Raw genomic sequence first — 144179 nt, 5'->3', positions numbered from 1 at the left:
GTTGCATAGGTGCACACACGACAATGTGGTTCGCTGCCTCCATCCCCCCCGTCACCTACCTCTGGCATTTCTCCCCATGTTATCCCTCCTCAACCTCCCCAACCCCCTGCTGTCCCTCCCTTGCCCTCCCCAACAGACCCCAGTGTGTGATTCTCCCCTCCCTGTGTCCATGTGTTTTCATTGTTTATCACCAGCCTATGAGTGAGAACATGCGGTGTTTGATTTTCTGTTCTTATGTCAGTTTGCTGAGGATTGTGGTGTCCAGATTCTTCCAGGTCCCTACAAAGGACACAAACTCATCCTTTTTTATGGCTGCATCATATTCCATGGTGCATATGTGCCACATTTTCCAGTCTATCATCGATGGGCATTTGGGTTGGTTCCAGGTCTTTGCTATTGTAAACAGTGCCGTTATGAACATACGTATGCATGTATCTTTATAATAGAATGATTTGTAATCCTTTGAGTATATACCAAGCAATGGGATTGCTGGCTTAAATGGAATTTCTATTTCTAGGTCCTTATGGAAGTGCCACACTATCTTCCACAATGGTTAAACTAGTTTACACTCCCACCAACAGTGTAAAAGTGTTCCTATTTGTCCATATCCTCGCCAGCATCTGTTTTCTCCAGATTTTTAAAAGATTGCCATTCTAACTGGTGTGAGGTGGTATCTCAATGTGGTTTTAATTTGCATTTCTCTAATAATCAGTGATGATGAGCATTTTTTCATGTTTGTTGGCCTCATATATGTCTTCTTTTGAAAAGTGTCTGTTCATATCCTTTGCCCACTTTTGGATGGGTTTGTTTGTTTGTTTTTTTCTCGTAAATCTGTTTTAGTTCTTTGTAGATTCTGGTTATTAGCCCTTTGTCATATGGGTAGATTGCAAAAAATTTTTCCCATTCTGTTGGTTGCCCATTCACTCTAATGATTTTGCTGTACAGAAGCTCTGGAGTTTGATTAGATCCTATTTGTCTATTTTGGCTTTTGTTGCCAATGCTTTTGATGTTTTAGTCATGAAGTCCTCGCCTATGCCTATGTCCTGAATGGTTTTGCTTCTGTTTTCTTCTAGGGTTTTTATGGTGTTAGGTCTTCCATTTAAGTCTTTAATCTATCTGGAGTTAATTTTAGTGGAATGTGTCAGGAAGGGGTCCAGTTTCTGCTTTCTGCACATTGCTAGCCAGTTCCCCAACACCATTTATTAAACAGGGAACTGAAGGAGATTTTGGGCTGAGACAATGGGGTCTTCTAAATATACAATCATGTCCTCTGCAGATAGAGGCAATTTGACTTCCTCTTTTTCTAATTGAATATCCTTTATTTCTTTTTCTTGCTTGATTGCCCTGGCCAGAACTTCCAATACTGTGTTGTAAGGAGTGATGAGAGATGACACCTTGTCTTGTACCAGTTTTCAAAGGGAATGCTTCCAGTTTTTGCCCATTCAGTATGATATTGACTATGGGTTTGTCATAAATAGATTTTATTATTTTGAGATACATTCTATAGATACCTAATTTATTGAGAGTTTTTAGCATAAAGAGTTGCTTAATTTTGTCAAAGGCCTTCTCTGCATCTATCATGCAGTTTGCATCTTTGGTTCTGTTTATGTGATGGATTATGTTTATAGATTTGCATATGTTAAACCAGCCTTGCATCCTAGGGATGAAGCCAACTTAATCGTATGGATAAGCTTTTTGATGTGTTGTTGAATTTGGTTTGCCAGTATTTTATTAAGGATTTTTGCATCAATGTTCATTATGGATGTTGTCCTGAAATTTACTTTTTTAGTTGTGTCTCTGCCAAGTTTTGGTAGGATGATATTGGTCTCATAAAATGAGTTATGGACAATTCCCTCTTTTTGTTTTCATTTCATTTTCATTTTTTTTATTGTACTTTAGGTTCTGGGGTACATGTGCAGATCACGCAGAATTGTTGCATAGGTACATACATGGCAGTGTGGTTTGTTGCCTCCATCCCCCTGTCACCTATATCTGGTATTTCTCCCCATGTTATCCTTCCCCAACATGTATCCCAGAACCTAAAGTACAATTAAAAACATAAAAATAAAAACAAAAATGTCTTTCTTTCTGGGGCAAGGGTCAAACATACTTACTGGTCCTTATAAAAGATTACTGTATGAAGTTCTCACTAATCTTCCTTGATGGATATCAAACTAATTCACTTCTATGCTACCCTAATATTTAATATACAAATCTCTCAAGCAAATTCTAACTTTCAGTATATTTCATTATAAATATGCTTATTACTTCTAACTCATCTGAAATCTCTCAAGCAAATTCTAACTTTCAGTATATTTCATTATAAATATGCTTATTACTTCTAACTCATCTGAAATCTCTCAAGCAAATTCTAACTTTCAGTATATTTCATTATAAATATGCTTATTACTTCTAACTCATCTGAAATTCCTTACATTTAGAACTTAAATGTTTTGACTAAATTGAGATACTCAATTCCTTATGAATTTTAGAATTAAATAGTCTTAAATATCAATAAGTGAAAGTGGTAAAGTAGTTTCTCATTGGGGTTATTGTCCTTGTATGAAATCAATAGTCATTTACCTTACCAAGTTAAAACAATTAAAAGTACTTGACCTGTGAGGAACATAGGAGTGCAGATATCTCTTTGAGATCCTCATTTATTATTTTTAAAATATGCCCAGAAATGATCTGTTGTTTTCATTTATTCATTTATTCTCTCTCTCTTTCTTTTTTTTTTCCTGTCTTTTTTTGTTTTTTGAGGCTGAATCTTGCTTTGTCATGCAGACTGGAGTACAGTGGTGCTCTTATAATTCACTGTAGCCCTGAACTTGCTTAAGCAATCCTCCCACCTCCACCTTCTAAGGTTCCTCCTATAGTGGTACATCACCACACCCAGCTAACTTTTAAATTTTTGTAGAGTAAGGTATTGCTGTTTTGTTCAGGCTGGTCTCAAATTCCTGACCTCAAGCATTTCTTCCATCTCAGCCTTCCAAAGTATTGGAATCGCGGGTGTAAGCCTCTGCATCTGGCCAATCTTTAAATGGAGGAATCTCTACTCTGTTTTTCATGGTAGCTTAACAAATTGACATTCCTAGGAACAGTGTACAAAATGTTTAATTAATCCACATCCTCACCATCAGTTGCTATCTTTTTTTCTTTTTAAATAGTAGTAGCCATCCTAACAAGTGTGAGGTGACATCTTGTTCAATGGCTCTAAAATTTCATGCAAAATAAATAAATTCTAAAGGTACAGAATAGTGGCTATATTTTAACAAGTCACCATTGTATACATCAAAATTTGTCAACAAGGTTTATCTCATGTTAAGTCTTCTTACAACCAAACAGAACAAAACAAAACAAAACTCAAAGGAGTAGAAGGAAAGTTCTGGAGGTAGACCATATATTTATTATCTTAGTTGTGGTGATCATTTTATGGGGGTGTGTGTGTATTTCCAAACTCATCAAATTGTACCTATTAAATATATTCAATTTTTTGTATATCAGTTATTCTCAATCAAGCTATTACAAAAGTTAATACTCAAGAAAAAAGGTATTTGTCCAAGAGGCTGTTAGTCTGTCACATAGATATAAATGATTAGCAAGGGACATGTACTCAGATACATGGACGTTTCCTACTTCCACAGGTCTGTGACTCCGTCCTTGAAAACAGAAGTAACATATACAAATGAATGGTAGAGATAAAAATAACAAGAAAAACCAACACTAATAACAATAAAAACCACCAAGACTCTGGGCTAACCTCAGATACTGCTTAATTCTTATCCTCTTTGAATATTTGGTTTTGCTTTTATATAGTGATGTTGTTGGATTATATTTGGAATAGATGTGCCATTGTTTTATTTTCTCTCTCACTCTTTTTCTTTCTTAAATTTATTTGCTGATGCTTCTTTTTGATTAAAAAGCCCCACAAATATCCCCTCAGGACATGATATATAATATCGATAAAAATAAAATTGTTTCTTTTGGAAAAAATAATAACAAATTCTGAAAATCTCACATTGTTCTTTGCTCTCCATGCCTTTAAAGCAATCCCCATGGCATCTCAATTAAATCCTAGTCTCTAGGAGTTTCTTTTTAGGTTTAAAATACCTATACAAATGTCAAATAAAGTCTTTTGGCTTCTCAATAAAATTTATTTACATTTCCTTTTTTTACTTCTCTCAAGGTTCGTAAACTTTAAAAAATTGCATTTGTTATCCAAATTGCCAAAACAAAAAATATCTGAAACTCCCTTCTAGTGTTCTGAATGCATCTCTGTGTGTCTTGATAATATCTAACTCCCTGGTAATCAATCACAAACTATGGGACTCTAGAATTATCTATTTATCTCAAATCTGTAACACAGTAATATAGAAGCAATTATTTAAGATTTGAAAAGGCAAATTGCCACGTAGTGACAAATTTAAAATGAATTTATTCCGAAACTGCCATTTTAAGGTAATTTCTATAGTGTGAAAAATACAATATTGCAAGATTCTAAATGTTTGGCCTTTTCCAGTTCTTAAAAATTGGATTTAGATTTCCTCTTGACTTTTAATAACTTGCCAAGTTGATCTTTTCCCTGAAAACTTTGTCTACCTAAAGGTCAAGAAAACTGTGGCGATCACTTAAGAATTTATATAGGTAAAGTGCTTAATTTTAAGTGTTACTAAGAAAATGATCCGTTTAAGATGCTGCATATTCTTTTATTTATAGGAGTTATTGAGACTTTTTAAATTATTTGAACATTCTTTCTGTTTTTGCAAAAATAGTAAAAGTTTAATAAATTGGGTTTTAGAAATTTCAAAACAAATAATTCCTTCATTTACTATCAGGTTTTTTAAAAGTATGTATCATGGCAAACTGTAAAAGAGTTAAACTCTAGTTACCAAAATATTTAAAATTGTGATCCAAAAATGATTTTGAATGTTACAGAAAAGTTCCAAAATGTGACCAACTGATTGTCATAGTGTGCAGAAGTGCATATGATTCAGTATCTTTCCGTTTTATGAAAAGAGGTTGTATATTTTTTCTCCTGTCTCTCCAACACATCTAATGCCTGTTCAGTTGTGCGTATAAATTGGAATTTTTTCCTAATTCTTCCTTTTTCCTTTTAATTGTAGATGGAAGAAATTAAAACTGATTTTCTCTGAAGGTTCCCAACCAATAGTCCTTTCCTCCTTTTGTCTTCCTTTTCTCAAATCTAAGGTATTAGAGGATGTATACACTGTTAGAATTACATTTACTGACCATATTTTAGTCACAGTTTAATCATTACTTTTCCACAACTCATGCCCATACATTTTCATAGCATACTATGTGTGTCCTTTTGGGTACTTTCATTTGGTACATTTGGTAGGCTTGTCTTTTTTAGTAATTTCATTTAATTATGGAATGGCCATTTTTCATGCTACATTTTGAAGTCCTTGAGGCCACGAATATTTTCTTCTATTGTAGCCCCAAGAAAAATGTCTACAATACAGTAAGTGCTGAAAATGATTTGTTCATTCAACAAATTGCTTATGCGTTTCTTTCTGGTCAGAATATGATCTTTAGACTTTTTTTAGGACTTTCTCTTTCTGTACCTTCCTAAACATTGGATGACTTTTTTTTCTTTTGCTTTTCTTAAAGCTCCAACTTAATCTACTTTGTTGAGTTCATATGTTCTATGCAGCTTAAGTCATAGCAATGACCATTGCCTTCCTAGTCTTAGTCTGTCTTTTCTTTTTTCTCTACACTTTGTTCCTAGAAGACTCTTTCCTAATTTTACTTCAATCACTATCCATAGGCCACAGATTAGCAATACACATGCACAACTTCCTATATACTCATCTACATAGATGTCTTCTGAGAAATTCAAACTCCAAAAAGTCAAAACTGATTTTACAATATCTCTCCAAAGTCAACTCATAGTGAGACAGGAGTATTGGGTCTGGAGGCAGGGAAACTAAGGCAGTTTCACGTTGACTTCCTAGAACTAAATTGAAAGGAAAACCTTAACTTTACACACCTAAGTAACAGAAGGACCAGAGGCTACTCCCTTTGACCTTTTCTGTGAGGCAGATGGGAAATTGGTTGGCTGAAATTGGTTGTCTGCAACAAATCATACCGAATGTACGTCCAGTCTTCATTTGCAACTTTGTAACTTCACTCCAGTCTCTGAATGGGTACTGTCTGCAACCAATCAGAGTGACTGAGGGCTACCACTTCAGTTACATGAGGTGAATATGAAGTGGCCAATGAGAAACTTCTAGAGGGTATTTGGACACAAGAAGATTCTGTATTGAGGCCCTTGAGCTACTGCTCAGGCCACTCCCAAACTGAACTGTACTCTCATTTTCAATAAATCCCTGCTTTTGTTCTTCTGTTGCTTCATTCTTTCTTTGTTTTGCCCAATTCTTTGTTCAAAACACCAAGAATCTGGACAACTTACAGTCATGACCCTCTACCTGTGACAATAGTTAGATTAATTTAATTTTACAAACCGAAAAAAGAAAATACATGCATCTTGTCAATCTGCAGTCCTTTTAATTTTACCCTTAAATATTTTGAATATATGCATTTCTCTCTATTACTATTGAATTCAAAGATGAATGTACCATCATACCATCCTTGGAACAATGTCCTGCCATATTGTATATAGAATGGAGTTTGAAAGAATGATCTGTATGCTGGAATTTTAGAGAGAAAGGGTTTGTTAGTAGTTTCAGATAAAAATATCTGGCAAGTGATACTTAACATGAGAATGGTCCAAACAATCAATATATAAATATATATTAAAAGCATACTACTAAAAAGAAGACAGGATTTTTGTTTTGGGACACAAAATTAAGAAAGTGAAGCAATGAAAAATAGTGATAGTAACTGAATGTTAATTGGAACCAAATATACGAAGAATCCTTTGCCTCAGGCCCTGAGATGAGAAGGAAGCATGAAAATTATTATGAGAGTTTCATTATCCAGACACGATTTCAGTTCTAAATGCTTAAATTGACACATTTTATTTACTTTTAAATATAGATATCCCATATAGATAATTAATTATAAAATTTAGTATATCTGTAATACTAGAGTATTACTAATAAAATAACATTTTAAACAGATTTTAGGGATATGGACAGGGAATCTGAGTACAAAGTGGATGAAACATAGCAAAAAGCTGCCTTCCATAATTTAAACAAGAAACACTGAGGTCATTGTTTTCAAAAGAATTCTAGGAAAGCTTGTATTGAGGAGATGCAGAGAGAAGAGGAGAAAAGGAAACAGATTGTGTGATTATTTGGAGTTCTGTATTGGAAAAATTTTACCTTTATTTTACCCCATCCTTTCCTCAGCACTGTAGTCTTTCTTTTGATGTCTAAATGAAAATCTCTAAGGAAATTGAGCAAACTATTTTAGGGTTGCATGGAGTTCAGTGTGAATATCCCAGAATAAAACTCCCTGTTTTAATCTTTTGGAGGGCAAAAAATTGTTTGCTCATTGGCCCTAAAACAAGCTAGTGAAAATAGCCTATGAACAGACATTAGGTTTCTAGCCAGTTACCCATTCAGAAGCTGTTGGGCGAAGAGTCCAGCCTATATAACAGCAAAGGAAACTCTTGTTTGCTATGGTTTGAATCAACCTATTATTTCAATTTTAATTATACATATCCCCAAACAAGCATCTACGGAAACATAAAAGATATTTATAATATTGAAAGGGAAAAACATAATAGGGAAATAACTAAGGATAGTAGATAGTATTTACTAAAGCAATTAATGCCTCTAGATATATTTTTAAAGATGAAATCCACTAAGAAAGGATAGTCTAGAAGAAATAAACAGAGTAGAATAACTATTTTACATTAGAAATAAATATCATTTATAATATAAAACACTAAGTAGAATGGTTGGATGAGTTATTTCAAGTCTAGAATATAGACAACAAGCAAATACATAAAAAATAAGAGAAAAATAAATGCACCTAACTAATAGTTCTGCATTCAAAACAATATGAACAGAAAATATGGGAGAGGGAAGTTAATAACAAAAACATTAAAACTATTTTGAATAAAGAGACAAGTTTTAAAATTAAAAAAATATATTGTATGTGGTGAATTAACAAAAATAAAAATACCTGTGTCATTGCATAACACCAAGGAGGAAATAGAGAATTCTAAAAAAAAAAAAAAAGAAAGACATAAAACCAAGTAAGACTTTTGTTAAAAGATGAGAGATCTACAAAAGAACGTATACTACAAAAGAATGACAATCAGCTTGCATTAGCTATCTCATAAATCACTTTTAATTTAAATTCCAAAACAGGAATTTTCTGTCTAGTATACATACACACACACACACACACACACACACACACACACACACTGAGTTACGTACCTTTGAAATGATTCCAGATGCTGAATATGTGACTGCCATATGTTTTGCTGTGATAAGAACATGGAATATAATCTCTCTCCCTGGAAGAATATTATATAACACCTTATTAGACCACATGTGTGAGTTACTACCTCAACGACTAGACTGCAAAACATGCATAAACCCAAGATTTTGAAAGGGCTTAGACTGTGGCAGGGCTAATCTCTATTAACTGATTCTTTGAAGACCTAGTGGTCAGGCTGCAGCAAGGCTATTCTCTTCCAATCTTCGAGCTATTCACGGAAGCCTCACCCACCAACACTGGTGCTGCTCACAAGCATGGAGGGACCTTGCCTGTGACCTGAAATCTCCACTGTGTTTGTCAAGCTGTCTCATTCCTCATTCAAGAATTCCTTCTGGAAAGATGTGACTCAAATTTTATTTAGATTTCACATCCACAGAGGCCTACTTTCATCCTAATTAGCAACTGGACTTTAATAACTTGAACCCTACATGAAACTAGAGCTCACTAACTGTGTAATTAATGGACCTCATCTATTCAGAATATTTTCTCTGAGATGTGTTATTGTTATTCTCCCCCTTTTGAGTATTGTGGAAAAAATATCCTTTATGGCAATAAATGATGTAATTCATAAAATTATACTTTGATCATCTCATTTTAGTTACACCAAACACATGCACATATGTACAAAGACCTGCACATTTATACATATAGATGTGTATGTTTGGAGAATTGAAGATTCATAAATTGTTTTTCTTTTTGTCCCTTTCTGGATAACTATACAGATGAGGAAATGGCAGAAGCAACCAAGGAAAATGTAAATATGAGATCTAGAAAACAGTGAACTAATGCAGGATTACAGTGTGTGAAAATGTAATGCCAAGAATAATTGAAAGTTTAAAGCAAGACTTTTAAATGTCTCATCCAGTTTGAAGCAGAAAGTATAGTGTCCAAAAGAAGAAACATCTTGGTGAAAATATAGATTGTAAGGCCGTCGACACAATGAAGAAACTGCATCAACTAATGGGCAAATCAACCACGTAGCATCAAAAGGGCAAAATCAAACTTATACATAACAATATTAACCTTAAATATAAATGGGCTAAGTCCCAATCAAAAGACACAGACTGGCAAATTGGATAGAGTCAAGACCCATCATTGTGCTATATTCAAGAGACCTATCTCATGTGCAAAGAGACACACATAGGCTCAGAATGAAGAAATGGAGGAATATTTACCAGCAAATGGATAGCAAAAAAGAGAAAAACAGGGGTTGCAAACTTAGCCTCTGCTAAGACAGACATTAAACAAACGAAGATCAAAAAAGACAAGAAGGGCATTACATAATGGTAACGGGATCAATGCAATGAGAAGAGCTAACTATCCTAAATGTATATGCACTCAATACAGGAATACCCAGATATATAAAGCAAGTTATTAATGACCTTCAAAGAGATTTAGATTCTCACACAATAATAGTGGGAGACTTTAACACTCCACTGTCAATATTAGACAGATCTAAAAAGAGCATCTGGCATCCTGGCACTAGGCAACAGACACTGGGGTCTGTTGGGGGGGCCAGGGGAGGGGCAGCGGGGTGTGGGGAGGTTGGAGAAGGCAAGGATGCCCTCTCTGACCACTCCTATTCAACATAGTATTGGAAGTTCTGGCCAGAGATATCTGGCAAGAGAAAGAAATAAAGGATACTCAATTAGGAAAAGAGGAAATCAAATTATCTCTACTTACAGACCACATAATTGTATATTTAGAAGACTCCACTGTCCCAGCCCAAAGTCTCCTTAAGCTGATAAGCAATTTCAGCAAAGTCTCGGTATACAAAATCAATATGAAAAATCACAAGCATTCCTATACACCAATAACAGACAAATAAAGAGCCAAATCATGAGCGAACTGCCATTCACAATTGCTACAAAGAGAATGAAATACCTAGGAAAACAACTAACAAGGGACATGAAGGACCTCTTCAAGGAGAACTACAAACCACTGCTCAAGGAAATAAGAGAGGACACAGATGGAAAAACATTCCATGCGCATGGCTAGGAAGAATCAACGTCATGAAAATGGCCATACTACCCAAAGTAATTTATAGAGTCAATGCTATCCCCTTCAAGCTACCATTGACCTTCTTCACAGAACTGGTAAAAAAAAAAAACACCTTAAAACTTCATATACAACCAAAAAGAGCTTGCATAGCCAAGACAATCCTAAGCAAAAACAAAACAAAACAAAAACAAAAACAAAAAAACATAGCTGAAGGCATCATGCTACCTGACTTCAAGCTATACTACAAGGCTACATTAATCAAAACATCATGTTACTGGTACTAAAACAAAGATATAGACCAATGGAACAGAACAGACGCCTTTGAGGCAATGCCACACATCTACAACCATCTGATTTTGACAAACCTAACAAAAACAAGCAATGGGGAAAGGATTCCCTGTTTAATAAATGGTGTTGGGAAAACTGGCTAGCCATGTGCAGAAAGCAGAAACTGGACCCCTTCCTGACATATTCCACTAAAATTAACTCCAGATGGATTAAAGACTTAAACAGAAGACCTAACACCATAAAAACCCTAGAAGATAACTGAGGCAAAACCATTCAGGACTTAGGCATGGGCAAGGACTTCATGACTAAAACACCAAAAGCAATGGCAACAAAAGCCAAAATAGACAAATGGGATCTAATTAAACTTAAGAGCTTCTGCAAGAGTGAATGGGTTACCAACAGAATGGGAAAAAATTTTTGCAATCTACCCATATGACAAAGGGCTAATATCCACATTCTATAAAGAACTAAAACAGTTTTACAAGAAAAAAACAAACAAACCCATCCAAAAGTGGGCAAAGGATATGAACAGACGCTTTTCAAAAGAAGACATATATGAGACCAACAAGCATATGAAAAAATGCTCATCATCACTGGTCATTAGAGAAATGCAAATCAAAACCACATTGAGATACCATCTCACACCAGTTAGAATGGCGATCATTAAAAAATCTGGAGACAACAGACGCTGGAGAAGATGTGGAGAAATAGGAACACTTTTACACTGTTGGTGGGAGTGTAAATTAGTTCAACCATTGTGGAAGACAGTGTGGCAATGACAAGGATCTAGAACTAGAAATGTCATTTGAGCCAACAATCTCGTTACCGGGTATACACCCAAAGGATTATAAATCGTTCTATTATAAAGATACATGCTCATTTATATTCATTGCAGCACTGTTTACAACAGCAAAGACCTGGAGCCAATCCAAATGCCCATCGATGATAGACTGGACAGGGAAAATGTGGCACATATACACCATGGAATACTATGGAGTCTGAAAAAGGATGAGTTCATTTCCTTTGCAGGGACACAGATGAAGCTGGAAACCCTCATTTTCAGCAAACTGACCCAAGAACTGGAATTATAAATCTTTGACTGTTGTCAAGAGTTCTGAGAAAGTTGTTTCTGATACTTTTGGCTTTTTAAAAATGTTTTCATGTGGGAAGAGTCTGTAGTTGTCTACTCCATCATCTTTTACTGATATTCCTCCTCAATATAATTTTAATATTTCTTTTTAGCAAAAAATAGCAGCCTTATACATAATGACATTTTTGGAACTAGAAGATGAGCCTAACAACCTTTGACATTTAATATGATCTTACTCTTCTCCACGCAAACACCCAATTCTTTACTCTCCTACTATGTCACGTACAAAAAGCCTTTTTAAAAAATAGTAAAATGTATCACTTTAGAGTTCACAGACATATTATCAACTTTTATAATGTTTTTATATGTAGTTATTAAATCATTTGTCATTAGGTTTTACTCAGAAAAAAAAAAAACTAACAAGTCCATAGCTATTTACTTTATGCTAAGTACTGATAATGGTTTTCCAATTATTATAGAGGATAATTTTGGATATGTTATTTATAACTTCTTTGATCAAATATGTTAAGATTAGATACACCTTTACTGAATAAATATTGTTCATAAAATAATGATTTGTTTTTATCTGATTTAGATATTTCCACATTTTCCTTATACTAAACATAAACTTTATTCTTAATCGTATTTTTGAACCAAACAAAAGAAGAGAAATATGGTGAGTTCTTTGACTGTAAAGTACTGGGTTCTTTACCACAACAGTCTAAAAGTATCAAAGGGGCAGGTGTTAGAGCATCATTTCAATAGGAAAAATAAAAATAGAGCCTAAGCCTTAGTGACAGATGTCAAGCATGCTGACAATTGTTAAAAGAAAAATCATTTTCCTGATCCAGTGCAAGGAGACAGCCTGTAAGATTAAAGATGTATCTCTTTATCTATGTTTTTGGCAGATCATTTCCACTGAATTGGGCCTGAAAGATACTTCAGATGAGAAAAGGACTCCAGGAATTTTCATCATCTCAACCACACAAAAGGTATATTGAAAAGTCAGAAAGTAAAGAAATACAGAAAAATAAGAACAAAAACCTAAGCTGACCAATATTTTTGTGGTCTTTATCTCAAATATTGCTAGAATAATTTTTTTCTTGTTTAAAATATTTTAAGTGCTCCAGTGGTAAAGAAATAAAACACCAAACAATAAATGGTGTACACTAAGAGCTTAATAAATAATTATTAAATGAATGTATTATCAAATGAACTCGATAATACATAAATATCTGTTTATAATTCGTGGATTATCTTATTTTATCTTGCCATGCAAGGTGTTACCCAGTAGAATGGCTATTACCAAAAAGAAAAATATAGCAAATACTAATGAAGATGCAGCTAAAGGAAACTTTTATGTGCTATCATTGGAAATATGAACTAGTACAGCTATTATAGAAAACAGTGTAAAAAATTCTTGTAAAATTAAAACTAAAACCGCCACATGATCCAGTAGTCCCAAACTGAGTATACATCCAAAGGAAAAAAATCAGCATGTTGAAGAGGCAGTTACACATCCTTTACTGCATCAATATTTATAACAGTTTATTTGGGTTGGAATCAACCTGAATGTCCATCTACAGATGGATAGATAAAGAAAAGATTACACACACACACACACACACACTGTAATGTTATTTTATTCAGCCATAAAAAAATAAAATCCTGAGACTTTGCTGAAGTTGCTTATCAGCTTAAGGAGATTTTGGGCTGAGACAGATGTGCACCACCACACCCGGCTAATTTTTGTATTTTTAAGTCGAGACCTGGTTTCACCACGTTGGTCAGGCTGGTCTCAAACCCCTGACCTCGTGATCAGCCTGCCTCAGCTTCCCAAAGTGCTGGGATTACAGGCACGAGCCACTGCGCTGGCTGGCTGTGGAGTTTTTCAAGTATTTACAACAGTCTTTCAAAATCAGTATAGCTAAGTAGAAGTTCAGGACCTCCTTTACACTGGTGAAAAAAATCTGAGGTTTGCTATAGCAGTCATCATGTCATTTAAATTTAAAATAATTTATATCTCAATTATGAATAACTTTCCTACCTTATAGCTGGGAACATTTGACACATATGTTAAATACAGCCATAAAGAGCACATATAATTCCTTAAATAATATGTCAAGCTCTTTAATACCACTGTGATCTTTCTTAGACTATTGCAATTTTTAGAAAGCTTATACACTCAAATGCTTGAAAAAAAATTATTGCTTTTTTTAAAATCTCAAAATATACCTAAATTTGAAGCTTTCCAAGATAAGCACAAGTACACCTTTTGTGTCCTCTTATAGTGCATTGCTCATTACTCTGGGCAATTATTGCTATAATACTTATACTAAAATAACAGATACAGTATATTGAATGCTTAACATTTGTTTAGGACAGAAAAGAAATATCTTGTTTTATTTTAATGATAACATTATTTAATAGGTATAATTATTAAATTTGGAATTGTTAGAGCTACCATTTAAACCTAGATTTGTCTGATATTTAAGAGAGTTCCATTGTTCCTATCTGTCACATAGACTATTATCTCAAAACTTTGTCTCATTTCTGACTTCCCTTGAAATAGACTGAAGTACACTAAAATCCTGCAGCAGAAGTCTTACTTATTATTTTTAATCACTAGTGTCTAGAGTACTGCCTGGCAGATAGCTCACATTTAATAATTAATAAATGAATGAAAGCACCATATAATTGTTTTCGGGACTCCCAAGGAAAGCATTGAGTGTTCCATGTGGGGAGTTTATTCCAGAAAGTCACATTCACAGAAGCTTTGATTCTAAAATCAAACTGTGCTCATTATCTCAGTGTTCATTCTAAAATATAAAATTTTACATTAATATACAAAATGGAAGATATTCACTAAGGTTATCAATATCTGACTATGAATAATTTTTAAAATTGTTATTTAGACCATGATTTATTTCAGTTACTAAATTAGAAGATTATAGAAACAGTGCATGTTTTGCAATGTAAAATTAAAACCTATTAATGATCCTTGATATAATTCAAAGAAAAAAATAGAAACAGTTTTAAAAGCCTGCATATATTCTAACATGTGACATTTTCTTCTACTCAACAAAGTTTCTCCTGAACTTTCAAATCTTCAAATGGAATTTCTCCCTGTGCTCAGCTGTGGAGAAATTTGCAGTGTGGCATTATACAGCTGTCAAATTCTACCCATGGGACCTGATTTGGCAGTTTACACAAGCAAAACTTCTACTGACTCTAGGGACAGTTACCATTTTTAGCATTTGTTGAGAATAAAGGGTAAGAATCGCTTCATTTAAGAAAAACTTCTTAGATTATTTTACACACAAAAGGGAGAAAATATACAAAGAATCAACTGAGCTTTTAAAAACGTGTTTTATAAAATCAAAACCCAGAACAGCTTTGTTTTAATTTCAAATGTTCATATAAATGTAAAAGGTATGTTTATGTTATATCTTATTTTCTAGATAAAAGTAAATAACGACTGTCTTATAACATGCTTCAATATTTAAGATATAGAAAGAAAATGGGCCAAAAAAAAATCAAACGAACAAGAACAACGGAGTGTGATCAAACTCAATAAATGCAAGTCATGAAACAAAACACAGTCAGATTAAAAATACATTCAGCAGAAAGGGTTAAAAAAATAAAGGGCAAAAAACCTATAGCAAGATTTTAAAAGAGAAACAATCTCTTTTCAAACTTAATACCAGTCTTTACATTCAAAACAATTTAAATCAGGTTTAGCAAGCTTAAAGTTGACAACTGGAGAAATAAGTTTTCAAGATAAAAACCTCTTTGGTAAGTCCAAATTCTGAAATGCAGAAGTCATGCTCTTTCACACAACAATAGGGAGACAATGTGCTAAGGTAAAAATGGACTGAGAGAAATTCATTGATAGAGAGTGAGTGTCAGAATTTTCTCCTAATTCCTGTATCTTGGTAAAGTAGTAGATGAGGCTCCAAACTGAAACAGGACACATCATTTCTAATGTTACTAAACAATATGCCTGGAAGATTGCCAGCATATTGGCACTGAGGATAGACTTTGCCAGAGTGGTGTACTCCTCTCTTTCATCCTATAGGGGTAGAGTGGTAAGCCACACAACTGGCTTACATTCAACCTGCACCCTATTCAGTTGGATCTGTGGTTGAGATACTCCACCCATATCCCTGCAGCCAGTAGGCAGCCTCTCCTTACACTAAAGTACACTTAAATAACCTGTAGCAATTAACATTAAGCATATCCTTGTAATTGGAACACACATCCAAGAATTTTTGTACGACTTTTGAGGAAAGTCAGCAAAAAAATCCATATTAAAAACAAAATTGCATTGGGACCTTTATTAACTGCTTTGCCAATTCCCTTTATTATGGATAAACTGGGCTCATACATTCCCAATTCCAATTCCTTCTATCTCAGTCTTGATCTCATCCTTCTGATATGTTCAGAGACTTTGCTCTTGCATATATCTCTTTTCTCTAATAAATTATTACTTTTTTCCCTCAGTTACATTAGTCCTGTATACAGACATGCTATAATACATGTTATGGGAAACAAAAGAAAACCTCCATTGGCCTTTTATCCCTCTAACTTCAGTACAAATGTTAAGCTCCAATAAAAAGCCCAACTTCTAAAGAAGAATGTTTGCTTCCTGTTCTCTGGACCTTCAGTTCAAGCAGGTTCTTACTTCAGCCATTTATCAAAGGTCACCAACTGGTTCTGTATTTCCAGACACAAAAGTCAATTTAAACTTGGAGGCTAGGAACACTCTAGCTACTGATCCAGCTGCCACTGATCCTCTGCCCACTGACAGAGGGGGAAAGTTGTGACCTAAATTGTGCCCTGTCCTATACAGTGCTCTCTGAGCAACTTCCTCTTGGTATTGGTGGTGGGGGAGTTGCTACAGCTCTTGCCATCTCCAAGGAAGAGATAATTCCTTTGTCAATTACTGCAGCTGGAGTGCATAAGGCGAGAAAGCATTTCTGGGAGCAAGAAGTTGTTTGACACCCGTACCTTAAGGGCTTACTATTCAACAAACAAAAATGTATCTGTATTTGAGTAGATCATGTATGACATCAAGGATGTTATCTACAAAGACGTCATCACCAAACTGCAGCAGAGACCTCTTCAGAAAATGCTGAGCTGGTTACTCTGAAAACGAATATGATTATTTTGGAGAAGAGTATGTTTCAGTCTGCAAAGAAAATGAGGAAAAGATAATACTTAATAACATCAGTTTTAGACAATGGTTGAAGTGATCAAAGTCTAAATACATTAAATATTAAACTTCAATCTAGAAAAAAGTTGAATTAAAAAATACTGTATTCACTGAATGGAAGGAAGCTCCATAAAATGACAAAAGTGATAACACTGCATGCCCAGCATGATGGATTTCCCATCCAAATAAAGCAGAAAAGTGACAATTCTCATGCTGCCTTAAAACCATGCAGGTATCATGCAAGATTGAAAATATGAAATATTTATCAGGCTCTGTATTTACGTGCCTAATATAATAGCTGTGTGATTTTATCAGCTATGGATATAACAAAGTTTGTAGGTAAAGAAATTTCTGGATGTTTTTACTAAAAAAAACCTCTTTTTCTCATTTCAAAGTTTATTTCTGCTTTTGCTTTTATGCATATTATTTACTTTTATGCACATTGATGGCTATATAACCAGTGTAAATATGTCATGAACATAATAACAGTTCCTTTATCTTTTCTTCTGTGGTTGACTTTCTAATGCTGAATGTTGCTAGACAGTGTCCATTCAGCTGAATAATAAATGTAACCTACCCTAAGGTACAAAGCCACAGTAAATGCATCCATTATATCCTACAATGTTGAATAATTTGTGTATATAGCTCTTGGGTGTTCCATTTAGAAGGCACAATACCTTCATTACATGGATCAGTAAAACTACACAAGAACAACAAGTCCCCTTTAACATAGGTCCTAAAATATCAGCTATTCTTTGAACCACATATTTGGTTTCAGAATATTCTGAAGTTGGTTGATGTGCCAATAATAATACAGCAGAATTTATGCAACCAAAGGACTTTTCTTACCATTATCCTAGTAAATTATTCTTTTGATTGCTTTTTATGTGCCTTCCAAAAATTAAAAGAAAAATCATGTTCTGTAATGAGCATTATAATATAATGGAGAATTTTCTTTTACCTCTTTTAGAACACAAGTTTTTTTTCTGTGCCTTCAATTTTAGAGCTGTACTAACTGTCCATGTGTGGCATTATCTACCAGCAAACTTAACTAATTTTGCCAGATAGCTAGACATAGTATCAAACATTAGAGACAGCAGGCAAAATGCCTGCAAAAATAGCAACTCTGGTTCTGGCCAATGAGGATATTAGCCATAGCTTAACACTCAAAATATACCTTGCTAGCCACACATTTAAAAGCAAACAAACAAACAAAAAATACTGGCAAATGCCTGAAACAGAATATCGAATGAATAAAATATTTGTATTTTCATTTTATCTGATAGTCATACTACTAGAGTCTTCTGCTGTCCTTCCTTTCCCTCTCCCCCACCCACTTAACATCCTTTATCTTTTAGTTAACACTTATGCACTTACTGCTTCGTAAATAATTATCCCGTTTCTGCACATGGTTGGTTCCTTATTAGACATACTAATTTTTATTTGTCTTATCTCAGATTGGTTTCTAGTTTGATATATAGCAAAAATAAAATCTGAATATATTTATGTTTTCCTTCATTATAGTAAGTGTCTCTGTTGGGAAGTTACAAGCTTAAGAAGACAAACAAGAAATGCTGCTGGAATTTGCTACCAAACTCCTATGATCATCAGAAGGTATGGTTGCTGTTACATTAGTTTGGTAGGACAGAGTGGGGTTAATTTTCTTCCAGGTGATTAGTCAGGCACCTCCTGTGCCCCACTGTCAGATTTTGATGGTAAATAGACAACTTCAGCAGTTATAACTCGAGAATTGCATAGTTGGCAATGGTTAACACCTCTCAAGAATGAGGGTCTGAGTTTCTTGCATGAGATAAAACACCAAGGCCAGCAGAAGTACTAGCCGAGGGCAATGAGAATCTGAAATAGAAATAAAGAAAAGGAAGAAAAAATCAAGTACTAATTGTATCCTAAAGATCAGCTGCAACGACAGATGCCATAATTTGTTCCACTAACTTTTTACTGATATTTTTCCCCAGAAGGAAAAACCCACCAGAATTCTGTCGTTTTTGCTTCCAGAACTTTTACAAAGATCTGTGTCTAAGCACCTAAAGATGACTGCCATTGATGTTGCAATATACTCTTCCGGTCTCCCTTTATAATTATCTAGACCCCATACACTGCAGTATTCCAGACTGTCCTATTCTGTTCGATCTTTTCTGATATTTTCCTTAGCTGAAGAGAGGTATCTACCCCTTGGCCGTGTCTCGTTCCAGGGGAAACTTCATGCAATCACTGCTTGCTGTGGACAGTCTGCACAGAAAATTATCCCGCTAGGACTAAATCGCTTTTCTCTAGGTTTCAGTGCGTTAGTAAACTACAAAGTTAGGACTTTAAAATTTGAAAGTGAGAAATACAGCCTATCTCTCCTCTCAAAAAAATCAAGATCTGTGGCATATAGGATCCTGATAATGAGAAAATTTCATACAAATATTCAATGTAATGATATATAAATTTTAAAAATATAAGTACATTTTAACTCCAGAATTATTAAGCTTCCCCCACGTATCTCACAAGATTGCTTCACAATATCTAACTTCAAGAGAAAGAAATCCTATGATAGAAATCTGTCCTGGTTAATTGCCTTTCCTTCAATTTGTATAATATTATCATTTAATCTTTGTTTTATGTAGGTTTATGGTTATGTTGGATTATTTTTAAAAATCTTGTTTTTAAGTCTCACTTTAGTGGAATCATTAAAGTTTATTGGAAAGAAAAACTGAAAAAGTAATTCTGTCAGATTAGTTGACCAAGCATAGTGCAGGGATGGCAAGGGGTAATTTCATATATATTCACCTGTCAGCGGAGAAGGAAAAAATTAAGCCCCTAGTTAGGCGGAAGCAACCCCACAGGCAAAGCGAAGATACTAAGTTCAGGCACTTGAAGGCAATGCAAACTTAACGCAGTCTATATGTGATAGCCATTGATTTATCAATTTTTATTTTTTAGTAAAAGTTTTAAAAGAAGTGAAAGGAGAATGTTTACAAGAAGTAAGTTATTTGAATACACGCTTCTTTTTATTAAAATGTAGTCCAGGCTCAATATAAAGAATAATAACATATTAGAGATAACAGACGAAATGAACAATAGCTCAGTAAAATAAATATTAACTAAGGTCATTTAAAGCTACATCTAAAGACATTTTATTTATTGGAGTGTTCCTATAATTATATACATGAGATGTGGGCTGTAAACTTTTCTACGGGAGAAAATATAAAATATGTCTTATAACAACAGTTATTTTTGTATTTTATTATCTATATTCCCTTAGTACCTCAAATGATTTAAAACTCATTTGTTGTACAAATTATAAATTGAAGTTGCATATGAATGCATGAAAATATTTTCTTTCTCAAATTGCTTTAGCCCATCATGAAGAAACATAACAGATCGTGGTATTAGAAATAAATATATTAAAAAATATAGCAATTGGCAAATGCTCTTGTCACAGAACTGAAGAATATGTAGTTCGGCACTTCATTCAAAACTCCCTTAAAATAGATGTATTTGTTTATAAAATTTTGAAGGTTTTAGTTGTACCAGTGATATGATGTATTTCAGTAAATTGTAGAATATATTTCCATGTAGAGTCATGATTAGGTTTATTTTTAAATGGAATTCAAAGGTTGCAGTAACCAATTGTTGGTATACACAAAATATATGAGAGATTTCTTAGTGTTCCCAAATATCTATTCACACTTTCTTCCACACTTACTTTCACTCTGATTTTTATCGGGCACATTGCCATCAGCCAATGACAACATCTTTCAGCCTTCCTTGTAGCTGTCTGTGTCCATGCGATTAAATTTGTGTGAATAGAACTGAACAAAAGCTAAGTGCACTATTTCTGAGTCGCATCCTTAACAAAAAAGTTAGCTGCCCTCACTCTCTTTTTCTCTTTCTTGATATCTGAAAAACTGGCCATCACAGAAACAATTTCTTTAACTGAAAACAAGGTAGTTTCATTTTCTTATGTTACTTTTATTCTGTTGTTTTATTTTCATTATTGTTGTGAGCATCTATTATGTTTTCTGTCTGCCACACTTAAGTTTTTTTAACAACCTTGCTGTAATAGAGGAATCTGTAGCTTATTAATTTGAAGGCTCCTCCCCAGTTTTCTTTGTAGTCAGAGCACAGGCATGGTTCTTAGATTCCATATGGGATTCACTCATATGGCATTTGGATTTTTAAGAGAGGAGCTTGGAGTAGGAGCACGTGTGCATCGTCAAGGCAAGGTGACAAAGGTGTGGCCACCACAAGAGTGCACACGAGATCTCCAACTCTGGGGAGATCTGATGTGCACTCAAGGCCCTGACTGCTATCCTCTGAGAGCCATGGCACTGAGGTCATACTCCCACATAGCTGCATAATGAGTGATGCAAGATACCAAAGAAGGGTCTATTTCTATTCTGACAACTGACTTCAGCTGGAAGACTCTGATAGACCTTCCTGAATAATCCTTAGACTGCAGAGCAGCCCAGCACACCTCCACGTACCTTAACTCCCTTCTTCTGCACTCAAAGTCAGGCTTGGTTGGAAGTGCGATGGTTCTCCCTGCTATTCTAGCATGCTGACATTTTCTCTCACACAGATATTTTCCCTTAAACATCCCTGGATGCTTTGTTCTACATTGGTGTCTGCTTCTAGGAAGGCCTGGATCAATGCAAGAGACATTCAGCTTTGAGGGAAGTCAATGGCTGCAAGCTGAGTCCCTAGGACCAGAGTGGCAACAAGAAGGAAATAGTAGACACTGAAGTCTACCTGAGAGTGGAAAGTGGGAGGAGGGAGAGGAGCAGAAAAGATAACTATTGGGTACTGGGCTTAATACCTGAGTGATAAAATAATTTGCACAGCAAAGCCCTGTGGCATGAGTTCACCTAGGTAACAAACCTTTACATGCACCCACAACCTAAAACAAAAGTCAAAAAAAGAAGCTCATGGAAGTATAGGGGAGAGCTAGACAGTGAACTTTGAGGCTATGCTTCCAGGAAAAATTTCCCAGTCTATCTGTTAGAACTTCCCTGATAAGGAAACATCTACCAAAGCCCTCACAAGAAACTGATCCCAGGACCCTGACTTTTCTGCAACTGATGACAGAAATACATTAAAGATGGCAGATGTTCTTGTGAGTTTATATTAGTAATACTAATAGGGAATTGGTTTATAAGAGCTTTAAAGGTTCTCTTTTAAAGCAGAAATGATTCTTATAGAAACATATATTTCATAAACAAATATTATAAATTTACATGTATTTTATTAATTGTGATACATGATTTTCCTTTTGAAAATGAATGGATTTACAGAATAATCAAAGACACACATTTTTATAAACTGGTGATTCCATAGATCTGTGAAAAATTCTAGTGGAAAAGCCAAGTCCACTGCACTGAGAAGAAAACAGTCTAAATGCTTGAGGAGTGACCCTGAAACTAAACTTTTAAAAGCTCTGGAAATGCTGATTTAAGAGATGACTTAGTCTGGGATCTTGGCAATTGTCCTCACTGGGTTCCATTTTACAGTGTATACAACTCAATTAAAGAGTACTGATTCAAAGGTTCAAAATTATTCATTCAATTGGGATCAAGGAACCAAACATCACAGAAGGCATTTTCCAGTTTTCCCTTGTTTCACCTGTGCAAATATTTCTTCCAGGTTTAACTAACAATGTTGTCACACAGAGAACTTCGAATAGCATCAGTAAAAATCTGAGAACACTTATTTTTAGAAGAAAAGTGAATGATTTATAAGTTTGTTCTTACTTTTGAGTCAGGTCATGAATCATTGTGTATGCCAGATCTGTTCTGTTTCACTTCATGCCTCCTTCCGTAATCACTCTTACATAGAGCAGCTTGAGCGGAAGATGTGAATCTGCATCTGTATATTAAATTACTATTAAACATACTTTATAAAGTTTTGCATGCCAGATTATCTAGATAAGATCAGAGACTTTTCACATTATCAATTATTAGGAATTATTAATATCAGGCATAGTAGTTTAGATTAATTTTTAAATGAACTGAAGAAATATTGTTAAAATATAGGGAACAAGAAAGTATAATAAAGAAGTAGTGCAATAAAAGTGATTATCTGTGAGTAAGGACAATGGATATCTTACAATGAAGCCATTGCACCACTAAGTGCTATGTGGAAATGAAAAGTATGGCAGTTCCTGGGCTTTTTCTTCCTTTCTCTAATTGAAATGGTACTGAGAACATGTGCTTATTAAAAATAAATAAATCCTTTGTAGTGAAATATAGATTTTTATCTGTGAAATTGATAGCAATCTTGCAGAATTTCTATTAAAATTAAAATAAATTATTTACAGAACGTATCTGTATACAGAGCATTGTACATTTTATTCTTACTAGCCAGTAGTATTTACTCTTAACAGAATTTTCATTACATGACATTATTCAATCTTCACAACTCATAAGAAAAAGAATGTGCGGTGGCTCACGCCTATAATCCCAGCACTTTGGGAGGCCGAGACGGGTGGATCACGAGGTCAAGAGATCGAGACCATCCTGGTCAACATGGTGAAACTCCGTCTCTACTAAAAATACAAAAATTAGCTGGGCATGGTGGCACACACCTGTAGTCCCAGCTACTTGGGAGGCTGAGGCAGGAGAATTGCCTGAACCCAGGAGGCGGAGGTTGCAGTGAGCCGAGATTGTGCCATTGCACTCCAGCCTGGGTAACAAGAGTGAAACTCCGTCTCAAAACCAAACAAACAAACAAAAACAAAACAAAACAAAAAAAAAAAAGAAAAAGAATGTACATGTTCCCCCATGTTTGCAAAATCTTTTAATAACTTGGCTCTATCATTTTTTCACTTTTGCAGGGCTTATAATTAGGATATCTGTGAATTATAAAGGTTTATCTAAATCATGGCTTCTACTGTAATAGATGCGCCATCTCAAACTTAAGGCAAAGTTTAGTTGTGTATAATTGATTTGCTTTTATGTTGCTCACCCTTTGGTCCTTCTGATCTATTGTCTACTCATTCTCTGCCATTCTCTACCTTCCTTGGTGTCATATATCACCTGGGTTTCCTTGCCTTCTGTCGTTTGGTTAAAGCTGGTCAATCAGAGGTACCAGCAGAAAAGTCAAGGGAAGGAAGAAAGATCAGCTCTGTTCTCAGCTTTCCTATTCCAGAATGTACTTTTTGCAGTGATTGCATTATGTCACAGTCAGCCATATCTCCTAGTAGGAATCGACTTCCATGACTATAGCTCATATTAGTTGCTAGTAAACCATCCTCTGCCTTTGGTTCTTTGGTCCTAGGGTTAATAATGACTTTCCACTCTTGGTAGTTCCTGATCTCACCATCCATCACTGGTTCTCATAAATTTGTTGACATTATATTGTAGATTCGATGTGAAGTTATCCTCAATTGTGTGTATCATATGTTTCTTCTTAGGAGCCTGATTGATACAATAATTCCTACCTATCAATACTATATCAGTTCAAAGACACAGAGACTCTTAAGGAGGCAGCCAGATTCCTTTCAGAATGAACTCTGCAATGCAAACACTAAATGTACACTCTAATTTTTGCTTTTAGTCTAAGCTACCCCAAAAGGGAATGCTGGCCATACATCGAGTTTTCTCTTTACTCTGAAAAGTAAAATACTCAAACCTTCTGTCTCTCAGAACTGATAGCATCTTCTATTTCCTGGGAAACCAAAATGCTACTAAGGTGTTTTAATTAGAGAGGAGCTAAAGGAATTTACGTGACAGAGAGAGTCTTCATCTCAGTACATGTCATGAAGGTTTTGATGAGACTGCAGTTATTTCCACAATTCCAAAATGCATAACAGTTTAATGGGTTTAATATTTTCTCTGTGTGTGTGTGTGTGAGAGAGAGAGAGAGAGAGTCACCTCACAAAACATATTTAGGGCTAATTTTGTAGGCCAGGCCAAGTAGAATACATCCCACCCCTTACGAAAATAATAACCAAAAGCCGTATGCTATACTTGATAAAATTGAATATGTTAGTGCAAAAGCCTGAATGTCACTAGGATGATCATTCCTACCACATTTCTATTTAATTCTCCTATTTGACCAGTGCCACAGTCTGATGGGTCTTAGGGAATAGCTGTGGACTATTATAAACTTCTGCAGCTGGTGACACTAATCATAGCTGTTAATTCCAGATATGATTTGTGATACTTATTGCAAATTAACACATCCCCTGTTTTTCAGCCAATGAATTAGCAAAGGCTTTCAATTAATTCAAGAGCCAAGAATAAAAATCCAAGTCCTAGCCTAGGTGATAGTCTTGATTACAAGGAAACAAATGGGGGCAAGTAAGACTATACTTGGAATTCAAGACACTTTCTGGGCTGCCTTTTGTTATTTTTGTCCCATTAAAGAACACCAAGTAAAACTTCCCAACACACCGAGGGCTGGCTAAAACTAAGGAGTATATGAAATCCTGCTGGAAAGTCTCTGTGATTATCATCTTGGGTTTCAAGACAATGGACATACGTGAGGATTGCAGCACCAATTACTTTTTATTATTGCCTGCTTTTCCTGCTTCTTTACTTGAAAACTACTGGGAATTATTGAATTAAAATCCCCCTTCAATGACACAAAGGCTTATGAGATTTTTATATTTTCTCTTGGTTGTTGAGCTGATTTGCCTTCTATGTAAACAAAAGATAAGCATAGATTTTTGCCCTCCAACTCTACCTGCCATTAATCTCTGGTCTTCTCTGTGTCTGGGAGTTTCTCCTCTATGAACCTTATTATCCAGGCTTCCTTTTACCTTCTAATATCTGGTTGGCTTAAGAATGTAGAGGCAAGTGGAGGCCCAAGGATGACATTAAAGGGAGGAAGGAGGTAGAAGTAATAATATCTCCTCATCTTCATTTCTCTCTACCTGACCACTGCTTTTGCCCTGGCCTGCTCTTTTTTCTATGGCTACATCTCTTATTTAGAAGACATCCCTCAGTGCTAAGGCTCATATCAAACCCTGTTACCATCCAAGATGAAATAACAATGAGAGGAACTTGTGATAAAAAAAATAAAAATAAAAAAATTGGATATTTCTTATCCCAGTGTATTTCACTATCCGTTGTGAGTTTCCTTAATTTTGACTGCAATAGATCAGCCTTGCCAGAACACTGACTGATGCAACATTAAGTTGAAAACAGCATTTCATTTAGAAGCTATAATGTATGATGTTCAAGGACTCTTTGAGGAGAGTCAGGTAAGGCACTGTAAAAAAATGTGACATAGAGGTGATGATTTTAGAGTGATACTGATAAATATATGAAATGGTCTCTGTTCAAAAATGAAATAAAATATGACAAATACATTTTCCTATAAAGCTTGCCAATACCATTTTCAATGTTAATTTAATTACTTTGGAAAAAACCTTCAACATGGAAATTTTAGGACATCTTTTAAGAAATAAATTAGTGAATTTAAAAAATTCATAATAAAATAAACAGAAAAGCCTAATTTCTAGTAGGTGTAGTTGTCAAGGCTCCATAAAAATTTTTAATTAGTTTTCATGATTCAATATTAATTCAATGTCTCTATAGAATCTGTATCCCATACTCATAAATGTACTAGAAAATAAATAAACCCTCCTGGCAATACTAAGCATGATTATATAACAACCTCACAGTAAAAAAAAAAAAAATAGATAAAACAGACACACAATTTTGTACTTCATATTCAACAAACTCTGTTTTTTAAATTTCATCTTCACAAATTCCAATTTGTAATTTTTCTGTGACATAAGGGTAGCTGAATTAACTCAATAATTTTTTCTTCTCTACAGAGTCTAGAGAATAATTATTATGAAACTTTAGTACATGTAATCACCTAAGGAAATAGTTTAAAATGCCACTTCTTGGGCTTCACCCCAAGAAAAGCTGATGGAATGTATACTGAAATCTTGAAAATCTGCCTCTAAAGTCATGTAATTTTATCCCACAAAAAATCGTTATAGTTAGCAAATTAAATATTTAGGATAAAATGCAAAATGTAACACAAATTCTAAGAGTTGGTAAGAATTAGATAAACAAAAGATAAGAAGAAAAAATTGGTCACAGATATCCAGTATGTACAGATTTTGAGAGCTGGGGCTTTATTCTCCTCGAATGATCTCCTGTGTACACATAGAAGCACAGACTATATTTACATAGCCATTTCCCATAATTTTTATCAAGAAAAGCATAATTACTGGTTTTACTAGATTCTAATATATTGAAAAATCTCCATAATCTGTTCCTAAAAGTATTTTTTTCCTGAAGATTAGTGTCAACTTTTTATTTCATTAAAATTTAACATTGAAACTCTTAGAGAAAAATAGCTATATTAGTAACAAGACAATTATTATATTTTTACAATATGCTTCCATCACTATTTAAAAGGTGCTTTTATACACACTATCTCATTTGATGCTAATATGTACTTGTTTATTAATCATCTACTGGCACACAATTACATAATTATTATAAATAAATCTTATTGTTCTAGTGGCTAAGCAAGAGTGGAAAATAAGACAAACAAATATAAAACTCTAAGGGAGACAGTAACAGATCAATATGTAGTCATTTTCCTTTCCTAAGTTTGTGGAAAATATATATGCTATGTATACGTATAAACAGATTTGTATAATTTATTCTTTCAATAGGAGTTGAAAGAATGCAGTTGCTGCCTACAGAGGAGAATTACCAAAATGATCAGAAAAAGCATTCCAAAAAATGCTGTTTATAAGAATTGTTTATACTTTAATATTGGCAGAACATCTATAGTTTAGAGGCTGCTTTTAATAATTTTCTACTCTCATAGGCTCTCAACAAAGAGAATAAATCAATCTCTTCAAAAAGTTTTATAAAACAATCACTTGCTTTTTGAAATAGAATTTAAAAAAATCCAAAAAACAAGGCCTTATTTTCTAGCCAGGGCAATCAATGGTAATGAATAAAGAAAACACAAAAATGTGCTGATTTTCATATCTGAAAATAGAATATTGAAGGGGAAGAGAATGATTCAGGAGGGTAAATTAAGAAAATAATCATTGAAGCGTGGAGTCCAAATTTAGAAATGCAGGTAGAGATTAAGAAAGGAAACTAGGGTATATCCTTCAGGATGAAGTAAATTATATGAAGAAAATAAAACCAAATAGAAAGTGAAAAGGATATAAGGAAATATTTAAAGAACAACAATGTCATAAATAGTTACAGAGAGAATATACATTACTTTTCATAAAGAATTTATTCAGTTTCTGAGTTGCAGAGACAATAAAGTCTCATTTCAAGTGAACACTTATGTATATATCAGATTTCTATCACAAAATTCCCCAAAACTTAATGTGTCCAAACTATTACATATTATTTTTTATGATTCTGTGGGTGGAGAACTCATTCGTGGATCAGCTGGATAGTTCTGCCTTAAATTCTCAGGCCATACATGAAGCTGTAGACAACTTAAAACTTGACTGAGGCTGGGTGTCCAAGAAGACCTCATTCGTGTGACTGCAAGTTGATGCCAGCTGTGAACTTTAATTTCCCTCTATCTTTTTCTCTAGTAGTAGATAGATGGCCTTCCAATGGAAGCGATGAAATCTCACAGAAGGTAGGCAAAAAACAGGTATATTGTCACTTCTACAATTTGAATGGCCAAAGCAAATTCAACCCAGATATAAGAAAATTAGAACCAGCCTTGCATCCCCGGGATGAATCCTACTTGATCATGGTGGATAAGCTTTTTGATGTGTTGTTGTAATCGGCTTGCCAGTATTTTATTGAAGATTTTTGCATCTATGTTCATCATGGATATTGGCCTGTAGTTTTCTTTTCTTGTTGAGTCTCTGCCGGGTTTTGGTATTAGGATGATGTTGGTCTCATAAAATGATTTGGGAAGGATTCCCTCTTTTTGGATTATTTGGAATAGTTTCAGTAGGAATGGTACCAGTTCCTCTTTGTATGTCTGGTAGAATTCAGCTGTGAAACCATCTGGGCCTGGGCTTTTTTTGGGTGGTAGGCTCTTAATTGCTGCCTTGACTTCAGATCTTGTTATTGGTCTATTCAGGGTTTCGACTTCTTCCTGGTTTAGGCATGGGAGGAGGCTACTGTCCAGGAATTTATCCATTTCTTCCAGGTTTTCTAATTTATGTGCATAGAGTTGTTTGTAATAATCTCTGATGATGGTTTGAATTTCTGTAATTCACCACATAAACAGAACCAAAAACAAAAACCACATGATTATCTCAATTGATGCAGAGAAGGCCTTTGACAAAATTCAACAGCCGTTTATGCTAAAAACTCTCAATAAACTAGGTATCGACGGAACGTATCTCAAAATAATAAAAGCTATTTATGACAAACCGACAGCCAATATCATACTGAATGGGCAAACAATGGAAGCATTCCCTTTGAAATCTGGCACTAGACAAGGATGCCCTCTCTCACCACTCCTATTCAATATAGTACTGGAAGTTCTAGCCAGAGCAATCAGGCAAGAAAAAGAAATAAAGGGTATTCGATTAGAAAAGGAGGAAGTCAAATTGTCTCTATTTGCAGACGACATGCTTGTATATCTAGAAGACCCTATCACCTCAGCCCCAAATCTCCTGAAACTGATAAGCAACTTCAGCAAAGTCTCAGGATACAAAATCAATGTGCAAAAATCACAAGCATTCCTATACACCAATAACAGACTTAAAGAGAGCCAAATCAAGAAGGAACTGCCATTCACAATTGCTACAAAGAGAATAAAATACCTAGGAATACAACTAGCAAGGAACGTAAAGGACCTCTTCAAGGAGAACTACAAATCACTGCTCAATGAAATAAGAGAGGATACAAACAGATGGAGAAACATTCCATGTTTATGGTTAGGAAGAATTAATATCATGAAAATGGCCATACTGCCCAAAGTAATTTACAGATTCAACGCTATCCCCATCAAGCTACCAATGACCTTCCTCACAGAACTGGAAAAAACCACCTTAAACTTCATATGGAACCAAAAGAGAGCCCGCATAGCCAAGTCAATTCTAAGCAAAAAGAACAAAGCGGGAGGCATCACACTACCGGACATCAAACTCTACTACAAGGCTACAGTAATCAAAACAGCATGGTACTGATACCAAAACAGAGATATAGACCAATGGAACAGAACAGAGGCATCGGAGGTGACACAACATATCTACAACCACCTGATCTTTGACAAACCTGAAAAAAACAAGCAATGGGGAAAGGATTCCCTGTTCAATAAGTGGTGTTGGGAAAACTGGCTAGCCATATGCAGAAAGCAGAAACTGGACCCCTTCCTGACACCTTACACTAAAATTGACTCCAGATGGATTAAAGACTTAAACATAAGACGTAACACCATAAAAACACTAGAAGGAAACCTAGGCAAAACCATTCAGGACATAGGCGTAGGCAAGGACTTTATGACCAAAACACCAAAAGCATTGGCAACAAAAGCCAAAATAGACAAATGGGACCTAATCAAACTCCACAGCTTTTGCACGGCAAAAGAAACAGTCAATAGAGTGAATCGGCAACCAACAGAATGGGAAAAAATTTTTGCAGCCTACCCGTCTGACAAAGGGCTGATATCCAGAATTTACAATGAACTAAAAAAGATTTACAAGAAAAAAACAAACAAGCCCATTCAAAAATGGGCGAAGGATATGAACAGATACTTTACAAAAGAAGACATACATGAGGCCAACAAACATATGAAAAAATGCTCATCATCACTGGTCATTAGAGAAATGCAAATCAAAACTACATTGAGATACCATCTCACGCCAGTTAGAATGGCGATCATTAAAAAATCTGGAGAAAACATGCTGGAGAGGATGTGGAGAAATAGGAACACTTTTACACTGTTGGTGGGAGTGTAAATTAGTTCAACCACTGTGGAAAACAGTGTGGCGATTCCTCAAGGACCTAGAAATAGAAATTCCATTTGACCCAGCAATCCCATTACTGGGCATATATCCAAAGGATTATAAATCATTCTACTATAAGGACACATGCACACGAATGTTCATTGCAGCACAGTTTACAATAGCAAAGACCTGGAACCAGCCCAAATGCCCATCGATGATAGACTGGACAGGAAAAATGTGGCACATATACACCATGGAATATTATGCAGCCATTAAAAACGAGGAGTTCACATCCTTCGTAGGGGCATGGATGAACCTGGAAAACATCATTCTCAGCAAACTGACACAAGAACACAAAATCAAACACCACATGTTCTCACTCATAGGCGGGTGTTGAACAAGGAGAACACATGGACACAGGGAGGGGAGCACTATACACGGGGGTCTGTTGGGGGGAGGGGGGATAGCGGTGGGGGTAGGGAGTTGAGGAGGGATAGCATGGGGAGAAATGCCAGATATAGGTGAAGGGGAGGGAGGCAGCAAATCATACTGCCACGTATGCACCTATGCAACAACCTTGCATGTTTTTCACATGTACCCCAAAACCTAAAATGCAATAAAAAAAATAAAATTAAATTAAAAAAAATAAAAATAAAAAAATAAAAAATAAAAAAAAATTAGAAAGCAACTCCTATAAGCATACCAGGGAGAGAAATTTTTAGCAGCTGCCTTTGAAAAATATCTACCAAGGCACATTAGAAATAGTGTGTTATAGATCTACTAGACCTAGTAGATAATCTTTTCTTTTTTTCTGAAAATTCTGAAATAATGCAAACCCCAAATTTTAAAAATCCATCTGTAATTGCATAAACTAAAAATTGGCAGGCCACAAAAAGTGAATGCTATAGATACAGTACTGCCATATGACTTCAGTCAATTTCAGCTGGTAACATAAAATAGCAACCAAACTATGTAAATTTAGTTGGAAACAGGTTGCTGTTTATGTGGATCAGAATTTCTGCCACAACTTTAGCAAATGTTTTGCTGTTATTTTAATATTTCTTCTTATAAGTTAAAATCTTCTTTCAACAGTATAAACATTTTATTTCTGTAGCAATCTACTAATCTAACCCCCACCTCAAATTTATAAACTTTAGAATATGTCAGATGTGATAATATAATATGAACAAGGCCAATTATTATTATATTAGAGAATATGAAAATTTTAACATTTGTAATAAAATGAAAAGCTTTAATAAATTTTAAAATGTAATCTGCAATAGTTTAGAATTTATAAACTACAGCCAGCCTCATTTTCCTACTTTTTCTTACATATTTTACATTTATTTTGTGTAAAATTTGACATAAAATACAGTAACCTTGTTTGTATTGTATATGCATGTGAATTCACTGAATTATAACAGAAGAAAAAACTTACATCCACAATCTGGTCAGCCAATGTCAACTATAAGAATATTCCATTTCCAGATTTGTCTTAATATTGCATTATTATGCAAGATAAGTGAATTTAATGAATATGAAGTGGAGCCCCACATAAAAAGAGTAAATCTCAGGAATAAATATGTAACTACATCAGTAATAAACAAGTTTGACTTTTTGGGTAAATTCACTAGTGATAAATGAGTTAGTAATTCAGAAACACACATATAAAAGAAAATTGTATTAAGTAGTCATGCAAACATTGTGACATTGCGTGTTAATTTGATACGCTGAACTCAGACTACAAACAGCTGTTTACTTAAAACAAAATAAAGCATCCTAACCAGTTAAGGCATAGTCTAAAAGAGTTCCTTAATATTATACGTATTACCATTCATATTTGGAAGCAGAAAACTAGACTGAAAAATCACTCAATATTAGAACCAAAGGTAAGAGATTTGAGAGGTAATAATGGGAGGAAGTAACATGCCTTCCTTTATGTTCATTACGTGGAGATAAATCTGTTTTCTTTATGAAAAACCTCTTTTAGAATAAACTTGATCAGTATACTTGAAACAGATTATACAATAGTCAAATAAAGACTTATCAGGCTATGCTAAAGAGATAAGACTTTATCTTGAAGGAGATTTTTAAAAGAAACATGACAAGATTTAAAAGGTAACTCTGGTGGTAGTTTGAAGTAAAGAATAAAGTAGTGCCAGGATATTATAGTAAAAATTTATCCCAACAGTTACAGAGAAATAGAAATGAATGGAAGTGATAACAGAAGAGATGGAAAAGAATAAATTAATCTGAGATTTATATGTTAGGATTCTAAATATCAATAGTTTATTTAATCAGAAAAGAAAGAGAATAAAAGAGTCCAGTTTCTTACATTTGGATGAAGGTGTCATTAATCAAGATTCATAATAAAGGAGGAAAACATTACTGGGGGTATGAGTTCATTTTTGGAAACAGGAAATATGTTAAAAAGAGAAATAAACTATCTTAATTTTCTTTTTAACAACAAAAATAACTTCTTACTCTCAATAAATATTAAAGCATATCATTAGAATCATTACATGCTATTTTAATGTTTATCATGGGAAAATTAAATTATTCACGTAAAAACACCTATTGAATAATGCACTATATATTTTTACTGACTTGTATTTCTACTATTATATAATTGGCATATTTCAGTTGATTTTAAGAAGTTATTACTATTCTTTGATTTGGTTATTTCTACAACCTAGAACAAATAAATTGCTAACTCTAACATATTTATTTCTAAACATAATAAAAATTTTATTTCCTTAGCAAATGAGATCTGCCATTGAAAAAATAAATATACTAACTCATTTTGTTTATAAGTGTTTCATTGAATATGATCTCACTGCTAATCTTGTTTAGAATAAACTTACTAGTATAGAAAATGCACAATAATCCTAGATAGTAAAAGATTTCACAGGCTACCATAGACTAGAAGTGATAAAAACTGGGGAATCAATAAAATTACTCAAAATGAAAATTGAAATGAAAAAATAAAAAGTTTGATAAATAGCCAAAAGCATTCTTACACATTTTGCAACTTGTCTTCAAGGATATATATATATAACATATTGCCTGATTTTCTCATCAGTAAAAATAAAAATTTTGCTACCGGAGTAATAAGTTTGTCATAAAATAGAATGAAAATCTGCTATTCTATACTTTCTAAATGAGAATGTTACTTACTTAAAATTTGCTCTTGATATTTTGAGGTTACATAAAAATTAATTTGAGTTTTGAACCACCACTTTTTGCATGCATTATGTCTTAGAAACTTTTCTAAATTGCTAAATTTAAACATATATAAATAATTTTATGAATTTTTGCAGAAGCAAGTATTGAAATTACATATTTTGAATTTCAAGAGCATCTATTTTCAAATGTCTATTAGTTTCAATTTTTTAAATGTAAACTTATTTTTCAAAGACAGATTATAGTCCTAGGGAAAATTATTTTTAATATAATTTGATGTGGTTTTAAACACTATGATAGCTGCTAGATATAACAGTGTGCAACGGAGCAATGGCTGTTACCTGCAAAGATTAATGTTTTAATAAGAAAACTGCATAGCTCTATGTAACTGTCTAGTATGGAGGTTCTATATGAAAATTCTCTCAGATGGAGTGATGCTGAAGCTAATATAGGACAAATGAGATAGGACACTAGAAGAAAAGAGAAGTGAGGTTTATTTTTATGCAAGAGAAAGATATATACAAGCTTAGAGATAAGTAAGAACATGGCAGATTCAAAAAGAAAAAAAGTGCAGTGCATGTGCTAATATGCCTATTGTCCCAGCAGTTAAGGAAGCTGCGGGAAGAGAATCACTTCAGCCCAGAGGCTGCAGTGACTATGATCGTCCCACTGTGCTCCAGTCTGAGACCCCAAATCTGAAAAAGAAAAAAAAAGCAACACTTTTCTACATCGCTAGGGCTTGTAATGTAAGGGGAAGAATATCAAAATAGAAGAAAAAACAAACAGGAATTAGATGTTAAACAGCCTCCTAAAATAGATAAATGGGCTTAATCTTTACAGTAAAAGCAATCAAAACTGATTAAAAAAAGTTCAAACAGGAAAATAATTTTACATTTGCATAAAAATGAGATAACTTATTGTAGTGTAAAAGACAACCATAAGCAAAATAGGAGTCACAGAGTCTAATTCAAAGACCCTATTTAGTGGACAGAAATTAGACGATTGTGGCAGAAGCAGCATAGAGAGAAGTAAATGATTTAAATTAAGGATAAAATGTGAAAAATAAAGCATCATCAATAATATAATAGTAGTACTCATGGCTGATTTTTTTTCTGGATCTCTTCCTGTAAGAATACAAATAAATCACTTTTTTTATGGATGACAATTTATATAAGATAAAATTTGCAAAAATCAAACTTAGTGTTGCGCCCCTTTCCCACTGTAGAAAGGAAAACATTTCTCAAGAAAAGGAATCTACCCAGAGTTTTAGCTAATATTTGAACAAATTAGTACTTTTATTGAAAATGTTTAGTCACCAAGAATTACCAATAAAAAAATGAGTAAGAGCTGACTTCTCAGCAGAAATAATGCAAATAACAAGACAGTGTAATAATATCATCATGATACGCAAAGAAAAAAAAAATAAACTACTGGACAAGAATACTCTATTCATCCAAGATACCTTTAAAAATAAAAGCAAAATAAAGACTTTTCCACAGAAATAAAAATGGAGAGAATTTGTTGCCAGCAGAATTGCCTTACACAAAATACTGAAGGATATTCCTCAGACTGAAAGTACATGATTCCAAGTAGGAGTTAGAATCTACATTAATCAACAAAAAGTGCTGCTAAAGGTCATTTTGTAATTATAAAAGACACTAGAAGTACTCTTTATTCTCCTTTCTTCTACTCACCTATCTAAAATGTAATCGTATAGAAAAATATGTACATGTATTATTGGGCTTATAATACTTAGAAATCTAATTCACAGGTAATATATTTGCCAATAAAGGAACAAAGGAGTTGGGTGGGAACAAAACTTTAATTAACTAAAAAGGACTACAATTAGTAAAATAATTATAAAAATATATTGCTAGGTTTATAATATTAATGAACATAGTATGTATAATAATAATATTACAAAAATCGGAAGGGAATAGAGCTATATTTTGGTAACTTTTTTATTTATTAATCTAGTCCAAATCTAAAGCTTATAAAAATAACTTGAGATATATATGAAAAACTCTAGAACAACCACTAGAAATAAAAATAAACAGAAAACTATAGGGAGGAAATCATTAATGAAATTAAAATTTTACAATAGAAAATACTCAACACAATACAAAGCAGTAAAGGATCAACAGAGGAGCAAAAAAGACATGAGACATAGAGCAAACAAATAATAAAATGCAAAGGTAAATCCAGCCATATTAATATTATTATTACATTTGAATGGATTTAAAATTCCATTCAAAAGGCACAGATTGTAAGACTTGATATATCTATGACCAAACTACATGTTGTCTATAAGTGACACACTTTAGATTCAAAGACACAGCTAGACTGAAATAAAAAGAAGGAAAGCAAAGCACAGCAAGTTACTAGTAAACGTAAGAGGCTGGAATGGCTTCACTAAGATCAGACAGAACAGGTTTTAACAACAACAAAAAAATGATAGTGGATATAAATATGGCTATTTTATAATGATAAAAAGGGTCAGTTTATCAGAAAACTATAACCATAAGCATATATACACCAAATAGCAGAATACTCAAATGCATGGAGCCAAACAGATGAAAATAAAGCGGAAAATAGGCAAGTAAAAAAATAAAACTTGGAGAACAAAACACTTCACTTCCAATAATGGATAAAACACTAGATAAAAGGTGAGCAAAAAATACAAGACCTATGCAACACTATAAACTAATAACAACTAATAGATATTTAGAGAACACTTAGAATTAGAATATACATTCTTTCAATTATACGAGATATTTCCAGGGTAGATCATATGGTACTTTATAAAACAGTTTCATTAAATAATTTAAAAATAGCAGTAATACAAGTGTTTTCTCTGATTGCAATAAAAGAAAAATGGAAATTAATAACAAAGAAATGGAAGAAACTCACATACATGTGAAAATTAAACAACATACTCCTGAATAATTATTAGGTGAAATAATAAGACAATAAGAAATCCAAAATGCTTTGAAATGATTTGATATTAAGAAAAAACATACCAAAATTATGGAAAATGATTATAGTAGAGCTTAAGGAAAAATGTATAGCAGTAAATATCTATACTAAGAAATAATAAATATTTTAGATCCAATGTGCAAAAATTACAAGCATTCCTATACACCAATAACAGAAAAACAGAGAACCAAATAATGAGTGAACTCCCATTCACAATTGCCACAAAGAGAATAAAATATCTAGGAATACAACTAACAAAGCATGTGAAGGATATCTTCAAGGAGAACTGCAAACCACTGCTCAAGGAAATAAGAGAGGACACAAATAGATGGAAAAATATTCCATGCTCATGGTTAGGAAGAATCAATATCACGAAAAGATACATTAAATCAATATCTTATCTTTTCACCATAAGGCATTGACAATACAACAAACTTTACCTAAAGCAAGGAAAATAAATTTAAAAATAAAAGTTTGAGCAGAAGTTGAAGTAGAAAATAGAAAACAATCAATAAGAGCAAAACTTGTGATTTTAAAAGATTAACAAAATTGACAAACCTCTAACTAAATTGAACATAGCAAAAGAATATTTAGATTTCTGAAATGGGAAACGAGACTACTCCTCATATTATAGAAATGCAAAGAAATATAAAAATAATAACAACAATTGTATACCTACAAATTGGATACCATACGTGAAACGAGAAATTTCACAAGAAGACACAAACTACCAAAGCAGACTGAAGAAGAAATAAGCAGTAAGAAAAGTGCTGTAACTGAAGAGATTTACCCAGTAATCCACAAACTATCTACAAGGAAAGACCCAGTTCAACATGGGTTTATCTAAGTTCGCGTCCTTTGTAGGGACATGGATGAACCTGGAAACCATCATTCTCAGCAAACTGACACAAGAACACAAAACCAAACACCACATGTTCTCACTCATGGGAGGGTGTTGAACAAGGAGAACACATGGACACAGGGAGGGGAGCACTATACACGGGGGTCTGTTGCGGGGGAGTGGGGGGGACAGCGGGGGGGGGATTTGGGGAGGGATAGCATGGGGAGAAATGCCAGATATGGGTGAGGGGGAGGGAAGCAGCAAATCACACTGCCATGAATGTACCTATGCAACAACTTTGCATGTTTTTCACATGTACCCCAAAACCTAAAATGCAATAAAAAATAAATAAATAAATAAATAAAAATAAAAAATAAAAAGTAATGAAACATTTTTTACACATTCTTTAAAAAATGGAAAGAAAAAAAACTTTATAACTCATTCTATAAATGCAGCATTACCCAGATACCAAAACCAAACACATACAACACAAGAAAAGCAAATTAGAGACCAAAGTCGATTATGAATAGGAATACAAAAATTCTCAATAAAATCCTAGCAGACAAAATACAGAAACAAATAAAAGCAATTATATACCACGACCAAGTAGGATTTATCTCAAGGAGGTTTTTTAATATCTGCAAAATTAACTTTTCAGATATTAACAGAATAAAAACAAAATTTACATGATTGTCTGACTAAATGCAGAAATAATATTTGAAAAAATGGAACACTTTTTCATGATTAAAGAGAGAAAAGCCTTCTCGCTAACAGAGTACAAGGAAATTTTCTCAAACTGATAGAAGTCATACAGGAAAAGTTATTAGATGTTATATACAGAGTGATAAAAGACAAAATGCACTTTCCCTAAGATCAGGAGCAAAACAAGAATGTTTGTTCTTGCCATTTATGTTCAACATTGAGCTGACAGAAGAAAAATGAAATAAAAGGCATCTAGATTGGACATGAAGTAAAACTATCACTATTTGTAGACAGCATGATATTGTGTGTAGAGAAACCTGATTAATACACTAAGAACTATTAGAATTAATGAGTTCATTAATAATTTACAAGATTAAAACATAAAATTCAGTTGTATTTTATACCCTGGCAGTGAGTAATCTAGAAATAAATTAGGAATACATGCCTTTTGAAGTAGAATATAAAGGAATAAAGTATTAGAAATAAATTTAGCAAACAAAATGCAAAACTTATACTCTGAAATTATAAAACACTGTTTAAATAAATTAAAGATGATCTAAATAAACTGAAAAATATCCCATGTTCATGGATAAAAGCCTTAACGTGGTTAACATGGCACTGTTCCCCAAGATAATCAATAAATTCAACGTAATTCCTATTTAAATATAATAACTACTTTGTAAAAATTGACAAGCTGATTCTAAAACTCAGCTTACTGCAATTGCAAAGGATGCAGGTTAGCCAAAACAACTCTGAAAAAGAAACAGGATAATTCACAGTTACCAATTTTATTATTTAGTACAAAGCAGTGGTAATTGAGAGTGTGGTATGGCATAAGTGTAAACATACAGATCAATCTAATAAAATAGCAAGTCTAAAAAAGCTCATATATCTGATATTTAAAACATATGGCAAGACAATGAATGGGGAAATAATAGTCTGTTAAACAAATAGTCATGGGACCACTGGATAGCCACTTGCAAAAGAATGAAGTGGGATTCCCATCTATACTCTATATAAAAATGGACTCAAAATGGATCAAAGATCTAAATAAGAGTAAAAACTATTAAAAAAATTATAAGAAAATATAGATGTTATTCTTTATAACAAGCAGAAAGAGGAGGCTGATAAATTAAACTTTAACAAAATCAAAAATTTTTGTGCCTCAAAGAACATCAAGAAAATGAAAAGGCAGGATATAGAATGGGAGAAAATACTTTTAAGTCATATACGTTTTAAGGAATTTGTAACCAGAATAGATAAAGAACTCTTTAAATTCAGTGTTAGGTAAATAACCATGTTAAAAATAAGCAAAAGTTCTGAATAAAATATTTTTTTCCAAGGAAGATGTAAAAATGGCCAATAAGCACATGAAAAGATGCTTGACATCTTTAGTCATCAGGGAAATGAAACTCCAAACCACAATGAGTTGTTACTTTATACACACTATAATGGCTAGCATCAACAAAGTAGAGAACGACTACTGTCAAGGATGTGCAGAAATTGCCACCCTCGTATACTGCCAGTGGTATTTGAAGATGGTACAGCTACTTGGGAAACCAGATGAATAAACTTAGAGCTACTATATGACTCAGTATTTTTACTTTCAATCTTTAAACTTGCACAAATACTTAATACTTGAATCAATATGATGTTCAATATCAAAAAGTCATTTACCATTGAATGAGTCACAATAAGCAGTCCTGTATTACTCAGGCATTTAGATTGTTTATGTCTTGCATTATATTAATAAGTAGTCAACATAAATGACTATCATATAGCATGACTTCACAAACTGAAAGAAATAATCAGAATCATAACTGCACTTTAATTATGGGGTCCTTTAACTCTGGGGTCCTTTGCACTTGTCACAGGTAAAGTACATTAGAGTAATAAAACTTAACGTCAAATGGTAGAGATCACGTTTCAGTAGGAAATGACACCTTATTTTCTATGGCAAAAGTTATAAAGCAGAATTTTGGTTACCCAAAGATAATTGGGGACCCAGTAGCCATTTAAATGTCTCGTTTGATGTTATAGAAACACTCAACTTCAGTTTTGATATTGAACGTCATATTGATTCAAGTATTAGAGTATTAGTGCAAGTTTAAAGATTGAAAATCTATGAACAGTGAAATGAGGAATGTGGCAGGGTGAGAGAGAAATTGATGAGCAGTGCAGCAGAGAATTACAATATAATTTCCTATGGAAAAATTGTTTGAGCTTGAAAGGATAAAGAGCTTTGTAAAGGTAAATGGTGAAAAAAAATGTTGCTTCTGCACATACGGACTTCTTCCAAAACTTTGTTTCTGTTGGCTGGCAAAAACACTTATTTTGTGCTTTTGTAAAAAAAAAAAAAAAATGAATCAATATTAAATGAATATTTACTTCCAATAAGACCATACTCAGACAATGACTTTTGTGTCTGTCATTCAGTAACTAAGGTTGTGTGTACAGGAGGAAGAGCTCAGATCATATATTAGGTGAAAAAAAAATAAATATACAATGTTTGATATCACAGGAGAAATTTAACAAATGGATACATAAGTTTAAAATATATATAAATTTTCAGTGTTTGCAGGCAGTTAGAACCTTCAATTTAGGAAAAGATATATATAATATATAGCATATAAAAATCACATTTAAAAATTTAAAATCGAAATGAATTTGGAGTATACCAGTGACTTAAGGTAGAATAGATTTAACTTCATAACTGAAGCTTATTTTCTAGATTCATTGATGTAACTGAAACATCAGTTTACCATTAGTCCAAAATAGTAAAATTAATGACTTATTTGTGTTATTAATCACCTATTATTAAGCATATCTTTAGCTTTTTATCATAAGCATCATCATCCACTGATTACAGATGAGGCTATTTTATTAGCTAGTTGGCACAGGACAATATTCAGAAGCCTGTGCTTATAAGTGCTTTTGCATTTTAATAAGGAAGAAAAGTAATTCAAACAAGGGTAGATTCTGTCTTAGGCATTTGTCATTACATATTTCCAGTTATTATATCATTATACTGCATCATTCACCAGAGAACATTATTCTACATGCTAAATTGAGTGATGCACTAAAGTGACAAAATTTTAATCTCCACTAAAATTTTAAGACATACAGCTATATTTGGCTGAGGAAGCTGTCACTGATTCATTTATAGATTTTTCCCCAGCTGCAATAAAGTTATAGTCATTTCATCAAGCCTATCATACATTAAATAGAACAGTACTTCAATTAATTCAATTTCCAGGAGAGGGAGCTGGAAATAAAATTACTTGAACAGGATGTGATGTAGTCACTTAAGGGAAAAATCATCTTCTAAAATTCAAAAATAAAATATTCTTTTTATTTAAAATAAAAGTAATCTAATGATGCCATGTGTAGTGAAATGTTACAACGATTTTGAAGCCAAAATATCAAATGTCATATGCATGGGAATTAGAAAGTACTAGTACCAACAGTAATGGGGCATTTAGAATTGTACAAAACCTAAGTCATCTCTATATTCATAATGACAAAGAAAAAACGATACTTTGTATATCCTCCTAAAGTTTTAATCCCATATCCATTCACATTTACTGAGCCCCTTCATGTGTATAACCTATTATTTTCTAACCACTGAAGAATATTCATTTTCTAAATTAGATGCAGAGCTTACTGTGTTTAAAATCAACTTAGAGAGACATATTCATTCTTTTATGTAGGTATGTCATAACTCAAAGCAGTATTACAGAGGTCAAGAAATAAAAGACTAATGTCAACCAAAAGAGTTTGGAAAAAAAAAAAAAATCAGTAGACAGATCCTTTTATTGGAAGTTAATGGCTATGTATATTAGTGGATATAAAGGGTAAAAAGATGAAAATATTTCAGAATGGGTGAGAACAGAAAAGATTGTTTTAAATGGAGGATAAACATGATATATTAAGGCAAAACTGGACTACTGCCTTTCTAAAATAAAGAATACATGCTAAAGGACAGTGGGAAATGTGATGGGAGAAGCAGGACTTTGGATATGAGTAATATAAGTAAATACCATATTTCCTATGTGATGATCAAATCCATTACAAACAGTATATACTTTTTTATTTTTAATTTTTGTGGGTACATAGCAGTTGAATATATTTATGGGATACCTAAGATGTTTTAATACAGGCATACAATGTGAGATAAGCACATAGTGGAGAATGAAATAGTCATCCCTTCAGGCATTTTATCCATTGTGTTACAAACAATCCAATTATAAATGTTTTAGTAATTTTAAAATGTACAATTAAATAATTTTTTTAGTATACTCACTCTGTTATGCAAGCAAATACTAGGTCTTATTCTTTCTAAATACATTCTGTACCCATAAAGCATCCTCATTTTCCCCCACCCTCAATGCCATTCCCAGCCTCTGTTAATCATCATTCTATCCTCTATCTTCATGAGTTCCATTGTTTTAATTTTTAGTACACACAAATAAATTAGAATATGCAAAACTTGTGCTTCTGTGTCTGGCTTATTTTACTTAAAATAATCACCCCAAATTAAATCCACGTTGTTGTTAATAACAGGATCTCATTCTGTTTTGTGGATGAATAGCACTCTATTGTGTATACGTAGCACATTTTCTTTAACCTTTCATCTGCTTATGGACATTTAGATTCCTTCCAAATCTTGGATATTGTGAATGGTGCAGCAAAAACCTAGAAAATATGTCTCTTCAATATACTGGTTTCCTTTCTTTTGAGTGCAAACCTAAAAATCAGATTGATGGATTATATGTTATCTCTAGTTTTAGTGTTTTAATTTTATTTTTTAAAGATTTTATGAAAATTGAGATTTCTTTAGTATTTTGGGGAACCTCCAAAATGTTCTCCATGGTGGTTGTGCTTATTTGCATTCCCACTAACAGTCTGCAAGGGTTCCCTTTCCTCCACATCCTCCCAACTTTTGTTATCGCCTGTCTTTTGTATAAAAGTCATTTTATCTATGGTAAGATATTATGGTAATTTTGATTTGCATTTCTGTGATAATAACTGATTTTGAGAACTTTTTTATATAGCTGTTTTCTATTTGTATGTTTTCTTCTAACAATTGACTTTTCAGATCTTTTGCTCATTTTAATAAGATTATTAAATGTTTCCAATAGAGTATTTGAGCCTCTTATACATTCAGGTTATTAATGCCTTGTGAAATGGACAATTTTCAAATATTTTATTCCACTCTGTGGGTTGCGTCTTCACTTTATTGATGTTTTCCTTTGTTATTTAGAAGTTTTTTCACTTGATGTGATCCTGTTTCTCCATTTTTGCTTTGGTTGCTTGTGCTTGTGGGGTATTGCTCAAGAAAACTTTGCCTAGTCTAATGTCCTGGAGAGTTTTCTCAATGTTTTCTTTCAGTAGCTTAATAGTTTGAGGTCTTAAATTTACATCTGTAACCCCTTTTGATTTGACTTTTGCATATGGTGAGAGATAATGGTCTAGTTTTATTCCACTGCTTATGGATATCCAGTTTACCCAGCACCATTTATTGAAGAGATTATCCATTACCCAATGTATGTTCTTGGCCTCTTAACCAAAAATGAGTTCACTGTAGACGTATGGATTTATATCTGCGTTCTCTATTGTGTTTCACTAGTCTATGTGCCTGCTTTTATGCCAGTACCATGATGTTTTGGTTGTTATAGTTCTGTAGTATAATTTAAAGTCAGGTCATGTGAATCCTCTGGTTTTGTTCTTTTAGCTCAGGATAGATCTGGCTATTCTGTGTTTTCTTTTTTTAGTTCCATATCCATTTTAGAATTTTTAAAAAAATTTCTGTGAAAAGTCTCATTGGTATTTAAATTGGGCTTGCACTGAATCTGTAGATCACTTCGGATAGTAAGGACATTATAACAATATTTATTCTTCCGATCCATAAACTGGAATATCTTTTTATTTTTCTGTTCTCTTTAATTTATTGCATAGTGTTTTATTTGTTTTTATTGTAGAGATCTTTCACTTCTTTAGTTAATTCCTAGGTATTTTATTTTATTTGCACCAATCATCATGGATTTATTTTCTTGATTTCTTTTTCAAATTTTTCACTGTTGGAATATAGAAATATTACTGATTCTTAAATGTTGATATTGTATCCAGCAACTTTACTGAATTTTTCAGTTTTTATAGTTTTTGGTGATGTTTTCACATTTTTTTTTCCAAATATAAGATCATATACTCTGCAAACCAGGATAATTTCAAGTTTCCCTTGTCAGTTTAGATGTCTTTTGTTTCTTTATCTTGTCTGATTGCTCTACCTAGTACTCCAGTACTATGTCAAATAACAGTGGTGAAAGTGGGCATTCTTGTCATGTTCCAGAGCTAAGATAAAAGGCGTTCAGTTTTTCCTTATTCAGTATAATACTAGCTATGTGTCTGTCATATATGGCCTTTATTATGTTGATCTATGTTCTTTCTATACACAGTTTTTTTCTGAGTTTTTATTATGAAGGGATGTTGAATTTTTTGAAATGCTTTTTAAGCATCTATTAAAATGAGCCTATGGTTTTATTCCTTTTTGCTGTTGATATAATATATAATTAATTGGTTAACATATTTTGAACCATCCTTGCATTTCTAGAATACATCCTGCTTGGTTGTGATAAATCTATTGTTAATGTACTGGTAATAAATAATATATTGTTAATAAATCCCACTTGGTCATGATGAATGTATGTTTAATGTATTATTGAGATCTGTTAGTATTTTGGTGAGGATTTTTGCATCAAAATCCATGACAGATATTGATCTGTAGTTTTCTATTGTTGATGTATCTTTGCTTTAAGTATCAGGGTAATACTGATCTTATTGAATGAATTTGGAAGTATTCCCCACACCTTTATTTTTTGTAACAGTTTGAGTAATATTGATATTAGTTCTTCTTTAAATATTTGGTAGCATTCATCAGTGAAGCCATCAGATTCTGCTTGGGCTTTTCTTTGCTGGGAGACTATTATAGCTTTGACCTCACTTATATCTCTAGTATATAGATTTAAAAAGAAAAGTATTTAAAAATAATTGTAGCCACAATAATTCATTAATTGATACACTATCTTAAAATATTTAAATTGTGGCATCAAAAACATAAAATATGAAGTGGATGAGTAAAGTTGGAAGAGGTTTTTAAATATAATGTAAATTAACCCATAATAAGCTTAAAATTAACTGTTATAAGATGTTTTAACTATGCCTAATGGTAACTACAAAACAAAAACCTATACACCAGGCTTATCATTATTAGATACCTGTACACTGAGTTTATCATTAGTAGATACATTAATAAGAGAAAAAGATTAAATAATATAACTATAGAAAATTATCAAACTATGATGGAAGACATCAAGGGAGAAAGAAAACAATAAAGAATCAAGAAGATAACAAGTAAAAATAATAATAAAACCAAAATAGTAAGTCCTTACCTATCAATAATTACTTTAAATGCAAATAGGTTGAGCTATTCAATTAAAAGATATGAAGTGACTGAATAGGCAAATAGTAAGACCTAACTATATGTTGTGTATGAGAGACTCACTTCACTTTCAAAGACACAACATGACTGAAAGTGAAGGAGTAGAAAACGTTATTCCATATAAATGTCAAGCAAAAGAGAATAGTGGTAACTATATTCATGTGAGTTTAAATAGCCTTCAAATTCCTAAAAATGTAATAAAAGACAAAGAAGGTGATTATATAATAGTAAATGGGTCAATTCATCATGAGGTCATAACAATTACAAACATACAAATACTCAACTTTGAAGCACCAACATACAGCAAATATTAACAAATCTGAAGAATGAAATAGAAATAAAATAATAGTGAGGGACTTCAATATCCCCATTTTTAAAACAGATGGGCTGTCCAGAGTAAAATCAATGAGGAAACAGCAGACTTATGCAACACTACGGACCAAATGAAACTCACAGATACATGCAGACCATTCCATCTAACAGTAATAGAATACATATATTTTCTCAAGTACACACAGAACATTCTCTAGGGTATAGTATATGCTGGGCCACAAAGCAAATCTTATTATATTTAAGAAAATTGAAATCATATGAAGCCTCTTTTCTGATTATAATTATATAAAATTAGAAATCTAAAACCGTTGGAAAAGTAAAAAGTTCACAAATATTTATAAATTAATCAACATATTTTTAAAAATCCAGTTGGTTAAAGAAGAAATCTCTTTCATTAAAAAAATCAAAGAGAATTTTTTTTTAAATCTTGAGACAAATGAAAATGGGGAAACACAACTTACCAAACCTGCTGAAACTGGGGTTGTAGCAAATGGGGTAAGAAGAGGGAGTTTATAGACACAATCTCCTACATAAAGAAAAAAATAATAAACTAAAATGGGCTCAATTTATACCACCAAGAACTAGCAAACAAGTCTGCTGGAGTTTGCTGGAGGTGCATTCCAGACACTGTTTGCCTGGGTATCATCAGCAGAGGCTGCAGAACAGCAAAGATTGCATCTGTTCCTTCCTCTGGAAGTTTTGAACAGCTAACTATCCTAAATATATATATTTATGCTATACAGAAGCACCCAGAGTCATAAAGCAAGTTTTTAGATTCCTACAAAGAGACTTAGACTCCTACACAATAATAGTAGGAGACTTTAACACCCCACTGTCAACATTAGACTCATCAATGAGACAGAAAATTAACAAGGATATTCAGGACTTGAATGCAGCTCTGGATCAAGAGGACCTAATAGACATCTACAGAACTCTCCACCTCAAGTCAAAAGAATATACATTCTGGCCGGGCGCGGTGGCTCAAGCCTGTAATCCCAGCACTTTGGGAGGCCGAGGCGGGTGGATCACGAGGTCAAGAGATCGAGACCATCTTGGTCAACATGGTGAAACCCCGTCTCTACTAATACAAAAAAATTAGCTGGGCACGGTGGCGCGTGCCTGTAATCCCAGCTACTCAGGAGGCTGAGGCAGGAGAATTGCCTGAACCCAGGAGGCGGAGATTGCGGAGAGCCGAGATCGCGCCATTGCGCTCCAGCCTGGGTATCAAGAGCGAAACTCCGTCTCAAAAAAAAAAAAAAAAAAAAAAAAAAAAAGAATATACATTCTTCTCAGCACCACGTTGCACTTATTCCAGAATTAGCTGGGCATGATGGTGGATGCCTGTTGTCCCAGCTACTGAGACTATTTTCAAAACATTAGCATCATTAAATTTAAGGACGTTTTAATAATAGCTATTCTGAGTGTTGTGAAATGGTATCTCATTGTGGTTTTGATTTATACCCAAAGGAATATAAATGGTCCTATTATAAAGACACATGTGCATGTATGTTTTTTGCAGCACTATTCACAATAGCAAAAACAATTAGCCAATCTCATTTTCCTATGCATGTTATTTCAGGGGTAGGTACATCATCTGTGTGATCTAATTAGAGTGAATCTTAGGATTCTTAATTTGGATGCTGGGAGAAAAGTATTCTTTCTTCCATTTTAAGTGAATGAGGAAAATATAACTAATATTAAAATCACGAATAAATCTTTACTAGTCACGAATGAATATAGTATTTGGATGAAGTTTGCACTATTGGATAACAGAAAGGGAAGTAGAAGGACACTGAGTGGAGATTTTTATCTACTGGATCATTTAGCACTTATGCTCGTTATAATTTGAGGCCCACGGTTTGTCCCAATTTGAGTTATGCTTTTTAATAATTGTTACAAGAACAGAACAAACTAAAAAATAATTTATCTCTTTAGTGAGTTTTTTGAATCATTGAAAACAGGGAAACTACTTTTAAGAATCCCACTGTTCATAAAGTACCCTACATATAATAAACATGTAAGTGTATGTTAATTAAACAATATTTAAAATATCTATATAAGAAAGTACATGTATATAATCTCAGTGTATATTTCATACAATAATTATTTTTATACCAAATAATAATGGTAATAATTTTTTAAATCCTTATGTTTTACTGAAAAAAATACTGTAGAAAATTTGGCTTTAACCAAGGGCAAGATATAGTTATTAATCAATCTTAAGTTTGCCATTTAAGTGACAGAACCTCTATGTATCTAAAGAATAAATTTTGTACACTGGTTGATTTTGATAGCCATTTAGATATCTTCAGTATTGTACTTGGAGTTAATTTATGTCAACCATATATATAGAAGACCAAATTCAGTCAGAAATAAGGCAGTTAATTTGTTCCTGGTCATGTTATTAACTGGTACCTAAAGAATTAGTAGTATTTCTTTTTCTAATTCTAATCCTGTTTCTACCATGCAATATGGCAATTCTCATTTACCAAAATTTGGCCAGGCACGGTAGCTCACTCCTGTAATCCCAGCACTTTGGGAGACCGAGGCAGGTGGATCACTTGAGGTCAGGAGTTAAAGCCCAGCCTGGCCAACATGGTGAACCCCGTCTCTACTGAAAAAAAAAAATAGCCAGGCGGATGGCACATGCCTGTAATCCCAGCTACTTGGGAGGCTGAGGGGCAGGGGAATCGCTTGGACCCGGGAGGCAGAGGTTTCAGTGAGCCGAGATCTCACCATTGCACTCCAGCCTGTGCAACGAGTGAAACTTCGTCTCAAAAAACATTTATTGGGTACCCATTATGTGTTATGCATTGCACTAGGATTTGGAGATATAAGTGTATTTGGAAAAGTCAAGGACATTCCTTCAAAGATTTGGTATTGTGCTAAGTGTTAAAAAGGGGGAATATATTATGTTATCTTATGGGGTATGCCTGTGATAAAAGGACTGAAAATATACTTTTAAAATAACAATTTGTATTATTTTCTTCTAAGACTAAGCTATTATTTTCCAGTTTTACATGTCTTGAACAAATATGGGTGGCATATAAAGAATAACTAACTGAAAAAAAGACAAACAAAATATGAAATCTACTGGTTTGACTCTTGGTTTTAATGCTTGAGAAAAAGAATATCCAGGAGGTTAGAAAAATAATTATGTAATAGAATTTTCATAGATTTCTAAAGCATATGTACAATTGTTTTATAGAATTGAGTTCATAATAACAAAGATACTCTGCATCATATGAATGGATTGTTATTTTTAAAAAATGATTATCATCACATAAATCTGAAAACTGTTCAGCTACACAATGTTAAGGTTTTAAAATGTACTTGTTTTTTAAATTCCGAGTAACTGTGTATTTGTCTCACAAAGAGAAATGCTTGACTTGTTAATTAAAAAAAAAAGTTCAACTGTGTCTAATCAACATTATAGAGGAATATTTCCACATAATAGTGAATGCAACCATCTCAATTACTTTATTACAGAAATATTTTAAAAAGAAGAGCCAAAATTTTAATGGACTTTAAAATGTGACTCACCAAGTTTGATTGTATTTAACCTATTGAGTTAGCAGAATACAGTAGGATTTAATTAAAATAGCGAATCTTTTTTTTTTTAACTTGTATTTTAAGTTCAGGGGTACATGCACAGCTTTGTTACATGGGTAAATGGTGTGTCACTGGCTTCTGGTATACAGATTATTTTGGAATCTAGGTAGTAAGCATAGTAACCAATAGATAGTCTTTTAATCTTCACCCTCCTCCCACCTTCCACCCTAAAACAGGGTCCAGAGTCTGTTATTGCTTTGTGTTCATGTGTACTCAATATTTAGCTCTTGCTTTTAAGAGAGAACATGCAGCATTTAGTTTTCTGTTCTTGAATTAGTTCCCTTATGATAATGACCTCCAGCTCCATCTATGTTGTTGAAAAGGACATAATCTCATTCTTTTCTATGGCTGCACAGTAGAATAGCCTATTGTACACAGCAAAACCTCTTACATGTAAATAGGACTATAGATATCAAATTCAATCTATTGTTAACAATTTACTCCATTAGGAAAATAAATATTTTAAATGAATACTTTAAATATTATCTTTTTAATTAAAGCTTAATAGACACTCAACATTTTAAACACTCTATATTATAAACATTAAAATCCAATTATAATGCCACCTTACATTACAAAGTCTAAAAAGTGAAACGAAGCAAAACAAAGATTTGAGAATATGTTTTTTGTTGTAGTTATTTCTTCAGCTAACTTCCCCAGGCCACTTATGCTTATCTCACGTCCTTCAATTCTCCTACTAAATTTTAATTCACAAATTTATATTTATAATTTATATTCCAGAAAGTATATTGTGCTGAAATGGAATCTTCTGGAATACTCATATTATTGTTACAATTTTTAAAAAATAATTATTGTTCACATACAACAATAGTCCTGTTTCTAAAGGACTTTTATATGTGTATTTTTCATATGCTCTTTCTCTTGCTGGAAAAATCCCCTGAAGTGTGCTACTATTTTCATTAGCTTCAAATTCTGTTGCTGGGATATTTTAAACCAGGGGTGGTTAAATTACAGCTCGAGAACCTGATTTTGTACACACTATGAGCTAAAATGATATTTACATTTTGGAAAGGAATTTTAAAGAATAACTATTTTGTGACATGTGAACATTCTAGTCTCTATAAAGTTTCATTGTAACATTGCCAAACGGATTAATTTAGTATTAGCAAAGCCACAGCTGGGAGGTAGTTAATAGTCTTTGTTCTACTATGGCATAGTTAGGTAATTGTAAATACACTAAATGGCCTCCAAAATCTAAACTATTTACAATCTCTTTATTTTGAAAGAAATTTATCAAAAGAAAAAGCAAGCCATGATATTTAGTACTTCTCCTATCTGGATTGAGATTTTTCAGCCTTTAACTTGTTATTACCGCTAGGTGATTGCTTTAACATGCTTATGAAACTAAACAAAAAAAAAAAAAAAAAAGAAGAGAGAGAGGGATGAAAAATAAAAACCAAAACCAAAATAAAAAATTCAGCTGGTTATTTACATTTTATTACACTAACTATAAGATTTAGAAGTGTGTGAGCATGACCACCAAAATCAAAATATCAAACTTCATTGTCACTCCCAATAAATCCCTGTGCATCTTTGTAGACACCCCTAGCTCCTGGTAACGACAGATCTGTTTTGTGCCCTTATTTTATTGCCTTTTCTAGAATTTACAGAAATGAAATCATACTATAAAGCCTTTCAAGTATGGCTGCTTTCATTTAACGTAAGGCGTTTGATAGTAACTGATGTTATTGCATGCATTAGTAGTTTATTCATTTTCATTCCATGATATGAATGAAATTATTTATTTATCCATTTATCAACTAAAACACATTTGAGTTGTTTATGTTTTGTAAATTTTAAATAAAGCCATTACAAACACTTGCATAAAGTTTCTTTATGTTTTCACATCACTTGCATAAATTTCTAAAAATGAAATTGCTAAACTGTATGCGTATGTTTGTAAGAAACTTCCAAACTGTTTTAAAATGTTGCTGTCCTGTTATAATAAACAATTCCTCTGCATAATAACCAGTACTTTGTATTGTCAGTACTTTTATCCTGTTTTTTTTTTATATATATATATTACTGTTTTAATGAGGTCTGTACTGGTAACTCCTAGTGATTTTAATTTGAATCCGTAAGTCTTGTATGCTATAGTGTCTGTTCAAATAATTCTGCCGTCCTTTAATGAGGTTGCTGTTACCTTTGAGTCATGATTTTTTTATGTTTGGGATAAAAGATCTGGATGAGATTTTTAATTTGTAATCATTTTTCTCATTTTCTCACTTGTATTAATAGTACATTTAATTACAGAAGCCCTTAATTCTGATGAATTCTAATTTGTCATTTTCTGATTTTATGAAATGTGCTTTTGGTTATACCTCAGGAATTTTTGTCTAGCCCATGGAAAAAACTCAGTTTTCTTCTTCTTTTTTTTGTTTCTAAAAAATTTATAATATTTTGCATTTAGGTCAGTAATATATGTTCACTTAATTTTTGTAAATGATGACATGTACAAAATGAGTTTTTTCTATATGTATATTAAACTGATTTAGTACGATTTGTTGAAAAGACTATATTTTCTCTGTTGAATTACATTTGAATATTTGTTGAAAATCAATTTCAATATGTTGTAAAATCATAGACTTGTTAGTTTAATGCTGTACTCTTAATTCTGTTTTTTTTTTTTAATGGTGTACTTTCATCACTTTAGTTTCAGAACAAATCTTTGAATTGAGTCATCTGAGTCATATAACTTTGCTCTTTTCCAATAACCTCCTGTTATTATGTTTCCTTTGTCTATCAACATAAATTTTAGTGTCAGCTTATCAATTGCTATAAAATTACTGCTAGAATTTTGGTTAAAATTGCATTGAATCTGTAAGTCTTTTGATGAAAGTTAGCATTTTGAGTTTCTCAAATCCTGAAGTTGGGATCACCCTTCATTTATTTAGATCTTGGGCTTTTTTTCATCAGTGTTTTAAATTTTTGGTATACATAATATGCATGTTTTTTTAATTATTATTTATAGCCAGGTGTGGTGGCTCATGCCTGTAATCCCAACCCTTTGGGAGGCCAAGGCAGGCAGATTGCTGGAGATCAGGAGTTGAAGACAAGTGGGACGACACAGCAAAACTCCATCTCTAACTAAAAATGCAAAAAGTAGCTGTGCATGGTGGCACACACCTGTGGTACCAGCTACTAGGGAGGCTGGGATGGGTAGATCCCTTGAGCCTGGGTGGCACAAGTTGCAGAGAGCTGAGATCAAGCCACTACACGCCAGTCTGGGTGACAGAGTGAGACCCTGTCTCAATATAAATAAATAAACAATAAAATTTATAAATAAATACATAAATAAATGACACACCCTGGCAGTTTTCTTGTGTATCTCAATATGTGATATTCCTGCTGTCTCTTTTCCTTCTCCCATGACTAAAAGCTTCCTGAGACCTTATCAGAAGCCAAGCACTTTTAAGTGCCATGCTTGAAAAACCTGCAGGACCGCAAGCCATATAAACCTCTTTTCTTTATAAAGCACTCAATCTTAGGAACTCCTTTACAGAAACGCAAAACAGATTAACACAAGGTATACACAGTACAGCTATATTGGAAGCTAGAAAAATGCAACTGCTTCATTTCTTTTCCTGTGATTTTTTTTTAATGGACATATGAAGACTTTTTTTTAAATTTTCTTTTAAATTCAGGGGTATATGTGCATGTTTGTTATATAGGTAAATTTTGTATCATTGAGTTTGGTGTACAGATTATTTTGCCACCCAGGTAATAAGCATAGTACCTGATAGGTAGGTTTTAGATCCTCACCCTCCTCTGATTATTAATTTTGGTGCAACTATAAATGTTGCATTTTGGTAAATTTTTTTTTCAATTGGTCACAGATGACCTTCAGAAATGTGATAAACTTTCAAATATTGACCTTGTGTGTTTTTACCTTCTAAGTAATTTATTAGTTCTGATATCCTTGGTTATTTAGAATTTTCTGTTTAGCAATCATGTTGTCTGCAAATAGAGATGGTTTTCTTCCTTTTTTTCCTCATTTTGTACTAGCTAGACTTTTGGCACAATGTAGAATAAGAGCAGTGAGAAAGCTACCCTTCCTTGTTGCTGATAGTAGAGGGTATGTGTTTCAGCATGATTAAATACAAGATTTTTGTATACACCCTTATCTGGTAAAGGAATTTCCCCTATTATCCTAGTATTTTGAATGTAGTTATTATAAATAGGTATTGAATTTTATAAAATGTTTTGCTTCTTCTGTTGAGCTGATAATGAGTCTTCATCTTTAATTTGTTGATGTTGTGAATAGCATTGATTGAATTTGAATGCTGAACCATTCCTAAGATAATGATATTCCTAGAATAATTTTCATTTGCATTATATTTTGGATGAATAATTTCCATCTGCATTATGTTTTGGACACATGATTTCAAAATGTAGTATACATTGTATGTTTGAGAATTTATGCTCATGGGGCACATTGGTCTATAATTATAGTTTATTGAATTGTCTTTATTTTGTTGTCAAATCAGATTAATTGCTTGTTTTATAAAATGAGTTTGGAAGTTTCGTCACTTCCATATTATGGAAGAGTTGGTGTAAGATCAATATCACTTTTTCCTTAAATGTTTGGCACTGTTTGCAAGTAAACACAATGTGGGTTCAAATTTTCCTTCTTTAAATGTTTTAACTACAAATTTTATTTAATTTCTGTAACATGTACGAAGTATTTATGTTTTCTGTTTCTTCTGGATGTGTTCTGGAAGTTTTTTATCGTTCATCAAACCCATCATTTTACCTAGGTGGTCAAGTGTATAGTGTATTGCTATAAAACTGTTTGTAGAGTAATGATCTTTTAGTATCTTTTAATGTATCTGTGCCAAATTTGGTTTCTGATACTTGTATATTGTACTTTCTCTCTTCCCAATGCCTCTCCCCTCAACAAACCTTGGCCAGTCTGGCTAGAACTTTATCACATTTATTGATCTTTTCAAATAACTAACTTTTGGTTCCATTTTCAAATGGTTTTTTTATTCCATTCTTCATTTTATTGCTTGCTCTCTAATTTTTATTTTTTTATTCTCCTGCTTTTTGTTTAATTTATGCTTTGTTTTTTACTACCCTAGTGAATAAACTTAGATAACTGATTTAAGACTTTCTTCTTGTCTTCTCTTCATGCATTGGTATAAATTGCCATGTGAGCACCTCTTTAGCTGTTCCTTACAAATTGTGTTCTTATTTTCACTCAATCCAAATATTCTCTAATTTTTCTATGACTTCCTATTTAACCAGTGGGATATTGCAAAATACAACTGTAATTGTGTTTTTGTGTATTTGTTATTTTTATTTTATCATTTATGCTTAATATAGTTTAAAACTCATTTGTTAGATGTATACACATTGAAACTTGTTATTTTTTTGTGAATTGTATCCTTAATCTATATGCAATATCTTTCTTTATCTCTGCATTATTACTTCTAAATATCCTTTGTCTAATATTAATATAACCACTCCGAGTTTCTCTTTTTTTTTTTTTTTTAGAGAAAGAGAGAGAGAGAATAGGAAGGAGGAAAAAGGAAGAGAAAGAGAGAGAGAGAATGGGGAGGAGGGAGAAGGAAAAGAAAGAGGGAGAGAGAATGGGAGTATTGCTTTCTTGCCCAGGCTAGAATGCAGTTTAGTAATGGGTATTGAAAACCTCTTTTATACTGATAATTATACTTAATGATGTAGTCAGGAAGGAATAAGGGAAGAAGATAACAAACAAACAGCCAACCAATATTTCATTTAAACCTATGAAATGCTATGCGATTACTGAGAAGTGATTTACTTCCAATTATATAATCACCTTTGGAATAGGTGTGAGGTGGTAATGTATGTTTTGTGTATTTGAAGTGGAGAGTTCTATAAATGTTTATTAAGTTTACTTGTTCCGGGTCTGAGTTCAAGTTCTGAATATCCTTGTTAATTTTCTATCTCGTTGATCTATAGAATCGTTAGCTCTTCTTGTTGCATTGATCCTTTTGCCATTATGTAATGTCATTCCTCGCCTCTTTTGATCTTTGTTGCTTTAAAGTCTACTTTATCAGAGGCGAGAATTGCATCTCCTGCTTTTTGTTTATTAGTTTATTTTTACTCTCTGTTTGATTGGTAAATCTTCCTCCTTCTCTCTGAGTCTTTGTGTATTGTTGCATGTAAGATGGGCCCGGATGCAGCATACCGATGGGTTTTGGCTTTTTAACCAATTAAAATATATATAAGTTTAATACCGGCGTTTGATGCTAGCTGGCTGTTTTGCCCATTAGTTGATGTAAATTTTTTATTGTGTTAAAGTTCTTTGCTTTTTGATATATTTTTGGAAAGGCTGATATTGGTTGTTCCTTTATATGTATAGTGCTTCTTTCAGAAGCTCTTGTAAAGCAGGCCTGGTGGTGGTGAACTCTCTAAGTACTTGTTTGTTCGCAAAAGATTTAATTTTTCCTTCACTCATAAAGCTTAGTTTGGCTGGATAGGAAATTCTGGGTTGAAAGTTCTTTTCTTTAAGGATGTTAAATATTGGTCCCCACTTTTTTCTGGCTTGTAGGGTTTCTGCTGAGAGATCTGCTGTAAGTCTGATAGGTTTCCCTTTATGGGTAACCTGACCTTTCTCTCTGGCTGCCCTTAGTATTTTCTCCTTCATTTCAACCCTAATAAATCTGGCAATTATGTGCCTTGGGGTTGGTTTTCTTGAAGAATATCTTTGTGGTGTTCTCTGTATTACCTGGAGTTGAATATTACCCTGACTTGCCAGGTTGGGAAAATTTTCCTGAATGATATCCTGAAGAGTATTTTCCAACTTGGATTCATTCTCTTCATCACATTCAGGTACACCTATCAAACGTAAATTAGGTCTTTTCACATAGTCCCATATTTCCTGGAGACTTTGCTCATTCCTTTTCATCCTTTTTTCTCCAATCTTGTCTTCTCGTTTCATTTCACTGAGCTGGTCCTCGACTTCTGATATCCTTCCTTCTGCTTGATCAATTCGACTGTTTAAACTTGTGCATGCTTCGCGAAGTTCTCGTGTTGTGTTTTTCAGCTCCATCAATTCACTTATATTCTTCTCTAAATTGTCCATTCTCATTAACATTTCGTCAAACCTTTTTTCAAGGTTCTTAGTTTCTTTGCATTGGGTTAGAACAAGTTCTTTTAATTCACAGAAGTTTCTTATCACCCACGTTTTGAAACCTGCTTCTGTTATTGGAACACACGTGTAATCTATTAAGCCTTGTTCCGTTACTGATGAGGAATTGCAATCCCCTGTAGAGGGAGAGGCATTCTGATTTTGAGTATTCTCTACCTTTTTTCGCTGGTTTCTTCCCTTCATTATATATTTGTCCGTCTGTTGTCTTTATAATTACCGACTTTCTAACTGGGTCTCTGACATCCAACTTGTTGATTCCCTGTGCCGAAATCCGAGCAATCCACTGAGCCGGCCAAAACAGCGGTGTTAAGATTGATGGTGCTTTTCTGCCCGGGAATCTCCGGACTCTGCACCAAGAACTGGCGTGCTAAGGCACCAGCAAAACCGCCACGCCGGCCACAAGAGTCGCCCTGGCGACCCGTGGAGCTCCTCCACTGGGAATCTCCTGGTCCGTGAGCAACTAATACTCGTCTGAAAGTGTGGCGTCCTCTCGTTCCCTGCGCTTTCACTGGGAGGTACGTGCCCGAGCTGCTAATCATCAGCCATCTTGGATCTCTCTCCCCTCCGAGTTTCTCTTGATTCATGGTTACATATTTCATTCTTCTGCATCCTTTTACTTTTATCTATTTTGTTGTATTGAAAGTTCATTTTTACAAATATATAATTGTTTCATTTTGCTTTTTGATATATTTTTATACCCTCTGTTCTCTACTTGGTATGCTTCGGCTGTTTATATGTGAGATAACTATAGACACAGTTGCATGACAACCTGTTATCTATGCAGTTATTTCTCTCTTTGGCCCATTGATTTTTGTTGCTGTCCGTTTCTTTTTTTCCCTCTTTTTCAGCCATTTTGGAGCAACAGCTTTATTTTTTCTCAGTCCATTTTATATTTATTTCTGGTTACTTTTTGTACTTCATAAAGTACTAAATACATAATATGTATTTTTAACTCATGTCAATCTTATATTATGTCACTTTGTATGTAGTTTAAGGATCTGAAAATTGTGTATTTTCAATTGCCCCATGATCTTTTGTGAAAATTTTTGTCATGATTTTACTTTTACAAAGTTATAAACATAAAATTAATTTCTATTATTTCTGCTGTAATCATTTTATTTTAACTTAGAATAAAGTCAGGCATGGTGGCACTCACCTGTAGTTTCAGTTCCTGGGGAGACTGAGGTGGGAGAAGAGCTTGGGACTAGCAGTTCAACACTGTAGCCTGCCATGATCCCACCTGTAAATAGCCACTGCCCTCTAGGCTGTGCAACAAACATAGCAAGACCCTGTCTCTAAAATAAATAAACACATAAATAAACTTAAAAAAATAAAATATATAACTTCATATTTACCTTCATTGATGACGTTTTTAGAACTCTTAATTTCTTTGTGTTGATCCAAGTTTCTCTTTTGTGTCATATTCCTTTTGCCTGAAGTAGTTGCTTTAATTTATCTTTTAAGATAATTCTGCTTTCTTCTCACAGCTTTTGTATTTCTGAGAAAATCATAACTTATCCTTTATTTTGAAAATAAAGTCAATGAGTATGGGATTCTTCATTAATCTTTTTTTTTTTCTGTTGACTATCTCAAGAATGTCAGTCTTGCCTTGTGGATCATAGAGTTTCTGATGATAAATCAGTATACAATATTGATTTGATCCTCTCTATATAATAAATTTGTTTTTCTTGATTCTTCAAGATTTTCAACTTCTCATTAATTTTTAGCTCTTTGAATATCATGAGATAAGTGTGTCTGATACCCATTTTAATGTTATCTGAGGTTATTGGATCATTGCTTTGATGGCTTTTATTAATTTTAATAATTATCAAACATTAGATCTTCATACTTATTCTTTTTCTCTTCTCCTTAAGTAAGTTTTGAATTTAGTTACACCATTTAAAATGCATGTTCCATAGTTCTGTCTTTTTTCTCACATTTTTTAACTTATTTTGTTTCAGGTGAGCATTTTCCATTGATCTATCCTTCAGTCTCCGTTTCCTCAGTTGTGTTGACTTGAGAGTCAACTCAAAGGCATTTTTCATCCTTTGTACTGTGTTTACATTTATATCATATTCACGTCCTTATTATCCTCAAGTCCAGCTGATAGTAATCATTTCTTCCTGCATGTTGTTCATCTTCTCCATCTTTTTTATATTTAACATAAAAATTATATCAACATTGAATCCTATGTTTGATAATGCCAACACCTGTCTCATTTCTGAATCTCATTCTGTTGATTGCTTTATTTCTTGATAGAGTGTGGTTTTATTCTTGATTCCCCACGGTATAATTATTATTGGCTGACTGTCAGATTTCTTTTGTTTGAAGTAGAAATTATAGTATATATTATTTATTACTGAAAATATGACATTCATTTTTCTTTTTTCTAGTGTGGGATTTTGATTCAAGGAAACCTAATCTAGGTTGAGGATTTTTTGTTGCTTCAGTTACTGTTAGTGAACAACAGGCTTTAAATTCCTCCAATGTTACCTGGTGGTTAAAGCAGATTTTCTTTTGGGTTTTCCTCAATGTTTTCTCCATGCTCAGTTTAGTATTCTCTTTACACCTACAACTCCAAAATTATCTCTCCGCTTGCTCTTCTCCCCTCCTCCAGCAGTTAACTCCAGTTTATGTTTGTTTGTTTGCTTGTTTCGTTTTTCTTCGGTCATGCTAATCTTTGGGCATGCTGTTCTGTTGTTATTGTCCAGCATGTTTTGTCTTGTGGTTAAGACTTGCTCATTCATCTTCTCACACCTCCTCTCCCATCAGTAGCTGGTTCTTAATTATCTATGGCCTTGCCCTGACTGCAGTAGGTCTCTAACTGTGTCTGTGGGTGATGAGCTTTGACACCCTTCCCACTGTGGCATATGGCCTTTTGTCACAAGGGAGGTAGAGGAAAAGGGGCCTGTGTGAGGCTTCACGCTATCGCCACAGCAGTTGCTGTTGTTTCTCCCTGAGGCTTGAACCACAAGAGAAGATTTTGCTCATCTCTGTCATTGGCCTTCAGCTTTCTGGCATGCTCCTAGAGATATTTTTAGGAAAAATCCTGAGTATGGGTATGAATACCTCTTTGGGACACAGCTAGTAAAACTTTCCACTCTCGTACTAACCCAAATAAATACTGTCTTCAGCAATTGGCTAAGAAATTTTAGCTGAATTCTTCTAACTGGTTTTGTTGGTATCTGACATAAATAGCCTGCACATACCTTCTTGTGATTGAAATCAGCTAAAAATCATCGTTTCCACCTTGTCATTTAGTAAATCAGGGTTCTGAAGTTTACAATGTTGCCCAGATGTAACTCTAAAATAGAGCTCTAGCTGTTGTTACCTAAGTCTGATACTCTTTCCATTTTTTTCTGTTAGAGATGTTTCCTAAAGAAAATGTGTCTAATTGTCTTTTTTCATCATTGTACTTCTAGTTTATCAAAATATATCATGAATAAAGTAGATACTTAGTTAACATTTATTTAACGAGTGTTTGATTCTGTCAAATATGATTATCTCATCATTAAATTTAAACCCCATTAGAAAATGCCTTACAGATCTCAGTGAACAAACTATATTAAATTAAAACAAAAAAGGAAACACGATAGATATCATTATCTTACTTATAGGCAGAGCAAGATAATTTTCTACATGTGTGAATAATTGAAGCACTTTTGCCCCAAATCCAAAGCATCTGCTAACATCTCCATTCCATGAATGGACATTTTTCATTTGTTTATTTTAATATATTCTTCAAACCTATTAAGCACAAACATCCTCTAGAGCAGAATAAATCATGAAAAACTAAGTTACACTGAGTTTATGATTCCAGTAGAAAAAACAAAGAGAAGGATCTTAGAAAATTTTCCCCAAAATATGGCATCCTGGTATGCTAATGATTTTAAATTAAATATCCTTGAAGGTCATCTGAAGTTGAGCAAGACTCTACTCTGATATTATGTTATCTACCTTAAGACTAATTCCTGCAAAAGAGAGTACAATTGGCTTCCATACCTTCCCTGAAATCGTATCTATATATCTTTCTTTATCTTTATCATCTGTGTGTGTGTGTGTGTGTGTGTGTGTGTGTGTGTGTGCGCGCGTGTGTGCATGTGTCTATCAGTCTATCTATCTCTATCTAGGAAAAGAAGACTGGGGAATGCAGCTACACCTGGGAAGACATTTTCACAAGATATTATCTGCCCCTTGGATTCCTTCAGATTCCAAAGGGAATCATTTAAAAGTTAATTTCTGTCTCTGTTCCCATTTCTTCTTCAGAATAGTTATTTACTTTTTTTTTTTTTTTTTTTTTTGATCATATCTATACTCGGCCTACATAGTGCCTCAATATTTTTCTTTTTTTTTTTTTTATTGCATTTTAGGTTTTGGGGTACATGTGAAAAACATGCAAGGTTGTTGCATAGGTACATATGTGGCAGTGTGATTTGCTGCCTTCCTCCCCTTCACCTATATCTGGCATTTCTCCCCATGCTATCCCTCCCCAACTCCCCACCCCCCCTCTATCCCCCCTCTCCCCCCCAACAGACCCCAGTGTATAGTGCTCCCCTCCCTGTGTCCATGTGTTCTCATTGTTCAACACCCACCTATGAGTGAGAACATGTGGTGTTTGATTTTCTCTTCTTGTGTCAGTTTGCTGAGAATGATGGTTTCCAGGTTCATCCATGTCCCTACAAAGGACGCGAACTCATCGTTTTTGATGGCTGCATAATATTCCATGGTGTATATGTGCCACATTTTTCCTGTCCAGTCTATCATCGATGGGCATTTGGGTTGGTTCCAGGTCTTTGCTATTGTAAACTGTGCTGCTATGAACATTCGTGTGCATGTGTCCTTATAGTAGAACGATTTATAATCCTTTGGATATATACCCAGTAATGGGATTGCTGGGTCAAATGGAATTTCTATTTCTAGGTCCTTGAGGAATCGCCACACTGTTTTCCACAGTGGTTGAACTAATTTACACTCCCACCAACAGTGTAAAAGTGTTCCTATTTCTCCACATCCTCTCCAGCATCTATTTTCTCCAGATTTTTTAATGATCGCCATTCTAACTGGCGTGAGATGGTATCTCAACGTAGTTTTGATTTGCATTTCCCTAATGACCAGTGATGATGAGCATTTTTTCATATGTTTGTTGGCCTCATGTATGTCTTCTTTTGTAAAGTACCTGTTCATATCCTTTGCCCATTTTTGAATGGGCTTGTTTGTTTTTTTCTTGTAAATCTTTTTTAGCTCGTTGTAAATTCTGGATATCAGCCCTTTGTCTGACGGGTAGGCTGCAAAAATTTTTTCCCATTCTGTTGGTTGCCGATTCACTATATTGACTGTTTCTTTCGCCGTGCAGAAGTTGTGGAGTTTGATCAGGTCCCATTTGTCTATTTTGGCTTTTGTTGCCAATGCTTTTGGTGTTTTGGTCATAAAGTCCTTGCCTACGCCTATGTCCTGAATGGTTTTGCCTAGGTTTTCTTCTAGGGTTTTTATGGTGTTAGGTCTTATGTTTAAGTCTTTAATCCATCTGGAGTCAATTTTAGTGTAAGGTGTCAGGAAGGGGTCAAGTTTCTGCTTTCTGTATATGCCTAGCCAGTTTTCCCAACACCACTTATTGAACAGGGATTCCTTTCCCCATTGCTTGTTTTTGTCAGGTTTGTCAAAGATCGGGTGGTTGTAGATATGTTGTGTCACCTCCGACGCCTCTGTTCTGTTCCATTGATCTATATCTCTGTTTTGGTACCAGTACCATGCTGTTTTGATTACTGTAGCCTTGTAGTATAGTTTGATGTTGGGTAGTGTGATGCCTCCTGCTTTGTTCTTTTTGCTTAGAATGGACTTGGCTATGCGGGCTCTCTTTTGGTTCCATATGAAGTTTAAGGTGGTTTTTTCCAGTTCTGTGAGGAAGGTCATTGGTAGCTTGATGGGGATAGCGTTGAATCTGTAAATTACTTTGGGCAGTATGGCCATTTTCACAATATTGATTCTTCCTAACCATGAACATGGAATGTTTCTCCATCTGTTTGTGTCCTCTCTTATTTCGTTGAGCAGTGGTTTGTAGTTCTCCTTGAACAGGTCCTTTACATTCCTTGTTAGTTGTATTCCTAGGTATTTTATTCTCTTTGTAGCAAGCTTCATAAGTGAAGGAAAAATAAAATCCTTTGTGAACAAGCAAGAACTCAGAGATTTCACCATCACCAGACCAGCTTTACAAGAGCTCCTAAAGGAGGCACTACACATAGAAAAGAACAACCAGAACCAGCCACTCCAAAAACACATGAAACGGTAAAGAGCATCAACACAATGAAGAATCTGCATCAACCAATGGGCAAAACAGCCAGCTAGCATCAAAATGACAGGATCAAATTCACACATAACAATATTAACCCTAAATGTAAATGGACTAAATGCCCCAATCAAAAGACACAGACTGGCAAACTGGATAAAAAGCCAAAACCCATCAGTGTGCTGTATCCAGGAAACCCACCTCACATGCAAGGATACACAAAGACTCACAATAAAGGGATGGAGGAAGATTTACCAAGCAAACGGAGAGCAAAAAAAAGCAGGAGTTGCAATTCTCATCTCTATTTACTTCTTTTCAAAATAATTATTTACATTCCCCATTTCCCTCCTCCCTTATGAAGAAGGGTATATAAGCATCTGTACCTCATTGGGTTGTTAGGTAATCATCCTTATGCAATTACACCATTCTTTTGCACATTTAATAATCTGTATGCCTTTTCTCTTGTTTATCTAATGTCAGTTTGTTTTCAATAAATCTTGAGAGGGCAGAGGGAATGCTTTTCTCTGGTTCTCACAAAACCAATAGTAATAGAAGATTATTGTCATTTGTTGTGATTGAGGATTAGAGTGAAACATGAACGAACTTTTATTGACCGTGTAGGATATATAAGTGCAACTTTTAATGAATTTCTTTAATATTAAAAAAAAGAACCCTAAATTTTGACTCATGCCTTTTCAAAATGAGAGAAATTCATCCTGAGAAATGTTTGGCAGTTTGCCCTGGTTACCACATGGAGTGAGTGAGTAAACCGGAATTCATAGCTTCTTCATGTACTTTTCCACTAATCTGAAATGTCTGAGATAAGCAATAAAAATGTAGAATAGAAAGTAAAGAGATAAGATTTAGAATAGTGCTCTCTGTCACTGGGCTACAAGAAAATGATGATATAAAGATATAGTTTTAGATACTGACAGGTTGAGGGTTTATTTTTCATTTTCTTTGGACTCATTTAAAGCAGAACAGTGAAAACCAGGTTATCACTTTAAGCTTCATGATGTACTTTAAAAAGAAAACTTATTGAAAAATGGTTTCAACAAATAGGCAATCACTTTCATTTTTATGTGTTCATTTCTTGTAACTACAACATAATTTCGACTGGTCATTTGGAAGTTTTGGAGACCTTTGTAGCCACCGATTGAATTTTTAGGACATCAATTTCTCTTTCCTTCTGTTGAAAACATACATAGTCATAGAAAAAGAAGAAGCTACTCACAAAAGGGATTTTTAAAAATATATCTGAGAATAATAGACTTCTTTTTCTTTTGATCTTTTGAATAAATAAGTTTTGCTACCCTCTTCCCTTTCACATAAAAAGGTGAAGTGCTGTATTGTTAATCATTTCATGGATGGTGACTACTAACAATCTTTAATTATCTTGTTAATCAGTGTAAATGTCACCAGTTAAAATATTCATACACTGAATCTATGTCATCCATTAGTCCAATTAATTAAAAACTCAAAGTTATTTATTGACTCATAAAATAAGTGGATATAGTTCATATACTATTATAAAATTTACTGAATTAAAATTTTATATATGAGCTATATTTATATTCTCTTCACTTTTTCATCTTCAAATCAGAATGCTTCATATTTTTTGATGTTTCCATTTCCTTTATTTTACCTTACTAGTCATAATTGTAAAAACTGAAATATATTTTTACTTTTTGTTTAATTAATTAATTAATTAGAGACAGAGTTCTACTCTTCCTGCCAAGGCTGGAGTGCAATGGCATGATCCAGGCTCACTGCAGTCTCCACCTCCCAGGATCAAGTGATTCTCCTGCCTCAGCCTCCCAAGTAACTGGGATTACAGGCTCTCACCACTATGCCCTGCTAATTTTTGTATTTTTTTTCTTGTTTTTTTAGTAGAAACGGGGTTTCACCATGTTAGCCAGGCTGGTCTGGAACTCCTGACCTCAGGTGATCCAACCTTCTCAGGCTCCCAAAGTGCTTGGATTATAAGAGTGAGCCACTGCACCTGGCCAACTTTTACTTTTGAAGTTAGGCAAAATAGGAGCAACTGTTAAAAAAAAAATCGTGCCTTCACAGAACTTGCTTTTAATGGAGGAAGGCAAACTGTACATAATAAAGGGAGCAAACAAATAGATTATATAGCACTTTAAAAGGTAATAAGTGATACCTATTTTCTCCTTAAATTCATCCAGTGAACAGTTTTATTTTTAATAAATTAAGAAAGAAATAATTACACATTAACTCTATTTTTATATTGATAGTATTTTCAGTTATTTGAAAAACTTTGAATTGCATGAATCCATATCATTTTAACAGTCGCATAGCTAAAACTAACAGAAGTTCAGATTTCCAGAATACGAATAAAATAGAAATTTTGACTGTTTATGTTTTGTTCAAGTAGTGCATCTTTTCAAAAATAGAACATCTTCATTTATAAATAGGTACTTATATATTAACAGTATTCTAAAACTTCTTCCAAAGTATGCTACAGCTATATAAACAAGCTAGACATCAATTGTATCTTTTATTTTTTGCCCACAAGAGACAGCGTGTGATTACTAAAAATCCTCGTTGGGCTTCTTGTTTTTCTTACACTTCCTGCTGAGTATGCTGAGAATACAAGGCTCTGACAACTTTTCACCTCTGCCGTTTTGTAGGCCGTGTGTGCAGCAACCTTGAGGGATGACATATTGCCGGACGAAGAGTAGTTTTGCTTACTGCTTGATATGAAAGGAGTGGATCCTTCAGGTCAGCTTTTTTCCTCAGCTAAGAAACAAACCCATTGAGATGCCATATCCACCCAGGTTGCTTCACGTGGCCCTTGTGAGACTTGGGGACAAAGAGAACTGACAGAAATATGCTCATGATGACCATAGCCGCTTTAAAATCCCTGTCTCCAACTCAGGAGTCTCCTGTCTTCTGCCAGCATATGTAACAGCTACAAGTTAACATATTAAGTTGTAAATAGGATCAAACCAAATCCCAGCTCTAACAAAGAGCAATATAGTAGATTGGCGTAAAAATAATTGCTATTATAAATAATGGCAAAACCCACAATTATTTAAATAACTGAGTTATTAGAAAAAATTTAGATAGAGAATATAGTCCCTTTCTAAAACTTGCTCATTCATATAACACATATATTCACAAATACAAATACGCTAAGGAGATAGTACCACAATGCCAGAATTCTGTCTAACATAAAAATGTCCTCTGAACTCAGATTTCCATTAAGTGTTTTATTTTTCAGATACATTTTATCACGTTTTTATATAAAAAAAAGAAAAGTCACAGTTTTAGAAATCTGTTTTCTTGTATAAAATTGCATTCAATTCAGTAATCCCAAAGCATCTGAGACATCATTCTGTAGAGAGAAAGCAGTGTTTGGCAGTATGAGCTTATGATAATTTACATGGCCAATTAATATAAATTCTTAGTTATTAAAAAATATTATTATTTTTAATGGCAGTGTCTTAATTCCTAGGCAGAAAAAAAAAGAGAAATCCAGTTCTTTACTTCAAAATAATTATAATGAATTGTTGCCAAAATAAATCAAAATAATCACTTTGGTCTGCTGTTTGATATATCTGAGATAAAATATTTAGTAAAAAAAAGGAAAATTAAATTTATTTTTAGGTGAAGGGGAGGGAGACAGCAAATCATACTGCCACGTATGCACCTATGCAACAACCTTGCATGTTTTTCACATGTACCCCAAAACCTAAAATGCAATAAAAAAAAAAAGGTATCTTAAAACACTCAATTTTTTTCTTAGTCCTTTATCATATGCTTTTTAAGATGCACTTAGATGTTTTAAATGGAAGACAGCACATAGATGCAACTTGCTTAAATTTGAGCTTTTTCATTCAGCTGAATTAATTTTGGTATTTATAACAAGAACCCATACTACTAGCCAACATGGACTGGCTTTTATGTTTTTACAGTTACTATGTTTTTTTCTTTTTCTGTAATAGTGATAAATATGGCAAAACTCACTTTTAACACTTTATGGGATGGAGAAAACCGTAACAAAAACAGGAAGGAATCAATGTAAAGAAACAAGGATGTCGTCTAACAAGTTTAGTAACTGGTAATAATACCATGTATTAAAACTACAACTCATATTTTTAATAAGCAAAAACATAAAGTCTTAAATTGTAAAACTACCACAAATGTAAGCAGGGATTGTCTAGCAAGAATAGTTAAGCTTTTATGCCCTGATACTGCACTAGAGGATAATTGAGTAACAAAAACCAACTATAGAAGAGGATGTTCTTGCTCAGTAAAATAAGCAATTGACTAACAAAATCAGCTATAGAAGAAAATGCTCTTGCTCAATAAAAATAATCAGCTGGACAGCATTCAGGAAGAAAATGTTCATACTGCCCACATAAATTGTAAGAAGCTTATGAAATCATACTCCACCAATCATTTAGAACTTAGCACTTACCATGTTTTACTGGAATTTTCTGTGCTAACTGATAGAGGCAGAAATAAATTCTGAGCACAAGTCTAGGTCATTAACTGTAAGTAGCAAAAGCAGAAATGGAAAGTTGATATAGAACTTAGATGATAACCAGAAGCATTTAAAATAAATCAGATAGCCTGGAATTCCAGTTATAGTGAACAAGTTTATATATTGACGTTTTAATACCAGAGACAAAATGCCCAATAACCAAACGACTTCTATTATTTCAGAGCATGAAAGAGTGTGTATGGGGAGTGAATGTTTATATAAGTAACTGGTGAGAAGCGGGACCAGGAGAGAATTGGTAGGTCTGGTAGTAAAGAGTGAGTGAGAAAAAAAGGACTGTTATGGCAGGAATGACCGAGCACCCTTCTGGAATGCCATGTTAAATTCTTAACCAGCCAATATTTTTTTAAACTCATGACAAAGTCCTCATATTTTTGGTGAATTTCTGAAGACATCTGAAAGCAGAGGTAACTTTGTAGAGTGACTTTATATTTGAGACAAATCATATTTGTTACAATTTAGGCATATCTCAAAATAGACCTAGAGCAATTCAAATGTAATTGAGATAATGTGCATAATAAAAATACAAATTCTAAATATTTATGACTACATTTGCCAGCTAAACAATTTCTGCAATTCTTGTATCACTTAGAATAGAAGTTTGATATTTCATTGTGGCGTGTGTGGTTCTTACTATATTTGTAAATAAAAAATATTGTTTTAATGTATGTTAAAAATACATATAGGGTCACTGACTCTGGGATGGCACTGTTGTTATCACATAGAAGGTTAAATAAATATTTGTAAAATGAATGTTGAGAAATGGATCTGCATAGAGTGACAAGATGTATAGGGAACCACTGTGTGAGCATTTGCAGAACTAGAAAATAAAGACCTAGCTGCAAGCCACACCAATCCAAATGGCCATCAATTCCTTAGTATGGAAATCATATGAAAATTCTCTAAGGATCTTTTTGCTTTATGTGACAGTAACTCATTTTATTTCTACATCTTAGATGTTTTTTAACAAACTGTGCTAGCTTCCATTGCTTCATTCATTTTGTACTTTAGTTCTTTTCACTAAAGCATCATTGACTTGTTAATAGAACTCCTACTGGAATTTTAGGAATTAACTTCAGTGAAGTTTGGTAGAGTTTCATATGGAGAGTATAGTGTTAGTATATACGTAAGAACCTCAGTTTTGAAGCTACATTGTCTGGGTTCAAATGCCATTCTGTTTTTTCCTATGTCAATATACATATTAAAATAGCAGCTACCATATAGGATTATATTGGTGATTACATAAGTTAATAAATGCAAACATTTGGCAGTTTCTAAAAATTCAGAGAAGGTAAAAGTTACCTATAATTGTCATTACTTAATAATTTTATAAGAGGGTTTATTGGCTTAAGTCCAGTTCAAAATATTTTCATACCTAACATTTGTTGAGCTATTAAGCATATGGTTTAATAGTTTTTCATTTATTTAATATCAGCGTATTCAACATATAATAAAAAAGGAACCAAATTATGAATTTAGTTCTACACCTGAAATCTGGGAACTTCTCATGGACTTCATAATTCTACAGTAATTGGTGCCCTCCCATATCCCAGAGGAAAGAATCTCTGATGTGACCAAATAGAGGTAGCTGAGCAGTTGAGCTCTCCTAAGGTCCGTGATGATATTCTAATCACATCAACACTTTTCCACACTTCATGACCAGACATCATATGGCTACCAATGTTCAACTTGGATAAACAAGCAAACAAAAAAGAGTCTTGGATCATGGCAGTCTTCTAATAATTGTAAATTCCAATTTTTAAAATTTATTTATCATGCTTTAAGTTCTGGGGTACATGTGCAGAACGTGCAGTTTTGCTACATAGGTATACACATACCATGGTGGTTTGCTGTATCCATCACCCCATCATCTATGTTAGGTATCTCTCCTAATTCTATGCCTTTCCAATCTGCCCACCCCTTGCTATTCCTCTTGTTTTCCTGTTACAATATGACATATGTATAGGTAAGGGAATATGTATCTAATAATTTGTTCAAGGAATTTGCAATAACAGAAAGCAGAGATATTTACAAATTATATGTACCATTTGTACCATATTTTTAAAAACTAAATTTTTAAAAATCAATCTTTTTTACCTCAAAATAAAAATTAATAATATAATGATTGTCCATGAAATGTCCTTCTTTGATGACATTACAGCATATTCTTATAATTTAATAGTTTTGTTTATTTTTGATGCAATGTTTTTACTATTATAAATAATACTGAGATAAAAATTTTCACATAATATATAATCCTGAAATTAGTTTATGTTATTAATAAAGGCTACATGTATTTCAAGGACTCCAAAGGTTCTGCTTCTTAAATTTAATCATTTTTACAGATTATAACCATATCCTGAAACTTATGTGCAGAGCATATTTTTAAAATCATTTTTTTCCCATGATACACATTAAGCTTGAGTGCAATTTGAGCTATTGTAGTAAATGTCAAAATTATATACTTAATACCAGTACTTTACCCTAGAAGGAACTACTACTGCAAGATATGTCAGTTTTAAGTTGAAGCATTCCTCAGTATCTCCTCAATTTTTGCTGAGCAGAATTCCTTCCGTACTTTCTGACTTTTAGAAAAGACATCTAGAGGCTTGACTCTAGGATGAAACGTAAAATATGTCATGGCTTGGGTCATCTTAATAGTATTAACATTTATTATGGAATAAAAGTACCAATCATAGTTGTATATACTTATTCCAGTCATGCATATTTATCTACCTTTACAATAAATTATGTTTTTCTTCTTCATTTCCCCTAAAATATAATTTTATGGTAAGCAGTATCATAAATCAAATGAAGGTTGGATTCTCAATGAATAATAAATCATTACTAAGATGATTAGAAGGAAACTGTAGGAAAATGTCTGTCTAATCTCTCAAAAGAGAGGCTAGGCTTTTATCCACTACCTTAGCACTATGCCATCTTGGGTTAATCAAGTTTGTTGTACAGATGCTACTGTCTCTACTGATAAATGTATTTAATAATCACTACATTAGGTTGAAAGACAAATCAATTGATGTATATGAAAAGATATTTTAACATTTTACTTACTATATCAATTTTCAAAGTTAAATAAATCCATACGAAATCCCCATCAAAAAAATGTTCATCCTAGGCAATATTTATACACAATGATTATTTTTATCCTTTCTCTTCTCACCATATATATTTTTCTATAGCACTTCTTTCTTGTCAGTGGTAGCACAATAGGCTTTAATGATCAGATAAGACAATCAATGTGTCAAATATTACCAATTTAAACTGAAATGTGCTCAGCATGTAGCGATCTGTTACATACGTGTAATAAATTGTTTCAAATTTATCAGTTTAAACATCCATTTATTATTTCACAATTTCTATAAGTCAGAAGTATAGGCATAGTTTAGCTGTGTTCCCTTCTCTAATCCTACTGTCATCAAAGTGTCAGCTGCAGCTGCAGTTCTCATCTGAGGCTCACAGTACTCCTCCAAACTTATGTGGGTGTTGGCAGTTATTTCCTTGATGTTACAAGACCAAGGTCCTCAGCTGATGAAGTCACCTCACTGCATATGCAGTTCAAAAATGGTGGTTTGCTTTCTTCAAGGTCACCAATGTAATGTCTCTGATGCTTCATCCTCTTTTAAAGACTTCACCTGGTTATGGGAGGCATACCGAGAATTATACCTCTTTTGATGAACTTAATGTCAACTGATTAGGGGCTTTAATTACATCTGAAAAATGTCTTTACCCTTGCCATGTAATCTAATCATGAAAATAATATTCATCATATTACCAGATCCAACCTACACTCAAGGATATTGCATTATACAGAGAATCTACACCAGCCATGTATACATGGCTCTTGGGAGCTGTCTTACAATTCCGGCTACCACAATTATGCAAATGCAATAGACATCAAGCAATAACTTCTAACTTTTCTCTGCAACCACTTCCCTACTCTGTTCCATTTCCAACAAGGCTGTCTTTTGGAACTCCAACCCCAACATAGAAATTCCGAAGTTGCAACTGCTGCCACCATGATGTTAACTTTCTTCCAAGTTAAGGTTTCTCGACCTTCTTTTTCCATTATCACTCCCCTGAGTAGTCTCTGTAGTCATTTACTTTCCCTAACCACGCCTACATAAAATTTTTATACCATATATATACACACACACACACACAAACACGTATACATATGTATACCTGTATTTTAAACATAAAAAAGTAAGACTTTTTTTTCCTCCTTGAGTACAAAGCATGGATTGAATGATAGAGAAACCACTTTTGTCAAATCGGTGGAGGCTCTACTTCTCTAGTGTAACACTGAGAGACAGAATATAAGCTCAGGAATGCATAGCTAGGTACAGAATGAACAGGGTTCTCTCTGAAGTAAGGAAATATAGATAAACCTTCATACCATCATACATAAAACTTTAATAACATACATGTACATGTACATCTATTAATAGTCATACTTGCATTTTATACATAAAAAAATAAAGCTTTTTTTTTCCTATTTAAGAACCAATTTGTACCCCTGTCATCTTTTTTTTTATTTCTTATTTTTTGCAGGTATGTAGAAGGTGTATACATTTATGAGGTACATGAGATATTTTGATACAGGCATACAATTTGTAATAATTATATCACATTAAATGGGGTATCAATCACCTGAAGAATTTCTCCATTCTTTATGGTAAAAACAATCCAATTATAATCTAAAACACAGCCAACATTATAGTCAATGGAGAAAAAATGAAACCTTTTCCACTAAGATTTGGTACAAGGCAAAGATGCCCACTATTCAACATAGTAGCAGAAGTATTGGCAAGACCAATCAGACAAGAAAAATAAATACTAAAAGACATCCAAATTGGAAAGGAAAATGTATAATTATCTCTATTTGCAAATGACATGATCCTATATGTAACAAAACCCAAAAATTCTGTTGAAGAAATTGCAAATTACTATACAAACTTAGTAAAATTGAAGAATACAAAAATAATGTACAAAAATCAGTAGCATTTTTATACACAAACAATTACTTAATTGAATAAGAAATCAAGAAAACAATTCCATTTATGACAGTATTAAATAAATAAAATACCTAGCTATAAATTTAACCAAGGAGGAGAACGATCTGTACGATGAAACTTATAAAACCTTATATTCTTTCTTTTAGTAGGGGCACTTCTAGGTGTTGGATAGAAAATGATGAATAACGTTGATATGTTTAGAATCTTGCACAATACATCTAAAAACAGTATATATAAGAATCTTCTTGAAAGCTTATTAAAACACTGATCCCTGGACACATCAGAGATTCTATTTCTGTAAGTTTGGGAATGAGGCCCACGATTCTCTATTTCTAACAGATATTCAGAGCTGATGTAGCTGGTCTGCATGCCACAATTTTATGAAAACTTACTGATACTGTTGCATAAGCCATTTTTTTTTCTAGCAAGTTTATATTCTTCTGAATACATTCTAGGCATATTTCTTCAGTCTACTTAGATTCCTCATATACCCCATTATTTTTACTACTTCTCTTTTCTTTACAATTGTTTCTAGAATGTTTGCTTTTACATCCTAAAATCCTGGGATGGCTTGAAATAAAAACATATCTTTCCTCAATAGTAATTCCCTTTCTCTGACAGCTTTTAAAATACCTTATTTTCCTTAATATGTTTATTATCAAAAAGAAAAGACAGTATGCTTATGTGAAAATGTTGGAAAATAAATCATGCAAATTCATTTACATGGAAAGTGGTATAATTTGGCTCTGTGTCCCCACAGAGTAAGTCAATTAAACCTTTTTCCTTTATAAATTACCCCATCTCAGGCTGTATCTTTACAGCAGTGTGAGAATGAACTAATACGGTAAATTGACACAGCAGAGAGTTTCCTCCCAGAGTCTTCTGTCACTTTCACCTTTTGACTCTGGCTTTTAGGTTATGCTGTCCATGTTAAGACATGCTTTATGTCCATGATAAGACATGTTAAGACATTTTTCAGACAAATATTCATGTTTTGGGCAAAAAATCTAGAGGGATGTATTTGCCACTAATTGTAAAACAGGTTATTTTAGTTTCTATTCTATGGAAAGTGTAAAACATTCCAACAAAGGGTTTGATGTAGTTTTTTTTTTTTTTTCGCCCATGCTGCTGTCAATTGCTACATGTGATAATCTGATCATGACCCTGAATAAATGTGTCTTTTTTAGAAAAAAAAAAAAAAAAAAAAAAAAAAACGGTATCCTAAAATGTGGAAGCAACTTTGGAAGTAGGTAACAGGCAAAGCTGGAATAGTTTGGGTGACTCAGAAAAAGACAGGAAGGTGTGGAAAAGTTTGTAATTACCTAGAGACTTTTTCAATGTTTTAGCCAGAATGCTGATAATGATTTAGACAATGAAGTTCAGGCTGAGGTCATCTCAGATGGAAATAAGGAACTTAATGGAAACTGGAGCAAAGTCACTGTTACTTGCTTTAACAAAAAGAGTGGCAGCATTTTGCCCCTGCCCTAGAGATCTGCAGAACTGTAAACTTGAGAGAGATGATTTAGGGTATCTGGCAGAATAAATTTCTAAGCAGCAATGCAGTCAAGATATAATCTGGCTGTTCCTAAAACTGTAAGTTTATATGCATGAAGAAAGAGATGTTCTTAAATTGAAACTTAAATTTAAAAGGGAAGCAGAGCATAAAAGTTAAAAAATTTTGAAGGCTGCATGAGGTAGAAAAGAAAAATCAATTTTCCAGGGAGAAATTCAAGCTGGCTTCAGAAATTTGCGTAAGTAATGAGGAGCTGAATGTTAATTGCCAAAACAGTGGGGAGAATGTTTCCAGAGCATTTCACAGATCTTCACAGCAGCCCCTTCCATAATAAGTCCAGAGTCCTAGGAGAGAAAAATGAATTCCCGGGCCAGGCCAGAGCCCTGCTGCTTTGTGCGTCTTGGAATATGGCATCTTGCATCCCAGAAGCTATAGCTACAGCTGTGACTAAAAGGGGCCAAGATACAGCTTGGGCGGTGGCTTCAGAGGGTACAAACCCCAAGCCTTGGCAGCTTGCATGAGGTGTAGGACCTGTAGGAATACAAAAAGCAAGAATTGATGTTTGGGAACCTCTACCTAGATTTTAGAGGATGCATGGAAACTCCTGGATGTCCAGGAAGATGTCTACTTCAGGGGCAGAGACGTCATGGAGAACTTCTACTAGGCCAGTGCAGAAGAGACATGTGGAATTGGAACGCCCACACAGAGTTCCCAATGGGACACTGCCTAGTGGAGCTGTAAGAGGAACACTGTACTTCTGACCCCAGAATAGTAGATCTACTTACAGCTTGCTCTGTGTACCTGGAAAAGCCACAGGCACTCAATGCCAACCAGTGAAAACAGCCCTAGGGGCTGTACCCTGTAGAGCCATAGGGGTGGAGCTGCCCAAGGCCCTCAGAGCCCACCTCTTGCATCAATGTGCCCTTTACGTGAGACATGGGGTCAAAGGAGGTTATTCTGGTGTGTTAAGGTTTAATGACTGCCCTGCTGGATTTCAGACTTTCATGGGGCCTGTAGGCGCTTTGGTTTGTTCAGTTGCTCCCATTTGGACAGAAGCATTTACCCAATGCCTGTACCTCATTATATCTTGGAAGTACTTTTTTTTTAATAGGCTGAAGGGATTTGCCTTGTCTCAGATGAGACTTTGGACTTGGACTTTTGAGTTAATGCTAGACTGAACTAAGACTTTGGGGGCCTGTTGGGAAGGAATGACTAATTTTGCAATGCGAGACAGATGTGAGATTTGGAAGGGGCCAAGCGTGAAGTGATATGGTTTGGCTCTGTGTCCTCACATAAATTATAATTGTAATACCCACATGTCAGGGGAGAGATCTGGTGAGAGATGATTTGATCATCGGGGTGGATTGCCCCCATGTTGTTCTCATGATAGTGACTGTGTTCTCATGATAGCTGATGGTTTAAAAGTATGACTTCTTCACTCACTGTCCCTTTCCAGACATCCATGTGAGATGTGTCTTGCTTCCCTTTCATCTTCCTCCATGATTGTAAGATTCCCGAGGCCTCCCGGCCGTGAAGAACTGTGAGTCCATTGAACCTCTTTTCTTAATTAACTACTCAGTTTCAGGTAGTTTTCTATAGCAGTGTGAAAATGGACTTATACAGAGATGAAAATTTAGTCAGAACAAGAATCCATCATTTACATTTTATTTATGTGAATAGCAGTAACCTTTTCTTATGAATACCTAATTTAGTACTCTAAGGAAGAAAAATTTGTATCCAAAATAATCTGACTTGCTAATATATTTAATTATTTTCATGACATATGTTAACACATGGATACAAGGTATCATGTTTGCAATGATAAAGCTAGGCCAGTATTTTTTTTCTTCCTTAATCAACGTGTTAGTTCCTTACAATTTATAAACAACATCAATTTGATAGGTTTTCTAATGACTTGCATAATTTAATATTTCTCTCTTACTCATGCATTAAAGAGGCACACATTCTTACGTAATACACTTAAATGTCTGGGCTTCCTTCTCCTAGTTGTCTTTGATAAAACACATGTCATTTTTTTAGAGCATATATTTTATCTGTTCGTGTTTGCGTCTAAGAAAGAGGCATGGGGATGACTACAGTAGGCTGAAAGGCATGAACCTAATCTTTTTAAATATAACATGCAGGGGCCAAGGTGGAAAAAAGAAAGAGGAAAGAGGAGACAAATTTTAAAATGAAGCCATGTATTTTGTTCACAAAGTGGCAGATCTCCATTCAGTAAATCAGAATTAAGTGTGTGATGATTTCACTTCTTTATATAATTTTTAAATACCTAATGATCCTTGCTCACCACATATTAATTGTAAGTATACTTTTAAGAGTTAAGGGTCATAATATAGGTTCAATTTATTTTTTTACAGATATTTCTGTTGATACAAGTATTTATGAATTATTCAAAACCTATAGTCAGTTGTCATTGAGTGAATAAGGAAATGCATAATTAATGGATTTTCATGATAGGTGGTGGTAAGTAAACAATCCATAATGGTAATTATGCCTCTTACGTCTCCAGTGAATAGATCACATGATGCATTTTAACTACCATAATAAACAGCGAGCAGGGATTTTTTTTAAACAAAGTTATACCACAATTTAGATTTAAGAAAAGAGAAATTTATGATGAATTTAAATTAACACTGAGCGGGTTTGTGTAATACTCAAATATTTAAAATATTTGCTCTTTTTGAAGACTGAACACACACACAAACACACAATAAGTTGAAATTATCAAGGTTCACTTTTTTTTTAATAGTCCAAAATCCCTTAATCTACAACTAATTGTTCCTACCGCTTTGAGTATCATATATCTCTAAGAAAATCAAAGGTCTTGGGCACTGACTTCAAACCTTCAAAAGCTACATATGAATATATTTAAAAATAATAACCCATTGTACAATCCTTCATTACACTCTTATTTTATCTACCATAAAAGACAGGAACATTGTTCATTCTTTATACAGATGAAAATGGGAACTACTAATCCATTAAATGCAGCTTTGAATTTAATGCAGCAGTATACAGGTGAGCAGATATTTCAACTTCAGCTAAATGCATTAGCTCTTTCTAATGCCAGGCTTCCCTTTTATCACATTTGGCCATGTACTGAAATAATTAACACCAAAATCATGTGTTTAGCTTCTCACAGAATTTGCTATAACCAAGTGTGATTTATTAAATAATGACCACAGTAACACCTTATATTGAGTAAAAGACTTAGAAGCCTATCCCTTTCTTTAGCAGAGAATGAGATAGGGCTTACCTCCAAGTACCTGGGTGATAGGTTCTCAGTGTTTGCTTCTAAAATTCCCTACTATACAGAACCAAACAAGGTTCTGTATAACTTCAAAACCTAAAATAGCCTCAAGCCACATTCCCAATAAACCTAATCTCCTGATTCATGTCCAACAGACTTGACACTATTTTTATCATCATCTGAATCCTAGTTCTCAACTCATTAAAAACAAGAACAAATGTATGTACTTTTAATTGACATTCAGAATGTTCAACACAAGATTGGAAAATAAAATAAAAACATAAACAAAAGTAACAAAAGGAATAGGAAGTAACAAAGTGCACAAGAAGTTAGTAAGCACAGTAAAAACAATTCAATTAATTATAATGACATAATTGCAGGTTGCTTTGATTTGGTATTATTATATTATTTTCTGTAAATGTTTTCACAATCTACTGGATGGTTTGAATAACCAAGCCAAGGATATTTATATGCAAATGATCAAGCAGTCAGTGGCAGATAAACTTAGAAAATACAATAAAATCAAACAAATTTTAAAAGTGTGCATAAAACAATATAGAATTCACTTGTAAGGGGTTTTGGGGGTGTCAAATTATGCATAAAATGAAAAAAATCTATATGTTAGTGAGATGAAGAACATTAAAATCTCCTAAATAAATAAAAATATTTAATTGGTTCTAAAGATTTATTTATTATACTATTCACATTTCTAGATGTAATTCAAGAAAGTAACTAAAACCTTGAGTCAGATCTAGAGCTGTATATAGTATTAAAATAAAAATCAGTCACGGAACAAATAAATTATATTCAATTTTTCCTAGAAGAAAAAAAAATAGCCTCACCTGGGGAGAGGCCTGACTGCTCGAAAGAAATGTTAATAATACAATATTCACAAAAGAACTACTGCAAATGATTTATGAAGCCCAGGAGAGTTACAAAGTACACTGAGACATAAATAGACGAGCAGGTAGAAGATAGCCATGAATATGAAAACAGCTGAGGGTGAATAGGAGAATGACTTTCATTATGTACCATCAGTTATAATTTAATAAAAAGCTAATGCAAGATTTTTTTTAGTTAGAATATTAGTGAAAAACACAACTTCAGACTTACAAAAAGTAACAGTTTAGGTTAGGAGGAGAAGGATTCTCAAGAGGCTATTGCTAGCACGTAACTTCAGATTTTATTTTAAGGACATTAGAATATAAATTTGTAATTATAGGAGGAAAACACATAAGCCAATAGCAAGATACATGTTTAACTTACAACTTTTATATCACACGGCCTTACTCCAACTGTAGTTGCTTTTCCTGAATTGTTTTATTTCTTCACATACAAATGCTTTGTAATATTTAACAATTTTTCAAAAATAAAGAAGCACTGCTGCTACCACTAAGCGGCTAAAGATAAAATGGTTGAACTTATCTTTTTAAGTAGGTAAATAGATAACATTGAAACATACATCACATAATAAAAAAGATTAGATTTGAAAAATATAAAAGGATATCCAGAAAATATGACTAGTAGATTCATTTATAATATGTGCCTTAGTTAATTGATGAATACAGTTATGGAACATGAAGGGCCAGGCATTTCCAAATGTTCTAAATTCTCTTAACATCTCCAATAGATTTTATTTCTATTTCTTACCCTGATTCTTCAGGCAATTTAAAGTGATGAAGAAACTCTTTGAAAATAGTATCCATCTAACCTCTACACATTACACCATAGTGGAAATCATCCATTCTATGGGCAGTGGCAGATCATATGAATGCTGGTGCCTGAGTTTCTGCTAGCTCCCAAATGAGAGCTACGAAGTACCCCAGTTCAGAGACTTCCATAAGAGCTACTGAGATGTCTGTTCCAAACATTATAGAGGACAGTGCAGATATGATGGCTGCTAGCTCCAAGGAAACGCAGCCACAGGTTCGGCTTAGGGAGGTTTGCATGAGGTTTGCATCAAAGTCTTGGGGCGGGGGGTTGCATGAGTCTCTGACAGCAGTGAGGCAGCAACAGTAGTCTCTCAGTCACCAAAACCCCCAAACGGGAGGCAATTGAGAGTAGAGAAATCTTTCAGCAACCAGTGTCCCTAAAATATATAGATCTTTGAAAGAAAGGTAGGTTTGCTGCCAAAGTAAAACTCTAGTTAGTAAGATCAGTAGCAGGGAAGGAAGGCCAGATTGTTGGAGCTCAGAAAATTCCTGCAAGAATACATGTGCTTTATGGATGACAGGGGACTGATGAAATCAAATGGACCAGCACAGTTCACAGAGATGTAGAAGAAAAGCACAACTAAACAATGCATGATGATACAATGCAAAAACCCAGAATGGGATTCTCTGTTCTATCTAGCAAGTATCATAGAAGCCAATCTCTGGACATTGAAGCATTAATAGAATAAACAAGGCAGAGACAAGAACAAGTAAAAGGTCAAAGAAAGTATCACCTCTCTTCCTGCAGAGGCGCTTTAAACATTTTGGAGCTAACATTTCTGTTTATTTTTTTATCTTGCTCCTTCCCTGTTAAGGTATAAAATTGTATAAACGTTCTAAGTGCTGAATTGCGTAGACATGTTGCTTGGCTCTTCGCATTCTAGTCTGTTTTTGACTACTATCAAAGTTGACAAATTCATGATATCAAAAGATCTATCCTCATAAATTCTTCTAAAATTGCATGATTCTAACAATGTCTCATCCCAGAAAGAAAGAAGAAAGAAGTAAATCTTGTTATGGGTTGAATTGTGTCTCACACAAATTTATATTTTGAAGTCCTAAACCCCAGTGACTCATAGTGTAACTGTATCTGGAAGTGAGATCTCTATAGAAGTAGTAAAGTTGAACTGAGATCATTAGAGTGGGCCCTAATATAATATGATCAATGTACTTTTAAAAGAAAGAAGTTTGGGTATATTAATAGATAAATACAAACATAGAAATAACATCACGTGAAGATGAATTTGTGGTGCTTCCATAAGCCAAGGGATGCCAAAGATTACCAGCAACCACAGAAAGCTAAACAAGAGGCTGAAACAGATGCTTTCTCATAGGCTTCAGAAGGAACGAACCCTGTCAACACCCGAATGTTTGTCTTCCTGCCTTCACAACTGTGAGAGCATACATTTCTGTTATGTGCCTACCTGTTGTACTTTGATAACAGCTGCCGTAGCAGACAAATAAAGGTCTTCATGGATAAAGTGTATTATACGAAGAATCTATATGACTATAGGCAATCCTATTTTCAGCTTTCAGAGCTCTGTCTGACCAGCAAAAATCCCATTGTGGACTACAAAAGTTTAAACAAGAAAGTAGCCACTGCAGTTCCCTTACAACTGGACAACAAAACAGTATTACCACCATGTCTGGCATTTGCGAAGTAGCCATGGATATTGCAAATCCTTTGTTGCTTATACTACTCTGTGATGAAAACCAAAACCAACTTGCCTTCATCCAACAAGGAATATTATATAACCCTACACTCCTGAACTCATCAGTAATGCATCATTAAAATAATGGATAAACTCAAGTACAATGTGAAATGCTGATGGATAATCAGGCAATCTTGTACAGTGATGTCTTTATTTGAGAAAGAATGGTATTTTTTTCAAATATAAGCATATGAAGAAACAAATGAAAATATTTTAAAGGCTCCCACAAAATTCAGCATATTTTGGTTTTAGAAAATTTTAGTTCTAAATATTTCAGAATTTCCTTTGTATTTTCTTCTATAATCCATGAATTAATTAAAGGTCTGTTTCTTAGATAGAAAATCTCCAAATAAATTGTTACTCATTGTTACTGTTTACAAGATTCCATCCATTTTGGTAAAGAAACACACTCTGCATGAATTCAATAAGTTGAAATTTGTTCAATGGTGCAGCATATATCTTAAAAAATGTTCTAGGTGAATTTGAAAAAAAATGTATAAATTGAATGTCAGGTAGAGGACTCTGTAATGTCATTTGGGCTAAATAGATTAATAGTGTTCACGTTTCTACCAAAATGTCTAGAACTTATCTGTTTCTTATTTCTATCATTGCTGCTTTGTATATTTTGAAACTCTGTTATTAATTCCATACACATTTCGGCTTGTTGTGCCTTTTTGATGTACTGATCATTTTATAAGTATGATATGTTCCTCTTTATCTTTTGACATATTCCTTGTCTCAAACTCTACATTATCCAATGTTAATACAGCCACTCTAGCTTTTTTATAATTTGTGTTTGAGCATTTTATCTTTACATCTTCTCATTTTCAACTCACCTGTGTTCTTATATTTGAAGTTCATCTTTTGTAGTTAGCATAAAGTTTAATTTATCTCAAAATGTGTTCTCTCACTTTAATTTTTACATATATATGCATTGGCTAGAGTATTCTACATTGATAGTTTTTGTTTTTATTTTTCCTTTTGGCACTTTAAATATGCTATCTTATTTTGGCTTTTATTGTTTCTGATTAGTCTGGTCTTAACTATTTGTCTGGATATTCTATATTTAATATGACTTTTTATCTTGGGTTATTTTTGAGATTTCCATTATTTATAGTTCTTAGAAGTTTGAGCAAAGTGTACTAGGTATGGTTTTCTTTGTATTTAATCTATTTTGTGTTTTGTGAGATTCCTGAATCTGCGATTGTTTCTGAGCAGTTATAGCTGGCCTGTTACTGTACCATAATAGAGGAGAAATCAATTCATTGAAAGAAAAGTCATGACTCAACCATTCTCATTCTACAGTGGGTCCTTGCAAAACTAAGTGGGCAAGGTTCAGATAGTTCTATTGTTAAATGGAAATAATAATCCCAATTAAAGACGAACACTCACCCAAGACCATAAACCCATCACTGCTTCCAATTAGGCACAGCAAAGGCTTTTCTATAGTAATAATAATGCTTTTAAAAGACTCAATAGGGCATTACTTATAATACTTGGCATGTGAACTGATAGCATACTAGATTCTAAAACAGCCCACTTCTAAACTGTGATAAAGAAAACAGAATGTTATAGCTATCCATCATAATGATGATAAATTGCTGCTGCCATAATGTATTAGGTGTATTTTTTTCTTGTACTATTCATAACTATAGGGTAGGATTTATTGATGTGGGCACTTTTGGAAGAAATAATTATTTCATTTGGAGACTATTATGGGCATTGTAGAATGTTTAGTACTATCCTTGGCCTCTGCTTAAGAGGTGCCAATAACTTCTCTTTTCATTGCCAGTTGTGACTATCAACAACGTTTTCACACATTGCCACGTATCCCTTACAGGCAAAATAAACCCCAGTTGAGAACCATTGCTATAGAGCAGGGGTCCCTTGCCTCCAGGCCGCTTACCAGTATTGACCCTTGGCCTGTTAGGAACTGGGCCGCACAGTAAGAGGTGAGTGGCCTGTGAATGAGCATTATCACCTGAGCGTTGCCTTCTGTCAGTTCAGTGGCAGAATTAGATTCTCATAGGATCATAAACCCTACTGGGAACAGTGCACTTGAGGGATTTAGGTTGCACAGTCCTTATGAGAACCTAACTAATGCCTGATGATCTGAGGTTTAACAGTTTTATCCCAAAATCTTGCCCCACCCTGTCGGTGGAAAAATTTTCTTCCACAAAACCTGTCCCTGGTTCCAATAAGATTGGGGACTGCTGCTATAGAGCAAACTCCTTGAAAGTGACTAATATATATATTTGTGACTTTGAAATTATTAAATGATAGAGCATACCTCCTTGAAAGTGACTAATATATATTTTTGTAATTTAATAATTTTTTAGTTTTGTTTCTGAAAGTGTTGCGGGATTTCTGTTACTAATCACGTATCTGGCTAAGATTATTGGTCTACCCAAGCTGGTATGGTACAGTACTTGGTTTCTTTACTCTGGAAACACATGCAAGAACATACTCATGAATTTGGTTTTCATATTATACCTTCAAATGCCTATATGAAGGGATATGGCTAGAGAAAAAATATTGGACTTAGAAAGCCAATATAGCATGTTACCCATCATGTCCTCCATAGATCACTAAAGCCATGTGGTAACCCATTATGATAATGGAACCACCAATAGGACTGAAATGACTAACATAATTGTTTTCAGACTTACGTAATTGCCAACTCAGCCAACCTTCCCAATATTCACCCCTGTAAGGCCACTGGTTATATTTTAGTTAGCTATTTAAGAATACATAAGAACATACATGCTTAGCTATTTTTGTATGCACCCAAGAATGAAGCAAACAGATATTGTGAAAGGAAATAGAAAGCATTAAAGCAACTTTTTAGTGCCTTTGTTTCAACTTCAGTAGATAGGTAACTAATATTGCTCAGATGGTGGATACTAAGGTAAACATAAAGGAAAATATAAACTTTGCCTTAGATGTTTCTACAGACACAAATACCATACTCTGACTTTAGATGTTATGCATGCTGAAAAATGACACTGATTGGATTTACTCCAGAAAAGGAAAAGGGGAAGTCTGGCTCATCCATGAGAGGACATGACATTCAATCCTGGGAAGCAAATTAGGAAGCAAAGGAAGGTGGTCAATAGTTCTCTTGTTTTCTTAGAGATATGAGCAAAAAGCTCCAATCAACTTTCTATGGTTTTCTCAGATGGAAGCTCATCAAATTATTTTTTTGCAATGTCAAATATGTCACGTCTCATATGATCCACCTGCATGAGATCTTAATGATTCTCACATTCTGGAAAATGTTTCAAATACCTCTATGGCCTGAAATGATGCAGAAATGAAGGGGAAACAGGTAATAGCTCTGTAAAAATTGAGGTTCACATGAAGGAGAGATGGTTCTGGATTGTCCTGGAGGCTCATTTTGTCTCTTCTTTTGATAGACTAGTAAAAAGCTGACTCGCAGGGCAGAGTAGGCCCCATGGAAGAACAGAGTGAAATCAGCCACTGATCATGGAACAGTCCACCTTCTATCAGTCCACTGAACTATTGCTTTTTTTAGACCAGAGAAATATTTTTATATGTTTACATAGCTGTCCCTATCTTTTTATCTAAATCATTATGTATTATATAAATCATGTATAATGGAGTAGGTACTTCTCTACCAAGAAATGGGTCATAGTGGGTACAGTCCATCTATATTAGCATTGCTTTGAGCTCAGGAATAACTTTTTCAGAATGTGATATACTTCTTTATAAACTTCACGTATACTTTTCCCCAAAAAAGCTTATTTTATGTATCTACAATATGCATGATTAGTGTTACCTGTCTATAACCCCTTGATACCACAGTTTTATCTTAGAATATCCTGCAATGTTCAAAATTATAATCAAATAATATATTTTTAAAAATATTCATTATGCTACTATTCTTTTAGGTATTTAATACATTGAAATTCTGTAAAGTATCACCTATACAATCAATGGAAGTTTAAAATATCTTCTATAACCACATGTATGCTAATGAAAAATTTATTTCATGACATTTCAATTAACTCTCAAAATATTCATAAACCTTAATAGTGCCATTATTATTAAAAGCTTTTGGTGGCTGGGCGCTGTGGCTGACGCCTGTAATCTCAGCACTTTGGGAGGCCAAGGCGGAGGATCACGAGGTCAGAATCGAGACAATCCTGGCCAACATGGTGAAACTCCATCTCTACTGAAAATACGAAAATTAGCTGGGTGTGGTGGCGCCGGCCTATAATTCCATCTACTGGAGAGGCTGAGGCAGGAGAATTGCTTGAACCAGGGAGGCAGAAGTTGCAGTGAGCCGAGAACATGCCACTGCACTTCAGCCTGGTGACAGAGCAAGACTTCATCTCAAAAGAAAAAAAAAAAAGCTTTTTGCTTTGGAGAAAAAATAAGATTCATTTGATAATATGTTATTGATAATTAAGATTCTGCACGATAAAAATCGCTGGAAAATTAAATTTCATCAAAACATGAATTGAAATGAAAATTCTGAAAATTTTACATATAATATTTTTATGCAATGAAACTGTTATTACCTAAATTATTTTTGTAAGTAGTATAATGTAGCATATATTGTTTTCTAACAATTTTAAATGTGTTTTTAAAAATATGCATTGTCTTAGTAATAAAATATGATGATTTCAATGAAATTTCTCTATATATATTATCGTAGTGAAATTCATAGAGTGTAATTAAAATGCAAAAAACTGACACAGTTAAAAAGCCTTACTCAAAAGGATACATATTATATAATCTCAAGTATATGAAATTTTAGAATGGGTAAAAATATCAGAACAGTGGCTGCCTCTAGAAGGTTGGAATCGGGATTGATTACTAAGAAACACAAATTTGCTTTTTAGGATAATGGTAACATTTTATATATGAATAGAGGATTTGATTATACAGATGAAATCATTTATCAAAAGCTAGATAATATACACTTAATATTTATGTATTTCATATATTTGAAAAGAAGAAAAATAAATGTTGAGTTCTAATTGATAACATGAATGCCTTTGTATTTAGAGGAGAATTTGCTGATGTCTGCAGTTAACCTTAAAATGCATCTAAAAGGCTGGGGCGCAGTGGCTAACACCTGTAATACCAGCACTTTGGGAGGCCAAGGTGGGCAGATCACGAGGTCAGGAGTTGGAGACCAGCCTGGCCAACATGGTGAAACCCCATCTCTACTAAAGATACAAAAAATCTTTAGCTGAGCATGGTAGTATGCACCTGTAATTCCAGCTACTCAGGAGGCTGAGGCAGAATTGCTTAAACCTGTGTGGCAGAGGTTGCAGTGATCATGCCATTGCACTCCAGCCTGGGTGACAGGGTGAGACTTTGTCTAAAAAAAAAAAAAAAAAAAAGGAACCAAAATGAGATGAATTGATAGATGGGCATATTAATAATAGAATGTAGATGGTGGGTATATAGATGTTGACTGCAAAGTTCTTTTGAGTTTACTATATTTGTGAGAGATTTTATTTTAAAAATATTATTAAGTAAATATAATACATTTTTAGAAATATAATTAAATTATAACAAAATAATAGAATTATGATGATGATACAAATATAACAATATAATGAAATAAGACAAGTAACATATAAATTAGAATTGCCAGCTAAGTATAAAACATACTGACAATTTAAAATAATATATAACAATAGAAAATCCCCGCTTGGACCACATAACTCAAGGGAATATTGTGAATGCCTTTCAGGATGAGTAGAAGGGTGTAATTATTATAAACAATATGGAAATTATACAATATTAACAATAAAAATATAAGGTGAAAAGAGCTAAGATTTGTATTATGTATCAATTTTTCTCCTACAAAACTTTTTTCAAAGGCAATATATAGGGAGTCAATTTTTAAGGCATTGTGCAGAATACTACTAATGCAACAAAAATTATTAATGTGAAATATAAAACGGCACAGAGAAAATGTAATGTTAACTTCCTAAAAACCAGATTTACCTCTTATCCAATTTTCTTTAAAAAAATAATTATATCCTTTTTATGGAGAGTTTTCTGAAGATCCTTGAAAAAAAAATCAGCATTATAATGAAATGGGTATTTCAATATGAAACGTAATGTTGAACAAGATACAGTCTCAAGATTCCAACTCTAAAGACTTCTCATTGCAATTCGTGGTTATTCCTTTCTCTAAAATGACAATGCTGTATCAATTATAAGTTACAGTTTTCATTTAACTAATCAAAATATCTCAGATATATATAGTAAATCCCTTTACATTCAGGTTTTTTTTATCCTTTTGATAAAATAAAATTAGCTATAAAGTAACCAACTTTTATGCCTTTAATTTCATTCTCTCTCCAAAGTATTTATTTGGGATCATAGAGTACATCCTTACCTAATTTATAAAATTGAGACTACAACTCTATACCCATCTGTTTGTCTTCTTTTATAGACACTTTTCCTTCTAGTTCTTTATAAATTGAAGGATCTTTATTCAACTTAGTTTCTTTTTTCATACTGATCTTTTTATGTATAAAAATACTGAATCACAGGAACACAATTCTGATGACTAGCAATCGGATATCACTTGGAAACTATTAAAATCTGATGAATGATTCTTATTCATTGAGATTATCTTTTAATAATTTTTACTGAGGGAGGGACCAAATTATATTTCAAACATACATTCTGGATAATTCTAAAATTTGAGAAATATTGCTTGAAATAAGTGTTCTAAAACAATTTCATCCTAGTTTTCTTATCTAATAGTTGTTGTGAATGCCTGTAGTGGAGCCTCATTGGCTCAGTAACATATAATTTTCAATACCTTAATTTAGAAAAGATTATCAACTAAATAACTTTTGTATTATGATTTCATTTGTTGAAATGAGTGTAAGTAGGTCAAATGGAAGTTATTGTCTCTCAAATAATTTAGTGACTACAGACATTAGCACCCTGCATTTTCTTAAACAGTCTCAAAATTTTTAAATAATTCTGAAGTTAAATACCTGTTTGTGCCAGGAGTGACTAGGAAAGAGGCTAGAATTTTTTAAGCAATGATGACAGAGGTTTGGCATCACATTAACTTCAATAATCACTCCAGCTAAAAGGTATCTATACTCAGGGTAAATAAAAGAACTCATTATATGAAAAAGATACTTGCACACACATGTTTATAGCAGCACAATGTGCAACTGCAAAATAGTGGTACTAACCCAAATGCCCTTCAATCAATGAGTGGATAAAGAAACTGTAGCATATACATAGGATGGAATACTTCTCAGCCATAAAAATAGGTATGAATTAATGGCATTTGCAGTGACCTTGATGAGATTAGAGACTATTATTCTAAGTGAAGTAACTCAGGAATGGAAAACCAAACATCATATGTTCTCACTGATATGTGGGAGCTAAGCTATGAGGACGCAAAGGCATAAGAATGACACAACAGACTTTGGGGACTTGGGAGGGAACGATGGGAGTGGGGTGAGAGATAAAAGACTACAAATAGGGTGCAGTGCAGTGTATACTGCTGGAGTAATGAGTGCACCAATATCTCACAAATTACCACTAAAGAACTTACGCATGTAACCAAACACCACCTTTACCCCAATAACCTATGGAAAAATATAAAAGAAAGATACCTATACTAATCACTGCCAGAAATATCGAAAATTCTGATATTGTACCTGTTGATATGTATTGAATTTAATATTTTAAAACCATTTTCAAAATATATCATAAGAATTCCAATGCACCATATGTAGCCACAACCCCGTAGGGCTAGATTTTATCAAGAGGAAGCATAGGAAGAGGTTAGGAGAATCAAAAAATGGGACCTAGTTTTGTACCTGGATTCAGTCCAAAAGATAGAGTTTTACTAGAAGAATGTCATGGAAGACGAATCATGGAACTGAATTTTTGGCCATGATCAAAGAGTCAAAAATAGAAGGAAAACAAAATCGATAATTTGGGGGTTGAGGAGTCAAAGCAATGGAACAAGTAAGTTTAATCAGAACCATGGTAGAACAAAGGTGCATTAAATTACAGTCAGGTCTGGAAACAAATTTGAAGAAATCAGTTCATCTAACATAACGTCTTTTTTTCCTTTTTTCCTCCCTGAAACCCTAAAATTTATTTAATTGCTATAATTCTCTCTGCCTTAGGGAAGATTAGTTTTATGATCTCAAGAGTTTCTTTCAGATTTCTGGAAAAATAACAGTTTTGCTGTATCTTGAGTTCAGTAGGTCATTGGACACAATTTCACATGTTATTTTTGTGAAAATAATTGGGTAATAAAAATTTGACAATAAATAGATATAATTGGAACTATCTATGTAACTACATTTTTAAAAGTTGATTATTCAAGTCAGGTCAATCTAATTGGAAGATGCTATGTTGGCATTAGCCAACAAATGGAATGAAAGAATTAACACTGTCAATGTCTTTATTAAATGGAAAACTAATATAAAATGATAAATAAAATTATGAATATAAACTTAAATATAATGTCTTTCATCTAGTATGAAATAATGAGTTGACCAATTTCATAATTCATTAGCCATGTTGGAAAACAGTTTATCTAAAAAAGCTATCTTAGTTATTATCTCACTATAAGCAACTATATCCACACGACCTCAAAGTAGACAATCTGAATCATTCTCTTTGGATAAGACTTACCATACCTGTGTGTGTGAGTAGCACAATTTTATGGGTTTCTTAAAATATTGTACTGAATGCTGAAATAAGGGAGGTGATATAGAATGGTGAAAAAAATTATGAACTGTGGCAGACAAAGATTTTTGGAATTAGACATCTTTAGCAAAGAGAAAAGAAGACCTGGAGGGTGTGGTAGGGACATCATTATTTTACTATTTTCCTACTGCTTAAGTTCATTGCTATTCAGTGCAACAATAACCACTTCTTTAATTATTTGACAACACATGCAGTCTTTCTGTTCAAGTTGTCTGAGAATCATTGATCCCAACATCAAAGTGTAGATGGCTTTGAAGGGCTGTCATGTGAAAGAAGAAGAAGATTTCTCATTTTATGTTGAAGGGCAAAAGTAGAATAAATGGTTAGATGAATCAATGAGATAGTTTTTAACTTTATATATTAAATTAATATCTAACAATTTAGTCCATTATCTGTAATATTTAACCAAAGGTTGCATACATAACTAATTTTCACCCACACGATATAAAGTAGATCTTTCTTTAGGTAGAAGTAGTTTCACTTATATCTATTAGTGCCCACCTGTTAGTGCTCAATTCAAATCTTAAGGTTGTAATATTTCAATTTTTAAGAAAAACAAATTTATCAAATGTTTTATCTACATTAAAATAGTCCATTAATTATGCAATTACTTTAATAGGCTTTTTACCAAATCTGAGATACGGATTAAACAGAAAATAAAGAAATATCAGTGAATCAGTTGATTTCCATTGATTTCTGTTTCCTTATGTTTAATTTAATCCATATATCATTCAGTAGGCAGCTATTGTTAAAACTTAGTTACTAATACTTCTTTCATAGCATTCACTGGCTCAAATTACTCTTATTAAATTAGAGATAACAAAAGAAACTTCATACCCTCAAAAGTAACTTGTAATTCTTACCATTAGCTTTATTTTAAATAAAGTACTTCTTAAACAATTGTGATAAAGAGCCTATTTGATCCAGAAAGAGAAGTATATAAACTCATTACTCATTAATTAATTCATCATCTAGCAGGAACTAGGGCCAGGAAGAGGTTAAATTTGAGGAGTCCAAAGTAGGATGCACTATCTCACACAGCATGGCTATGATGTTGGGGTTGTCAGACTGGCTAGGTTGTTATTAAAGATACAGATCAAGTAGAGAAAATCAAGATAAACAGTTTTCTCCATGATTTTGCTCCAGACATGTTTGTAAAAAAATTTTTAATATTTTTTTCTGTAGTAATAACACTTAACATGAGATCTACCCTCTAACTGAATTTTTAAGTGCATCATACAGTACTGTTAACGACATGCACAATTTTGTACAAAACATCACTTATTAATCTTGTGTAACTAAAACTTTATATCCACTGAACATCAGTTCTTCCTGATACAGTTTGGATGTTTGTCCTCTCCAGATCTTATATTGAAATGTGACTTCCAGTGCTGGAGGTAAGCTTAACGGCAGGTGATTAGGGCTATTGGGAGAATGGGTTCTCTAATAAATGGCTTAATGTCCTCCCTGTGGTAATGAATGAGTTCTTGCTCTGTTGGTTCACAAGAGAGTTGGTTGTTTCAAGAGCCTGGAATCTTTTCCCCCTCACTCCATACTCTTTCTCTTGATCCCTCTTTTGCTATGTGACATACCTGCTCCTGCTTTAACTTCTACCACTAGTAAAAGCTCCCTGAGGCCTCACCAGAAGGCGAGCAGATGCCAGCATTATGTCTTCTGCACAGCCTGCAGAACCATGAGCCAACTAAAACTGTTTTGTTGATAAATTACCTAGTATCAAGTATTTCTTTATAGCAATGTAAAAATTGACTAACACAAAAAATTGGTTCTGAGGAGTGGTGCATTGCATAAAGATACCTGACGATGTGGAAGAGGTTTTGGAACTGGGTAATGGGCAGATGTTGGAAGACAGTGGAAGGTTCAGAAGAAAGCAGGAAGATGAAGGAAAGCTTGGACCTTCTTAGATACTGGTAAAATGATTGTGACCAAAATGCTGATAGAAGCATGGACAATGAAGTTCATGCTGATGAAATGGCAAATTCCATTCTCTCATTTCTATAAAGAAACATACATAATACACATTTTTCTTTTGTTTTCTGGAGATAGAATGCCTGTTAATCAATCTTTGCTAAATATCACTTCTCTTAGTCAACCTTTTGCCAGAAGCTGACTAAAAGATAGTTTGAGGGTAGAGTTTCTGAATATGTTGTCAATTGAGGGAGCACAAAATGAGCTTTGAAAATGAAAGTAAGGCCAGGCGTGGTGGCTCACGCCTGTAATCCAAGCACTTTGGAAGCCAAGGCGGGTGGATCACCTGAGGTCGGGAGTTCAAGACCAGCCTGACCAACCAACATGGTGAAACCCCGACTTAAATAATAATAATAATAATAATAATAATAATAAAAGAAAAACAATTTTCATTATTAAAAAAAGAAAATGAAAGTAAAACATGTTTTAACATCACTGGACAAATGATTCTCATGATTAAAGGTATTCTTGGCATTTACTTAAAACTATACATGAGTAAAAAGAAGCAACACAATAATTCATCCAGGGTTTTATTTTCAAATGGGTTAAAGATAATTGCTAACCTGTACTATGCATTTTACACAAGGTGCTATTTAAAGAATTTTACATCTTTCAATATAACATATACAATACATAATGTAACAAGATAGACATAATATAACAAAAGAAAAATATCATTAGCCTATGATTAAAGAGATACTCACATGTTGAGAAAGTGAAGGCACCAGGATGCAAACCCATGTAGACTGTTAATAAACCTTGCCCCTCATCATAAACTACATAAAACAATACAGCTGTTTTCAGGGACATGGGCCTCTGAAAACTACTCCAAAGTCAGCTTTGCATATCAATCCCTTAAAATATTCCATGAATGAAAGGTTCTGTGGTCAAGCATATTTGGGATTCTTCAGATTTTATTTCCCACACAAGCTTGGAATGTCAAAGAAACCAGCCTATGAATGGAACCCTGAAAAATCCTAGAGTAAAGGAATACCTTTGCATGTGCTTATATGCACATTTTCCAAATGTTGGTCAACAGAACCCCCAGAATAGTAACTTTCAATCTTCTGGAAAATTTGCCACAATTTCACAAATGTACATTGGGATATTCTTATTTAAAAGTGCCAAGAAAATATTTTGGTGTCAAGTTAAAATGTTTTCCATATAACACTGAATAAGCAGAAGCCTGGGTAACCTATCAAAATATAATTTGAATAGTAGTTTATAATTTTGATGATCTTCAAGAAAATTATCCTCATTCCCAACCTGAGAGGAAAATATTATTTTGCCTTTTTATTAGTGAGACAATAATCTCATAAAAAATTGACACAATATAATTCCACAGCCTGTATACTTGCTCATTCCTCCTATAACTGCAAGGGGCAGTCTATCATTCATAGTATTATTATGCTTTGTATTTATCAAATATGAAGGATTATTTCTTTTTTAACCAAAACTCTGTTTTCTAGAAGTGTTGACATTTTACAGCTGCTCTGGTTCACTCCCATTTGCTGTATCAGTGCCAGTTTCTCCAATTAGTCTGACAACACATGTGGCCTCGGTAGTCAAGTTGTCTTAGAATCATTGATCCCGAGACCAACAGATAAGTACTGCTGATCTTCAAATCAGTGATCAGAATGGCTTTCCTAATTAAAGTTGTCCTCTTTCCTTTTCATCTGTATGATACATTCTTAACAGACTCAAATCATCTGCCTAGAAGCTGTTGTCATTACTCATTAGAATTTCACATCCAAAAGAGTAAACAAGTCTCCTGGTTTCCATCTTTAGACTAAAAAGTCTTAGGAATAATTTCTTTTGTAACTTGGCTGAATTTAAAATTGTCTCTGCCACTTTGCTTGTTAGTTCAGAGTGTACTTTTTTTAAAAAAGAAAATTAAAATTCTTTACTAGAATTTTATTTTTTAGGTTTGCTAAATATATTTTCATTCCTCATCTATCTAGCATAACACAGTCACTTAGAAATGTTGATAATTTGACCATTAAATTAATCTGCCAAGGGGTTTGTAATACTGCTGAGTGCATTAATGCAATATAATTTTTTGTAGTTCCAAGTAATTAAAGATTGACCAAGTATGTGCTAAGTATAGTAGTATTGGTCTCTTATTTACCCAGATTAAATTATTCAATTATACATCTTGTTAGATTACTAGGTAGGTTAAAACTCAAGCTCCATGAGTAACTTTCTCAAGAATGAGATAATTGATGCCTATATGTTTCTCAGATATTCAGAGTTCTTTATTTATATAATCAGCACATTATTATAATATTTCTCTCTCTTGTTGCCTGACTTTTGATCTTTTTAGTGCTTCTGTACGCCACTAATGAAGGATGAACAAAGAAATATTAAACTTAGAGTAGCTACTTGTTAGTCATTGGATCTGATCGGCAAAGACCTGCAGGAAACGTGCAGCTTACAAACTACAGCAATTTTCTTTTCGTAGTCTCTTGTTCAGAGGAAAGCTCAATTTTTTAACCAGACTATACTCTGGTTTTACGAATTGTGGTTTTTATGAACTTAGCTATATTTTCCTATTTCAGTGTATTTTAACTTTTATTAATTTTTGTTTCTATAATGATGTTTTAAAAAATTTATCTCCCAGAAAAAATGCCAGCGTATGAAATTGAAAACACATTAACTTCCATATAAATATGGGGTCAGACTCATGCTCCTTTCTTATGCCCCATACTATTTTCTGTGAATATATTGGTAATCATTTTTTAAACTTAAATCCTCACTGGAATCTAAAAAAAAATAGTTAACAATTTTCACATGCATATTGAAGGTATTCCTAGAACCTACTGCAATCAGAAATATGCTAATTTAAAAGACTTAATTATTGTTATGGGCCTTCTTCACTCTGGTTCACAAAAGCTTGGACAATACATCTAGGAAATAGAAGGGAAAGTATTTGTTCCATTGGCCTGTTCCCCTACCCTTCACTCTTGCTTGATGAAAGTCTCTTCATGCATTATCCCACAACAAGAATAATCAGCCTCTATGCCTTATAAGACTTCAGAGCTACACCTTGCCCACTCAGTCAAACATGAAGGACTTTATTTCTTCATATATTCAAAGATTATACAATAGGGCTCAATAAAATAAGCAATTGCCTAATGTGAGTGCAAGGAACAATGCATATATTTCTAAGCCACATAATTAAATAATTTCTATATGACTAAGAGCAACTGGGGTAAAAAACTAACCTTTGTGTAGCCAGATACCACACAAGAGATAAGGTTTGAGAAAACCCTATTTCAGTTGAGCAGAGGCTCCGTAGTGAACTAACTATATACCAGAAACTAAGTGCATGAGGTATCATCTTTCAGCCACTTTCAACTTTTATTTTCAGAAAAAATTCTTCCTCTACCCACATAAACAGTAAATAAAGGCAAGAAAAAAATGTCAAGGCACATTCATTTAAAAATGACAAGTTTATGAAATATTCTAAGCACATTAAAAATAATCAAATAAACACATATACAAGTAGCCTATGGATAAAAAAGAAAAAGACTCCCTCCTTTCTAGCTCCGAATTTCCTGTATCTACATCTATAAAATCTGTACATACAGAAATTACATAGTAGATTACTACCTCTGTTTTCTGATCTAAATTGAAATCAAGATAGTATTGTTTTTATAACTCAAGAAAAAGAGGTATTAAGAAAACTTAGTTAGGGCCCTGTTTCTACAAGTAAGTTGACTGAAGTCTAATAGTAACGAAGGGTTTAATCAAGCAGTCTGCAGGTAGGATTTTGTTATTTGTTTTTTAAGAGGAAGAAGACTTAAAATTATTTTGAGATAGCATTAGGAGAAATACCTAATGTAGGTGATGGGGAGATGGATGCAGCAAACCACCACGGCATGTGTACACCTATGTAACAATCCTGCACGATCTGCACATGTACCCCAGAACTTAAAGTATAATTAAAAAAAAGATTAGGACACGCACACACACACACACACACGCACACACACACGTACAGGGAAATCTGTGTGAAAAGTGGAGGGAGAAGATGGCCATTTACAAGCCAAGGAGAAGAAATCACACCTGCCTAACACCTTGATTTTGGATTTCTAGCCTCCAGATTTGTGAAGATTTTCTGTTGGTTAAGCTACTCAATCTGTGACACTTTGTTATGGCAGTCCTAGCAAAGTAATACAGACATAAATGGTAGTTTACAGATGAAAATACAATTAATAAATCAAAATACATATTCAGCAAGCCAGAAGGGAAATCTTCACAAATGTGATGACATATGAGCTTGGTCCTAAAAAATAAAGAATTGTTGACATCCCCAAAAATTATTTTGGACATATACATTTTAAATATAGATTGTAATGTTTAATTTCTAAAGCTGCATCCTACAAACATGGTAATGATTAATATTCACTCAATGGTAAACACTTAATTAAAACAGATGTCACTGACAGGTGCCTTACTAGAAGACACATGCCCTCTGAAGCACAAAGTAGTTGTTTTGTTTTTTATTTGTGCCAAAATATATAAAATATAAGATTTCATATAAAAATCCAGATTTTCCACTTTTCTTGACAAATGAGAGTATTTGGCAATGGCCAACACCAGGCCTGCATTGCCATAGGCAGCCATCTGTTTGAACTGACTGCTGTGTCCCCTTAGCTGACTCACACACACTTTCTACTCACAATCCTTCCCCCATGTCTCTGCATGTTTTGTTCATTACCAGATCCAAGTAATTTGAATTTCCTATCTTTGTTCTATTTTAGCAGAACATCTTTTAATGACAAATGTATATACATTAGTTAAATCAGTTCTTGTTTTTACCATATTGCCATATAGCTACAATTAATAGAAATGAATAATAGTTTAAATGGTTTACTGAAAAACAAACTCTTGAATAATTTTTAAAGCAAAAGTTCTATTAAGGAAGAATTTCTGGGATTTTTTTTCTCCTTTCTCCCCTACACCAGGGTTTTTTTTTTTTTTTAAACAAGAATTTAATAAGAAAGTAGGGTCAATTAATGCTGAAAAAGAATGATATTACCTTCAATGGATTTGCATAAAGAGAGTTAATGAAGGTAACAGTAGTTAATACCTGTATGGTGAGTCTTAAATCTCATATACTCCTCAGGTTGAACATTGACATGAAAAAAAGAGATTTATAGTGGAAAAATTAAATGTCCCCTAATTAATAGACTTCATCACACTACTCAGAACATTGGCCATCTTGATATGATAAGTTATAAATGATTTTGCCCAATTAGAATATTTTGTACTTTGCAAAATTTTACAAGTACATATCTATTATATAATTATATGAAATAAACATTTGAAAATTGTATCTTTATATACCATATGTTGGAACATTTTTGTATAGTTACCTAACCAAATACTATCATCTATAAAGGCAGTAGTGCTTGCTTCATATTTGATTTTTGAAATTAGATAAGATTAAAGCTAGATAATATTGTTTAAAATAATGTAATTATCTTTACTTCTTGGTTTTTTAATCAGTAAAAGTCAACAGCTAAATAGGATTTTTTTGAAACGGTTTCTAAAAATCTTGGTACCAACATCAGAAACCCTGAAAGACAGTTGAGATCATAATTTATTTGTCTGTTCTGCTGCCTTTATATTTTTATTTAATGGAATAGTAATACAAATATATCTTTGTTAATAGTGTTATTCAATATAAACTCTTTTTTTCATTATTGAATCATCACTTGCAAAAGAAAATGGTTGGTTTTCTTTTATCAAGGATTGGATTTAATTTTATCATAAAACAGTAATTTTACTATTTAAAAAGAATAATTAATTACACATGTCCAGTATGAATAATTATAATAAAAATCTCTAATTCTTACGTGAAAAAAAGTCATGATTGTATTTCCCTTTGAATATTACCTTTTACATATGTTTAAACTAACGACATGCTATCAATTTTACTATTATTTTATAAGCATATATAATAAATTTTAAAATGCAGGCTTTAAACTATGAACTATATTCAAAATATAGAGAAGCATATGATAAATAATGCAAAGCACTCTTTCTAAAATATAGTAACATAATTTTGTGTAGTCAGTACTAAATACAACCAAACACCCTTCTTCACAATGGACAATTGGCTGCCCCTGTGCAGACTTAACAATGACATTTCATACCTTTCTAATGATAATTGTTTGCATTATTGTGGCAGCATATAAGTGTAGAAATCCAGGTCATGCTGAAATAACACCTCCCAGAATAATAGGGTTGTAGAGCAGATCAGATTCTCTCTTTCCTCCATTTATCTCCATTTGTTCGTTTCTCTGGTGTCTACATTTGTGAGAAATATTTTTCTTTTCTCCTTTTCTCTTAATTGTTCTTACTGTGATTAGCCATAAATTTTAATTTAGTAATAGCCTGTGTTAACCCTTGCATAAAAATTTTCTACTTAGTTTTATTTTTAGACCTGTTTAGATTCTTGAAAAATGATTAAGGACAACAAAGTTCAGAACAACAAAAAGCTTTGTTCTTTTGAGTGGATTGTCAATTGATGCTTACTATATTAGAAATCATAACGTAAATTTTAAACTGTTTTTATTAATTCAATTTTTAAAAGTGTATGTTAACATTAATAAAATTTTTTAAAATAATGATGTTTTAAAAAATTAGAAGAGTTGCAATGTTTTATGTTTCTTGAAATCTTTCTAAATATTTGACTTAATAAATGACAACTGGGATCTCATATTTACTTCTATGTTCCATCCACTGCAATCTCATATGTCATGCAGTCCCTGGAGAACAGCAGTATATATTCATGAAAAAAAAAAAAAAAAAACCAGTAAAGAGGTTAAACAACATCTGAGTGGCCTTTTGAAAATAGTTTGACCTTGGAAACCTCCTGAAAGAGTCTTGGAGACAGCTACGGGTATCCACACCACTCTTGAGAACCACTGACCTAGATGTTTTCTCTTTACAACTTTGAAAGGATCAATATATAAGTATTAAGCTGTAACTATACAAATTAGGCTCCCTAGAGGTTTCAAATACAGAAAATACACTCACCTTTATTCATAGAGTAACACGATCAGTGGAAGGAAAAAAAAATTTTCTCCAATTCATTCAATATTCACTAGCATCATTTTTACTATCATCAAAATTACATGAACTCAGCTACCAGTTACAGTAATATAAACAGAATACATGCACTACTAATTGTTGGTCATGACAGGCAAGGTCCTAAGCACTCTAAAAATGTCAACTCATTAAATAATGTAATATTTTTAGAGATAAAGAATGCTAACAATGACGGATCTGAGATTTGAAGCTCAAATCAGCCTGAGGACAAACCTTGCCATCCATTTAGGGAAGCACTTTCTATGTTTTCGTCATATTCCATACAGAATTGCCTAATGTTTATATAATAACAGCAATAACACCATAACTATTGACTTAGTGCAACATACATTAAGTCACATTCTCATAAAAAGATGAAATATAATAGTAGTTTTTGTTCAATAGATATACAACTAAACCAACCCTTTAGAAGATTTTGCATGCAAGATTTCAGGTCCTTGGTGAAAGGATGAAAACAGTAAGCACTTGACTTAAGTGCACAAAAACTAGATAGACTGGCAAGTAACTGCAAGAACCAGGAGAACAAAAGCATCGAGGTTCTCTATAGATAACAGTGTAACAGAAATAAGAAACAAATCAGGAGTTGAGGACAGAAAAAAAAAGTGGCTTATAATCCAAAATCAGCTGAAGACACAATGTCTTTTTGCTTTAAATGAAATTATTTAAGTCATCAATCCACATTGCACAGAAGACCAAATCTAGGCTAGTAACAATTCCTAGGAATCTATATTATGTATAATAATTCCTTTAAAACTGTGTGAAGACGAACTCAGAGAATATGTGGGATCCAGCATGTGATCTCCAGGAGCAACACCATCACGTGATCTCCAGACATCTCCCTATACTAGCCTGAGGGCCTGAGTTTTTAGGCACTTTCCCATGGGTAGGGTTGCAGGAGCCAGAGTGAGAATGTTAACTGTTGGGAATCTCTCATCTACCCTTTCCTTGCACTGCAGGTTCTCTCCAGTGTCCCAGCCAATCCTGTCTAAGCTAGCTGCTTCTCCTCCCTCTTCTTTTGTGCTTCTGGTGTTTTCTGTCATTTCTCTATCAAAATGCAGCGTTCTCTCATAGATGCTCTATGCAAGGTGTAGCTACCTGCTTGTTATATTGGCTCTTCTTCATGGATGCCTCTCAGCCATCCTGAAGCTGATTTACCCATCTCATTCTATTAAGATCAATAATACACCTGGTAGCATTTTTTCTGTTTATACACCTATGTGACTTACCCTGTATAAAAATACGTTAATTACATATCACACATGGAAAATATTATATATACTCTAATGTACAAGTATCATTATATATGTGTATGTATATTGCACACACATATATGTGTTGCACATACACATACATATATAATTGTAGGTATACATATATAGTGTACACACATTGCACATATATATATATATATATATATAGTGATTTTTTTTTAATTTCCAAGTTAAATACCTGGGAGAATAATCCACTTAAAATTTTTGGTATATAGTAAGACATTTATGTAATATAAAAACTTAAAAGAAATTGCTCTTCTTTCAAAAGAGGCCAATAGTATCTGTTCTGCCATTGCATAGTTTCAGGCTTCTCTAACTTGATTGTGCACGTGAGTCACCTTGAAATTAAAATGCAGGTTCTAATTCAGGAGGAATGTGAGACCTGAGATTTTGCATGCTAGACAAGCTGCTGCTGCTGATTATTGGTCTAACATGCTCAGTAGCACAGCTATAGTGTGAGCAAGATAGAGTTCAATCCTCATTTACAAACTTACAAGATAAAAACTGTATCTAAAGCCAGCATTGATAACCATTATTCTTATGAATAAAATATTTTTCTACAAGTTTGGAAACTTTGCCAATTTTATATTTCTCACAAACAATTGTTCTTAGTCTTTGCCAAATCTTCTTTTGGTTATACATGTATACATAAAATATACACATTATGTATATTTTTAAATTTTGTGTATATATTTTAATTCATATATTTAAATATATATATATTTTTGGTAAGGTCATCTTTTCCTGGATGATCTTAATGATTCTGGATGTTTATAGGTCTCTAGACTTCAAAGAGTTATGCATTTAACTGTAGTCTTAACAGTCTGGGCATGTTTGTACCCATCCTTCTTGGGAAGGCTTCCCAGGTATTCAAAGGGATTTGAGTTCTCTGATCTAAGTCTTTGGTCACTGCAGCCATATATCTGTTTTAGGGCTCTCCCAAGCCCAGTAATGTTATAATTCTTGTAGACTTATAGAGATATTTCCTAGGTGGTCTTGGATAAGATATGGAAGAATTTTCTTAGTTAGCAGGTAGAGACCTTTGTTTTCTTCCCTTACTTTCCCCCAAAGAAATGGAGTTCTTTCTTTGTTCTGAGCTGCCTGGAGGTGGGGAAGCAGGGATGCTCACTAACTTTCCTGTGGCCAGCATCAATGGGACTGTGCTGAGTTAGACCCAAAGCCAGCACAGCACTGGATCTCACCAAAGGCCCGTAGTGACCACTGACTGACTTACGCCTATGTTCATCCAATGTCCAAGGGCTCTATACTCAGGTTGCAAGTACATCCAGGCTTCTGTTCTTCCATTCAGGATGGCAAGGTCCCTCTGGTGCCAGGCAGGTCCAAAGATGCTATCTTGGAACCAGGGCCTAGAGTTGGGAAGTTTAGGTGCTCTATTCTATTGTGGTTGAGCTGGCAGCCAAGCCATAAGACAAAGTCCTTTCTACAAATCCCTCCCATTTTCTCAAGCAGACAAATCTCTCTTTGTGGCCCCTACTGCCCCAGTCCCACAAAGACTAATGTCTGGCTACTGCCAATGTTCACTCAAGGCCTAAGGACTCTTCAGTTGGTTTGTGATGAATACTACCCATCCTGATTCTCTCCTCTCAGGGTAATGGGCTCCCCTCTGGCTCAGAGCATGTACAAAACTCAGGTACAAGGGACTTGAGTTCTATGATCTAAGTCTTTGGTCACTGCACCCATATCTGTTTTAGGGTCTCTCAAGCAGAAGACGGCATTTCTGTAAATGCTATCCAGAAGCCAAAGCCTGCAATCACAGACTCCAGGAACATGCTTCCAGCTCTGTCTCAAGCTTGTGCCAAAGCTGCAAACTGAGCTTGCACCCAAGCTGCAAGACAGAGTCCCCTTTACTCTGCCCTCTTCTTTTCTCAAACACAAGGGGGCTCTCCACTTAGTCACCACAGCTGGGAATGTGTTGGGTCACACCTAAACTCAGCGTGACTCTGAGTCTCACCCAAGACCCACTGTTAAGTATTGCCTGGCTACCATTGTTTATTTTTAAAAGCCAAGGCTCTTTAGTGAGCAGGTGATAACTTCTTCCAAGACACAGTCCTTTCCTTTAGGGCAGCAAGTTCCCTTCTAGCCCACAGTGTGTTTAGAAATATCCAGGAGCTACAGTCCAGAACATGGGCTTTAGGACTCTGCCTGATGCCTCATCCTACTGTGGCTGCACTGGTATCTAAGTTGCAAGACAAAGTCCTCTTTCCTTCTCCCTCTCCTTTCCTTAAATGGAAGGAAGAAGTCTCTCCTGATGCTGAATGCTGTGCTGCCTGGGGTTGGCTGAGGGGTGGCACAATAACTCATCTGGCTACCCCAGCTGGTATCTTATTGTATTACATGTGCTCCAAGTCACTGGCTCTGAGACCAGCACAGCACCAGGGCTTGCCCAGAAATTGCAGTCCTGGTGGCAGTAGACAACCTTTCCATTTATTTAGGACCCCAGATCACTTTAGCCCACAGTGGCAGGGCTTGCTGGAGCTCAGATTCTGACCACTGAGATGGGCAATTCTCTTTTGGCTAGAGTTGGTCTAAATGTTCCCTCTGTGGATGCTGACTGAGTTCTTCCTGAGTTTACTTTCTTCTGTGACAGGACAGCAGTAAGTTTCAAGGCAAAGTTCCACAACCACTGCATTGTTCCTTTCCCAGGCTCACATTTTTGCCGTCCATGCCATGTGGCCACTCCTGACCAAATCCCTTAGGATTGTAACATAAGCAATTCAAGACTGTCTTCCCCAACATCTTCAGTGCCTTTTCCTTAATATAATGTTAAAACCAGGTACTGTGATTGCTCTTCTGAATTTTGGTTCTTATGAAAGTACTTTTTGTGTGGATAGTTGTTCAATCTGGTGTCACTGAGAAAGTGGGAGGACAATTGCTGGAGTCTTCTATTCAACCATCTTATTCCAAATGGGAATTATTTATTTTTAACTTCAAAAATTCCCTGATGAATGTTCTGTTTTCCAGGCAATTCACTGGCAGAAAATAAAAAATAAAATTTGACAAAAGCACTATATTTTCTTAGCAATGATAAAGAAAAATTAATAAAACTACTTAATTTAAGTTTTCAGAAGCCTTCCACTCCCAGCCTTTATCAACCCTAAAACTACCTTTTTTGTCCTTTGTATTCTCATAGCACTTTGTCTCACTTTTCTGTGTTGGATTTTTTTTCTACCTGTAATAAAATATTTATATATTAAAAAGGATATATCTTCTATCACAAAGACGCGTCGAGTTGCAGAACTGGCCTCTCCTGCATGCCTCAGGCAGGTCTATGCGTGGAGTGGGCACTGAATCTATTTGCAACAAAAGATTAGAACCCTCATTTTAAAAACATTTTCTACAAAACTCCTGGAAAATAGTATCTGAACAAGAGTCATCATATTGTCCTCTGATGAACACTTTGTTGAACAGAGAGGAAAAAATAAACGAGTTTTCACATAAATGTGTTTAGCTGTTCTGATGTGAAGTTTCAGCTCTATTTCCAACTTTACCATATTGTATGTAATGAAAAATAGACTTTGTAACAGGTTAATAGGTTTGTTATCGTGCTTATGTTGTATGTAAATATGATCATGTGTATTTTATTTGAATATAAGATCATAAAACATTTAAATGTAATATCCTTTACCTTAGGACAGCTTTTACTACAGAAAATGAAATCTTATTTTAAGATATAAGTTCACAAGAAGAAACATTTTATACATCAACAATAAAACTCTTTGGTTTTTGGTCATAAATATATTAGGTAATAACCCAAGAGATGTGAATTATTATACCTAACATATAAAAGAAACATGAAAGTAAATGGTTATATGTCATTGAGATTTTTTAGCATATTCTTTTATTTTTTGAGTTACAATATTTATTAAGTGTCCTTATAAGAAATAAGCTATGTATTATCATTAGAAAGAAGTCACTTTAAAATGTACGTATTAATGTATACAATAGCCTGTTCTCTATTTCAATTTTTTTCTCTCCACCCCAAAACACTGTGTACTTAGAGATAATGTTCCAATTAACCAAAATGAAGCCAACATATTGAACTCTGAATTCGTATGCAAAATGTTGCAGAAACCAGCATAAGAGTGCGTATTTAGCGTGTATTAAAGTTGGGTAGAAACCTACACTCATTGCAAAGGAAAATAAGATGATAAATCGCCTTAAAAAGATAAAGCTTGAAAGCTTAAAAAAGTTTTTCTTCTGTTGAACTTGATAATAACAAAAGATTGAATATTTCTGTTCTATTCTAGTTACCATAAGGGATCATAATGACATATCCCATGTGTTTATTGATTTATTTGTCACAAGGAATATTCCTAAATGCAAGAGATTTTGTATAAATTATCAATTTTTTATTTTACTGAAGTATACTTTATATCATTACCATATTAAAAAGGAATTATTGTCTTTCTCATACATGATTGATAATATATAATACCATGGCATGAATAAAAAAGAACCTGTCAAATCATTGCTCAGCTTAACATTGTAAATAAATTAATCAATTGATAAATAAGAAATAAAAGGATTATGCTTAAAAACATTTCTCATTTTAGTGAAACTTTCAATGATAGTTTCTGAAGCAATTTCAAATGGCATGTATTATCTTACATATTAATGGAAACATGATTGGTTGTTATGAGTACATCAAAAATACCACTCAGAAAATATAATACATATTAAAATTTAAGTATAATGATTCTCCTATTTCTATGCTTACTTCTACTTTATTATGTTAAATAATATAATATACTTTCTAAATTTTATCCTATACAATATTTTTTAACTTGTAGAATTACTTATGTTATTTTTATAGGAATATACAAGATATATTTGAAGTTATATTATACTATTATTAAGTAATGCACAGTCAAAACATTGTATTTTTTTCTCCTCAAATATATCTAACATTGAAAAAGCTATATTTCAGAATTTATATGTCTATGCATGTATATAATTACACTATGATATTTATATATTTTCAGGTAAATGTTATAAAAATTTTCATCCTTTTATATTACATAACAAATTGAGAATATTCAAATAACGTTCAAATTGATAGAGCTATTTTTTTCTCTTTACATATTTAAAAGGTAATATTGTCTTTCTAAGTTTCCTCCAAGGTAGGGATAATACATTACTAGCCCCTGTGAAATATATAATATACTAACAAATAATGACTAAGTGAATCTTCCAAAATGAGCTACTTAATTAATAGTAAAGGTAAGAATTTGCCTCCTGACTTCTAAGTTCAAGCATTTTAGAACTCATCATTCACTTCTTCCTAGTATATACAAAATTTATTCCCAAAATGATATATCCAGAAGAAAATATAAATTATTTTTTAAACAGTAAAAACATTACATTATGTGAAAATTTTAAATAAAGAAATATTACAGTAAATTTTTAAATAAAACTCTAAGCATGGCATAATGACGGTTAATAGTTTTGTGTGTTTTTTGTATCTCATTTTTTAAATATTGAAAAAAATAAAATTATAAAAGCAAAGAGTTAACATATTTTTACTAACAGCAACAGATACCAGATAACAGATATCTTTTGAATCTTTTTTTTTTTTTTTTTTTGAGACGGAGTTCCGCTCTTGTTACCCAGGCTGGAGTGCAATGGCGCGATCTCGGCTCACCGCAACCTCTGCCTCCTGGGTTCAGGCAATTCTCCTGCCTCAGCCTCCTGAGTAGTTGGGATTACAGGCACGCGCCACCATGCCCAGCTAATTTTTTGTATTTTTAGTAGAGACGGGGTTTCACCATGTTGACCAGGATGGTCTCGATTTCTTGACCTCGTGATCCACCCGCCTCGGCCTCCCAAAGTGCTGGGATTACAGGCTTGAGCCACCGCGCCCGGCCTATCTTTTGAATCTTTAGACCAAACAAATCAAACAAAATCTAACAGTCTAAATTTTATGCTCAGCTAAGCTATCATTCAGATGTAAGTGGGAAATAATAAATTGGTGGAGAATGATGTAAATGCATATAAGCTAATAAAACAAAAGATACCCAATGACTTTTACAATAGTACCAGGTGAAAATATACAACCAAGAACCCAGAGATATAAGTGGATAGAGAGAAAATACTGCTTTATGGTCCACAAGGTATCAGAATCTGTATGAGAAAAATAGAGGGAAGCAAAGGACATCTGATCAATGTGAAAAGAGGAACACCAATAAATAAGCAACAAGTGCATTTTGGAAATTGTGTAGGGGAAAACAATGGGTCAACAGAGTGTAGAGAATAGAAGAACTTTAGCATTCCCATTTGTGAGATTCATGGCAAATACTGAAAAGGCTGAAGAAAACTGGGTCCTGTAATTTCTTTAAGAAACTAAAATTTCTAACTAGGACAAAGCCTCGCAGTGAGGAAACACTACTGAGAGCTGAGACCAGATTGAGCACAATGGGAAAATAGAGGAAAGGACAAGAGAAGAGACAGCTAAAAGAAGAGAAGGAGACTAAGAGGAAATTCTCACACGAACAAGACAATATTTTTTTGTATATTGCTTATGGAACTAAGAGAAGAGCAAGATCTAGAACTATGAAGGCAAAAGAACTGTCACGACACATCTCTCCAGCTTAGAATTTCAGGTAAACAATTTTATATAAATACCAGCAATGGAGACATGCCAGAATGATGTTACTGTAAAAGTTACAATTTTACCTCAGTATTTCAAAATAAATAAAAAGTATTGAAAAAATGAAATAATCGTATGAAAAAATTATTAAAATTATGCATAATAATAGCATCACAGCATTCTAAATATATTGTAAAAGAAATCTTCTCCTTTAGAGATACACACATAAATATTATACATGATAAATGACTATATGTATATAAAATGAAGCCAAATGATAGAGAAATGTGTGATCACTATACTCTTATGTTTTAGCCTTTATATATAGTTAAAATTTCTTAAAATTAAAAACAAATGAGTTAAATGTGAAATAAGAAAATTTTCCAGATAATAAAAATAACAGATAAGCAAACCAAGATTATTTTATCAGGGGTGCTAAAATATTAAAAAGCATTCTGAAATAATAGCAGTAGGTATATATGAACATATGTGAATATTTCAAATAAAATAAAAATAAGATATGAAGTTATTTAATAGGGACAACTGACAGGCATTAAACTCAAAGAGGAATTGAATAGAGTAAAAATGAAATAAATTAATTTTCACACCATTTCTATTTACCAAAATAGAAAACTACATATTGTTTAAATATAATACGCATTTACCTATACTTTATTCAGGTGAAAAAAAATTAGTTTATAGTATTTAATGTCCTGCAGGATTTGGGCTTATAACATTATGACAAACTGATGAGAGTATAATTTTCCAGTGACATCTTGTGCATTGATTTAATGTAGGACTTTAAACATCTCTTCAGAAGTCTGCAAGTGGGTATGTATGCCCTTAGTAAAGAAAAGAATAGAAGAAAAGGAGCAAAACGCCAAGCCTGCAGCAGTCAACTTGTGAGTAGGAATAGCCCCTGGAAGTCACAATCTTCCCTGGAAATGCAATAAAGTAACACTGAATTTACAAAATAGCTCTTCTTGGTTTCTGCTGTCAGATAGAGTGATTCCTAGTTTATAACTTTTGAGCCCTGTGATGTAGGCAGGATACTTTACCTTTCTAAGGTTGAGCTGTCTCATCTTGAAATGAAGGTAAGAATAGAACAAATTTTACAGAAGTCTTCATGGATTTAGTATAGTGTCTGTAAATTAAAAGTATGCAGAAAGTGTTAGCTATGGTCATAAACTAGAAATAGTACACAAATCTCCAATATATAAGAAAATGTGTACACAGATTCTAGTTTTTTAAACCCCCCTCAAACAACAGAATTCTAATGATTTCATTTGTCTGTGGATTAGATAAATAAACAGCATTGTTGTTTTATTTTAGTAGCAAATCTTTTTCAAATAAACAAAGGAGATCTGGATTTGAAAGGCATTCTTTCACTTTTAAGTGGCTCCCCTATGCAGCTTTACATTCCATGGTAGTAAAATTAATTTATCCTACATTAATATAGAATGCACAGAAAATTGAGAGGTAAGGCATATATAAACTGGATAGTGATTCTGAATATTTCCAAAATAATTTTTACTGCAAAACATTTTTTGTGAATCCCTGGGTAATTAAATTATTTCTATTATTCATGAGGACAAATATCAGACACAGTTGACACAATATTTTTAAATGAAGACATTAAATTAGTTACAATAGGAACTACTTGTGTAAAATCAGTCAATGTAACATCTGTGAAGCAGGATCGATTAAGACAATGATTGTTGCATGGAAGAACACATAGATCCAATTCCTACTGGTAGTCCACATGGCACTATAGTTAAAATATAGAGTTTTTGATTGAAGCTTTCAAAAGTGAAGGATATTCATCTTTCATCATAAAATGACCTCATCTTCAAAAGAGAACTATTGACCATCCCACAGTCTTGTACATTCTTCCCTTGGGAACATCATCTGAACACATACGTTAGTGTCTTTGTGAGAAACACATTTTAAGGCTATTCAACAATTCATTTTATGACATTATACTGTAGGCAACAGTTGATCAATCAGGAGTTAATTTTGTGTTATTTTGTGGCGGAAGAATCATCACATCACTGCTTCTTGCTGACAACATGTTCATTTTAATGTGCACGCTGAATGACAGCCATCTTTTCCGTCATTTGTCATGTCAGTTTCAGTGCCATTTATTCTTTATCCTTATATCAGCCAATTAAGTTTTGATTTGCCTTTCTTTTGTAAATAAGAAATTTTTAGAAAACATTAATGAATTCATTTCATATGGAGATTTTGTTAACTTAGAAAGTTTACTTTTCCTTGTCATTGGCAAAAACACCAGCACAAGGTGACTCATTACTATGTTCAAAGATGTTTTTAGTGCTTTAAACTTCTAAATTCTATCTGTATATTAAATTTTGTGCACTATTTTCTTATGCTTTAGATATGTTACTGTTTGTTTCTTCTTTATAATCTTGTAGTCTCTTAACTAATATCAAAAATATTCTTTCTTTATCCAGAGAACAAATATATCACCTATTGAATTTATTTTAATGTTAAGAAATTTCTTTATGATGCTTATTTAAAATTAGCGATTCTATTTCTACATATTTTGTAATAAGATATCAGTAGCTTCCATTTTTTAAGAGTATGTGTGGGTGTGCAGTCATACCCCCAGACACACATGTGCGGGTGCACACACACAGACACACACACACACTTCTTACTAGCTGATAGCCAGTGCCGTATTAATTCATGCAGCAAAGAGTGCTTTTAGACACTTTTTAAAGATGGTACTGAATAGCAGAGTGTGTAGTGCCCTATGATTATTTCATTGATAGTAAGTGTCCTGGAAGAAAAACAGAAAGGAATGCTTTCAACAGCAACAGAAAGAAAGACAGTCTCCATGTAGATAAAATCAAGTATTTAGAATGTCCAGGTATTTAAAGAGCACCACATAAAGATAGTAAGACTTCAGAAAGGAAGTAAAACTCTTCAAAATGGGAAGTGGGCCCCAGCAAATGCTCTCATTCTTCAAACATGTCATGCACAATCAAAGCCTCTAATCTGAAACAGGTAGGGATGTTGGGATCTGATCTGAAACGAGCGGGTATCTCTGAGGTGGACCACTAAGCAGAAGATCCTTTTTTTTTTTTAATAAGACACAGGACTTTTGCATAGTCTAAGGTTCTAGAAATTACTACTGCTGCTGCTGCTACAAGTACTAATATTACTGCTACAATTAGCTAGAACTTACATAGACTCAGTATTCACCAGGAACTATTTTAAGCACTCACTTTTATTTCAGCATTCTTTATATAACCTTTTTAATATCCACAATGGCCTTATATGGTATTGTGATATAAATATTAACTTGTCCTAGATTGAGACCTTGCAAATTGACTTATTACAAAACTCAGTTTAGCCTTCACTTTACTAATATGAGTGATATGCACACACTTAGAAGAAACCATATGTAAATTTGTTACTAACCTTTCATGTATCCATACATCTCATGAAGCAACTTCATAGATGATGGGGTGTAGTTACAGCAAAAGCTGTCACATTTTATTTGCAAAGGAAAGATTATATGTTAAGCCTTAGTTAGCAAGTAGTAAGTAAATGAAATTTGCTTAAGTAAATGTAAATTCTTGCCTCGTATTCTAGCATATAGATTGGAAGGATGATTTTCTTCCCATAGAAAACTGATTATCTACTAAAGATTCGATTATAGATGTTTTAGAAAAGCTATCTAAATGGGATAATTTTCCTTTTTTAATCACCCACATGAATTAATATGATGTCATAAAAGCATGCTTATTTGTAACATCTATAAATGTAAAATATTTTACATACTCTGACATGATAATTAAGACTATAATTGGAATGGAATGGTGTGGCAGGGAGATTAATGGCCCCACAAAGACATTCATGTACTACTTTCTGGAGCCTATGAATGTTACAAAAAAAAGACTTTCCAAATGTGACTAAATTTAAGTTTTGAGATGGAGGAATTATCTAGGTGGGTCCTAAATACAATAGTCTGTCCCCTTATATATAGAAAGAAGTGGGGATTGGACACATAGACAGGGGGAAGGCAATGTGACCACAGAGGCATAATTAGAGTTGTGCAACCACAAATCAAGCAATGCCAAAAGACGAGAACCTCAGAGAGGCAAGAAATGAGTTCTCTGCAGAGCCTTTGAAAACAGTGTAGCTCTATTGACACCATGATCTCAGCAAAGAGAAACTGATTTTGAATTTCTTCCCTCTAGAACTATAAAATAATATTATACATTGTACATTTATATATTTTTACTTTATGTATTTTATTATACATCTTTAACAAAATGATATGTAAATACTAATTACAAATTTAGAGATAAAATACCAGCAAATGCAGACCTACTAAAATTGATTTTAGAAGTTATGGTGTATGTGAACATATGTAATGATTCCACATAAAATATTCACTCCAGAGTGAAACTCCATCTCAAAAAAAAAAAAAAAAGAAAAGAAAACTTTCACTCCAGAGTGAAACTCTGTAAGAATTGTTAAATATATATTATCTTAATTTTTGAATACCTAAAATAGAGTAATTATAATATAATGAGTTATCTGAGTATTTTGCTGTTAATTGAAAAAGAAGTGATACCTGAGATTTTTTAAGGACTCAGAATAAATTAGTCTAATATGGTGACTATAGTTCTTAATAAAACTTAGGAAACTTGAAGTGATTACCACTTTATATAAAATATTTTGAGTAAGGTACTTGTTTATCCAAATGTATTAGGTACTAAAGAAAAGATTGATTGAATTCCCTTTTGAATTCAATAAATTCAATCTCTTTGTCCTACTTTAGCATTGAAATTAATGGTGCCCATTAGTGAATTGCTCTAAAATAGTGTTTCAGTCCAGGATTTATTTATTGGAGAAGTTTGTAAATAATATATTATGCGCCACACTATATCCCCCTTATGTCTTTGCATAGGTGTTAATGTAGAATAAAAATATATTGAAAATTTACATGCAAGGTAACATGCAAAACTTAAAGAGAAAAAAATTTATAAAATCAGTATCTTAGGAAATATTTTATAATTCATTGGACATAATAAGAGACACCAAAATGAGGCTAATTTAAAGTAACATTGGATAAGTACTTGACTCAAGTACTACAATTAAACTATTATGAATATGAAATTGCTAGCTATGGCTGAATGCAGAGTTGGAGAAGATTTAAATGAATAGAAATAAATAGGGCATAACCATATTATTGACAGGATAAAGACACATCTAGAAAAAGACCTGAAGTATATAGATCAAGAAAAAAATAGTTCCCAAATAGAAAGAATATATCACATTATAAAAGGCAAAAAAAGAAAGCATAAATTGATTGTAATAAAACTTGTCTATAAAGCTGGAAGCTAAAAGTTAAAGAAATAAATATAGACCTTATTTTAAGTCAATGGTTTTAAAGCTATTTGCACATTAGAATAACTCGAGGGTCTTAAAAAACAATAGCAATGAGTCAAAACTCTCAGCACACATATTAGAATCTGAGTAAATCAGTGAATTATACTATTTAGAATTTCTACAGATGATCTTAATTCTAATGTGCAATCTAATTTTAAAGCAACATCCCAGAAACTATTTGATAAAAAGGATTGAGAGCCAATAATTCCATACTCAGTTAAAGGACATTTTCTGCCAGGGTAAAAGAGAGATATTTGGGGAAATACAAGATTTCATAGAATATATCACCTAGTACTAAATTTGAAAAAAAAAATGATGAGAAATAATTATAACTAAACAAAAATTTAGAACACACTTCTTTACAGGGAAAACTAATGTGCAGGAGATTTTGGTGAGAAATGAGACTTGCCTAGATATAATTATATGTGAAGGAAAAATGATTAAAAGAATGTAAAATATTACTGACATATAATTCAAGATACAAGAAACATAGAGAAGCAAGTAATCAATTAAAAAATTTAAAAAGTATAAACGTGATAAAAACTAGTAACTTATGCTAAGATATATGAAAAGTAAAATTATTTTTAACTTTTTATCTTACTGAACATAAGATCAAGGAGTTTGATAAAGAACATAAAATGAAATAACTTGGTGGGAAATAATGTTTAATATTTTGATTATACATTTCAGAAAATAGTAAATAACCACTTACAGAAAGAAAAATTATGGAGGGACAGCCAATTAGGCCAAAAAATAAAATAATAATAACAATAAGAAATAAAAACCAATTTGAGTAAGGTAGACAAAAATTTAAATAAAACGTTAAACGAATGAAACAAAAAGTTAAACCTAAAAAAAGTTAGAGGAATAAAACCAAAATATGCTAGTTATTATTGGACACATTGACAGGCTGCTGCTACACACAAGTGAGCACCACTGCCACTGAGCCAGTGAAATGCTTTTGCTGACACCACCCAGCAGAAGGTGTTTGGTGGACTCAGAATACCTCAGCCCCTTTAACACAGCAGGTTTCTAACCTTAAAGGGGCAGAGAACAAAGCTAAGGGCCCAGTACCAGGCCCCCATTGTTAAGCACACAACCCAGGAGTGCTGAGCTGAGGCTTGGCCCTCTAAAATCATCCAGAAATGAAACCAGTTGACTGAACTCACTTTATACCAGCGTTAAACACACAAAGGCATCAAAGGAGATAAAAACAGAAAACCACAATCAAGGGACAGCAAATTCAAAGACTGAAGGAACATCAGCACACACAGATGAGGAAGAATCAGTGCAAGAACACTGGCAACTCAAAAAGCCATAGTACCTTTTTACCTCCAAATGACCTTACTACTTCTCTAGCAATGGTTCTTAACTAGGCTGAAATGGTTGAAATCACAAAATTATAATTCAGTATATGAATAGAAACAATGATCACTGAGAATCAGGAGAGAGTAGAAACCCAATCCAAGGAATGTAAGACATACTATAAAATAACAAAGGAGCTAAAAAAAAATGCAATTTTAATAGCCAATTGCTCTGACAGAGCTAAAAAACTCACTGTGAGAATTTTATAATACACTCAGAAGCATTAACAGCAGAATTGACCAAGCTAAAGAAAGAATCTCGGAGACTGGTTGATCAAAATAACTCAGTCAGAAAAAAAGAAAGAAAGAAAAATAAAAGAAACTTCTAGAAATATGGGATTTTGTAAAGAGAGCAACCTATGACACATTGGCATCCCTGAAAGGGAGAGAAAGAAAGCAACTTAGAGAACATTTGAGGATATTACAGATAAAAATTTTTCCAGACATACTAGAGAGGCCAATATTCAGTGTAGGAAATACAGAGAACCTCTGCAAGATAAGATACAAGATGACCATCTCCAAAATACATAGTCTTCAGCTTTTCCAAGGAGCAAATGAAAGAAGATTCTTTTTAGACAGGGGAATTAATTATTACCAAACATACCTTACTACTAAGGAAACTTATTACTACCAAACATACCTTATACAAGGTCCTTAAGGAAGTGCTAAGTATGAAAAAGAATGACTATTACCAGCAATTGAAAAAACAATTAAGAACATACATTAGTGGCGTTATAAAGCAATGACACAAACAAGTCTGGATAGAAACCAACTAACAACATGATGACAAGAACCAATTCACACATAACAGTGTTAACCTTGAATGTAAATGGGCTAAATACCTCAATTAAAATGCATACACTAGCAAGTTGGATAAAAAAAGTAAGACCCAGTAAGTATTCTGTCTTAAAGAGACCCATCTCATATGCAATGACGCCAGTAGGCTCAAAGTAAAGGAATGGATAAAAATCTGCCAAGTGAATAGAAAACAGAAAAAAGCTCAGGTTGCGATCCTAATTTCAGACAAAATGGACTTTAAACCAACAACAATCAACAAAGACAAAGAAAGACATGTAAATACCAGTATGTAAATACTGATAAAGGATTCAAATCACTATGAAGACTTAAATATCCTAACTAACTGAGCACCCAATACAAGAGCATCTGGATTCATAAAGGAAGTTCTTAGTGACCAACGAAGAAATCGACACAACCAAACAATAGTAGTAGGAGACTGCAACACCCCATTGATAATATTAGTTAGATAATGGAGGCAGAAAACTAACAAAGACATTTGGGACCTGAACTCAACACTTAACCAAATAGACTTAACAGATATTTACAGAACTCTCTACTCATTACCAACAGAATATACATTCTTCACATTTGCACATGGCACACACTCTAAAATCAAGCACACAATTGACCACAAAACAATTCTCAGCAAATTCGAACAAACCAAAATCATGCCAACCATACTGCTGGACCACAGTGGAATAAAAATAGAAATCAATACTAAGAAAATTATTCAAAATTATATAATTACTTGGAAACTAAACAACATGCTCCTGAAAGACTTGTGGGTAAATAATGAAAATAAGGCAAAAATTAAGAAATACTTTGAAACTAATGAGAACAAAGATACAGAATACAACCATTTCTGGGATATAGCTAAAGCAATGTTAATAGGTAAGTTTAGAGTGTTTAATGTGCATATCAAAAGATGGAAATATCTCAAATTAACTATGTAACATTCACCTGGAGAAGCTAGAGAAACAAGAGCAAACCAACTCTAAAGATAGCAGAGGACAAGAAATTACCAATACACACACACACACACACACACACACAAACACACGAATTGTTTTTTTCAAAGAATGTATAAGATTGATAGACCACTATCTAGATTAATGACAAAAAGAGAAAATCCAAATAAGCACAATGAAAAATGACAAGATAGATATTATTACCAACTGCACAGATTACAAAAATGCCTCAAAGACTGCTATGAACGCCTCTAAGCACACAAGCTAGAAAGCCTAGGAAAAATGAATACGTATTTCTGGAAATATACAACCACCCAAGACTGAACCAGAAAGAAACTGAATCCTTGAACAGACCGAAGATGAGTTCCAAAATATAATCAGTAATAAAAAGTCTACCAAGCAGAAAAAGCCCAGGACAAGAAAAATTCACACCAAATGTTACAGTATAAATATAGAAGAGCTGGTACCATTCCTCCTGACACAATTCCAAACAATTGAGAAGGAAGGACTTCTCCCTAACTCATTCTATGAGGCCAGAATCATTCTGATAACAAAACCCGATAAAGAAACAAAAACAACAAAAACCTCAATCAACGCCTTTGGTAAGCATAGATGTAAAAATCCTCAACAAAATACTCCCAAAGTTAATCTAGCAGCACATCCAAAAGCTATTCCATTATGATTAAGAAGGCTTTATTCCTGGGATTCAAGGTTGGCTCAACATATGCAAACTAATACAAGTAATTTATCATATAAACAGAACTAAAATCAAACAAACAAACAAGCAAAACACATTATTGTCTCAATAGATGTAGAAAAGGCTTTTGATAAAATTTAATATTTCTTCATGTTAAAAACTCTCAACAAACTAGATATTGAATTATATACCTCAAAATGACAAAAGCCGTCTATAACAGACACTCAGCCAACATCTTACTGAACAGGCAAAACCTGGAGACATTCCCCTTGAGAACTGGAATAAGACGAGGGTACTCACTCTCATCACTCCCATGCAGCATATTACTAGAAGTCCCAGTCAGAGCAATCAGGCAAGAAAAATAAATAAAAGGCATCCAAATACAAAAGAGGGAGTCGAACTATCTCTTGCAGATTATATGATTCTATACCTAGGAAACCCCATATTCTCTGCCCCAAAATTACTGATTCTGATAAACACCTTTAGCAAAGTTTCAGGAAAAAAAAAAAACATTAAAAAATGAGTTGCATTTCTATACACCAACAACATCCAATCTGAAAGCCAAATCAAGAGCACAATCCTATTTGCAATAATCTAAGAAGAATAAAATACATAGGAATACAGCTAACTGGGGAAGTGAAAGACCTTTACAGTGAGAACTAAAAAACACTCCTGAATGAAATCAGAGACACACAAACAAATGGAAAAACATCCCATACTCATGGATAGAAAGAATAAATATTGTTAAAATGGCCATACTGACAAAAGAAATTTAGATTTAAAACTATTTCTATCAAAATACCAATGGCATTCTTCATAGAATTTAAATAAACTAGTTAAAAATTTGTATGGAATCAAAAGGCCCAAATAGCCAAAGTAATTTGTTTGGGTTGATTTCTAGTCTTTGCTATTGTGAACAGTGTCACAATAAACATACATGTGCATGTGTCTTTATAATAGAATGATTTATAACACTCTGGGTATATATCCAGTAATGGGATTGCTGGGTCAAATGGTATTTCTAGTTCTAGATCTTTGAGGAATCACCACACTGTCTTTCACAATGGTTGAACTAATTTACACTCCCACCAACAGTGTAAAATTGTTCCTGTTTCCCCACATAAACTCCAGCATCTGTTGTCTCCAGATTTTTTAATGATCACCATTCTAACTGGCATGAGATACTTTCTCAATGTGGTTTTGATTTGAATTTCTCTAATGACCAGTGATGATGAGCTTTTTTTATGTTTGTTGGCAGCAATCTTAAACAAAAAGAAAAAGCCAGAGACATCACATTCCCTGTCTTCATACTGTACTATAAGGCTACCAATAGCAGACAAACGAAAAGCCAAATCATGAGCGAACTCCCATTCACAATTGCAACAAAGAGAAAAAAATACCTAGGAATACAACTAAGAAAGGACGTAAAGGACCTCTTCAAGAACTACAAACCACTGCTCAAGGAAATAAGAGAGGACTCAAACAGATGGAAAAACATTCCATGCTCATGATTAGGAAGAATCAATATTCTGAAAATAGCCATACTGCCCAAAGTAATTTATAAATTCAATGCTATCCCCATCAAGCTACCATTGACCTTCACAGAACTGGAAAAAACCATCTTAAACTTCATATGGAACCAAAAAAGAGCCCACAAAGCCAAGACAAACCTAAGCAATATGCTTTTCAAAATAAGATATACACATGGCCAAGAAGCATATGAAAAAATGCTCAAATCACTAATCATCAGAAAAATACAAATCAAAACCACAATGAGATTCCATCTTACAGTAGTCAGAATGGCTATTATCAAAAAGTCAAAAATAACAGATGTTGGAAAGATTGTGGAGAAAGGGAAACACTTATATGCTGCTGGTGGCAATGTAAATTAGTTCACTCATTTTGAAAAACAGTTTGGTAGTTTCTCAATGATCTGAAAAAAAAAAAAAAAACACTAAATTCTGCCATCCCATTATTGAGTATATACCCAAAGATATATATATATATCTATATATCTTATATTCTATATATATTCTCTCTATATATGATATATATAGAATTCTATATATATATATATAGAATTCTATATATATATATAGAATTCTATATATATATATATATCATTCTACCATAATGACACAGGCACACATACATTCATCACAGCACTTTTCACAATAGCAAATGCATATAATTGATCTAAATGCCCATCAACACAGATAGGATGAAGAAAATATGGGACATATACACCATAGAATGCTTTGAAGCTATAAAAATAAAAAGATCATGTTCTCTGCAGCAACACAGTTAGAGCTGGCGGCTATCATCCTAAGCTAGCTAATGCAGGCAAAGGAAAAGAAATACCACATGCTGTCGGGCATAAAATGGGAGCTAAACATTGAATACACTTGGACATAAAGAAGGAAACAAGAGACACTGAGGCCTACTTGAGGGTAGGGACTGAGAGAATGTGGATTAAAAAACACTTATCAAGTACTATGCTTATTCCATGGGTGATAAAATAGTCCGTACACCAAGCCCCATGACATAAAATTTACCTATCAGGCATACCTGCTCATGTACTCCTGAACCTAAAATGAAACTGAAAAAAATAAAATAAAATTGTAAACAGCCAAAACCTAAATATTATATGAGATAAAATACATGTAGTAATCAAATAAAGAATAACTAAATATATGCTACCAAATTAGAAATAGAATGACTTCCTAAAGCACTCTTATTACACTTTTAAATCTCTCTTTGTTTTTGTAGGTTGACACATTAAGTAGCAGTTATTTAAACTGATGATAAAAATGACAACACAAAGTGTGTGAAATGACAATTTTTGGAAGACTACTAGTCTAAAACACTGCCCATTTATGTTCAGTGTTATTTATTTATTATGGCTTTCAAAATTACATGCTTTTTTTCATGTTTCTTGGCATTTAGATCACTTCCAAAAATTTTCTATTTGCTACATTGTTGTCTAGATTAGCATTTTTATTTGTTGATTGTTAGTCTTCTGAAAAATATTTTCAAAAGCCAAGCAAATAACTTATTGTTACACTGTTAATAGATTTAAATGTCTGCCATTGGTATATTAATTTTGATTTTGTCAAAAATATAAAAATGATTAAAGTAATGATGCAAGTATATTCTGACAGAAAAAATCTTATCTCTTAATTTAGTTATGAAACTCCTTGTCCCATAATCAAATTTATTTTTATGTACACAAGTTTACGACAAGAGCTTTAAAGATGGATCCCCATCCTCAGTCTCACAACATTATGTCCAATGTTTTGTATCACAAAACCAGCAATCCAGCAAATAAAATTTCCAATGCTTTTTTATTCTTCCTTTTATCATTATTTTCTGCTGTGAAAATCTTTATATATTTCTCTCATCTGTGTTTGGTATTTAAGCCATTCTAACATTTATTGAGTATTTCTATTTTTATAAATATAATTTTCAGATATATATTATCTATGCTCCTTTGTATATTTTTAAATCAGCTTTCATTTTTGGGTAGCTTACAGGTAATATTTTCTTCATTGTAATGTAAAACATTCACAAGCAACGCTGATGCAAACAACTTCCTTTTTCTTTTTTCCTTCTTTTCTTTCTCCGTGCTTTATAGCCTTCTTTTCCTCCATCCTTCCTTCACCTCCATGTGCATCTCGTCCTTTACTTCCTTTCTTCCTTTCTTCTTTCCTTTCCTCATCCCCTCTGACCTTCCCTTCTCTGTCTTCCTTCATCTTTCCTTCCTTTGTTTTCTGATTTTCTCTTTCTTTTTCTTATATTTCTCTTCCTTTTCTCTTTATTCCTCCTTCTCTGGCTCCTTCTTTCTATTCTATGATTTATGAGGGTATTTATAAGAACATAATAAAGAAAATTGATTAAGTTATTTGATGAGAAAAGCAAAATGGGAAAATAAGCTTGTATAGTTTAGAGTATTGCACTAAAAAACTTAAAACAGCAAACTATTCTAACATTAGTAGCTTCCTACTACAGACAATAATCTACATTATACAGTATAATTAAGTTAATTGGTGAAGCTACCTAGTGCTAGAGGTTGATCATCTTTAGCAGAAGAAGATATTCTAGTAAATGGAGTTATGACATAGGATATGCCAAACTGACAAAATTTTAATAACTGTATTTAAAATTCAACTACATAAAAATTTAGTACTATCAAAAGATCCTTTTGACACTTATACACACAAACAAACTCTAAAATAAGTGCTAATTCTTGAGTATTAGCATTTTGATCTAGGAGTGGTCATTTACTAAGCAATACAAAGAAATGCTTTCTTTTCAAACAAATGTTATATCAATGTCAACAAATACAAAATAACTAAACATCTTCTCATACAAATACAATTCTTTTTATAAACCATTTTACTTCTCAAGAATCAATGCTATAATTTTTATGCTTTGCTTTTGTTTAAATTGTTTAATTAGACAAGGAACATAAAGAGGAGTCATTATAGATTTGTTTTCACCATGGATCTCATCCACAGTTGTTGCCCAAAATGATGAAAGACCATATCATAATCTGTCTCACAAATAATGAGTATTGTGTGCCCATGAAGCTTGTTGTATCTGTAATTAAGACTTATAAAATTTATATTTGTTAACAAATTTTAAGGTATGTGCATAAAATATGTCAAGTTTTCAGAATAATGAAAAACAAGCAGCAACGTAACCATAACTAATTTCAAAAAGTAAAAAGTATTACTATTACTATAGAAGTTCCACAAATGATCTTTTCTGAATGTAAAGCCCTACATTTCCCAAAGAAAACATTCTGCTGATTTCAATAGTTACCATATTTTAAATTTTAAATGTACATTCATAAACTATGGATGCATACTCTTGTTTTTCAACCCTCTCATAAATGTAATCATATTCATCTATGTTCATTAAATATTATTTGAGTTTCATACATATTGTCTAGACCTGTGTTTTATTTATTTTAATTGTTGTATTTATTTAAACTCTACCATAATCTATCTATCAATGTTACCATTTGTTGACAGTTTTTGTCACATTTTGGCAATTATTAACAGTATGTTTATGAACACCTTGGTACATGAATCCTGACACACGTATGCAATATGAAAGAATTTCTCAAATTATGTACTTAAGAGTAAATTACTGATCTTTAGAGTTTATGCATCTTTTTTTTTTTGAGATGGAGTTTTGCTCTCATTGCCCAGGCTGAAGTGTAGTGACGTGAGCTTGGCTCACTGCAACTTTTGTCCCCATGGTTCAAGTGGTTCTCCTGCCTCAGCATCCTGACTGGCTGGGATGAAGGAATTATAGGTGCTTGCCACCTGTCAGGCTATTTTTTGTCTTTTTAGTAGAAACAGGGTTTCGTCATGTTGGCCAGGCTGAGTCAAATTCCTGACCTCAGGTGATCCACTGCCTCAGCCTCCCAAGGTTCTAGGATTACAGGCATGGGCCACTGCACCCCGACTGGAGTTTATGTAACTTTAATTTTGCTGAACAACGCTAAATATTTTTCCAAAGTTCTTGGACCAATTACACTCACAGGCAATGTGCATGTTTGTCTTCTACTTCCCATCGATGCTTAGGATTTTCAGAATTAAATATTTTTGGCCAATATATAGGGAGTACTAATCTATCTTACCATGATTTTAATATGCATTTCTCTTAGGATAAACAGGCTTCCCAGATCTTTTGTGGGAATTTGCATTTCTTCTCTGTGATGTGATATCATCCCTACTAAGTTATTTTGCCATTGGTGGAGGGCTATTTTTACTTTTTCCTGTTTAAGAACTTACCATATTTTGTGGCTTATTTTTATTCTTGATATAGGGTCATTTGATGAACAGAAGTTTTTTTAATGTCAAACTTGTAAATCTCTTTTAATGTTTATGCTTTTAATATTGTATTTAATATATTCTTTCCTACAATGAAATAAAATATTGATATTTTATACTAAATTGAATAATGTTTCTTTTGTATTTCTTAATCTATATTTTTTGCATAATGGGAATGAACAGTTATTTATATTTATATTATTCTACATAGCTCTTTGATTTTCCTGGCACTCTTATTTTAAAAAACAGATGGAAATAAAACTTTTAATGCACTGATCTGAGAAACAATCTCCCTTATACATTAAGATGACCTCTATGTTTGTGAGACTTCCTCTTCTATATTGATGTCTATCTTGATTGATGCTAAACAAGTTTCACTTTACTTTTTTCTTTTTATCTTCAGAGTTTTGGCAATTCTTCACTTGTACTTTCTTATCAAATCTCTCTCTCTCTCTCTCTCACAACCACATACACACATCCCTTTTGGGAGACTTTGATTTACATTATACTGAAAGATAAATTCAAAATATTGGATCTTTGTATTATATTGAAGTTTTACAATCTGTAAATATAAATATGAAATATGACATCATTTATTTAGCTTCTTTAATGTCACTCAATAAACTTTATGATTCTTTTCATAGACATTACTTGTTAGATTTATTACTAGTTATCTTGGAATCTTATGCTGCTTCTTGTTTATTCCTGGAATGTAGAGATAAAAATGAATCATATTAGTAATAAAATAATAATTAGAAGCTTGCCAAACTCCCTTATTATGACGATACTTTATATGTAGCTTATTTTGAAATATATATATTATACATAGTATATGAATTATATATATGTAAAATCAGCCAGTAATAAAGGCTTTCTTTCATATTGTTGATCCTGACATTGTTTATTACTTTTCCCCTTATCCTGTGCAGTTAGAACTATTATATGATACATAGCAGTTGTATTAGCAGGCATTAATGTCTTGTTGTTGTCGAAAGGTAAGCTTTCAATCCACTAATAAATATATTTGCCTTTGTAGATATTTTTATTAGATAGACACATCATACCCCAAGCCTCCATGTCATACAATGTAACCATGTAACAGACCTGTATGTGTACTCTAATCTAAAATATAGTTGAAATTATTTTAAAAATTATATTGGGATGGCCAAACTGGTGAATGGAAAGTTATTTAAAGTTGCCCTCTAACACTTACTTTCTCCCATTTCATTAACTAACAGAGCTTTTTTCCGTTGATCTCTTAGTTGCAAAGATAAATGCTACATGCCTCAGCTTCCTTTGCAGTTAGATGTGTGTGAATAACTATGTTCTAGCTAATGGAGTGGGTCATAGGTACAACTTACTGACTCAGGTTTAAAGAAGAGAATCATGGCCTTCAATAATTTTCTCCCTTTTATGCTACCTGTAATAAAAATATGATGCTTTATGCAAAGATATTATATACTTGCTTTATGCAAAGGAATCAAAGCCATATGTGAAGAATGGCAGAGTAACAACAAAGAAAATACTCGTGTCTCTAACCCAATGCTACCACAATTATAGCCCTAAACTGCCTATGATAAAATTATTTTACAATTATAGAAAACTTTCATCTTGTTTACACCAATGTTGTTTCTGGAACTCTGTTACAGCATCCTGAGCGTATATTATACCCAGCATAGAGCTTAGTATCTAAATATGGCTGCTCTAACAAATCCAAAACATATATTCCTTTGTCATAAGCTTTGTCCTAGGCAATCCACTCCCTGCCAATTAAATTTTCTTTTGTAAGACACTACTACAAAAATGGTAAGAAAAACATTTCTCCTTAATATTATTCAATATAAATTTCCTGTTATCAACACAACAGTTGGGCATTGGCCTAAATCTTTTATAAACTATTTTATTTCATTTCCATAAAGACCCCATTATAAAAATACCATTTTATCCCGTTTTGCAGAAAATTAAAATGTGTAAAACATTTTTTCAAGATCTATAGATAAAGCTAGTAAGTGCAGAGTCAGAATCCGCCCAAGGGGATCTGACTCCAAAGTTTACATTCTGAATCAATATACTGTGATATGCTAGGATATGTTACTCCTTTTCTGCATGTTAGATTGGAAGGAGAAATAAATGTATTTAGCTACTAATTTAGAAATAAAGATATTCTTTTCCACTTGTGTAAAGGTATAATGACCTACTAAGGTTAAGTTGATCTATCCAAATTTGTCTGGTGAATTTGTTATCAGTAGGAAGTGAATTTTTAGCTGTATTCATTTATAGTTCCATGTCACTCACTATACCATTTTCTTGAAAATATTGACTACTAAAAAAAGAAAAAGAAAATATTGAGATAATGATAACAAAAATCAATAGAATTTATACACTATTTCAGCAACTAGAGCAATTGGGGATGAAATGAACAGTTAATATGTATAGTGAGCTGCCTAACACAAGCAGATGGATAACCATCTGTCAAAAATATTGTAAGAAGAATTCCATTATGCAGTGATTAAATGGACAACATAAATCTAGGGATCTAGTGTCACTTCTAGTCTTACACCTTACAATATTTGTGTAGGATCAAATACTTTGAAATTGAAGAAAAGGAGGATAAATAAGGGAGAGTTTCTGTTGGTGGACCAAATATACTTGTGTGTTTATGAATAAAAATATATATTGTATAAAATTATACATTTTTATATGTGTTTGTGTATTAAAATATATTCTATATTTATCAATACATATGCTACATTTACCCATATACCCATATGTGCATGGGTATATAATATAAATATATACTATATATATATGTATATATATGTATATGGGCAATATTACATATTAATATATATTTGTATATATTATATGTAATGTAATTATATGTAAGATATACATATACATACATGGCATATATATATAAGTATATATATTTTTATATATATATGGATATATATAAAACTCTATATATACATGTATGTGTAGTTATATACATATAAACACGAAAAGAAACAGGCTTGAGTTGCAGGTTCCTATGACAATGGTTACCATCCAGGAATGTATAACTTAAGAAATTTTAACAAGTATGTGAGGGCAGTAAATATTCAGGTTTGTGTGAGGCAGGAATTTAGAACTGGGGTTCTACTTATAATTGAAAACTTGAGAGATACTCAGTATGAAATATTAAACTAAGTAAAATTTTCCATATCATTTTAAATAGAAAATTTAAAGTATTTGTTAATCTCTGTTTGGCTTCTGCATGGAAAAATTTTCTCTCAGAAGCAAAAGGAATCAAAAATTGCATTTCATCTAAAATATGAACTGCTTCATAGTTTAGAAATTTTAATTCAAAGTGATCTTGAAGATATCTATGGAGATCTAAACAAAGAAGATTGAAAAAGGAACACCCTTCTTCACGGTGCTGTTCCTCCATCTAATCCAATGGGAGACCTCAGAGAAAAAGCACGACCTGTTAAAATAAGCTTGCAATTATTTATGGCAGCTACACAATTTGGGTATCCTCCACTCATCAAGACAACCTGACTGCAGAAAGGAGCTACCTACTCTGGATCTCCTCTCCGCTGAGAACTGGACACTCTTTGGGATGACTTGCCTGGAGAAAGAAGCTACTCAGTCTGGGTCTCCTCTCCACTGACAGCTGGATACTTTTTGGGTCACCTTCCTGTGGATAGGAGCTACCCACTCCAGGTCTCCTCTCTGGTGAGAGCTGCACTCATCAGGACTACCTGCCTGTAGAAAGGAGCTACCCAGTCTGGTCTCCTCTGTGCTGAGGGCTGCACTCATCAGGACTACCCACCTGCAGAAATGAGCTACCTACTCTGATTTCCTCTCTGCTGAGGGCAGGACACTCACTGGGACAACCTGCCTGCAGCTAGGAGCTACACACTCTGGGTCTTCTCTCTGCTCAGGGCTGCACTTCTCAGGACTACCTGCCTGTGTAGCTACCCATTCTGTGTCTCCTCTCTGCTGAGAGTTGGACACTCACTGGAATGACCTGCCTGTGGAAAGGAGCTATCCACTTTGGGTCTTCCAATTGGAGGGTGGGCAAGGTGAAGAGGAGCTTTATTGAGTGAAAAACACTCTAAAATAAAATAAAATATAAAATAAATAAAATAAAATAAAATAAAATACTGAGTGAAAGAACACTCAGTAAAGCTCCTCTTCACCTCGCCCACCCTCTAGTTGTCCATATACCTCATTCATCCTGGATGCAGGACAGGAACTTGGGACCTGCCAAATGATGGGTCTGAAAGAGATACAACACAAACAGCTAAAACATCCCGTTTTCCACTCACTACGTTTTCAGTGGTGAAAAGGAGATAAGAACTGCTGCCCTTTGGGGATTCCATACCCAGGGACTCCCTGAGCCAGGGTTGTGACACCCTCTTTAGGGCTTTGTGGTTTTTGGCTTCTCCAAGATTCTAGGCCACCATTCCATTCCCCTCGTTCAGACGTGGGTGACCACAGTAGAAGCTACTTGCGGTGCCTCTGGTCTAGGTGCAGGCTTGCATGGAGCCAGCACCTGTCCCAGTGCATGGAGCTGACTGCCCCTCCACAGCAACCAGTATGCCAGGCTGTGCTCAGTGACTGATCCCCATGCTTACTTACTCATGTATCCCTCTCTGCTTCATGCCTAGCTCACCCATGGCAGGTGTGGGATCTGGGCTGGTAGCATGAGAGGAGTTCAGCTGCCAGGCTGAGTCAGAGAAATGACACCAGCAGGCCTGAGCAAAACATGGGCAAAGGTGCCATCAGTCACAGAGGTTTCCATCTGGAAAATAAACACCCTAAGGATCCTGAGACATTATTAACTACTAAACACCCAAATAGTTTAACCACCAGAAGCAATTTTATCTCTTATTATATGTCGAGTAAGATAAATGCAAAGAATTTTGTATTATCAAACATGAATAGATATTATTCACTTTTATTCATTACAATTCTAATAGAGAAAGTATTTCTAAAAGAAGCTAGCAGAAACCAAAAGAAGATACGACAAATACATTCTATTTTTAAAAATATCAAATATATTGGCAAATAACACATGAGTGAGATGATAGCTCATGCTTTCAGTTTGCATTTCCCTGATAATTAATGATGTTGAGCATTTTTTCATACACCTGTTGGCCGTTTGTCTTTTGTGAAATGTCTATTCAGATCACCTACCCATTTTAAAATTGGATTATTTGTGCCTTTTTGCTATTGAGCTGTTTGGATTTCTCATATATTCTGGTTACTAATGCCTTGTCAGATGAATAGTTTGTAAATATTTTCTCTCATTCTGTAGGTTGTTTCTTTGCTGATTTCATGAAGGCAGTGAGTAGAATAGTGGTTACTAGAAGCTGGGAAGGGACTTGGGGTCAGCGGCAGATGAAGAGAAGGTAGTTACTGGATACAAAAATACAGTTGAAAATAATAAGTTCTGGTGTTTGATAGCACAGCAGGGTGACTATTAACAATAATTTCTTGTATATTTCAAAATAGCTAGAGGAGAAGATTTGAAATGTTCATAGCAGAAAAAAATGATAAACATTTGAGTTAATGGATATCTCAATTACATTGATTTGATCATTACATATTGTGTGCATTCATCCAAATATCACATGTACCTCATAAGTATATATAACTATTAGATGTCAGTAGAAAAATAACAGAAAAATAGTATATAACCAGAAAGGAGATTATCAATATTAAAGCAGTTTATTTTATTATTTAGGAGTAAGATAAGACTACTCATTAACTTCAAACTTTTCCAAGGCAGTTATGCATGCTACAATATTACAATATTTAAAAAACCTATTTAATTTTTGGAAAACTACACCTTTATAAAATAATGTGTAGTAATTAAATCAAAGTAATTGGGATATGTATTAAGGATGCTTCATAATAAGAGCTTTAAAATACAAATAGAAAAAGGAAGTAAAAGTGTTTATACTTTACATGTAAACAAGCAAACATTAAAGCACAGTAAATATAAAACACACACAAAAGTAACTGTTAAAAAATAATAACTTCAAATACAAAAATAACACATACTTTTGCCTCCGGTTATGATGAAGTAGCTTGAAGTAATCCAACTCTCCTACTGAGAATAATTACAAGAACCAGATTAAAAAAGTTTAAATCCACTTTAAAAAATAAGAGCGCTCTGGAGAAGCTAGGACTGGCAGAGACAGAAATCGAGCCAGAGAATTCACAGAGTAATGAGTTGATATTCTACAACCACTTTTTCAATTCTCTGTGTAGGACAAGAAGCTGTGAATTAGAGCTTCATGGAGGGAGAGGAAGATTGCTCAAGGAGAAAGGCATTGAGCTGTTTTGGTGGCCTTCTTCTTTCAGGAAGACAAAATTATAGACTTTGAAGAATGTGGGTTCAATAAGAAGATTGAGAAGAACTAAGCCTGACACACATGGCTCATTTTTAACACGTCTTTTATTAAATTCTCAAAATTCATGGACAGAAGCTTAAAAATTTAAATAACCACATACAAAAAAGAACAAAAATGGAGTAGCCCGTGACAAAAGAAAAACGAGTAAAAGAAAAATGAGACAGAAAAAAGCAAGTGGAATGAACAAAACATTGGACCAGTAACACATTACAAAGTACAATTGTGCAACAAATATAAAAGCTTAAACATTTTTGAAATCAGAATCAACATAGGTGGAAATAAGTCAATGCCACTTGAAAAAATCTCCAGATGATTCTATGTCACTGCAAGTTTATAAAGCCATTATACAAAAACAATGATTCTCAGACTCGAGTGGCTTCGAGTCACTTGGAGAGCAGTTAAAACACAGGTTTCTGGGCCCAATCCTAACCCCTGAGTTTCTAATTCATTCATTAGATCTGGAATGAAGCTAAGGAATTTATATTTCTAACTTGCTTTTTGTGGTATTGTCATTTTAACAATATTGATTCTACACATCCATGAGCATGAAATGTGTTTGCATTTGTGTCTTTTATGATTTTTTCAGTAGTGTTTTACAGTTTTCCTTATAGAGCTCTTTCATTTCCTTGATTAGATATACTCCTACATTTTATTTTATTTTATTTTGCAGCTATTGTACAAGGGGTGGAGTTCTTGATTTGATTCTGAGCTTGGTTTCTGTTGTTGTATAGCAGTGCTACTGATTTGTGTATATTCATTTTGTATCCTGAAACATTACTGAATTTGTTTATAAGTTCTAGGAACTTTTTGGGTGAATCCTTAGGGTTTTCTAGGTATACAATTATATAATCAGTGCACAGCAACAGTTTGATTTCCACTTTACCAATTTGGGTGTCCTTTATTTCTTTCTCTTGTCTGATTGCTCTGGCTAGGAATTCCAGTACTATGTTTAATAGAAGTGGTAAAAGTGGGCATCCTTGTCTTGTTCCAGCTCTCAGGGGGAATCTTTCAACTTTTCCTGATTCAGTGTAATGTTGGCTATGAGATTGTCATAGATGGTTTTTATTACCTTAAGGTATATCTTTTCTATGCCGATTTTGCTGAGGGTTTTAATCATAAAAGGATGCTGAATTTTGTCAAATTATTTTTCTGCATATATTGAGATGACCATGTGATTTTTGTTTTTAATTCTGTTTATGTGGTGTATATATTGACTTGTGTATGTTAAACCATCCCTGCATCCCTGGTATGAATCCCACTTGATCATAGTGGATTATCTTTTTGATATGTTGTTGGATTCGGCTAGCTAGTATTTTGTTGAGGATTTTTGCATCAATATTCATGGAGGATACTGGTACCATCGTCATTCCTCACAGAACTAGAAAAAAGAATTATAAAACTTATATGGAACCAAAAAAACAGCCCTCATAGACAAAGCCAGACTAAACAAAAAGAACAAATCTGTAGGTATCACATTACCTGACTTCAAACTATACTACAAGACTATAGTCACCAAAACAGCATGGTACTGTCATAAAATAGTCATATAGGCCAATGAAACATAATAGAAACCCCATAAATAAAGCCAAATACTTATAGCTAACTGATTTTTGACAAAGCAAATGAAAACATAGAGTGGGGAAAGAACACCCTATTCAACAAATGGTGTTGGGATAATTGTCAAGCCACATGTAGAAGAATGAAACTTAATCATCATCTTTCACCGTAGACAAAAATCAGGACAAGATGGATCAAGGACTTAAATCTAAGACTTGAAACCATAAAAATTTTAGAAGACAACATCAGAAAAATCCTTCTAGACATTGGCTTAGACAAAGACTTCATGACCAATAACTCAAAAACTAAGCAACAAAAAGAAAGATAAATAGCTGGGACTTAATTAAACAAAGCTTCTGTACAGCAATAATGATAATAATAATCAGCAGAGTAAACAACCTACACAGTAGGAGAAACTCTTCACCGATATTCATCTAAGAAATAACTAATATCCAGGACCTACAAGAAACTCAAACAAATCAGTAAAGGGGAAAAAAAAGACCAAAGCCAAAACAAAACAAAAAACCATCCCACCAAAAAGTGAGCTAAGGAAAAGTGACCTAAGGACACGAACAGACAGTTCTCAAAAGAAGATACACAAATGGCCAACAAACATATGACAAAAATACTCGACACCATTAATTATCAGGAAAATGCAAATCAAAACCAAAATGCAATACCACTGTATTAGTCCACTCTTGTGCTGCTACAAAGAACAGCTGAAGACTGGGTAATTTATGGTGTGTGTGTGTGTCTGTGTGTGTGTGTGTGTGTGTGTGTGTACAGCATGGAATACTACTCAGCCATAAAAATTCACAGAATAATTGCATTTGCACGAATCTCGATGGAATTGGAGACCACGATTCTAAGTGAAATAACTCAGGAATGAAAAACCAAACACCATATGACCTCACTTATAAGTGGGAGCTAAGCTATGAGGATGCAAAGACATAGAAATGATACAGTGGACTTTGGGGACTTCAAGGGAAGGGTTGGAGGGGGTGAGGGATAAAAAATCTACACATTGGGTACAGTGTATATTGCTTGGGTAAAGCGTGCACCAAAATCTCAGAAATAATCACTGTTGTTTTATCCATGTCCAAATCAATGGTCCATGATTTGTAAGTCCCATCATTTTCTTTTACAAATGTTAGGAAATGCATCAGGATCTCTATGAGAATGTGCTGCTCGAATGCTCCTATAAATTAGATTTTTCTCTTTCCCTGCCTTTACTCATGTCAATGCATGATTATCAAAGTAAAATTTTAAAACATAAAAATTATTCAAATTCTGTGAGTACCATTTCTGTAAGTAGGATACAGTTAATTAAATGCAATTAAACAATTATGGAGCATTTAACATTCACTGATCATCAAAACTGTGGCTGAGTATATGATAAATGGGGGGAAAAAAGACAAAGGAAAAATGAAAGAATAAGTAGTGTCTTTTTTTTTTTTTTTTAATATCGGTGGATCTAAAAAGTCAGCAAGCATGCCTCAGAATATCTTGTCAAAACACAGATGCTTGGGACCCAGAGCTCAGGTGTTTCGGTAGGCCTGGGAGCAGGATACTTATGCTGAAGCTGCTGGCCTGGGGACACACTGGATAACCGTTGAGTTAGACAAATATCTGTATTCCTGATAAACTTTTGTTCATGTAATACAGTAGAAACTTTGAATGTCAAAATTCTCACTTTCCTTCCACTTTTATATCTGCGTTGCCTGTAATCATCCCAAATAAAATTGTTCACTTGCTGAAGTGATAGAGAAGTGTAAGCATGCTTTCTGGGAGGAAGTGTTCATCATTTCCTTAGTGCATCATCTGCAACTATTTCAAATTATTAAGAATGCTATGTACAGGCTATATGTTGTCAGATATAGTGTGTGTGTGTGAGTGTGTGTGTTTCTGTGTGTGTGTGTGTGCAAGAAATAAACACATGCTAAAAGTAGTTATTTCTTTTAAACCCTTTTGAAGTATAACATACACACAAAAACATGCAAAATCATATGTACACAGCTTGATAAAATTTCAAAAACTATGCACACACATTGTAACTAGTGTCAGATCAAGAAACAGCATTACTAGCACCCTGAGAAAATTCCTTGTGACTCTTTCCATTGTATCTCCTCTAAGAATAGCCTTGATCCTTACTTCTAAAATATTAATGAAATAGATCTATTTCTATATGTAAATAAGTAGAAATAAATAGAATCATATTGATGTGATCTGTATGGCTGCTGCCTTACTGATTTACTGTTCTTGTTGGTTTTGCTGTTGTTGTTGCTGTTGTTTTTCTCAACATTATCTCTGTGATGTGTTGGTGGTAGTTTTATTTTGTTTTGTTTCTTATGTTGTATTTTGTAAATCTACCACAAGACATTATTTTACTCATGAACAATTGAGTACTTTCCAATGTTTTGCAAGTGCTATTATGGAAATAATTATTCATAATTTTTGGTACACATTTGTATGGATTTGCTTAGGTATATGCATAAAAATTCAATTGCTAGATAATAGGGAATATGCATGTTCAGCTTTAATAAATGCTACCAAACAATTTTCAAGACAGATTTTAACAATTTACAGTCTCATCAGCATTGCATCTGGATTCTGGCTGCTTCAAATCCTTGCCAAGATGCATTGTTAGTTCATTTGAATTGATTTGCTTTGTTTGTTTTTTGCTTCAGGCATTCTGGTTGTTTTATATAAAGTTTAGCATATTTCACATGTGTTTTGCAATACATGTGAAATGTATTGTTCATAGTAGATATCCTCTTTTCTCTTATTTATTTATACAATTGACTTTTGTAATACAAAACGTATCTCTACTCACTCCGTTGTTTGCTTTTCTTTCTAAATTTCATCTTGTGAAATAGAAATATTTATATTGTATGAAATTTACTTTACAATGTATTATACATTAGTATTATTGTTGTTTTCCTTTTGCCTTACTATTGTTTGGGAATTTGTTGAGAAAGTCTTGCCTAATCTAAGATTATAAGCTATTTAGCCAGATTTTTTTTAGAAGATCATTTAACTTTACATTTAGATCCATAATCCATTTACAGTTTTTTGGGATTTTGTCTAAGTATAGCCGCTATTCTGATTCTAGCCTATTATAAGAATCTGCAAATGTCCCATGGAGAAAGTAGCTTAAAATTGTCAGCTCCTATCTCTGCTTTTAAAAATTTTAGGCTTATTTGTTCTTCTTTCCCTAAGACTTCAATATCTTTAAATTAGCGAACTGAGGTTTAGATACAAGTTTTCTAATTGTTCCTGGTAGGAGAGTTTGTCAACTGCAATTGCTCTGGCCTACAAATTTCTTCAACTACCATGGAAAGTTAAGTCCCACAGGCTGCTACTTTTTAAAAAGAAATGTCCTATACTTGCTAAAATTATAAAAAGGATGTGAATAGAAAACATTTCTATCTATGGGAATGATATTTACATCAATCGGTATTAAGAAAGATAGTGAAACTTTTATATTTCTGAGTATTCTGATTTTAATCACAGGTTAAGCTAGCAATGAACCACTTCAAGATATTCTTTTGTAAACACTAAACAAAGAATTATAAATAATATAGCCATATACACACTAATGCAAATTATAGATCTCATAGGCATGTAACTGCATTTTCTGTGTTATCTTAGAAAATAGTTGCCATTGCTAATCTGATTATTTTTTCTGGGAGTAATTTTTAAAAGCCTCAAGAGACAAAACTATGAATTTTTAATGGTTAAGGAAATCTTATAATTTTCATCTTAATATCTTCTCTTCTTGATTTAATGTAACTGGTTAAAAATTAGGACAAGTAGACATCACATTTTAAAGCTAGGTATATGAATACAAAAGGAAATATATAAGTGTTCCATTACCCTGTTCACCTATGATGCCAATTTCATTAGTTTTAAAATAGGGCTCAGTGTATATTTTAAATTATAATATATTTATTTCATACTATTTTCATAATATGTAATAAAAATATATTTTTATAATATGTAATAGAATACTAAGTTTAGTATATGGTACTCATGGATACCTAGGCTTTTGTATTTAATCTGAATAAATGTTGATATAAATATTTTTTCTAAAGAATCCTTGGAGTATAGTTTTTTTTAGGCTCATGATATTTTAAAAATTTATTTTATTGGAAAGAGGAGTTATTGAATTTTTCCTGTTTTAAAGCTTTGTGATACATTTTTAAAGTCAAAATATATCATTAATTGAGCCATAGTTGAAAGGAAGACTTTATAAGCTAAATTATCTGAGACTCAGTATTTCTTTCTTTTTTTTCTCTCCAAATTAGTGTTTGGCCAGCGTTTAAAAACAATTATTCTACTACAAAAGCAGCAATAAAAATTTTGCTTTATTTATTTATTTAAAAAGGAGCTTTGCATAAAAATGAAAAGGCCCCAGGCACAGTGGCTCATGCTGGTAATCTCAGCACTTTGGGAGGCTAAGATGGGCAGGTCACCTGAGGTGAGGAGTTTGAGACCAGTCTGACCAACAGGGAGAAACCCTGTCTCTACTAAAAATACAAAATTAGCTGGGCGTGGTAGCACATGACTGTAATCCCAGCTACTCAGGAGGCTGAGGCAGGAGAATTGCACTCCAGCCTGGACAACAAGAGCGAAACTCCCATCTCAAAAAAAAAAAAATCCTAAATTCTCTAAAGTCATTACACTGATTGTTAAAGGTTTGATATTAGTTTCATGTACTTATAGTTTCCTTATTTATAGTTTCCTCTCCAAAAGTTAGGGTAACCGCCTTAATTTGGGGTGTTTTAATATTTAATAATTTTCTTTTAAATTTCCTTAAGCACTAACATTTATTTAAGAGGAAATTAAGAGTAAATTCTGAACAGTGCACTGATTTTTAAAAAATTATTTATGATAAAGATTAATGCAAAGTTATTGCACCATTTTATACAAAATGAGGACAAGCCTATATTTCTAGGATCAAGTGTAACTGAAAAATTATGAGAAAAAAAATTATTCAATTCTCTACTTTATTATAGCTTCCAGAAAATATGTTATGTAATTTTCTGTAATCCTAACGACTCAGATATTATCTTCCTCCAAAAGATTATCTTGTTCTTCAAAAATCACATTATTCAATACTTTTTTAGTATTAAAAGAGTAGCCACTGTCCACAGCAAAGTGACAGATATTCCATCTCTCAGTATGATAATTTACACTATGAGAATAGAAATGAACCGCAAATGTTTAAATGTGAACTTGAGCATATTAAGTTTTACAATGCTTAAGGTACACACAATGAATTAATAAATGATCTTGACTTGTTATGCGAAAATCTTGTAAGTGGGAATATTTTTTGGAAGTGTTTATATGTTCATGTGTAGCATAGATCTATACATATATGATAGGAGAACTTTACCCCATTATGGAAGTGATGTAATTCAGCAGTTTTCTTTATTGTTGTTTAAAGAAAACATTTAAATAGTTGTAACCATAAGGTATGTGTAATAAATTCATAACTCAATCTGGTATAATCAAAAATGAAAGACACCTGAAAAGCCTTGCTTTCACAGTAAAGAAAAGTAGTGGCATGACTGAAAGCTCATTTTATTTTCTACTTCATGTTATATATGAGGTGCTTTAGATTTTAAAACTCTAATTTTCTGGAACTTTCTTCTGGAACTTAGTCTACATCTCTCTTGCTTTTTTGATTAAAAGATAGTGCTGAATTTGAACATCTAAATCACCTATTTGATGACTAGTTAGACTGTTTCCTAAAAGATATGTTTGTTTTTGGCTTCAATTATTTTCTACTAAACAGATTTCCTTTTTTGCTTTAAGTTCCATTGAAATTACATTTAAATTAGAAAAGTACAATATTAAAGGTTTTAGTACTCTCTGAAAATATTTAGGTAGAAATATAAAGTGATATGGTCTTGTGAGAGAGGACAATGATGTACTTTACTGTGTTCAAACTATCTCCTGCGAAATGTTTAATAACCAAATAAATTTACTTAAAATTCTCAAAAAATATAAATCTACTTTATATTAACAAAATAATAAATAATTATGGAAGATTTGTATGAGGAATTAGGAAAATGTATAACAGTCAAACCAGAAGCTTGAGAACTAAGATGAAATTAAATTGCTCGGTCACCTTTTTGTTCCACAATTATTCATGAAGATAGTTTCTACGTGACTTGAAAATTCTTAAGAGTTTCAATGAGATATATGTATATATAATTTAAAAAATAGAATTTGAAAAGTTAGACTCATATATCGTGTGTGTGTGTATATATATATATATATGATAGTCCACTGAAACTCTATGTATGTGTATGTGTATATATAAATATGTCACATATATATGATATGTGTGTGTGTGTATATACATATATATGTATATATATAAAACTTTAAGGCACCATAACCCAGTGACATAGTGCTTCTTTGCATGTCATTTTATGGAAAAGTGTGGCTTTCTCCAGTTTAGATTTGGTTGATACTTTATGCTTTTGGCTTCATTTTAACTATTTATGTTAAAAGCAATGTTTTTCTCTCTTTTTATCTGAGCCAGTAGAAGGCATCGGTTAGTGGTGTCTACTAAATATCAGGTGTCCTTAAACTCTCTATTGTCCTCTTACTTTGAACACAAGAAACAAAACATAAAAACAAGGTTGAAGGACAAACAACTGCCTTGACCCTACTTGTGACCTCCTCTGCTTTGACTCTTGACTTCACTTAAGTGAAGAAAGAATTTCATTACAGATTGTGGAACAATCCTGGTTTTGTGCTTGTTTACTGTAAAAAGATGTGAAATTGGAGGACACTTTATATGACCACCTTACTTATGGACAAAATGTGTACCCAGAAAATTTCTCAAATTCTTACCAAACAAATAGAGTCAGTGTGTTCTTTCTGTCACTTGTAGTCACTCTTTTTCCAATGGCAGATGAAATCCATTAGAGGGTTGTGAAGTCAAATTAGCAAACCACTAGACATTATTATTAATAATTTTAAGAAATAGAATTATAAAAGCTAGAATCAGAAATTTGGGCTGTTAGCTTTCAACTCCTGGACAGCTAGAGTAAGTATCTTATTACCCTTATCTGACTTAATGGCTACGGTTATTTTTTCTTATACTTTAGACCCTAGATTGAATATATGTTTAAAGTTTGGTATTAAGTGTCACCATTGTGAAATAAGAGGAAATTATATTACTAAATGTTGTGAACAAAAGGCAGCAGAGACTCTAATAAGTGAAAATTATCTAAGGTAAGTTTCCTAACATATATCTTTATTTGACATCTAAGTCCTTCTTCATAAATTATCCTATGCTGAAGAATGTAGCGTTGAACAAGATTACATATATTCCTGGGCTCTCTATGTCCAATGACTGGTTAACAAAGGGGTATTAAGTTCCACTGACACTGTCCTAGTTGCAACAACTTTGAAGATACATTCCAACTCTTTTTAGAATCAATTCCTGCATTGGAAATACATCCCAATTAACTTGCCTCACGCTCAGTTCTGCTTCCTCAGAAACACTTCCCAATAAAAGTATTTTACTGAGATCTCTGAGTCTGTTTTCCAGACAACTATAATAGAATAGTTATTTTTATCTCCATTGTTAGCAGCAAAAGTGGGCCTTAGAAGGACAAGAATAAGTAGAAAATATAACCTGTAAAGATCATCTCTATGATACCAATTTGACATCTAGTCAAATATTATTTTTTTCATATATTAATAGGATCTTTAATGATGACTTCCTATGCACCAAGTGCCTCACTAGACTTTGAGTAATATGATAATTAATGTCATGTTAAATCCATGTTAACCCACCTGCCCTGCAATTACAGTATATATTCTTGGTCTACTCATTTCTCTACCTTTCTAGACTGCTTACATTGTCTCCTCTGTCATCCATCAGATTTCCAACATTTCCTTCCTTCTTCACTCTTGGCTTATAACCATTTCCCATTTCATTAAAAAAAATAATAAAAGCAATTTTTTAAAAAAGGACCTTGCACATTTCCCTCATGACACATATTTAAACACATAAATATAGACATCTTTCCCCCATTGCTGTAAGTGGACTCATAGGACTCCTAATTTAGACATATCTCTTCATTTCTGCATTGGATCTCACTGTCCCTCATCTTATTGAAGTTCTTAATCTAAATATCTCTCTCAGTCCTATATCATAACATTTTTAAAAAATTGACCTTACCATCAGCATATAAACATGACCTCATTTCTGCCACTAAAAGGAAATTCCACTTGCCCTAACAGTGTATTACTATTATTTCTCCAAATACTTTCATGCCATTTTCTCTCAAACTTATTCTAGCCAAGACTTTATCCCACCAATTATTTAAAACCAATCTTCTTAAGGTCATCAAATTATGCATGCTGCTAAATCCAGTATTCAGTTCTCAGGCGTTGTGGAACTATCATTGGTATTTGCGTATTTTTCACTCCCTTCTACTAAAATAAAATAAAGTAAAAATTATCTTAGATCCCAGGACACTACATCCTCTGATGCTTTGCATTTTCTTTTGCTAAGAAGAAAGAGAAAAGGTACTGGAAAGCTCCTATTTATTACTTTTTAAACGTTAGAGGTGCTCAATAGAAAGTAATTTGGTGTGGGGTTTAAATGAAAGAGCTTTTTTTCATATGTAGGTGGTATTGGCTGTTAATTCCCAAAAGGCCACCAAAAAACATGTTGATAAAGTAGAGCTAAATTTATTAGATCTATTATAGTAAGAGAGAACATTGCAAACAGTCTTAAAGCACCTCAGTATGAAAAAAGCCAGGGAAGGATATTTATAAAATTTTAGATTCTGGACTCAGGTGGCCTAATGCAGGTTCTTCTAGGCAGTACACTGATTGGGACTAGGTAAATTATGTAACTTAATAATTTAAGATTGGGGAATAAATCAGAGTGAAGATCGTAAATGGAATATTAATAAGTAAACTTGTTTTACTAGTTAGCTGTTTATCTCTGTAATCTATTCTTCTTATATGATAATATTTATCTATCTATAGATTTATCTATCTATATTTATCTATCTATAGGTATAGAACAATTTTCTGATGCAAAGAGTGAATTTACTAGTCTATAGCATAATATTCCTAGAGACAAATTTTTTAGAAAAAATGGTTAAATCATATTGACGTACACGGTCTAAGTTTTTATTTTTTAATATTAGGCTATGTGGAAGCATACCATTTAAATTTTCAGAAGCCTGTATATTTTATGAAGCATCATACTACTATATTTTCTCAATCTACTTTTAAACATAAATATGGTTATTTGAATTTTATTAATATTTTCAGAAGATACTAAGTATACATTTTACATGATTTTAAATTAGATGTTAACAAACTATATCGAAGAACCACATTCTTTCTTGTATATACATTTTTAATGAAGTACAGCCACACCCAATTATTTATATATTTTCTGTGGCTGCTTTTGTGCTACAAGAAACCTAAGTAGTTGGAATAGAGATCTTGTGACCTGTATTCCTGTGTTATTTACTGTTTGGTTCTTTAGAGAAAAAGTTCATCAATTCCTCTTTCAAATGTTTAAATAAATGTATACAATGTTAATTTGTAAGGCAGATAGTTTACTATGAAAATATTTGTAAATAAAGTTTAAAAAACCCCTACTTTTATATAAATAGTAAGATTTTTATAAATCTCTCCAGTTTCAACATTATCACAAAATAAGTAGTATCTTGCATATGACTAGAGGATGTGTTATTTACTAAACCTGTTACATTCAAACAAATTACAATATTGATATTTTATCTTACTATACTAAACATAAATATAAAACTCATATATTTAAACATAATTTTTGTTAATGTTTTGAGACTAAACACAAAAGTGGGATTAAAAAGGTAATTTCTAAGATTTCTATAAATGTATAAGAGTGAGGCAAAGATGCATGTAATTTAACTTTATAGAATTAAGAGAAAACAATTCTAATATTTGTTTACAACCAAAGGATTTTTCTATGAGAGGAGGCCAATTTTCAGTCAAAGTGTTAAAATTCACTTTTTAAATGTTAGTTAAGAAAGAAGAACACTGTCTCCACTAAGGGCTTTTATAAGACATACATATTATTTAAATTGAGTTTCTATTTCCTAAGTAAATCTCTTTCCAGGAGGTCTAATGAAGCCACTAAGGCTAAGACCCCCAAAAGGTGTTAAACCAGCTGAGCAAATGTAAACTTTCAGTAAGAACAGATCTCATGCATATTTCATATGTAGAAGAAAACTATGTGAAGTAATCACTTGCCCTTCTCCTGATATTTCAGGCAGTAGAACACAAAACAGTGAAAGCATAAAAGAAGGCCTCCAAACCGTCCTTTGAAAGGACATCTGGTGAGGCTGTAAGATCGCTGCGGTTGTTGAATCATCTTTACATATTTATAAGCTGAATGTTTCTCAGGATGTTACAAGTTACAAGATTCCATGTTTTTATTATTCATATAGTCAGTCTGTGGGGCCTAAACATTTTATACCTTGTAAAATAAATGAATTTAAAAACAAACCCAAAAACCCCACGGCATCTTCAAAACAAGCTGTAAATATTTCCATGGCAAACTGTGATTGCTGTCAATCCTGGTACATGCATATATCCAAACACAAATAGTATTATCAAAAATATATGCAGGAATAAGGACAAAAGATAAATATCATGCCTCTTAAGGATCTTTTTTGTAATCCAGGTATCAAAATCTAAATTTAGATTAGAGAAAATCTAATTTAATTTCTTGAGAAGGCAATCAATTTTGAATGAAAGAGTTCATTTATAAGGACAAAAGCTTAATTTATCTTTTAGCTACCATATCAGTGAGAGCCCTTATCAAAAGACCATTAACCCAGAATATAAGAAATTTGAACAATTTGTAACCTCTGTACTTATTTATTTGCTGATTCTCAAAAGCGAAAACCTGTAAGTCGGTTCTTTTTTCTGTCTAAAAGTTGCAGTGGAGTTGGAGAGTTGCTGAAAACCCATCTTGTACAAATTCAGTTTGGTGTTGGAGGAAAGAGAAAAATTTGGAGGTATAAATGAGCGGTAGCAAATACCAAGAGGACAAAGTAGACTGAGCTTGATGGCCTTGCTTTAAGAAACATTTCTGCATATGTTAAGGGTAAGGGAGCTGAATAGCAGAAAGAACTACTGGTATTTCTTACAACACATTCAAGGCTTTTATCACATTAGCTGCAAGGGCAGACAATGACCTTTTTCATTCTTGAAAAGTGCAAAGTTTGTCAAGAAGGAGAGGTTACCTGCTTCTGCAACATTTATTTTTAGATATACAGTTGCATTACTTTTTTAATGCTCCTACAAATTACCACACATGTAGTGGCTTAAGATAACATAAATTTATTATCTTAAATTTCTGGAAATCGGAAGCCTATTATAGATTGGCAAAGCTGCATTTCTTTGTATGCTCTGGGGATGATTTAATTTTCTTACTTTTTCTGGCTTCCAGAGGCCACCAATTTCTTTGGCTTCTTGCTTGCATTACTCGAACCTCTGCTTCCTTTATCACATTTCCTAGCTGACTCGGACTCCTCAGCATCCCTCTTATAAGGACCAGCATTATTACACGTAGGCTACCTGGATAATCCTCGATAATCTCCCTATCTCAAGGTCCTTAATTTAATCATCTCTGTAATGACCCTTTAGATATGTAAAGTAAAATGTTGATAGTTTTCAGCGATTGTCACATGATATCTTTGTAGGGGCATTATTCTACCTACCATATGTATCATTTACTTATGCTCCTCTTTCATTTCCCTTCACTAACCACTTACTCATTTCTAATACATTTACTACAAATGTTGTGATTCTGTATATAGTAAATTTCAGCAAGCTAGGGCTCTTTATCTCCTTTTGTGATCTAATGAATTCTAAAGACCTGGAACTATGCCACACACATAATAGTATTTGCATCTGTTAGTTTATAATGTCTTATCTGAACCCCCCAAATCTTAGTGGTTCAAGACAGCAAAAGTTTATTTTTCATTTATTCAATCAGTCCTATACATATCAATGTAGCACCTTGCTCTACATGATGACTTTTAGCCACAGCAACAGAAACCCCTGGGCTCCTCCATTCCTGAAGTAAAGAATAGACTCCCAGATAATTGTGAAGGATATTTCCATAGCTTCAGCATAGAAGCGGCATTTTTCACTTTTATATTTGATTGACCAGAACTAGCCACATGATTCCGACTGATTATAAGAAAGCTTCAAATTGTGTTCTTCTACTAGCCCAGAAGGTAAAGAATAGCTGGATATTTTGAGTACTCTATAAATATTTATTGACTATTAAATAGGGAACAGTAAAAAGAATACGGCCATGAAAAGCTCTTCCTTCCTAAACAGACACATTCCAAACACTTAAATCAACATCCTGTCTCTCAATCTGAAACTGCAGGGAGCTCGAGAACATAGACAACATTTGTTTTTTATATTACAAATTTTACCTTAAAAATGTGTTGAGTTTTTGAGTACTACTCCACAATTTATTGATACCTGGTTCTGTATAAAGATATGGATCTTTTTAAATTTGAATCCCCAGTATATGCATTATATTTAGTCAAGTCTTTTAAGAGTATTTAGTTTAACAAACATATTGGATGAAAAGTAAAAACTTAGCCATTGATTATTCAAGATGAGAAGTGAATTTCCAATCTATATAATTTCGAACTCAGAGTTTAGAAGTGATACATAAATTTTATTTAGAATGAGTTTTAGCCTGTTTAAATTCACCAGAGATGCAATTTCATTTAGGTACTTGCCCTAGTTATATAGATAACAGCCTATGGGCATCTCATCATTAAATTCTACTAATCTTTCTTTGTATATTTATTTGTACATTTTCATTCTCTCAATAGTCTTAAATACATACTTATAAAATCCATAGTCACTTTCCTTGCCTCTTTATGTTGCAAGTGTCCATTTATCATTTTTAAAACTTGAAAGCTGAAATTGGATTTATATAAACATCTATTTTTGTCCTAGAAAGTACTGAGTGTTCAATGAATACCACTATCAGCACTGCCAAAATAAACTATTCAGATGTATATCTAGGAATCATAAAACGAGGATGAGAATCCAAATGAATGATTTTCACATACCTGCTATTTTCAATAGGTCAGACCTGTTTTCTACTTATTTCAGCAAAATGAGTATAATAGATACCTGTGTGTGTGTCATTCGTCATTGTTGTTCTAGCACCTCATCCTCTAATTCACTAATCAAATTTGAAAGTGAATTTTATCTGCACATATTTAATTTCCTTAAATCCAGTATTTTCTATAAATACCTTTTTTTTTTTTTACAATAATTAAAGGTCTTCTCTATTTCTCAGCTCCAAACTACTTTCTACACTCTTCTATTTTCACTATATATATTATAAATCAAATTTTCTTGGAGTATTGTCTTCAATCTTTCATCCTTTGGGACATCTCCCCACATTATAAGGTTGTCATGCAAAGAGAAAATGATCATTGATGTAAGTAGGCTGAGATAGATTTTAGCATGTATTCTGTTTTAGAAAAGAGAGAACACTAGCTCTCAATTTAAAATGAGAAGATAAACATTTGACATGATGCCCAATTTGGCTATGGAACAGACTGTCAGCCCAGATAGAATTCTTGTTATATGTCCATGAGCTGAAGGCGATGACTATTTATTTCAATTTAATCTGTGCCACTTTTTGAGCTATAAATGTAAATGTGTACACATATGATTATACTGAGAAAACACATAATAGAAGAGTTAAATAAATGAACACTTATGGCCTAAGAGGTTATCTTGATTATCTAAATGTAATAGCACAAACTAATTAGAATATATGTTTATGCATATACTTACAAGTATCAAGTTTTTAATAAACATGATAAAGATGTGTAGCAGAAATGACTTGAATTATTTATTTGTGAATCCTCTTTTCAAAATAAATTATTAGAAAAAGAAAACAGAAAAACTTATTAAATATCTCCCTTAGCAACCAGGTTGGCAACCAGGCGAATAAGAGAACCCAATAGTACCTCTTCTTTGAATCCATATAACAGACATAAATTATTTCAATTATGATATTTATGTTTTGAATTGATTCAATTAA

This window comes from Aotus nancymaae, unplaced genomic scaffold, assembly GCF_030222135.1.
Source record: "Aotus nancymaae isolate 86718 unplaced genomic scaffold, 86718_ANA_hifiasm-v0.15.2.pri h1tg000019l, whole genome shotgun sequence".
Taxonomy (NCBI): Eukaryota; Metazoa; Chordata; class Mammalia; order Primates; family Aotidae; genus Aotus; species Aotus nancymaae.
The sequence above is the reverse complement of the archived record's forward strand: the minus strand, read 5'-3'. Positions refer to the sequence as shown.